Genomic DNA, 131,962 nt, shown 5'->3' with positions numbered 1-131,962 from the left:
TAGAAATGTTATAATAATAATAAAATAATAATAAAAATGAATATTTTCCCTGAGATACCAGGAGCTCATTACACTGAGCACAAACTCACAACTTGAGCCAGTGTGGTGTAGTGTAGTGGCTAAGAGCATGGGACAGGGACTCAGAGGATTTGGATTCTAGTCCCTGCTCAGCCATGGAGCCAACTGGGTGACTTTGGGCCAGTCACAAACTCTCAGCCCAACCTACCTCACAGGGTTGTTGTTGTGGGGATAAGATGGAGGAGGAGAGATGATGTAAGCTGCCTTGAGTCCTTTCTAGGAAAAAGGCAGGATATAAATTGCAATATAAATAAATAAATAAACAATAAACTTCAGATACACATCCACATGGCAATCAATGCTACATATTGGATAGCCCACACATAGCTTCTGACTTTCTGCTTTCATAACTTTTTTAATGAACCTGGAAAAATAAGTTATTGAAGGTGCGGGAATTCAGCTATAGTTATATATTTGTAATTATACTTACTTACTTACATTTGGCAATTTATATAATTCCTATAGTATGAGAAGGGGTAATAGCAATGGCCTCTTTACACAAGGACAATTGAGGGGCAGAGAAATGGGCCAGGTTGGAAGGCTATAACCACATCTGTGTATGTGGCTTAAAAGGGCAGTATGTGTAATTTATCCCCTGAAGTACAAGAGAGCAGATCCCTGCCCCAAGTGGTTTGCAGTCGGAAATGTGATCACAAGGAGAGGAGGCAATCCAGAGGAGATGGATGAAAACAATGTACATTGGAAACAGATTGAATGTGGAGGACTATTTGGCAGTTGGGTTATAATAGTACTTGCATACATCCAACAGTACTGGAGGACTGGCACACATTTGCATATTGAATTGGACAGTCAGTATGCAATGACATTTAATATTTGACTGTATTTTGATATCTGACATACAATTGCATTTATTTAGCATAAATTGATATCTGATCAATCTGCCTGCTGAATCAAAACTTCCATGAGGTGTCAAGAAGTCCTCACATTTCAAATATTGGGACAAAAAATTGAACTGAAAGATTTGGCAAAATTGGAAATGTTGTTAACATCATATGAGGGAGATTTCTCCATAGTCAAAGGGCAGATATGCTCCATTCCTCACATAACCACACACTAATTTCACTGCTTGTCATAGCAGTTTTAACCTGGCTTCAGCTCCAATCCATAAAGCAAAATGGTTTAGCTAGTTGATCCAACAGCCTTGCAATAGATGGAACTTTTTCCTTGTACTTCAACTGCTGCAGACCCGTGGATTTTAGAGTGGCTATTTTAAAAAGCAAATAATATGACATTGTCAAATATTAAGGCAAATCCAGAGACCAGATCTAAAGGAGCAGCCAAGCGAAGATCATACAGGGTCTGGAAAATAAATTTTATGACAGAGTCTGAAAGAACTGAGCCTGTTCAGCCTTGAGAAAAGTTGACGGGATAGCTCTCTGCAGGGATCTCAAAGGCTGTCCCAAAGAAAAAGGAAAAGACCCATTCTCAGATGGTGGGACACAGAACAGTGGACTTAAACGGCAGTTCACCAGGTGCAGACTAGAGACAAGGAAGAATTTCCTGACTGTGAGAGCAATATGACAGTGGAACCAGCTGCCAAGAGAGGTTGCATGCTCTTCCACACTAAAGTAATTCGGGCAGTTATCTGACTGGGATGGTGTAACCTGCATGGAGTTGGACTCAATGCTTTTCTTGGCTCCTTCAAACCCTAGTATTGTATGAAACAAAAATGAGCAAATGCCCATGCATTTTGATCCATGGCAGGGTTTCCTGCTGTACTCAGAAAAACAATTCTTACCATCCCACCTCACTGCCTTGCCATAAACACATCAAAAGTTGCCTCGGTGTCTGGTGGTGAAGACCAGATGACCCTACTCCATTAGTGGGTACTGTCAAAGTGTAATCTCTGTGTTTTATAGGCTTGCTAAACTGCCTCCCTAACCCTGTAAGTTCACACATGTAACCTTTTTGTTTACTTAACTTGGCCAGCCTGTTCAAGGTAACTTTAGTTTAGAAGGCCTGTCAAAGGCATCTACTTAGAGTGAAATGTAACTTTTCTTTATGGTGTTGTGACGTGTATCCAACCACTTTCCTATCCATATCAAAGTATCCAATCACCTTCCTGTGTATTGTATTCACTCCCCTTTTGTGTATTCTATGTAACCCTAAGGAAATTAACATGGGGTGTTCCTACTTAGGCACCCATGGATCCATGCATTCAGTTGTAAATAAACCTATTTGTCCTGACAAGAAACTGATTTCTGAGCCTCTGAATTGCGGATCGGTGTGACACTGCAATTCTAACAGCATTTTCTTAAAGCTATTTTCATGAAGTCCATGTGAGTTATATTTACTTAGACATGATTTTGCAACAGAGAGACCCATTGAGAAATGATGTGTCAAGAATGGGGAAATACCCTGTCAGCATATTACTTCCTCATGCAGCACAGTTGACCTTGCAATCTCAAAGTGCTCCTTGATTCATAGATGCCCTAGTCCACGCATGATGCAAGTGTCTATGTACTTAAGGGTGGGGAAGCCACCCAAAATATGTCAGGAAAGAAATCAGTGAAAACAAGTCTGAAGGGCAGCCAGGGAAGCACTCTGTATTTGAAGCCTTCTCTGTCTGAAGGGCTGCTGTGTCCTATTCTGTTTTAAAGATGAACCACAAGAAGTGTTGTCCATCAGGAAACTGAATCTGGGCAGCAGACTAAATGGCAGCGTGCTCAGGCAGACAGGTTGCCCAGTCACGATCTTCCACACTCTGCTGAGATGGGCTGTAGCTGTATTTTAATTACAAAGAATTATCTCCAAAATTGCAGCGATACATCGAAAACATATACAAATTTCATGCAAATCACTACGCTCTTTCTGTTACCTATTCATAAGTGGATGAATTTATCTCATGCAAAACACACTCAGTGTCCATTTACACCAGAGAAAGCCTAGGAGGTAAGGAAGGGAGTTTTTAGCACTTGTTCCATCAGTCCCCTGGGAAACTCTCCCCACTACAACTTTTGACTTCGGTATTGTGCCAAACTTTTTGACTTTGACTTTGGTAAATTGTCACAGCAATTTCTTGGGACACAATAAAAGCAGATTCAATTAAAAATTCAGATAAGTTTGTTCATTTCATAGAATCATAGAATAGCAGAGTTGGAATGGGCCAAGATGGCCATCAGGTCCAATCCCTTGCTGTTGCAGGACACCAATTTGCGCCATCCACTTGGATGACTATCCCATTTCTGTTGGAATGTCTCCTGTGTGGGAGAGCCCACAACCTTTCTAGGCGACTGGTTCCACTGTACTATTGTTCTGACAGTAAGGACATTTTTAAGATATTTAGTCTGAATCTGTGTTGTTGCAACTTGAGTTGATTATTTAGTTATTATTGATTGTTTCATTTATTAGAGTCCCAGAGCAGCAAGATTAATAATTCATAAAAAGGCAATAAATAAAATAAAACACAGTTATATACAATATATTCACTCAGGAAGATAAATATTTTCTTAATTTTCATTAGAGTCATTAAAAATTTGGCAACCTTTTCATTAACATAAGAAGATAATCTCTTAAAGAAATTGATGCCAAGATGGAAGGATTATTACCACAAAGGTTTGTTATTAGTGGGAAAAAAATCATGAAAAAATGATGTCTCTCTGCATTCCCTATAAAAACTGCAGCATAGGAGAACGTACTGCAATGCTTCTACAGTTCCAGCACCACAAAAACATACCTATTTGTTGACCAGGATCTTATTAAATCATCTTTTTAATAGTGCTGATAGTAGCACATAAAAATGGACAAGAGTAAATGCACTTCTGTACTTTGGAATTTATTAACAACACAAAAGATTTTAAACTTTGAAAAGTTTAGCATTCTAATATACATAAATGAAAGTTAAAACTTCTTCTTGAGCTGTAAAAACTGGAACTTATTAAAAAAAATGGGCAAGAGCAGGCAGTGCTCTGGGAACCTTGTCAGATTCAGCTGCTGCAATGTTAGAGTCCAAGTCTGGGCTGATGCAATAGATTTTGTCCTGTAAGTGCCTAGCAAGTATGCTACAGTGAGACTAAGATGGATCTACAACATTCTTGGGGCCGGCATGTAATCGGCACCAGACAAAAAATTTGCTGGGCAGCAGAAAAGATTGAACAAAGGCAGTGAGATGTTTCCTTGCTGCTTGATTTACCCCTTTAGGGTACCTGATTAAAGGCACATACCAGGTTTCTGTGGCACCCACTAGGAGTTGTTCTCAGAACATTCTCAAACCACAGAGCCCTAAATGCTCTACTATACAGAAGGAACTTTGGGTTGATCATTTCAAATGCCCAGGTCGTAGAATCATAGAATAGTAGCGTTAGAAGGGGCCAAGAAGGCCACCGGGCCCAAGCCCCTGCTGCGGCAGGACTCCAAGTTGCACCATCCCACTCAGATGGCTGTCCAGGTTCTTTCTGAATGTCTCAAGTGCAGGGCAACCCACTACCTCTCTAGGCAGCTGGTTCCACTGTCGTATTGCACTGACAGTGAGGAACATTTGCCTGATGTCTGGCCTGAAGCTGGCTTGTCACAACTAGAATTGATTATTGCGTGTCCTACACTCAGGATCAGCAAGAAGAGATCTTGCCCTTCCTCTTTGTGGCAGCCTTTGAGGTACTTATAGAAGGATATTATGTCTCCCCTCAGTCTTCTCTTCTCAGGGCTAAACATGCCCAGTTCTCTTAGTCTCTCCTCATAGAGCAGTGTTTCCAAACACTGGGTCATTTTTGTTGCTCTCCTTTGGAGCATTTTTAATTTTTCTGCATCTTTCATAAATCTTGGTGCCCAGAACTGGACACACTATTCAAGGTGAAGTCTTGGCTTGTGAGGAGTATAGAGGAACTACTATTACTTGTGATTTGGAAGCAATACTTCTATTGAGGTATCCCAAGAGAGCATTTGCTGGTTTGGCAGCTGCATCAAAGGCCATATCTGTGTTCCAGAGATCAACTAGGGCAGTGATGGTGAACCTTTTAGAGACTGAGGGCCCAAACTGCAACCCAAAACCCACTAATTTATCGTAAAGTGCCAACACTGCAATAAAACCTGAAAACTGAGGCTTTAACTTAGAAAAAACAATTCACAGCCAGTCCAAGCAAATATATATATATATCCGTGGCAGTGCATTAACCGGCCATGTGAAAGCTTGGACAGGTCGTGGCTAATGAGTCATAGCATGTGATGTCATGCCTGACTCCACTACACCTTTCCGAGTATGGGCATGGCCCCTCTGTGCACTGTTATCCAATGCTTCGCTGCTGGGGCGATGCTCGGGCGACTTGGCTCACATGCCGAGAGGGTTCTGCATGCCCACAGTGGCATGAGTGCCAATGCTTCCTCACCACTGGCCTAAACATACCCTGGTGAACACCCCAAACCCTAATATAGGGCTAAAGTTCCACTGAAAATAATGCAATTTTGAAATAGCCTTCCTAGAATAGCTTTTTCTGCACAGCTCATCATCTCTGCCCATTATAAGCACATTCCAAGCATCAAAATCATGCCAGGACACCTCGTTTTTGTAACCCTAACCCTACCCTGGTGCACACCCCTAACCCTAATACAGGGATAAAATCCACTGAAAATAATGCAGTTTTGAAAAAGCCTTCCTTAAGTAGCTTTTTTGGCACAGCTCATCATTTCAGCCCATTCTAAATATATTCCAACCATCAAAATCATGCCAGGACACCTAGGTTTTCTAACCCCAACCCTGTGGTTGTGAACCTTTTAGAGACCAAGTGCCCAAACTGCAGCTAAAAACCCACTTATTTATTGCAAAGTGCCAATCTGAAAATCCTGAAAACAGTCAGTCCAAACAAATCTCTCTCTCTCTCTCTCTCTCTCTCTCTCTCTCTCTCTCTCTCTCTCTCTCTCTCTGGCAGCGCACTGACCGGCCATGCCAAAGCTAACATGTTACTAACATGTGACTGACATGCTGCAGCTTGTGACATCATCGCCTGGCACCACTACTCCTTTCCAAGCATGTGCATGGCCCCTATGTGCACTGTTATCCGATGGTCAGCTGCTGGGGCGATGCTGGGACAACTTGACTCATTTGCCGACAGAGAGGGCTTTGTGTGCCCGCTGTCACCACTGAACTAGGGTTTCAGCAAGACTACTAGACATATGAGCTTGGATATCCCCTAGAACAGCCTTGCCCAACCAGGTGGCCTTCAGAGGCATTTGGACCAGAACTCCCAGAATTCCTATCCAACAGCTCCTTTTATTGGGAAGCCTGGGTGTTGCCATCCAAATGTGTCTGGAAAGCACAAGACTGGGGAAGGATGCCTTCGAGCCTTGGAAATAACCTGGGCCCATTAACCCCCAGGGACAGACCAACTTAATGTGCCTCCACCCTTGTGGAGGGGAAAAGCCACCATCAGTCTAAACCTCCACAGGCTGTGCTCTGACCATGAAAAAGGGACTGAATCAAAGTCCCCCCTGTGCAGGCCACCATCCCCACTTGTGGGGAAAAGGGTGTCATATACTGCTCAGGCAGCAAAATGCTTTGGGCAGGCCCATACAGGGATGAACATCTGTTAGGGTTCATACACATAGTTGTGCCCTTCACTGTAAGCATCACTTTATGTTGTAGTTTATGAAGGGCCCTTTAGGACAAATAAGAAAAGCATGAGCATAAATCATCCTCTCTCTATATGCACATACATGCACTATGCCTATGCTTATGCATAGGCATATGTACAGTTCATATACCCTTTTAAACCCAATGGCATATCAAACATATAACAATGTGAGAAGAGCTATACTGGATCAGATCCAGGGTCCATCTATCCCAGCCTGCTCTTCCCAGTGGCCAGGCAGCTGCCCACAAGAAACACTCAAAGCAGATGTGGGTTCAACAGCACCCTCCCACCCCTTTTGTACATCCCCAGAAACTACTGTACATAAGCTTACTGCTCTAAAGACTGGAGGCGGCATGTGCCATCAGGGCTGGTAGCCACTGATTGCCTTCCCTTCCACGAATTTGCCATCACCTTTTAAAACCATCTAAACTGGCTCTCATCATTACTTCCGATAGCCGTGAATTCCATAACTTGTCATCCTTTTATCTGTCCTGAATCTCCCACCAATCAGCTTCATGTGATGGTCACATTATGGCAAAGAAAGAAAAATGCCTCCTCCTCCATTTTCTCCACGGCATACATAATTCTGTATACTTGCATATTCCCTTCTTTGCATATCCTTTCTCTAAGCTGAACAGCCATAGAATCATAGAATAGTAGAGTTGGAAGGGGCCATGAAGGCCATCGAGTCCAACCCCCTGCTGTTGCAGGACACCATGTACACCATCCCACTCAGATGGCTGTCCAGTTTCTTTCTGAATGCCTCCAGTGTGGGAGAGCCCACCACCTCTCTAGGCAGCTGGTTCCACAGTTGTATTGCTGTGACCATGAGGAAGCTTTTCCTGATGTCCAGCATAAATCTGGGTTGTCGCGACTTGAACTGATTATTCCGTTTCCTACACTCTGGCATTGGCAAGAAGAGATCTTGACCTTCTTTGTGACAGCCTTTGAAGACAGTCCCAAATGAAGAGATCTTTCCTCATAAGGGAGGTGCTCTAGCCTTGTAATCATTTCAATTGCCTTTTCCTGCACATTCTCCAACAAAAAACCCCCCTTGTTTAGGTGCCATGACCAGAACTGGATTCTAAGTGTGTCTCACCAAGATTTGTATACGAGGGGCATAATTGTGGCAACTTCATTTTTTATTCCTTTCTTCATTAAGCCCAGCATGAATTTTGCCTTTTCACAGAAGCCACACTGGGTTATCATTTTCACTGAGCTGCTCACCACAATTCCAACATCTCACAGAAGCATTTGCAGGTTTAATCTCTCCTGAACTAATTTAATGACCTAAACAGAAGAATGTAGCTAGCCAAATGATTTCTTCCAGTGTTGCATCCTGCTGAATCTTTCTTCCAATCTATGACTGTATGAGTTTCTGAAAAGCAAACATGGTGAAGCAAACAAATAACCACACCCCCTGCAGAGTCAAAGCATATAAGAAGTCAGATTTATATTCCTTGCACCAAAAAGCACAGAGGAACTCCACTGCCATGGCCCCTGCACAGTTCTTTCTGATATTTTCAGGACTACTTCATGCTCTTGGCTCAGGTAATGTGCTGAACAGCTACCTATATCTGTCTCTGCAAAGTGGGATTTTTTCCTAGACAGTCAGAATGGGACTGGAACAGGTTTAACTTCTGGTGGCGATCCTGAGGCATTTGTACAAGTGGCAGGCACAGTCAGGTGTCTGGCAGTACAACTGGGTAACTTGGAATGTACTAGGCTTTCAGGGGAGAGGATGGTTCTGATGGTGGCAGATATCATTCCCCTTGCTGCTCATTTTGCCGATGTGGCAGAACCCTGGCCTGACTGTACCACAGTAATCTATGTTCACTGAAACCCAAGCAGCTGCCTAGAATCAAGCAAGAGACTATGAAGCCCGGGGCCCAAGCAGACATTGCTGAAGTCTGTGCACAGCATGGATGTCACCCTGGCTTCCCCATTGTAAATCTGGTGTAGGTGCAGGGACCCTGGACAGGTTTGGAATGAAACCTGTGATTATGAAACTGGTGGGGTGGGGAGTACGGAGGCTTTTAAGAGCCAGACTGCACTGTTCACTTACTCCAGAGTGGTCTTGTGCCTGCCAGACATGTTTGCACTGCAGCACCCAGAATTCCCAGTCAATGGCTCTGCTGGATGGGAATTCTGGGTGCTGCAGTCCAAAAGCCACCATGTTGGGGGAAGCTGCTCTAGAACCAAAAATGGGGTGGGGGGGGGTCATCGTTGGTAATTGTAGATTTAAAGTAATATCTGTTTTGACCTTTACACACCTGCAGCTCAGCATGCATACTAAAAGATCGATGGAGGGCATGCAATTCGGGAGTGTTTGTCTAATTAATTAAATTTGGGATTGTAATTTGGAATTGTTTGTCCAATTAATTAAAATGTATCTGTGTATTTGAAATATGCAATGCCACTTTCAATCACTAGGTGGCAGACTTCCCTAACTGGTGGGTGGCTTTCAGGTGAGAGCTATCCCAGAGATGGAGTTATGTGGCTGCTTCCTCCTATGGGACAGACCCCACTCAGCGCAATGGAAAGAACTGGTGGTTCGCTCAGGGGACTGAAGGAGTGCATTGTTAGATGTACTGTGCTAAGGTGCTAGCAGGCATAGTTTCACTCAGATGGGGTGGGCACAAAATGTCCAGTTCTGAGAGCTGCATAATTTGGAAGGCTTATGCTATACCATACTAAGGGCTAGTCAAACCCATGTAAGCTCTTAAGAAGGAAAAGCAACTTTGAGAAGCTGCAGGTCTGAGTGCAGAACAGCAGAGGGAAGGATCTGCTTGACCTTGCAGCCTCAGATTTTTTTTTTTTTAAATGTATTGTTGTTGTTATTTATACTCATTCCTGTTTGCTCAGAAGTAAAGCACTCACTGGGACTTAATGTCTAGCAAACATGTTTAGGACTACAGTTCAAATAACCCCAAAGTTTTACATTCACAGGTGTAGTTTTAGCCTTTCTAACACATGTCTGGTACTGACAGATAGAAAGCAGGTGTGGATGATTTGGAGTGAGAACATGGCAATGAACAAAGGATGAAACGCCTTCCTAGCTTGTCTCCATTAAAACAGGGGTTCATTTTCCTTATAAAAAAAGCACTCAGGTTTTAAGCAAAGCATTTGGTTGACTCATCAGTCATCATGCTCACAAAGGGCAAATGTGGTGCAAAACCTGTGTCTGGGCTCACATCACTGCGTGCTCTTCCATGGAGAGAGAGAGAGAGAGAGAGAGAGAGAGAGAGAGAGAGAGAGAGAGAATGGTCAAGTACTATATTACAAATTTCTTCCCTGTTTTTTGTGTGAGAATCATCTCTTGTGGATATGTAGTAAAAAGGAGAAGCCAGAGACTGACAAGAAATGTTTATTTAAATTAGAAAGGTTAGAAAGTGAAAAATAACATTCAGCATCCCTAGTAAAACAGCAGGTCTTGCTAATTGTGCGGTAAAATCTCAGTGACTATCTTGGAGATGCTAAATCAAGAGATGCTGAGTTGCAGTATACTTTAAATAAAAAAATGTCTGCTTGCCAGTCCTCTTACTCAAGCTTGTGTAAGGTCAGACATTTAGAAATAAACGCATTTATTTCAGGAGGCGGCAGTCATATAACTCTGTCCACTCTCTGAACACCATTCAAACTGTGCCGACTGCAGAACTATGCACCAATTAGGGAAGCCTGCCACCTAATGAATGAAAGTGGCACTGCAGGCTTTGAACCTACAGACACATTGAAACTAATTTAAATTATGTTCTGCATCACTCTGCTCTGGCCAAGCCAAAGCTCACAAAAACAAGTAGCAAACTGATAAGTTGAAACGGAACTAAAATTGCAATCCTACACTCTGTTATTAGGTAATAAGAGCCAATGAACACAACAGGACTTGTTCCAAGTAAACATGTACAGCCTTGTACCATAAAGCAGTTAATTTTCATCAGGTGAAAAGGCTTATGTTTAGCTGGTTGTACATATCCATATTTGAGAAACGATCCAATTGCTTGTTCATATATATACAATAGCCTTCTCTAAGCCAGTATCCTGGTCTGTAGGATCACTGTGGCTTATTCATTTATTGCATTTCTATACCACCAAATAATGTAGCTGAAACTCTCCACAGTAGCCTGCTTGACCTGTAATGTGTGTGACAGGTTTCCAGGCACCATTTGTCTAATTGGTGTATGACTTGTCATGTTGTTCAAACCCAGATACCATAGGTAGTTGGAAAGGGAAACAACCTTCAAACAACCCAACAACAGATCATGTCTCGCTGAATGTACAAACTCAGCCAGCACTTCTGGTAGAGACTGTGATTCAGGTTAGAGTATAACTGCAGCACTGTTATTATTTAATATTCACCTACATACTGTATTATTTAAGAGAGCCTTAGGGTTTATATTTTTAAAAAGAAGCCATCAAATGTACATTTTATTAAAAACTTGACTAAAAAAATTATTTTTATCCACCTTGACTTGGTGAACTTTTTAGTATGCATATTTGTAGAATCTACCTCTTTGGACTTAATCATGCTAACTCTCTTGTGTATTTTGTTTTATATTATACTATAGTGCCTTTATCTTCAACAGTGATACCAACAACTCCAGGTAAGTATGATTGCAACCTTGTCATTCTGACTTTCTGGGCCAAATCCTGACAAATTTAACAGTGCAATTCACAAGAAAGACTTTCATTGAGTCTTATGGAAATATGCATGTCTTCATTTAAAGTGATTTTGTATCACCTTTCAAGGTAAAGCCTCCTTTAAGCCATTTACAGGATGCCATTTTAAACAATGATATATATTGCAATAAAAAGCAGTGTAAAACATTTAAAATAACAGCAACAGCAAGAACGCCAAAGCATAAAATAACAACAGGTATCTGTTCATTTAAAATCAGACCAAAACATTCCAGTCTTTAGACTTAAATGAAAATGGTCGAGTAAATGGGCAGAGGATGGCAGCTTGATTCTGCCCTAGCAGGCATGGTTGAAATGCTCACCTGTGGAGTCTTTCTCCGCTACAGAGCACCACAATTTATTTTGCAACCATTGTGGGGAATAAGCAAGACAGAGAAAGGAAAGGCAAAAATGCACACCTATGTCTAAACTGATGTAGGTCACAGCAGTATTAATTGCAGTTCTCGCACTTATTTCTTATTACTTATTTCATGCAGGAGTTCTGATTGCCTGTTTCTTGAGAGTAGCTAGCCCTGCTCCTGGAGGTGTCTGTGAAGGAAAGCTAGCTTAGGGCAGTGATCCCATGTATGCTTAGTCAGAAAGAAGTATTATTATTATTATTATTATTATTATTATTATTATTATAACATTTCTATGCCGCCCCTTGCCGAAACCTCGGGGCGGCTTACAACACGATAATCTGACAACTCCTATCATTTCTCAGCCAGACAGCCAGCGTGGCTATCTGGGTGGAGCATGCTGGGATTTGTAGAGCTTTCTTTCTGTTTAGACATGCATAAGGATATGGCTTTAGAGAGGCAGTACAGGATAGATGTTCTGCAAAGTCCCCTGAAATAGCACAGAATATTATTTGTCATGTTCTAATCTTGGACATGCCAAGTCTTCCCAGTTTCCTCCTTCCTTGGCCTGCAATCCAGAGTTGGACATGGACTTCGAAATCAATTTAAATTAATAATGACTAAGTTAAGTCCCATCGCTTTTATTCAACTCCGGCGTGCAAGAAGGCAATGGTGTGAAGACACCACACCAGAAAATGGAGATACCTTCTTTCCCTTTCCTAACTTGGTTGTCAATGAGGCAAGTCAGGTGCGTAGAGAAAGAACCGCCTGCTGTAGCCATTTTCCCTGAGGTCACAAATGAAGCTGCAACAGTTTCTTGTGAGTTCGGCTGCCTGTGAAGCTGATCTGCTGATTCCTCAGGGGACAGGATTTTTCTGGGTCATGTGGATAATACCACAAATTCACAATCTGATTTTCCACTAGGAAGGGGGAGGGATTTGCACTAATTTGCATACTAATATGTATTAACTAATGAACATTAGCACAAATAGAATGAAATTCTGGTAAAATGATCTGGTTTCATCAGTAAGTGGAATGAACAACGGAATGGATTTACTAAAATCTGAACTAATTTGCTGTAAACCATTCCAAGACTTTTAAGTATGGGACAGTATAGAAAAGTTTTAAATATATAAACAAACAAATTCTTTCCCTTCCAGTTTATGTTGTCCCCCAGCTGGCTTTCCCCACCCCCTGGGGCAGGGGGAACAGTACATGTGCTCACCATTCCACCATGTATTTTTTTATCAAGTATATGTCTTACCTTTCGACCAAGAATGGTGTTCAGGATGATTAACCATAATAACCTAAAAACTGATTTGGCTATAAGAAGAGAGTTTGGTTCTCAGCATGTATTGCAGCGTTGTTCTTGGAGATAATGGGACTAAATAAACAGTTCTTTCTTCAGGTGAGGCAAGTTAACAGTATTGCTCTGCTGACTTTTGTTTGTGCACAGGACTGTCCCTGAGACTAGCTGGCACATACAACTATTGTGAGGGACGTGTTGAAGTTTATTATGAAGGAGCCTGGGGTACCGTTTGTGGCAACAACTGGGACATTGAGGATGCTCGGGTCGTCTGCAGGCAGCTCAGGTGTGGCGATGCTGTTGCAGCACTGCCTTGGCCTCGGTTTGGCGAAGGCTCTGGCAGAATACTCCTAGATGAAGTACAGTGCAGAGGAGATGAAGCCTACCTGTGGCAATGCAAAAACCCAGGATGGGGTGTACATAAGTGCACCCATAAGCAAGATGCCACTGTTCTCTGCCAAGGTATGTGTTGATTGTCTCAAGCAATGTTGTTGTTGTTTCTTAGAAATCTTCTAGCCCAGGGATAAGCAACTTGTGGCCACCACCTGTTTTGACCTTCAACTCCCATCATCACTCGCCTTCAGCTATGATGGCTAGAACTCATGGAAGTTGTAGACCAAAACATCCGAAAGGCCACATTTAACTTGCCTCTCCTCAAGTCTGCAGTTGGATCAACACTGTGAAGTTTGAAATGCAGAACATTTGTTCAGTTTGCCTTTTTATGTGAACTTACCTGATTGTACACTTTTAAACCACTATGTGAGCCAAAACACAAGGTTCCTTCAAAATTTACCCTTCTCTGAGGTTCACACTCAAAAGCTGTATACAGAAATGAGTAGGGTAGAGAAATAATACATTTTCTTGGAGAAATTGCTGGCAAATGTGTGCATTCAGGAAAATGTATGTATTAGGAGAAATATGAAGAAAATCATTGCAAATTTTCATGTGGTTGAAGTCTGGAATAAATTGGACTTAATACTGGATAAATTTTCCATGCTCAAGATGGGGAAAAAGGAAATCTAAAGAAACCAATTTTCAGTTTTTCTATCTCTAATCACAGTGTGCATGTACCCACTCAGAAAGGTGGCTTCACAGAACCATTTCCCCACATCTGTTTCTTGATATGAAACTCTCTTTACCCCTTGGAAAGGATACAGGTGCTCATACTTCAGTCCCAGGGTGGGTTGCCTGAATATGTGAAGCCTACATAGCATCTTGCCAAAGTAAATGCATGTTAATTGATGGTTTAACAAAAAAAGGGAGGACCCTGCAACCTTTGCCTTGATTCAGAGTCAAGACCTAACTGAGTCATGTGCAGTTGTGTTGGTGGAAGTGAACTTCTCCACACCCTCCTCCACATGGCAGCCCCTCCATCCCTGCCAAAATGCTACCCAGCGAGTCATGAGGCCCTGACAAATGGTGTGAAGTCGAAGGCAAGTGGTGATTCTCCAAAATTGAGACATCTTGCATGAGTGAAGCCCTACTCTGAGATGCTGGTAGGTTGTGTATAATCCCATACATTCATTCAGGAGTAAGTTCCATTGAGTTTCATGGGGCTTGCTCCCAGGAAACTGTACATAGGATTGCACTGTTAGTTTCATTTTTACTGACTGTTTAGGGCAGCCTTTCCCAACCTTGCATCTTCCAGTAATGTTCGGACTACAACATCCAGAATTCCCAGTCAATGGCCCTGCTGGCTGGGAGTTCTGGGAGTTGTAGTCCAAATGCCTCTGAAGGCCAACAGGTTGGGGAAGGCTGGTTTAGGGTGAACCATGCAACTGTGGTGCAATAGAGATGTGCAAACAGAAGAAATAATCAACCACTGTGTAGCTGATTTGTGTTTTCTACTGTTTATATGATCTACTGGTCTACTGTCAATGGTATGTTTTTTGCCCCTTCATCTGCCCCAGTAGCCTTTCCCATGCCTTACTGATGACGTTTGCATAACTGCAAACATGTGGGAAAGAATGGTCCTGTGAGAACTTTTGCAATTTGCCCCTAGGGAGGAGCAGGGCTCATGTGAGAACGTTCCATATGCTCCAACCCCCCCCCCCCCCCCCGGTAGCTAAACTAATGCAAACATTACTGGAGAACTTCAAGGTCAAACTGTGGGAACAGAAATGCCACTTTTCCTGCATTTTAAGAATAGTTCCTTATTCTAAGCTGTTTTGTAGAATACTGTGCAAGAGCAGCATTCTTCAAGTATTTCAAAGGTTTCGTTCATTTTGCTCACCATGCTTTGCTGTACAATCCATTCAGGCTATTGGAAAGTCTCTGGCAGGAAATGTGAATCGCTTTGACTCCATATATTACAAGTGAGGAACACAAGAAGCAGTTATGATTTGCTTTAGGGTTATCCAGTGAGGCTATAGCAAAGCTGGAATATCAACTGAGAATTAAGGCCCCATCATAGGCAGAAGGCTGCTTAGACTACAATGGATGCTTAGACTACAATGCTAGATTAGATTATAATGTTACTCTCAAATGTAAGGCTGTTGCAAAGAAATATATGCAGTGTTCAAGCAATCTCCAATTAGCACTCATCCTTCTTAATTTTTCTCTGTTGCTTCCTCACAGATGAACAATATAGGCCACGTAAGTCCTCACTTTATCCTTTTGAATATTTTCCTCTGTGTTTGTCTAGTTGTATGTCTGTTGTGTTCCACAGAGCCTAAGAGCTTCTCTTTCACTGGAATGAACAAAGCAGTTCAGTGCACACAAGGGGTGGTGTGTAAGCACTGCACCTTTGAATTGCATGAATGACAAGGCCAGAATGCATTCATTCATTCATTCATTTAGGGGACTGCTATGCTGCCCCATTCGCCGAAGCCTCAGGGCGGCTCACAACCATAAATAACTAGAATCCAATAAAACAATATAAATTAACAATATAAATTAAGTCGCCCTGGCCAAAGAATAAAACAAATAAATAATATTAACAATTAAAATAACGTTTGAATAAAAAGGTCTTCGCCTGGCGCCGAAAAACAAATAACGATGGCGCCAGGCAGACCTCTCTGGGGAGCGCATTCCATAGATTGGGCACCACCGCAGAGAAAGCCCTCCTCCGAGTACCTACCCTCCTAATTTCCTTCACGGAGGGTTCCCGGAGAAGGGCCTCTCCCGCTGATCTCAAGGGGCAGGCGGGCATACATGGACATAAGCGCTCCTTCAGGTAATGTATAGAAGCATCTTGTGTACATGGTTGTACATATGGCAGTTCAGGCCCATGGGAAATAAGTGAACCTCTGCATGGACATGTCCCAGGACCAAGTTAGAAGTGTAAATGTAATTAGACTGCATGCTTTTTTGTTATGCAAAGGGAGGGTAACCCTTCTTCCCTCTGCTGTGGTCCTAGCAAAAACTGCCTCCCCGAGCAACTATTTGCGTTGGTTTGGAACCTTCTTTGCCACGAGTCGCAATGACTTAACAGTGATTATAACACAAATAGCATCTTCAGGGAAGGTGGCTTTTATTGGAGCCATGCAAGCAGGAGGTAGAGTTAAAGCCCCTCTTCCATTCCCCTAGGAAGGCTGGTGACTCCTCTGTTACTGGGGCTGTTCCTTTCAGTTTGCCTTTTGGGCTTTATAGGAATGATCTGCGGTGCTGAAATCCATCCCCAGGATAGGTTCACCACCATAAAATACCATGAATTGCTTCCCCAAAGCTGAAAAGTTGCAGTAGATGAGGAGTCCAGTGGACAGAGGAGCCAGCAGCCTTCCCTTTCCTTGTGGCCCTGGGGCTACCCAGGTTCATCTAGGAGTACTACCAGTATTCACAATATGCATGTTGGTTGCAGGCATGTGATTAACCTAGTATCTGATTTGGCCCTCAGAGTGAGCTTAACAGTAACTTCCAAGTTTTTGTAACTCTGAAAGTTCTGTGGGATCAGAAGCTCAGAAAATATAGTACTTAAAGAAGAGTACAACTACAAGAAGACAAATGTGCTCCCCATTTCCAGCATGTGCTATGCAGGTTGGGTTGCTTTGCATTCCGAGCAAGTCTTTCTTGCCCAGCAGTAAACCCAGAAGACAAATCAAATGAAAAGGGAAAGAGAGACTCTCCAGAAGAAATCATCCCCAGAAAGTTAATGATGGCTTTAGGATGTAGTCCTAAGCATATCTAAAGAAAAAGAGTCCTACAACTCCCATTCCTCAGCCAGGAATCTTGCAAGTTGTAGTTAGAGTGTTGTAGCTGGAATGTTAGAAGTTGTTGTACTTTTTTCTTCCAGGGCTGTGCCCTTAGTGATTTCATTTGCAGAGGAAGAAATAAATGGGCATGTGGCCCTTATAACAAAAGTTAAAGATTCTTTCTTCTCCCTGGGAACACTGATCAGCAGGACAAATCCCACCCAACACTTCCAGGAGGGATAGATAGCTAAGAAGAAAGAAGTTGTTATGGTTAGGTAGTCCAGAAATCACTAAGGTCATATTGGGACAAGTTTGAAATTATTCTAGGGCAGATAAGCAGGCATGTTGATCCGGAGTTCTAAAAGCAGAGCAGAGCAGTAACTTCTGAGTTTGCATTATGTCTTTTCATTGTAGCATTCCAACTGGGGGCCAGGGAGTGATCAGTGTGGGACAGCCACTATCATTTATGTCATCAGATACTCGGCTATTTCGTCTGTCTAAACATGCTGCTGAAATTAATTGTGATGAGGAAAGGAATGCTTTTGTATATACATGGACTGCAGATGTTAACCATCACCTTTTTGTTATTTCTTCCAGTTGGAACTGTAGGGGATGGTGAGTCCTTGACATGCTATGGTTTCATTTTAAACAATAAGTTGACCCGATTTTAATTTAGTAGGAAATAAACTCATACAAAGCTTCCAGTAAAGTATTACTCAAGCCCTTAACATGAGGCCAGTTGAATATAATTAATGTTAACAGACAGAGCCAGTGTGGTGCAGTGATGGGACCAAGACTGAGACGACCTGGGTTCGAGTCCCCGCTCAGCCATGGAGCCCACTGGGTGACCTTGGGCCCGTCACACTCTCAGCCCAACCTCCCTCACAGGGTGGTTGTTGTGGGGAAGCAGCAGGAGGAGAATGAGGTTAACTGCCTTGAGTTCTTTAAAAAAGAAAAAAGGTGGGATATAAATCTAATAAATAATAATAACAATCTAAAAGGGATGGAAAGGGATGGTTTAATCTGGAGTCCTGCACTGAGCAGGGTGTTGGACTCAGTGGCCTTTTTGGCTCCTTCGAACTCTGCCTTTCTATGATGCTATGAGTTCATGGTGATGTTTTAGTGCAATTAAAATGCATAAATTCTGATTGGCAGCAAGAGCCCTATAAGCTCTTTCTGATATTTTAAAAAAAACTGTTCTCATTTTATTAGCTACACATTATGTTTTCCTAAAGTGTGGTATCATCTCAGGCATGGATTTGTCAAGAGATTTAGATGTTGCATGTGTCCTTTTAAAGCTGCCTGAGGAAAACGGAAGGTACAGTATGAAGTCTGCCATCCAGCACCAACCTGCCTGGAGGTAAGCCTCACTGGACTCAGTGCGGTTTCCTTCTGTGCAGACGTGCCCTGGATTGCACTGCAAGTTGCTAGAGTTCATCCAGCGAGGCACATATGTGATATACAAGAGAAATTTGTTTATTGAAGAGCTTAATATTCCTGACATGAAGGTTGACTGAATGCAGGTTGCATGAGAAATAAGATTTTTAAAGAAGGAGACCTCCAAGTTTACGCTGCTTTGATCTACCGAGTGCAAAGGATGCAAGTCTTCCTCACATGATAAAGTGAGAAATCAAGTCAGGACTAATTAGTTGAGAATCCGAAAACTAAACTCCACAAGTAATTTGATCAAGCCAAACGCACATTTATTTTATTTTATTATTTTCGGAATGCAACACAGCGACCACATTTGCACATCATGGCAGCACATGCTAGCAATAAGCCATGGTGGTCATCTTGCTGTTCTGCCAATCCACTTTAAGCCCAGCAGATGATCTGGCTCCCTGTGGGCTACTGATCCCTTCCTCCTTTCTCAGTTGCCCTAGAGCATGCCGGAAGACACGACAGAATGAACCTGTCCCTCCCCCACTGCGTGGCTGTCACCCGTCAGCTTTTGCCCTTAAACCTGGGGAGATCAAGCTGACTTTCCCATTTTGTCAGCTATGAGCAGTTCCTTCAAAGTAACCCAGTAGCACATGGAGGGGCGCTCCACATTAAATACATAAATAAATTCTACAGAAAATGTAAGACTTTTTTAAATAAATAAATTGGTTACAATTGTGCAACTTCAAAACTTAGTTGCACCACTGTGGAGGTTTGAACTCTTGAGGGGCAATAACAATAGCGCTGTGTTCTCTCTCTCTCTCCCCCCCCCCTTCCCCCCAGTAAAGTTATCATACAGGGTAACCAAAGCTTTTCTGTGCCAAAACCTCGCTTAAACCCCAACTGAAATAGATAAAAAAATCAGCCTCATGTTGCCAGGAAGGGCACATTTGCCTAACCTAACATTATTCCAATTGCCTGGGTCAAGAGCGTTACTTTTTCCCAGCAGTGAGCCTCATTCAGGCATCATGGGTACACTGCTTCTCACAGAGAGGCGCTGACCACCTCCTTGGCCCATCCTACTGCTCTCTCCATGCTGGCTTTCCTCAGCCATGGACTTGGTTGAGCCATGTCGGTATCCTCAAGCTGAACTAACGGAAACTCATCCAAGAAAACAGGACCAGGCTCTGCTCTGGGCACCTCACTTGGTTCAGCTGCTGTACCACAGGGGTCTAAGTCCTGGTAGGTGCAACATATCTTAAACTAAAGTGCCTAGCAGATATTACAGTGGACCTTGGACAAGTCCAAGATGTTCTTGGGGCCAGTATATGATAGGACGCAGATGACCTAAAGAACTCCACTGAACAACAGAAAATTGGATAGAGGCCAATGCTCTTTCTTAGCCACCCTGTATATTTTGCACTATTCTCCAAGACTCAAGCTTCTTGGGAAAGTGCAAAGCAGTATCCCAACCCATTTGGTCAGGGAGCTGACAGTTGTCAAAACCTTGTTGATGTCTTTCAATAGCTGTCAAAACTCAGGGTTCTTTTTAAAATGGTGTTTAGGACAATTCCCTCCCAAGAGAAACATATACAGCTATATCTGCTCTAAGAATTGTTTGTTTGATATGCGTGAATGTTTAAAAAGTCACAATGACAATTTACAGTGCTGTTTTTATCCTTTTTTCCCTTCAAAGTTTTGTCAGTGCAACTTGAGGGTGGTCCACACCGGTGTGCTGGTCGTGTAGACATCACTTATTTTGCTAGCTGGAGATCTGTGGTTTGCGGTGAAGACTGGGACATCAATGATGCACAAGTTGTGTGCCAGGAGCTTGGCTGTGGCTATGCTATTGCTGCCATCGCTGATGGCTCTTTTGGTGCAGGGCAGGATGGACCTTTGATGACCAAAGTGCATTGCACTGGTATGGAATACAGCATACTTGATTGCTCTTACAAGTATCGGCCTGCTACATGTGGAAAGTACAAGGATGCTGCTGTTATATGCTCAGGTAAGTATTCTCCTTTGCACTATGACAATTTCCATTGTTGTTTTTACCAATTGTTTTTCTTCATCCCTCATTTCTTTCACTCAGGTCTAGCTAAATGTATTCATATGAGGTTTTCCCAATGCAATACCTGACAATAATCAATATTCTGTAAATCCCATAGATAAGGTTCAAATCTCAGTTACTAAGGTACAATCCAATGCTCTTTGCCTGAGATGCACAGAAGCCTCCAAACTCTGAGTTGTTATCTTCTCTTACACATTTTACCTTGTGGCTTGCATAGCTCACTCCCTTCCAGTTTCTGCCACAAACAACTGGCTACTGGTTTAGAATTAACTCAACATACTAGTTTGGAATTAACTGTTTAACATAACTGGGGGAGTTCCATAGAGACTAACCAGGGAAAGTTTTCCTGTTTGCCATAAAGTTCATTGCATGTAACTGAACTATCTAGTCCACAGAAAGATTTCTATTTAACTTCTTATCCACGGGAATAGTTTTAAGGCAAACTTACTGAATTCATAATCATGTTGGAAAGATCCATCAGCAGACTGACTTCCTTCCAAGTTTTATTCACAGATCTTTCCTGTGAAATTGTGGGTTTTCAGTTCTGGCACACTGCACATTCTCTTTGAATGTAATTTGAGAAACATTCATTTTAGAAACCAGGACATTGGAAAAATCTCCCAGTCTGCAATCCCTGTCTACTTATGCTAAAGTAGCCTTCTGCTAGCCAATTGCCCTGTTAGTTCTGTTGCTGTTTGCTGTTTTACAGTTGAGGGTAGCATCCTATCTGATCCATTTTCATTTTTTAAAAAAGTGAATGAGGGAGTTACTTCATGGTCCTGAATAGATGGGCATCAATCCAGTTGCAGTGAGTCAGTGATTATTAATACATGTCTAACTTGTGGTGTAACCATTTCTTCTGACTAATCCATGCTCCATTGCTCCAAGAGACCTGCCTAACCACAGCTTGATTGGAGTCACTTCTGTGAAACATCCTTTGTTTGTTCCAGGGAAAATGATTTCCATAGAATGATGTACAGACTCAGCCTATATTTATTTCCATTTTGAGGAAGGCTTTAAAAGTAATTATAAATAAAATGCTGGCTTATTTTTGCTCACCTGGAAGGTTTTGGAGGGGCATCTGTTTGCTGACATGCAGAACGGAGCCCTTCGAAAGGGTAATTTCTGGTACAGGAATCAGCCTGTTAACAGGCCAAACCATTGGTCTGCCTTGCCCAGCTTTGTGTACTGTGACACCAGAGTCTCAGGCAAAAATCTTTCAGCCTCTTCAGCATCCGTGGTTGGGGCATGGACTCGGACTATTGTGATGTCCAATGGTTCGCCTTGGATTCGAACTGAGATCATTCTGTCATTTTGGAGATTGTACCCCAGTACAGCTTTTCCTACTCTTTCATTGACTATGACTCATCCCCTGCTACCAGCTGCTTTCAGAGTACAATCCTAGGCATGCTTAGACAGAAAGAAATACAAGTGCCATCTGCTGGAGAATGCTGGAATTTGTAGGATGCACATGAGTGTGCCCTTAACTGAGGAGTCAGAGACCGGAGCTGGGAACCTCTGCATGCAAGCTGCTTGCTTCACTACTGAGTTATAGACCCCCCTCCTTGGCCATCATCTCTGCCCGCACTGTGTGGCGGAGTGCCCTCTTTTTGCAAGCGAGTGCTCTCTGCCATCACCAGGTGTCATATGGACCTGCAGATGACACAAAACTGGGTGGGATAGCTAATACCCTGGAAGACAGAAAGAAGACTAGAGGTGCTCTTAATAAGTTGGGCCACTGGGCTGAAACCTACACAATTAAATCCAACAGGGACAAATGCCAAGTTCTGCACCTAGGAAAAAGAAGCCAAATGCATCATTACAAGATGGGGAATACTTGGCTTTATTGCAAAGGGAGAGGGATCTTGGAATTGTTATAGATCACAAGCTGAATATGAGTCAACAATGTGGTGTGCCTGCAAAGGGGCAAATGTTACTTTAGGTTGCATTAATATCACTTACAAATCATGTGGTTTAGTTCCCTTTACTCAGGTTAGGCCTCATATGGAGTACTGTGTCCTGTTCTGGGCACCAAGATTTAAGAAAGATGCAGACAAGCTGGAAAGGGTTCAGAGGAGGGCAAGAAGGATGACATGGGGACTGGAAACTAAGCCCTATGAGGAGAGATTGAAAGAACTGGGCATGTTCAGCCTGGGGAAGAGAAGACTGAGGAGAGATATCATAGCACTCTGCAAGTACTTGAAAGACTGTCACAAAGAGGAAGGACAGTATCTTTTCTTCGTCATGCCAGAGTGCAGGATATGGAATAACAGGCTCAAGTTATGGGAAGTCAGATTCCAGCTAGATATCAGAAATGGGATGACTGTTGGAATGGGATGACAATGGAGTCGATGACCTAGGGAGTTATGGGCTCTCCCACAGAAAAGACATTCAAGATGCCACTGGATGGCCACCCGAGAGGGATGGTTGAACTTGCAGTCCTGCACTGAGCAGGGGGTTGGGCCCAGTGGCCATCTTGGCCCCCTCCAACTTTGCTATTCTATGTATTTTCATGAAATAGTTGTATGCCCCATCTAAATATGCAATGTATTTCCATTCACAGATTCTGGACTGGGAAGCACAGAAGTTGCAGGTAACTTCTGTTTTATTATTTATCACAATCTTGAGAATATCTGTGTAGTGTGGATATGTTTTGTTTTGAGAAGTATTCTTCCTCGCATATTGAAACTTGGCACATCAGTTCTATTGTAAGCTTGGCTGAACTTGCTGTGTGTTCTATAGGACTCGTGCGGAGGCAGCGCAGATACAAAGAGATCTTCTAAAGGGGCCTGTGCAGTCACAGTGTAAAAGCACAGGCTGCATGGATTGGTCATGTTGCAGAAGACAGAATCACCATGGTTCGCCACCAGCAACATCCTCTCTGACCTTCACCTTTCCAGGCAGGCTGTCCTGAAGCTGTACCCTCTACTATATTTCCAAATTTTGCAAGGCTGATCAAGAGCACCTGCTCTATTTTTAATGTTACTAATGCGAAGGAAGAGAGATGATCTATTGTAGTAGGGAAGCCAATTGAACTGACATAAAGTTGTTGTTTAGTTGCAAAGTCATGTCCAACCCCTCACAACCTCATGGACAACATTCCTCCAGGCTCTCTTGTCCTCCACCATTCCCTGGAGTCCACCCAAGTCCATACCCACCATCTCAGTGACCCCCACCCAGCCACCTCATCCTCTGCCGTCCACTTCTCCTTTTGTCTTCAATCATTCCCAGCATCATGGTCTTCTCCAGTGAGTCCTTCCTTCTCATTAGGTGGCCAAAGTATTTGAGTTTCATCTTCAGTGCAGTGTTAGTGCTGTGCTCAATTTTTTGGCCTATTCATTTTTGACCACATTGGTGAAGGCAATGAAAATATCTTGCTTTCGCGTATTCCGCACAAGGGCACAGAGTCCCAGCTGTGGCAGTGCAAACACTTGGGCTGGGGTGTCCATGGCTGCCATCCTGAGAAAGATACCAGCCTCATCTGCACAGGTAGCTTTGAATTCCCATGTCTCAAGTTTTGTACCCACTTTTTTCACTGTTTCCCTAATTAATGCATAAGTGGCAGAATCATAATATGAGATTTAGAAGGAAAGAAATCTTTCTTGGTTTATAGCATAAGAACTCGATAATTTAAATGCAACACAATTTATGACACAGCATGGGTAGGAGAAGTGCCGAGTCCTTTCTGCAGAAACACTTCTGAGTGGTATTCTGAGATGAGAAGGATTCAAAAAATGATTGTGGAAGGATGTTTATTATAGAGGGCAGTGCAGTAGCTTCATGATACATCTGACTGCCATTATGTCATTGGTATGCAAACAATTCCAGGACTTTCCTAGATGAGCCATGTTCCGATGCAGAATTTGATCGAGCAGGTTCTTACCTATGAATAGCATGCCAAATGAATCCAAAATTCAGAGTTGGGCAAAGCTTGATTAGGACCAACCAAAAAATGCTTAAACATTGTGCACACAAGCTTTTGAAGTCTCCAGATTTCATCAACAGCATGATAAACGTAGTGGGGTAAGAGAGGGAAAAGTAACTGGCTTGGGGGAAGTATGCTTGCATACCACTGCATGCCTGCTCGATCCGTTGCATAGTGGGACTCACTGCTTGTGCAATAGAGAGCTAACATTTCAGAAAGCAACCCCAGAAGCAAGTAGAAAAGGTTATTTCTGGACTGGGACAGGCCAGTAGAGCTTCATTCCTTTCTGGTACAGAAATGAATGCTTTGGGGATGTTTCCAGGATCTCTAATTCCCTGTCGCAGTAGCCATGGGCCCTGCCAGCACACAGGCAGCATTGCCCTAATATTAAAGCCTATGCAGTCAGAGTCTTAAGTGTATTAAGTGTCATGCAGGTTCCACACTATGCCTAGGACCGTCGGAGCAAAGGACTGTCTCCAACATTAGGTGAAACACACAAGTTCCTTAATAGGCAGAGAATAGAATATGAAGGACTTGGCAGGTCTAGGCGAACTATAAATGCATGAAAAATAAATTAATTAAAGGGAAGCCGTTTTTATGCTAGCAAGTTGATGCAGTTTTCACTATTATTTTCTGCTTCCTGTATATTTTACCTAAAGTCAGAACTGAAAATCAATTAATTTGAAAATCAACTTCTCCATGAATGCTAACAATATGCTGTTGAGTATTCTACCAGAAACTCTTGCAAGAAATATGGGAGAATTATTTAAATAGAAGGAAGGGAGGAAGAGGAGGAGAAAGGGAAATGGGTGGGGAGTGGAGGAGGAGAAATGGGGAGAGAGAAGAGAGAACGGGGGAAATTAACACAACTAACTCGTCTATGCAAAAACAATTTTCTATGTGGAATTGTCAGTTTTATCTGGCTACTTACTCATCTAATAGAGCATTATCTATAACTATGTATTATCGTGTAAAATTGAAGCTTTACGTCTAGATGAAATAATCTCTATCATTGTTCGTGGAACTCCTTGCAACTAGCTGTATAAATAATTTTAGTGTGCAGACTCTAGGTAACCTTTTCTTTTTATGCTTCTGTTTTTCTTTCTGTTACTTATTATTTACAAAAATATTTTAAAAACTGAGTAAAAGTTGATTTTATATTTTCAAATCGGCCATTGCCGATTTTGTTCCAGTACCTAATTCAGCCTACTCCATTTAAGTTTCTAGCAGCTCCTGCATTCCATCTTCAGCCATCAAGGTTTCAACAAGAAACCAGATTTCCTTTTCCTCCCCTACCCTGTAGATCTCAAATACTTAAATTCATGATTTTGTACATTTTGAGTTGGGCTTATAAAGATACTGACTGGGTTCATACAACACAGTAAGCCACACTCAAGGGTTGAGCATAGGCTGTTGTTGAAATTAGAGTTATGGAAGTGTCTGAATCCAGTTACACTAACATGCCATAGCTTGTTAACAATGAACAGCCCATGAAGAGAACCCAAAATTTGTTGCTGGGTTGTTCATGGTTTGGTATCTCAGCTTGGCTCAGAAAACATGGGAACCCACATTTCAACCACAACCCACGGTTCAACCCACACTCAACTGAGTATGAATTATTATATTCTCTTAATCCAGCCATTGTATGAATCTGGATTCTGAGATTTTCTTACAAATTTAGTCCTTGGTATACTAAAAGGCTATTATTCATTGTTCACTCCACAAGAGACGTATACAGCTACTCTTTTTGAGTCTTTCATTTGTACATATTAACTTAAAAATTTACAAATCATAAATGACCTATAGCCTCACTTAGAAAAATCAATGGGCTACTCTATGCCACAGTTAAGTAAATCAGGGAAACCATGAGCTCCAGATATGGCCAAGAAGCAACTCATCCAAACTTGGTAAAAGACCACTAGGTGGCATAAGAGGCTACAATCTAGAAGTACTTTCCAAGAAGAAATATGCTAAAGCAAGAGAGAAATCTAGACTCCTCCAAAAGGGGGATACAGAAAGGTTAAAATCCAAATCATATTACATAACCATGAACTAACCTGATCCTGGGCAAGGGCAACTCCCCAAACTATTCTTATTCTAACAGACTGCCATAGCACAAGCCAAGCTCTTTAGTCTCCCATGGCACTTAGCAATACTTTCATGATTAGAAAGAAAACTGATGGGAAAGTTTACTTTGTGCCATTTCTCCATATCAATACAATTCAGTATCAGTTACTAGGCATGAACAGTCATGTCTAGAGGAACAGAGCAACACTGCATCAGACACCTAAATTCCACTCCACATGATCCTTCCATGTCAAATACCTCACAATGAAATGTAACTGCAATTTCAAACTATGCAGGGAGATTCTATTACATTAGTCATCATGGTGAATCATGCCATGACTGACAATTGAAAGAAGAAATATTTAGGGAGTTTCTGGCATAGACAGAACAGGATTTCTGCATTCCTGCTATCACTTGTCAAGGAAGCACATCTAATTTAATAAGTGTAAATGTAAACATGCTTTCACACGGAGAGATGCCTGCATGAACAGGACTCTGCTTCCCACTATCAGGCATGCACTGGCTGAGTAGGAGAAGCACCATCCTATTAAGAGCGTACGAACATACCACAGAGGTAGAATTCAGCAGACTCTCACAGCTTCAATCTGTTTGCACAGTCCCAGTACACAGTAACTCGTAGAATACATTGTCTTCCAGTTATAGGGCATTGGGTGTAAAGGTCTGTCTTTGTTAGCTGTGCATTGTCAGAGCAAAAATGCAGTGACTGCAATGCGGTACACTGACTTTAGAAGCTTATGTTAACATGTATTGACTGAATCATCACATGAATTGCATCCCAAGTCTGGAATGAGCCACCAGCTGAATGCTCATTTAGCCACTAAGGTCAGACTTTGCACATGCAGCGAATAATTCCATGGTCTTGTGATGATATGTAAAAATCACGATCAATGATCAGCCTAATTTTTAAAGTTCAGACTGATAAAGACCAAAGCAAAACCTATTAATGCCAGAGAAAATTCTAGTTTAGTGTGAGGAGTTAGGATATTGCACATAAATTGAATCAATAAAAACGGGCCAGTTCACATGATCAAGCAGCCCATGTGTAGGCAACCATTTTGAATATTCAAACCACAATCACTGCTTGTCATGTTGACTGAACTCAGAAAGCATGATTTGTTGGGATGGTTAACTAGCCACCCAAAACCTGTGTGTGCGTGTGTGTGTGGTGGTGGGGTGTTAACTATGCCGATAAATCATCCTTATTGGATTCAGATGATACAAGCCACAGTTGTGCCTTGAATATTCCATGCTGCCTGGCATGGAAAGTGTTTTGGCTTTGGGGCAATGAATATATGAAAAATGACAGTTCTTCGAGAAATGAATTTTAATCAATAAAACACAAACAGATTCTGTTGGAATTATTTTAATTAAACTAGGAAAATACAGTATTAAAAAATCAACATGGATTCCGTAAGGAAGGTGTTTTTGGTTGTGTGTGTACAAGTCAATATTTCCAAACATGTTAGCTATCTAACTTACTAACAACTGCATTTCTAGATAGAAGTTAGCTAAAAAAAGAAACCCAAATGCTGAAATATATGATTGAATGGTGGTTTTACTTTCAAGAAGTCTTGGTTCAAAGTCATAATAAGTTTGCAGCACAGAAGGGAGCAGATGTTGACCACTGAATAATAGTAACAGATGGAGCAGCTGATAGATAATACATAGCATATATTAAGAACAGCAGAAAGTTCATCTTGAACATTGCATAGGTTTTGTGTCTCAAACCTTTATGAATTCCACTGATTATCTGGATTATTGATCCAAAGTCTAATGTTTCCTGTACCAGCACAGAGATAATATAGACAGTCCACTGCTTGCTCTTAACAGAAAACATGAAGTCCAGCTCATGTTTCTAATTAAGGGTCAATTTCTTCAGGAATCACTGTTAGGATAATGTCTTCATTACCCCTACGTACTACCATGCTGAGTGAGTTGTCCTTTTTGATAATGTCACTGACATCATTGGCTGAGACTATTGGCTGTCCATTGATGCTTATAATCACATCATTTTCTTTCAGCCCTCCACTGAAATGCAAGAAAAGACATTTTATGTATCAAAAACAATCACATCTGCCTTCTATAACAACCTTCAAGAAGCGAGATCCATAACCTTGATCAAGAGTACAGCAGCGATGGGCACAGCACATGACATTGTGCTGGGTGTGTTCAGATAGGAAAAAAGAAGATCTGAGGCTGGCTAAACTAGAACAGGAGAGAGGTGTTGCTTGATTTAAAAAAAGACCAGTGACAAGCTAGCTATGCAAATTGCATGGCAGGCCCCCCAACAGAAGGGGCAGGTGATTGGCACAGTGTGCGCTTCCAAATGCCTGTATGGCAGCGGAGTTCATTGAAAGTACATCATCCTCTTTTCCCTCTTTCCAATGCACACCTCAAGATGTTCTACATAGTTCTTAGAACTTAGTTCAATTATTTCATCTCCATGTATGCACCCATTTTTTCCATAAATGATTTTTTTACAAAATGCTCTTCCTCCAGAACATGCAGACTATTCTCAGAACTCCAACCTGGTGCCTTTCACCTGTGCTGGATTACAGTTCCATCATGTACATCCAGTATGGCCTTTAGGCAGTGACAGTTCTAGTCCAACACGACTGGAGCTATTGAGCCTGGGAAGATTGGTTTAAATTTTCATGAGCTTCAAGTGATGAAAACAGGCTCAGAGAGCTGTTCAAATGAGAAATCAAAGAGGTACCTTCTGAAAGGCTTGTGGTGGGGTGGAGAAATCAGATGGAGTTCTACCTTTCCAGAGACTTTGGAGCCCTACCCTTAAATAAATCTCACAAGCTCTCTAGAGGGTGCAGGCTTCTCTCCCCATCTCTGTCCCATGGCCATTAATTTCTGACCAAGAAGTCAAATCTAGGCTTCTTTTGCAAGAGCAAATCCATACAACAAGCGAGAAGGTGAACTTTCAGCAGAACTAACAGAGGTTTCTGTGGGAAATATGGCATCCTTCCCTTATATTATCTTGCCCCATCACATGTAGACAAAGTTTGGCTCAGAGTTATGGAAACCATAACTCAGCTAACAGGATGAGACATGCTTCAGCCCCTAAACATAATCAGTTTATATAGCCACAAAGCAGTCGCAAGCCTCTCTCATGCATGGAGAAATGCCTCACACAAGCACTTCTTTCAGAAGAATTTTTTCCCCCCACAAGGTGATTAATTTCTTGGAGAGTTTGCCATTTATGATGCTTGAGATGAATACTGATGTGCAAGAGAGTCAGATTTTTCTTATACTGTATTCCAGAAAAAATAAATACCATAAGCTGCACAAATTCACTTTTTAAAAATGTATCAAATTGCTGGTGCTAGCAACCTGTACTTCCAACTATAGCTGCAAAAATGAGAGCTAGAAACTTGCCTTTACTAAATGGGCATAGGAATCACAAGGATTGTAACATACACTTACGGGTCAATAGAAAGGTGTCAAGAATATTACATTATTGCCACATACCACGTACTCTATCTACCACTTTTCATATTGGATAGTACAGTATATGGCATATTACAGTAATAAAGCAATACCTTCTGATGTCAGAGGTCCTTTGAACCACTGCAGGCTGGCCAAAAGCTCCCAGGTCTTTCCTTTTTGCCCTAGAGAAGCCTTCACACCTTGTTCTTTGCGGTAAGTGGAGTGGTGGTACTCCATTCATGCAAGCATGTTTTGAGAGCTTCGGGATGTTATATAAGAGCTTGTGTAGATGGGCAAGGACTGGCTGGGAGCTGCAGGCATCTTTCTGTCTAAGCCTGCATAGGATTGTACACTGAATAGCTGAGCTATGAACTGGGCCAGAGCCTGCCCTTTCCTGACAGAGCAGTGAGTCAATAGGCCCCTGGGCATGTGGCATAATCACATGACATGGTGCCAATGCAGAAGTTCAGAAAGCAGCAATGTCAAAGGCTATTGCTGTGCCAGCATAAGCCCAGGTCATCAGATCTGGCACAAGTGCAGGCTTCAGCTGCTGCTGGGATCCCACGATCTGATCTTTTTGCAACTATATCAGCAGTGCAGCTGGCTGGATCAGTTTACTAACCTCACAACGCTCTCTTCCATATTGCTCATCACTCTATTAAGAAGGGTTAAGCAGCAAAGCTCCTCTTTTAGGCCCTGCTACTGCAAAAATATCAGATTTCCTGAAATAGCACACAAAAGCCATCTGAGGGTAACAGTTTAGTTAACTTTCCTATCATTAGACAGTGTTTATCCTTCCAGCTAATAGTTGCAAAGTTTGGATAAAAGAGTTCTTCAACTTACGCCTCAGCTGGTGTATCTGGAATTACTTCAATAATATAGGCTCCAGAAATAACGTCAGGGAAGTCTTCATGGCGTTCTTTCAGTTCTCTAGCTTTACTAGGAAAAACAAACCAAATCAAATCAAATATGAGCTGCCCCTTCTGTTAGAACACTTAACGATAAAACAGAAAGAGTTTCCAGAAAAGGGGAAGAAAGCACAAAGTCCTTTCTTTTACTTACGAGGGCAAACACTGCATCCAGACCTCCTGAGTCTCAGTCCAGCACTTTTAACCACTACACCACCCTACTGGATGGATAAACAATCCTCATATAACCTTAGAACAAACCATGAATTATGCAATGGTCATTTAACCCTCAAATAACACCTGCCAGGTTTACACAACGCATTGCTGCAATTCACAGAGTTGCATATTCAAAGTAGCAGCAGGTGGCCACTGCAGCTTCCTGAGGGTACATGTCACCTTGTACAAGCCAAGTCATGGTTCAAATAAGCCAAAGTTCATAAGCCAATAGCAAACTATAACTTCTATTTGTGCTATGCAGAGAATTAAGAAACTGGTTTGTTTGTAGGGATGGGCTTCAACAAACCAAATCATGACTTATGACTCCCATACTGCACCAGAAACTCGCTGATTAAAAGCAAGTGCCTGGTGCTCACTTTGTGTTTGCGCATGTATGTGTGTGTACCTACATGCATATGTTTGTGCGTGAGATTATGTCTAAGTAATAAATTAACAATAAGTAATATCTAAGTAAATAAAATACTTAGTTTATTCCTTGTTTTCCAATTCAGAATGTTCCCTAAAGTGGCTTATATCAAATTTTAAAGTATAATCAATCACATTAGGACCGCTTCTCTTCCCTCTGACCTGTGTGCCATTAACCCAGCGCCAGTACCTATCCCTCCATTTGGGGTTGGAACAGAGCAATCCACCGTGACCAGGTTAAGTGGCCCGAGTTGCCGGGCAGCGTGTACTGTAACTCCTCCTTTAGTATAAGCACTGCAATATTATGCCCTGGGTGCCATTTCTTAGCTAGATGCGATCACTGCAGTCATGTGGCACTCCATGTAAGGACTGCTTTTCAAGCAGCTATCCAGAAAATGCCATTTGGTCAGTGCAGACAGGAGGGTAGCTTTGAGATTAACCAGGATTAAAAGGGACAGAAATAGATAACGGGGCTTGCTCTCTCTTTTCCAGACAGCCCTGCCTTTGCACAAATTCCAACTTTCACTGTGTGCTTGGAATGACAGGACTAGAGAGCCCACATGCTTGTTTTACCCAGAATAAATACTTGTCAGATAATACCAAGTAGGATAGATGGTGGGGCTAAAGATAGCGCGCATAAGAAATCGCAGCTGAAGAATGAGGCCAGTGAGCAAGCAATTGCCCGGTCTTCTCCTTACATATAAATACTCGTGGGATCTGCCCCTTTAGGTTACAAGGCCCAAGCAACTGCTTTGAAAATTCAGGATATACTGTTGACCCCCACAGGCCTACAAACAAATTCAGGAAAAGCAGTTTAGATCAAGGAAATGGTGTGGGATGACTGGGTTACAATAATCCTCTCCTACTGCTACTTCCCCAAAACAGCATACTAAGCCCTTTTCCTTGATTAAAAAAACAAAAAACAGCAGGTGATATATAGCTAGTCTGGGAGGAGAGAACTCTGAGTATTAGGAAATGGTATTGGTAGAGGAAATTTACCTAGGAGTGAGAGACATCATTCGTATGCCAATGTATTTCTTCTTAGTTACAGCTTTTCCTGTTTGGGGAGAGGAAAAAGGCAATTATTTATTCTGACAAAACCATCTTGCCTACTGAGATATTGTACTGTACCTATTATGCAGAATGAGTGGGTGGACCTCCAAACTATAATTCTTCAGAATACAGGTAGAAGCCACAATTCTCATCACTACCTATCTCAATAAACTTGCACACAAGGGGAAAGGTTTTGTGGGTGCATTATGTCAGGGAGAACTGTATGTATACACCCCCCCCCCTTGCTATAATCCAAAATGCTATAATTCAGAATGCTGTTTCCTTTTCATTATACCGTATAGATATAGAGATAGATTCTGTATAACCTTTTGAAACACAATCCTGTGATTATACCAATTCAGAAGTATGCCTTACTGTGTATAGGACTGCAACCTCTATTTCCTATTGTGTGATAAAGGTACTGTACCTTTAGATTGGCGATCGTGTGACTCAGTGAGGAATTTCTTAATTTTGTCCGATGGTATTGCAAAGGAAATCCCAGCAGTGACTTTCAAAGTATTAATACCAATCACTTCACCATCCTGTAGCAATGTGAATTTAATGGAAATAAGCCTGAGCCACCCAAATATCAAGCACAGTAGTCTTATCATACATTAATCTGAACTCCCATCTGTGGGCAGTACCCAGCAGGGTCATTCCTCACATTGACACTTGGTTAGAGGAGCTCCTCCAAATCTTTCCAATGCACAAGCACCTGATCATTATGCTCACACAACCAGTCACACACTGGTACTTGCGAAAACAGAATTTCAGTTGGATTCTCCTGGTGTAGAGTTAGGAACCTGCATAGATTCTGCAACATCATTTGCACTAGTGGATAGAGTTGAATATTGCTCCTTATGTTCATATTGCTTGCATATCGCTAAACGTATCACCAACTCAACACTGAATGTATTTTAGGAAATAAAATCTGGCCTTATTTCCACATTCTGGGTGCCTTAAAGTGACATCAGATTTAACTCTTTCCCTTCCCCTGGCTCAAGACTTCCCAGCAGCCACTTCAGGAACCCAGCTGGGTTGACTACGCCATCCATGACAATCTCTGTTAATCACCTGGACCAGTCAGAGCCATCATGGACTGAAGCAACTTGCATATCTGGCATTCAGGAACAAAAAAGGCCAATGCAGTATTTTTAACCCAGAAATTAATACCACTGGGCAGTGCCTTCAGTTCTGAGTTAGAAAAGCTAAACTGAGAATAACTGGCAGTGCTGGCTACAATCTGGATGACCACAAGTTGCTCACTCCTTGTCTAGGGATAAGAATTTTTCACTTATGGAGTGAACTAAGTTTAACTTTAAGACAAATTGGCCAAACGAAGGATAGTTCAGTGCCATAAGACGTGTCTTACATGTATAAAGTTTCAGGTTCAATTCCTGGCACCTCCAATTTTAGGTAGCAGAGTTGCCTTACTACTTAAACATCCCCCACAAAGCTGGTGCCCTCCAGATATGTTGGTCTACAGATCCCATTTGTAGGATGATGGGAGTTGTATTCTAACACACCTGGAGGACACCAGGTTGAAGAAGGCTGTCCTAAGACTTCACAGGCCTGTTGCCAGCTAAAGCAGAGAGTAATGGTTTCACTCATTAGTCTTTCCTAGTTACAAAAATATGCTTTGTACAGCATTGTGGTGCTTTCACTTATAACAACCCAAAACTTTTCTTTAATTGATTTGTATATATTTTCTGAGCAGATTCGCTACTGTGTTTTTAGAAAGCCCTACAGATTAGTTTGAGTTTTGTTGCAAAATAATCAAAACAGGGATTTTCAGGTGATTGGGGCAGTTCCTGCAAAAGCAGCAACTTTTACAAAAGAAAACTAGACAGAGCACTTCAAGAACAAAATGAGGATGAATGTTTTCCTGTTCCATGTTTTAGAAACACAAATCACCATAACATGATATGCAATCAATTGTTATTTTCTCATGTTCCCCTCCTTCTGCATACCAGAACCATAATTTTTGAAAATGATATTATTTTACAGAAGCTGCCAAATATGCTACAAGACTTCAAGGGAAGAAATATGAAGTCACAGAAAAAAGCATAAGCCTTCAATGCAAGTACAGCAGGCTAGCCCAAGAGATTTCTAAACCATTCATCTATTAAAATAGCGTATTTATAAAAAAAATGTGGCACCTTTGCATATGTAATGGTTTTTGAGTTTCAAACTTGAAATAATAATGTGAGCAATTTTGGAAAAATATTCATTATTAATTCCATTTTACGGCAATAAACCAAAATAATAACACAGTAAACCAAAAGTGATAAACTGAGGATTATTCAAGGCAGCAGAATTCATGTGATGCAAGAACCTGTTCTGAGTTTTTTACTCACAAATGTTCTGGCTCTGACAGGTAGAGGTACAGAAATACCAGTAAAAAATCCAGAAAGTGTCAACATCCCATCGACAATCTTTCGCTGCTTAATTCTGTCTTAGACAACTGATGTTGGTTGACAGTGGACTGGTAGAAAATCATGGGGCAAACATTAGAAATGATGCTGTCAGAGCTTCAATATTTTCTATACCTGGTAACTAGCATATTGAAAATACAAGAGCCTGCAAAATACTCCTATTTGCAGAGAACCTTAATGCATTGTCCATCTGGACTACAACCAGTAACGATTTGGGATACCAAACCACAAGGCATCACAGGAGTTACCAAAGAAGTGATAGATACAAGGGGATGATTTTACAGGCAATTGTTAGCTGTTCTCTGTAAATTCTACCAGTCTGGGGAGAGGGAAAGGATAACCAATTGTTAAATTCAGGTCACTGCCTAGATTTATTAAAAGGGAACACTTACCAGGTTTACTAAAGGTCCTCCAGAGTTTCCATACTGTAAATATAGAAAAAACATTGCTTTTTAGTATTTTACTTTCATTTATTTACATAGCTTCTTTACATGTTTAAATATATAGTGTTGCCGAGTACATTCTGGAAAATGAATTTAAACTCACTCATCCCTTTACACTCACTCATTTCTTTATGGAGAGTGCCTACTTTAACTTGAATAGAATAAACCTAAGATTGGGTGCATCCAGACAGAGAGCTCTTAGTGCTACCAAAAGATGTTGTAATGCTATTTTATGTTTTCCTTCATATATGAATTTTCTGTAGTTAAAAAGATAAAAGACAAAAGAAGCAGTAGAACACATAGGAAGACTGCAAAATGAAGATGCTGTCATCTGGACCCTCCCATAAAATTCTACTAACAAGGCAGTGTGATTAAAAACATAAAAACGGAGACCAAACCAGTAATCCTTGCAAATTAAGTCAATAAGACAGTGTAGCTGCACCACAAAAGTCTCTTTTGGAAGCACCCATAATCTCTAAGGTCAATGTATGGACTACATGTAGTTAAGCCTTATCCTTTTCTTTAGAGTAACTGCACATGTTAAATACTTTCTAATATCTTTTCATTTCCTGAAATCATGTGCCCTCAAAATATGGAGATTTTAAAAGAGGAAAACACGCCATCAAAGTCAACATCAGAATCAGAGGGATTTTCTTTTCCTTCCTTCCTCCCTCCCTTCCCTTTCTCTCATTTTATTTCCTTTTAAGCCTTGCACAGCAGAGGAGGAATAAGAATTTCCAGTCAGGAATCGAATAGATCAGACAGAGAGTTTTGTCTGGCTGCTCTCAAGTTCAGATACTCTAAATTAAAGGAAAAATAGGCTCAGCTACGATATGCAATTTAACATAACAAGTACTTTAACAGCTAAGGTGCTTCCAGATGAAAGAGGGCTCTAAGTACTACCAATCAAGACATGGTAGAGCCATTTTGTCTTGGTTTCTTTAATGGGTTTTTCTCCTGGATCGCCTCCTTACATGAAGCCACGGCCATGAATTTGCAAGAACTGAGCAGGGCTGTCATGGATAGGACACTTAGGACAGCTTTCATACATAGAGTTGCCATAAGTCAGAGATGACTTAATGGCACATTACAACAACAGTTGCAGCAGTGACAGAAGAAGCCACTGTAACATGGGAAGGTTGCAATTAAAGATGCTGGTATCTGGATCTCCTGTAAAGTGCCATGAACTGCACAATAAAAAGATTTCCTGAAGGTGTCACTCAAACACTTTTACAGACCACCTTGTGGTGACTAAGACTTAGGCGGTGCTTCTAGAGAGACAGTTTCTAGTGTTAGCCAAAAGGTATTGTGCAACTATTCCATCATTCCCTCCTTAATGGATCTTTTTCTGGTATGAGAAAAAGATGGAAGTGTTGAGAAGATGTAGAAGAGTTACAAAATGGTATTGTGTTTGCACAACAGAACAACCTACCCCACGACTAAGCCACACAGTGCAGCTTGGTCATGGAACAGCCTGCAGTGCACCTGATGAAGAATTGGGCTCATTGTGGCCCCCTTTCCCCTTCACCATTCACAGCTAGACCCATCTTGTCTTCTCTCCCCCTGGGACCAGGACTCCTGTGGCAGTCACTATGGCTTTTCCCTGTTTCTCTGCAATCACTTTTCACTACCTCGAAAGTAACAGCTACTGGCAGTTCCTTCAAAATGTCCAAGTAGCATACTGGAACTGCTGTCATTAATTCACGCCCATCCCTTTTTTATGAATCCAAGTTCTGTGTAAATATTTTCATTATTATTATTTTAAAATTTTGTCAGAGCTTGGAGTTGCACAAGTGTACAACACCAGCTATCCCAAATGCATGGACCTGTCTCCTCAATGTCCCAGATGATGTCTCCTGCCAAAGCTCAGGAGTCACCTTCCATGCCCATTGAGAAAGCAAGTCTACAAGCAGGATAATTTGTTGCTTCAGTCCTCATTTGACAGTTGTCAAATGGTGAGCTGTCAACTGACAAACAACGTTGCGAGGGGGTATTTGCTACTGAATAGGAATGATTAGATCATCCCTTCATGGATGATCCTGTAGCATTTTTGTTTGGACCTTTTTGCTCCAACTTTTCTACCCTTTTGACACCTGGGAAACTGGAAAAGAGCAAACCATCCTATCTGTAGCTCAGGCAAGCTAACCAAGAGATTTTTATGCTCTCGCTAAGCAATTTGCTCACTGTTTCCCTGTACGCACAATATGGTCGGTCCCCAGGTTCCAATGACAGTGGATACAGCAAAAAGAAGTCATGGGTTGGCAGAGTGGTTTGTTGCTGACACACAGGCTGTCCTGTAAGTCAGGGCTCACTGGTTAGTTACCCATGGATTACTGGGTCTTATGAACCCAGTCAATTTGTAGGAACACCCTATAAAATGCTATGACAAATGTTGGCATAATGAAAGCATTATCTGGAGTCACTCTTAAGGAGTCATGTCAGCATTGTTAGGTTAACACAACAAATTCTTTTCCAATCAATGCACCATATTATGACTATACTATGCAGACATCCCTGAACTGTAATTCATGAGATGACAAGCACAAAAATGCAGACAAAACCTTTAAGAACCAGAAAAGAGTTCATTGGGGACTGATTTGGAAGATCTGCCAGACAACCCCAAAGAGCAAACAAAATACCATCACGACCAAAATAAAGCTCTCCTATTTGGAAGTATTTAAATCAGGGTATTTTGTTTTGCTATTGATATGTTCCGCGAAGTAATGTTTTTTCATATAACCACCACTGTACTTCCACTACAACTTAGATGCCTTTCTTTGTCTTCCAAACAGGAACTTCTGCTTCTAACTTCTGTTTTTCAGTAGTTTTTTGACATTACCTCTCTTTTTCTCTAAGCCTGCCAAAAACTGATTCTTTTGTTTGCTGCCCTTGCTACTGAAGCTTTAAAGACATGTTTTCTTAATGCAGTAGATTCCTAAATTAAAGGAAGTTAGCACAAGTCTCTGAGATGTAATCTTGGCAAAATACACATTCCATAATGCTAAAAGAAGCAGCATTACAACTTGAAATTTTCTATTTTTAGTATTCTGACAATTCTGTGATGGATCTTAAAGACAAGAAAATAGAAGTCAGCTGTTTACAATTAAATTTTCATAGTGTCTCTTTATGGAAGAAACCTAAAAATTACAGCAGATCAGCTGTTGTTCATGTTCCAAGAGATAAGAATTTTTTTAAAAATGTTAATACTCTAATTTTAGTGGCTTGTGGGTGGATGAGAGGACAAGGGACTCTACTGCTGTAATGTCTTTTAAGATCAGAAGGAGGCATTCCACAAACGAGTGCTGTGAAAAGTGACTTACGTTGATTATTGCATCTGTTTGGATGTAGTCCATATCGGAGTTCCTAAGCCCTAGTTCTTTGCCTCCTCGTTGTGTAGTGCTAACAATGCCAGTAGTCACTGTGTTTTGGAGAGAAAATGGACTTCCAATTGCAACCACAAATTCACCAGGCCGTAACTCTGCTGAACGTCCAAGCAGAAGAACTGGCAGCTTTCCCTAAAAATGGAGAAGATAAAAATAGACATAAATGAATAAAATGTCAAGTACAAGAAAAAAAACCAACCACCTTTGGTTATTCACATGATATGCAAATTCAACCCAATTATGTACTTAATAGGAGCTCTGTGTACAACACTTTAAGCTTTGTTCAGGAAAGTAAGAATGTATATATAAAAATTTTCAAATATCTTCATCTCAAACCCTGTTTTTAGGTAGAATTCAATCAAACATCTAGCTACAAGGAAACAAGTGATGTAAACGTCATGTGTGAACTTGTCCTATGACCTATGCAGTTCAACTGTTAATCCCAAACAAATATAAATAGCTTAAAACATTTGAGTTTTGCAGCAACTACAGCTCCCATTAAACAGAAAATTTCATAAAATGGAAGAAAATTGAAAAATGGAAAGGGGCTGTAGCAACATCCGACCTGTATATTTTCTATCCATATAATTTTATTAAAGAGAATGTATTCAGGAAAATGCAGAGCTAAATATTGTGCTATTATGGCACAAAACTAAAAATACAGGATTGCAAGATCTTAGTGAATAGCTTGAGTCAAAGTCCATTCATCCAGCTGTGCTTTATTTTTCTGGAGATGAGAGTAATGTTTTAACCAGCCTGCTAATCTTGTAAGGTAAAGAATACTCAGTGGAAAGTCCTGCATTCTGCAGTCAGTTCAGACTGCAAGAAAACACATTGTTTTCTGAAGGACAAATGGAATCAGCTGGCTTAGGTGACAAAGTAGAAATAGACATATTTACTACTATGTATAAGGACTAGCAAAAATGTTTTGAGGGAAGGAGCACAGAAAAGGCAAAGTAGATTCTGGGAGGGAAGTGGAATGTCAGGTTCATGAACCAGGAAGACGGCCAAAAATGCAAAAAAGGCTTATATCCTGGTTTCACAGTAGCCAAGTCCAGCCACTAGTGCCACAAAAGAACCCCAGTGAAGATGCTGAACGGAGCCAGGTCCTATTACCTGTCAGCCATGAAGCCCACTGGGTAACTTTGAGCCAGTTACTCTCAGCCTAACCTATCTCATAAGATTGTTATTGTGAGTTTAAACTGAAGACGTTAAGGTTGGAAGCCACCCTAGATCCCCTGCAAGAAGAAAGAACCCCCTTTTCCATTCTGGGTCTAAATGTAATGCTATGGTGAGGATAAGGATGGTAATGGACCTGGGTATGTCTTGTGCACTGCTAAAGTCCCTAGTCCTTATGACCTTCTTTGTATTGCCATGTTAATTGATAATGGGGACAAAAGCAAGCTAAATATATGAGGACACAGAACAGTAACATAATCCTTGTACAGTTGCAGACAGATGCCTTTCCTTTTCCCTTCAAGTACAGATGTGTGTGAGAAGGCCTGAGGACCTCGCACAGTTTGTTAGGCAGCCCAAATGGACAAGCAAGGCAGAAGTGCACATGGCAGGGTGGTGTGTGCAAGAAGTCTCTCTGTGTGTAGAAAAGAGGCAGGAAGCATGTTTATATTATACACGTATGTGACCACATGTGCAGCCCATGTCCATGGTGCCGGGGGGGATGGTGAGGGCAAACAGGTTGTACACTCCTGACCTGCAGGAGTTGTTTTTCCATTCAGAGACATATATTAGTTTTATTTATATGACAATTAATTGAAATATTCCTGAACATACTAGTTATTCTAACTCTGTGAAACTTCTGGACTGAGAGAGAATTGTGCATGAGAGAAGAGAAAAGCAAAATATTTTCTACCTAGTGTAATTCAGGTCAAACCTTGATAAGATGAATAGGAGTGATAGATCTCCTGAGACAGACACACATTTTCATAGCCTCAAGTTATTTCTGGCAAGAGAAAGGAACTATATAATAAACAGTGAGTAATGCAATCATTTGCAGTTGTGTTGAGTCTTCAAGCCTGGGCCAATATTGGTGACATGTTAGTTCAAAGTCAAGAACTGTGTGAGTTGGCTCAGGATCATCTGAGTGATTCAACAAGCCTTCTGGAAAGAATTAGCCTTCCCTTTGTGGGGTTAAAACAAAATCAGCTGCAAAAAAAATCTCTTCTTCAGTATTTGTCCTAAAACATTAGTTTGCCAGAGTACAGAAATACGGAAAGTTTCTAGAAGAAACCAAATTCTTCTTCTGCTTCACCTTCCTCCTCGTTTTTTAAAATGTAAGCTATTTGTAAGCAGCAATCTTCAAAATGAATGTGTGAGCAGTACTCATTTACCAGCTTTATCCCTCGATCAAAATGGCAATTCTTATCCATTTAAGCAAGCTACGGAATTCTTCCACTTCCTTTGGTTGAGCTCAAAAGTTTAGCCAAATCACACAAACATTGTGAAATCAGAAACTTAAAACACATTCATATATGAAGTTTAAAGGAAACTGGTCCGTTTGTAGTATCAACATAAAACCTAGGTTAACCAAATTGCCTATTTGCACTACAAATGACTGTCTTCCACATGAACAATGATCACAAATTCAACCTCAAGAGCAATACAGTTTAAGTCTTACATGTGTATGGAAATTCTCTTAAGAGTGGGAAAGACTAAACTTCAAGGAATGACCAAATGTATCCATAAAAACTAACTTGGTATTGAAGAAAATAATTCAATTGATTGTGTTAGTAAATTACAGTGCCACTGATGCTATTCAGAAATACACACACACCAGAGTAAGGTGTTTGCACATGCTTCTTGGGTATCAACTGTTTGGGAATGGTGGGGAAAGGGAATCACGACTGCCAGTGCAGGCAGGTAAGGTCAATCTATCTGGAATGGTACCAGAAAGCCCCTGCACAGCACAGCTCTGTAATTCCTAACCTGGCCCTGGATGCAGTGCAAAAGCCAACCACATGTGTCAATCTAGACAAAAAAGTGGTTATTGCAGGTAACTTTTCCAGAAAACAAGCTGGAAAACTTGTTGGAAAATAAAGCTGGAAAATAAAACACTCTTTCCTCCTGTATAATTAAGAGCATCTACATATTCTGAATTATTAAAAATGTGCTTAAAGTACATTTTTGTGATTTTGAAGCAAAGGCAAAATATCACAGTGTTTTTAGAAGTCTATCTACTAATCCAACAGCAGGTTTTTCGCCATTTACTAGAATAAGGCAAGTTTAAAGAATGAGTTACATCTATTTAACTAATTTATGTATGGGTGGTTATTGCCTAGGAAAAAACAAGGCAGTTATTCAAGGTAGTATCTGGTTCAGCACCGTCCACGCCTGGAGGGGAGGGGAGGGGGGTCGCTTTGGTTTACCGAGCCTCCATCTCCCTCACGGGACTTCCAGTCCCTTCAAGGCCGGGGCTGGAGTGCCTCTACTTGGTGTTGGGCGACCGAGACAGATTGGGGATTCTGTTGGTGTACCGTGCACCCTTCTGCCCAACAGTATCCCTGCCTGAGTTGACGGAGATCGTCTCGGACCTGGTGTTGAGGACCCCCAGGATGTTGGTCCTGGGGGACTTCAATCTCCATGCCGAGACTGGTCTGACTGGGGCAACTCAGGACTTCATGGCCTCCATGATGGCCATGGGGCTGTCTCAACATGTCACAGGCCCGACCCATGAACGTGGACACACTTTGGACCTGGTTTTCTCGACGGGGCAGGAAGAGGGTGGTCTGAGGGTGAGGAATTTATGTCTGACACCCCTGTCGTGGTCAGATCACTTCCTCGTGAGGTTTGTGCTTGAGAGCAGCCTCTCCCTCTGTAAGGGTGCGGACCCGATTGTGTGGGTCCGCCCCCCGGAGCCGGATGGATCCGGATGGATTCCTGAAGACCCTGGGGGGAGTTTCTGGCTGACAAGACTGGTGCTCCTGTCGAGGCTCTGGTCGAACAGACTAGGGCTGTTGAAACGATTGCTCCTAAGCGTCCTCTCCCACCAGGCAGAGCCCACTCTTCCCCTTGGTATTCATCTGCATTGCGGGCAATGAAGCAGGTCGGGAGACGTCTAGAGCGTAGGTGGAGGAGATCACGGGATGAATCTGACCGAACACACTTAAGAGCACGCTATTGGGCCTATGCTGTGGTGGTGAGGGCGGCGAAAAAGAAATTCTTCTCCATTTCCATTGCCTCCTCAAAATGCCATCCAGCGGAGCTTTTTCGGGTGGTACAAGGGCTGGTCCTTCCTGGCCCTAAGAAAGATCTGGTTCCACCCTCGAAGGCCCGCTGTGACGACTTTGCCAGGCATTTCAGGGAGAAAATCGCTCAGATTCATCATGAGCTAGACTCTACTAGTGATTCAGAGGCTTCTCGGGAGATACCAATGTCGCCGTCTGGTGCAAAATTAATGGATGAATTTCAGTTATTGCGGCCTGATGATATGGACAAGGTGCTTGCATGAGTACGTCCCACCACTTGCCTATTGGACCCTTGCCCATCTTGGTTAATTAACAACATCAAGCACGGGATTGGGACCTGGATCTTGGAAGTGGTTAACGCTTCTCTGAGGGAGGGTTGGGTACCTGCCCCTTTAAAGGAAGCGGTAGTCCAACCGGTCCTGAAGAAAGCGTCACTGGATCCAGAGATGGCCACTAATTATAGACCAGTGGCCAACATCCCATTTCTGGGCAAGGTGTTGGAGCAGGTGGTGGCGGGACAACTCCAAGCACTCTTGAATGAAATTGATTATCTGGACCCATTTCAGTCCGGCTTCAGACCCGGGTATGGTACTGAATCTGCCTTGGTTGCCCTGTACGATGACCAGTGCAGGGAGAAGAACAGGGGGAGTGCATCCCTGTTGGTTCTCCTGGACCTCTCAGCAGCTTTCGATACCATCGACCATGGTATCCTTTTGGATAGGCTAGCGGGATTGGGGGTCGGAGGCCCTGCTTTGCAGTGGTTCCGCTCCAATCTCAATGGCCGATTCCAGAAGGTGGTGCTGGGGGACTATGGCTATGCGCCATGGCAGCTATGCCACGGAGTACCGCAGGGGTCCATTTTGTCCCCTTTGCTGTTTAACGTCTACATGAAACTGCTGGGAGAGGTCATCAGGAGGTGTGGGCTGCGGAATCATCAGTACACTGATGATACCCAGCTCTACCTCTTGTTCTCCACCAATCCAGGTGAGGCAGTGGCTGTGCTGAACCAGTGCCTGGCTGAGGTAGTGGGCTGGATGAGGGCCAATAAACTGAAGCTCAATCCAGAAAAGATGGAGCTCCTGTTGGTTGGTGGATCGGGCTTCGGGGAAGATGAATTGAACCTAGTCCTGAATGGGGTTGCACTCCCTCTTAGGGACAAGGTCCGCAGTTTGGGAGTGCTCCTTGACCCAGAGCTTTCACTGGAAGCTCAGGTGACAGCGGTGGCGAGGAACGCTTTCTTTCAGCTTCAGCTGATTCATCAGCTGCGCCCCAACCTGGAGAACAACTGCCTGGCGACAGTGACACACGCATTGGTGACTTCCCAACTTGACTTCTGTAACATGCTCTACCTGGGGCTGCCCTTGAAGACGGTCCGCATACTTCAATTAATTCAAATTAGAGCTGCCAGGTTGCTGACGGGGACTGGCGTTATGTTCACATGACTCCAGTCCTCCATCAGCTTCACTGGCTTCCCATTGAAGTCCAGGCCCAATTCAAGGTGTTGGTGATGACCTATAAAGCCCTTAACAGCTTGGGTCCTGGTTACCTGAAGGAGTGCTTACGTCCATATATGCCCACCCGCCCCTTGAGATCAGCGGGAGAGGCCCTTCTCCGGGAACCCTCCGTGAAGGAAATTAGGAGGGTAAGTACTCGGAGGAGGGCTTTCTCTGCGGTGGCACCCAATCTATGGAATGCGCTCCCCAGAGAGATCTGCCTGGCGCCGTCGTTATTTGTTTTTTGGCACCAGGCGAAGACCTTTTTATTCAAACATTATTTTAATTGTTAATATTAATATTTTATTTTATGCTTTGGCCAGGGCAACTTAATTTTACTGTTATACTGCTAAATTACATTGTTTTATATTATGTTATTTATTTATGATTGTGAGCCGCCCTGAGGCTTCGGCGAATGGGGCAGCATAGAAGTCCAATCAATCAATCAATCAATAAACAAACAAACAAACAAATAAATTCATGGCATAATTTTTGAAAGGACATTTTCCTCTCTTTATATATTACTGCTGGAAGGTAGGAGTTATTTCTGGTGCATTCCCAGTACCTGGGAGCTTCAATTCAGATTTATTGCTAAATCTATCTTTCTATACCATTGAAAGGAGGAGTAGTTAAGTGTCTGCTATTAACTCTGAGTCAATCAAAGCTAATCATTTTTTAATCAAACTGCTGCATCAGACTATATGCCTTCCAGCAGAATAGCATGGATAAAGGAAAGGCGCCTGGGCATGTTGTAGCTTTACCGTGCCCTTGCTCCCCTCCTTCTTCCATCACGCTGAACCACTGAGTCACTGCGCAAGCCCTTTGTTTACTCCCTTCTGGGTCTCTCTCTTGGGGCCCTCTCTCTTCATTCAGATCTTCCATTATCACGTGCCCTTGTGCAACGTTCACAGCACAGGCAGGAATTCCATCAGACTCTAACAGCCGAAGCTGGTTTGAATCTTGAAAGGTCCCAAACACACCAGCACCACATTTGTGGGCTCCCTTCCCATTTTGCTTCCCTCAGCACAAAGGAATCTGGATAAACGGGAGGAACAATTCTCTCTCCTCAGGGCCAAGCAGACATTACTTTAAATGTGTATCTAGCTGCTTTGTCTTCTTTTCATTTTTACAAGCCCTCAACCACCATGCTAGGGGCCCCATCCACACTGGTGGCCTGCTCTGGGCCTGCTCTAGAGAAAAATTGAGAGATGCAATGTGGTGAGAATCTGAGCTCCACAATGCCGCTCTCAAGCCATGAGCATTAATTTATTGCAGAGCTTCATGTGGCAACTTGCTCATTCTACAGCAATGGTGGGATAGAAAGCCAGGAGAGTATGTTGTGGAATTAACTCAGGGAAAACACCTGTTGTTTAACAGCCACTACAGGATTTAAAAAAAAACATATTCTTAATGGGCTCCAGTGCAGATTGGGCCCTGAGCCCTCATGGGCAGTGACAGAACCACCACAAGCCTGGCCCTATGAGCTTGGACCTATGTCTTTGCATTTCCAATCTCATCGAAGTGGAGGGGAAAGGGAAGGAATGCTAGTGTACTCCAGACTCGGCCATATCTACTTAAAGCAGCCTTCAGGGATGCTGGGAATTATAGGTAATGTTGCTCCAACAGCTCAACGCTGAGAGGCTCTGAACTTGGTTCATGTCTGAGGATTGCCCCACTGACTTTAGAAAATGGTTTAATGGGGGTGCAGGGGCTACCTGTAAAAGTGCACCCTGAAAACAGCCTCTGGATGAATCAGAGTGAATCCAATATAGATTCAAGAAGCCTGCAACATTCCTGCCTCACCCCACTTCCAATTTTGGAGAATGACACATCTATAAGGCTTCATATGCATGGAATGAAGGTGACAGAATCAACTGTATCATTTCAGACTGCAAAGCCTGCAGTCCGAACCCTGACAGAGTAGGGCCAGGGCTAGGACAGACTGTTGTTTCCTAAAGCACCAGATGTTGCTTTTATGTAGAGAAAGCTGGTATGTTACAGAGCAATAAAACACGGCTTCACCACCCTAGGATGTGAGCAGCCCAGGCTGAAGTAAGGTTCATTTGGGAATCCGCCGAAGTAATATGTGTAGTTTTAGCTTCAAAGTAGTCAGGCTGCTGGTTACAAGCAGTGAATGTGTACATTTACCACTGGCAGCAATGGAAGCATCCTCTGGGATACAAGAAATTTCCTTTTTTTATTGGGACTGTGACAGCAAAAAAAAAAGAAAAAAAAAGAAAGCCTTTCCCCACAGTGCCGAGGCTGCTCGTGCTTCCTGATGGCTATTTTCACAGGGAAAATGCTAGCTCGCAGCTGCAATATCCATGCAATTAACATTTGTCTAGCCTGGCCCTATGAAATTCCACATCAGATTTCACAATGGACAGTACCTTTCATGTGGTAAATTATAATAAGAATAAAGTCTCTGTCACTGGAAAAGGAAAAGCAGGTGGTTTTGCTATACAACCTGGAAAGTTTTTAGTAGATGTATAATAGTGTTTGTACAAAGTGGATTAATGATTCATAAATAAGGAAAAGATATAAGTAGTCAAATCTCTATTTACGCAGAGCCCTATTTTTTCTTTAAAAGGAATACTGATCCCAACCCCCAATGCGTTTAGACACTCTGCTGTCAGTGAATGAATTGCTAAGCCTAAAGCCTAAAAAGCCAGGAAAAAAAACATGTAGAGCAATTACCCTGGGAAATGCCTTAACTGAATAGCAGCGATCTGTCACAAGAAGCGATGCCAACACTTAGACAAGCCTTTTCTATATTAAGATAGGAATGCTGCTTTATTCGTTAACATAATGCCAAGAATAACAATATATTTCCAAAGTCAATATGTTCACAGACCTAAAATACATTCACACGGTCTTACAGATCAGTCTAGTGAAGAAATCATCTCCTAAAGAGAAAAGTCACTTTCCACTTTGCTGCCAGAGTATGACTCACCCAATGCAATATTGATCGTACCCTCAAACATGCAATAAAAGGATCAATTTTAATAGAAGCAGAAGGGATGAAATGATTTGTGCCAATGTTCACTAAAGGTAACAAAAATGTGGCATCAACAACATCCTAAATCCATTATGTGATAGAGAAAGCAAAGCAAAAACTTAAAAGCAAGTATCAAGGAGATACGATGAAGGCAGGGAAAATGAACAGACAATGTGACAAAACATGTGCAAGATAACAAATGCACAAAACAGAAGTCAAATAGGGACACTGAAATCCAGAGATTTGGATTAAAACTGAATTTCTGCCTCATTGCCTTGCTTATTAAAAATGACTAGGAGAACCATAGAAATTAAAAATTGCTTTGTTGGGATCCCTCTCCTGGCTATACAGGAAGCTATTTAATGCTTAATATGTTCTGTACATTTTCATAAACTCTGTAATTGGAACCAGTGCTGTGCACACAACGTCAAGGATTTCATTATGCTCCTAGACGGAAAAGTAAGACAGAAGCATGCAAGAAACATGCCAGCATATTTCTTCTGAACTATTAAAGAAAAGTTCAACCTCCTCCCTCTGGTCACAGGATATTCGCAGACAAGTGAGGGAAAGTTCTCAGGCAAACCCATGTGGGGGACAAGGGTTATTTCAGGCCAACAGCTAATGGCCTAGGTCCCCTTCTGAGTCCTTGGCTTGCCAACATGCTCATCACTGGGAAGTGGGAGGGGGAACACAGCAAATGGCTACTGCGGGTGGAGGGGGAGAAAAGGAAGGAAGGAGTGCCAAACTATGTCCCTGGTATGGATGTTCCCTGTTCCACAAAGCCTAGAACTGACCCTGGACAATTGGAGAAGTTAAGCCTAAAAGAAGTCAGAGAGGGATAACCTGCCTTCAACCAGATCCTCAGCAGTCAAGTGGAAGATCTATTTTTTTCCATATGACTGCACTGCTTGTATGATTACAAGCAGTGTAATCATACAATGTTACACTTTCTGTAACATCAGGAAGCAAATGCGAACTTTTGCACTTATTTCTCTGTTATCCACTATCTTTCCCTCTGTTCTGAAATCAGTTCATGTGGTTTTGCTTTCCCTCTGCAGCACTATGGTTACTGTATTTGTGTGGCCAGTGGGCACTCCGTCTTTTTTTCCTTGTGTAAAGTCTGTAAAAAGCAGCAAAGCAAACTTGGTGTGTTTATGTGTAAGTATGTTAATGGCCAACATTTTTGAAAACAAACTGGTTACATTTCAGAGGTTTCTCTTAAAAACATGTGGAAGTAATTTTGACCTAAAAGATATGTTTAAACGTTCCTTCTCATATGTTTATCTCATAGAGGTTTTAAGAAACCTAATGAGGGCAGACTAACAGTTATATACATGAGTATAAATGCTTATTTTATTCCTCAAGTTTTCATCACTAACTACTGCAGTGATAGGTACTAGTAATTTTCTAAACACATCAGTCCGCACTCAAAGTACATAAAAGAAACCTGAGCAGTAAGTGGGGAAAGGAGAGGGATTGCCAGGTAGGGCTGCCAGAAGCTGCTAGACCATCTCACACCATACACTAGATCACACTGTCAACAGACACACATTTGTGTTCATTCCATTCAGCTCCTCCAACAAAAGAAAACTTTTTCCTTTCAGCAACCAGGCCTTCCATATGGTTTGGTATGAGTAAACAGATTGCAAGGTTAACTGCAACTTGTCCGATTTTGGACATAATGCAAGGCTGCAGTTAGTTAAAAAAAAAAAAAAAAAGAGGAGGCAAGCTTCCAATCTTTTATCACAGCTGTGTCAGAGGAGGTCAGGATCACCTAGTTTCATTCCTTTAACACAATAAATTTTTTTAATTGTTACATTCAAATTCTGACATTATCTAGGTATAAATTTGGCTGGCTGTAAACATCTCCAAGTTCAATATAATTCATTATCTTACTTATACGGAAATTCCAAAGTTATAAAACCCCATTTCTTCTCTCCTTTGCTATGAATAGACCTGCCTTACCCAGGTAACCAACTAGAGTCTGGGAGATAGCTGTGCTGAAGTACCCAGTTTGCAGCTGAAAGACAAAGACCCTTCATCCAAATAGTTGTGTCTTCCACAGTCAAGCCCATGTTACAAACAGCCTGAAGGTCTATGAGTGGTAATCTACTAAGATATCTCTAGGGCGGAACACCCTGACTGGTCTTCTGTAGCAGCCTGCATGTGGGAGGTCCATTCAGTTCCATTTGTTTTGGCCTTCAACCAGCCCGAGTGTAATCACAGGATGTGACCAGCATTCACGAAGGCTTTCTGTCCAGTTTACTTTTGCTGAAGGAACAGAAAAGCTTAATTAACCCACTGGTGGTTAGAAATAGTTTATGTTCCATTAAGTCAGCTTAGTCACTGCATGTTGGACCTTGCTGATGACTAAGCTCCCCACACATTGTTTCCAATTTGCAAGTCCTGGAAGGAAGTCCTAACCAAATGGGTTATTCAAGTGGGTGAAAGTATCTCTTAACATTTAGGAAACAACAACAACTCTGAAGTGTTATCAAACTGTTCTTACTGTACCTGAAGTACACTCCAAACAATTGCTTATTGTGTCTATCTTCTGAAAGCAATCTGTTCCCCCTCCAGCAACAATTTATCATTTTCTGTACCTTTTGCTCCTATCTTACCACTGCTACACAATCAGGGATGTAAATACTGCACACTGACAGAATAGAAGACACTGTGCCATCCTCCAACTGCCCTACTTCTATCATTGCCCACACTTTCAAACAAAGCAGCACAATATGTGCATTACAAAGAAGGAGGGTAGTACCAAATACAAGCCAGAAACAATCCCAAATGGTGCAATCTACTATTTATGAAAAGATCCTGCTGTGACATGAACGTCAACTCTTCCTTGGAAAATAATGTGAAAAGTTCTCTGTCTACTCCACAATATGCATTACATGAAGCACAATTTACATTTATACAAGCACAGTACTTGAATAAAAGTAAAGTGTTCTTTATTCAATATTTGGAGAACACAGAGAAGCTTTTAAAATTATTCTCTTGAGAAAGAGTGGAGGCTTCAAACACACCACTGTCCAATACCGGTTTGTTTGCTTTTGGTTACTGGGTAAAGGGAATAGTACCCACTGGTACCATGGCAATAAATGGGCTCCCAAGAGAAGTTTATTCTACACTGATTCCTGGAAAAATCAGGCTCTACTAGGAAAACTAGCTCAACCAATATGAACGAGATTGCATGTCTGCCCCTCCTCGGATATTTCCTGTCTAAAAGATCTATAATTGATGGGTATTTTCATTCTTTCTTACTGTAGCAGAAGATCACTCATCTAGTAGACAGGAGTCTAGTTAAAGCACCTGCAAACTACACTCCACAATGAAACCCAAGCATGCCATTAATACCTTCTGTACAAAGGCTGTTAGATCTGGTAACAAAACTACTGACACATCCACATGGGCCAATTGTCTAATTCACTACAAGGCAATTTGTACTTTCACATCAGCTGTTTTCTGTCTTCCTTGGGGCTTCCCTGCTGTTACTGTTCTCGAGAAACAGTTCTTCCTCCCACTGCTCTAGCAAACAAATTACACATGGATAGTTAATAAAGCATTCTCATTCTCCAAGATCTCTTATTCAAATTATCCAGCATTACTATGTATCTCCATGAGGGCTAAGTCAGCACAGCCTTATGAAAAGAGCAGGGGGAAGACCTAAAAGGTCTGTTTTTCATTACACTAAATTATTTTCCATGGAAAAATGGGTTAGTCAGTGGAAACCAGTTCATTCTACTGGTGCCTTAACTCAATGCTTGTATTTAATTTCTTTTCCTGTTTAAAAAAGGAGCCTGTCCTGAGCCAGAAGTGCATCACTTCAAGGAAAATTGTATGCACAGGAATGCAAGAACATAACCCTTTTAAAAATGTCAGCAGCATGGAATCTTAGAGAAAGTCTTCATGCATTTTTAACCACAGACATTCCACATCCCATGGCAGAATTGGGTCTTCATATTTGCATTAACTGGCCAAACTAAACATAGAAACAGAGCAAGTCAGAAGGGGCCTCCTGAGCCATCTAGTCTGACCTCCGGCACCAGCCAGCTCCGCTCACGACATGCCCACCATGTGGACGTCCAGCCTATCCTTGAACACCCGCACCAGTGGGGCCTCAACGACCCCTGGTGGAAGCCCATTCCACACCCTCGGGGTCCTGACTGTCAGGAAGTGCTTCCTGGCATCCAAATGGAACCTTGGCTCCCTGAGCTTTGCTCCATTGGAGCGTGTCCTGCCTTCCTCTGCAGGGGAGAACAGGTCTCTACCCATCTCCATGTGACATCCCCTCACATACCTGCATGTCGCCAACATATCCCCTCTGAGTCTCCTCTTCTCCAGGCTGAAGAGACCCAGTTCCCTCAAAACTAAGAAATATTTCCTTCTGTTTCAGAAATAGAATTGGGAGATGGGAATACTCAACTATCATTTAAATGGATAGTAAATAGTCACCTCAAGTAAAATGATAAAAAAGACTCTGCTGACTTCATATAGCAAATTGATTGTTATGACACAGAAGTTTTAAGTGATAAAACAGCAAGGAATTGATTGCAGAGAGAAAGCTGGATGAAGTATTGTGCAAGATCTTTGAATAAGCAAACTTTTTCAGTTCACAATACAGCTAACTCATTTTGCCTCACAGTCCCAAACAGAGTTTTCGGTAAGATGCGTAACTAATTGAATAATGTGGCATATAATGCACAAAGTGTACAAAAGAAAAAAGCCATGCATATTTCTTTATTTTGGTGTCAAAATATCTAAAAGGAATAATGTGGTGCCTTTTAACTTCTTACCTATAGCAAATTTCTATTAACTACAATGATTGAATGGCCTGTTATGGGAATATTTCCTGCAGCACATCATTTATTTCCATTTATAATACAGGAAACAGTGGCTAAAAGGAAATTGCTGAACTCGGCTACTGTGTATGTTCATCTGCTTACTTCATCTGTTCATCTTTGCCAAAATTCAAGCATGCGTCAGCATCCATCAAGTTAAATTCCCACCTTTGTGTCCTTGCCTCCTTTTGCCCAAAGGGTACATTCCAGGGGCTCAATAAGGCCCTGCCCTTAGAGGTCACTACTGCAGCCAGTCCCATGAGTCTAGACATCCTATAATCTCTCCCAAAATAAATTCTGCCCCACCTGTCATGGATACCAGTAGTATTTTCCCTTTATATATTTAGCTGTGTAAAATAAAGCCACTATCTCGAATAAGATAGGATATTCTGGAATTTCCCACATCTGAATTTAAATCAGTAAAGGTGCAATCCTGTGCAAGCAAGGTAAGGTAGAAAATGACCCACAACTGTCTACTATGTCCCTGTCTACTGTGCTGACTGGAACAGGATGGGAGTTGTAGGCCATTGAGGGAACTGGCTCTTTTCAGCCTGGAGAAGAGCAGATTCCAAGGGGATGTTTTAGCAACTTATAGGTATCTGAGGGGATGTCATGTGAAGGAGGGCCATGGCCCGTTCTTCCCTGTAATGGAGGGCAGGACATGTTCCAATGGGGCAAAGCTCAAGGAAATAGGCTTGACGTTGGATGTCAGGAAATGCTTCCTGATGGTTAGGACCTCTAGGATATGGAATGGACTTGCAAGGGAGGTGGTGGGGGCCCCATCAGTGAGGGTGTTCAAAGTAAGATTGGACAACCACATGCTGGGGATTACATGAGTGGAGCCAGTTGGAGCCAGGGGTAGGTGGCCCGGGAAGCCCCTTCAGATTTGCTTTGTTTCTTTGTTTTACATTTTATGTTTCTATCTACACTTGCATAGGATTACAGGTGCCTGAGTTACAAACAACCCATACTTATGAATGAACCTATTAATTTTAAAATATTACTGCATCTCCATAAAGAGACAGGAAGCAGATGGGGAGAGGTCTCCAAAGCATGCCTTCCTGCCCTGCATTTCCTTGCTGTAAAAAAGGAGGCCCTGGTGAGTCTGGGCAGAGGGGGCTAGAGATATTTGTGGTTTTTCTGTTTTCGCAGGGGTCCTGAGTCCCTTGAATGTGGAGGACTGACTATATGCAATCCAACTTCAACTTAAATACAAATTTCCATTTTCTCAGGAACAGAACTCATTTGTAACCTGGGAACTGCCTGTACACTCTAAATATATTTATAGAAAATAACAGCTTGGACAAAGAATCATGGCTCTACCTGATATTGTAACCTAATGTAAGCAACTCTCATCTTTAACAGTTATCCTACTGTTGTCTTCTTACTGGTCCTTCTCCATCCATCTCTTCCCATTCCCCTTCTTCCATGTGTCCCCATCAGTGCCTGCTTCATAACTAACTCTATCATCTATCACTTCCTCTAAGTCCTTTTACCATTCCTCCACATTCCAGATTGTCAATCATTTTTCCTCTCATTCTTACGTTTCACCAACAGGGGAGATGTAAATTAAAAAATAAAGGTAGTTCTCTTCAGACCACTGGCAAACTGTCACAGGATTTCATTCTAGGTTAACCAAAGTATTATCCAAATATATTATCTTACACATTCTACTCATCTTACCCACTAAGGACACAATCCTCTGAACATTCAGAGAGAGAAAAGTCCTATATTCCCCAGGCAGCATGTTTATGTAACACTAATATAACAATCTATAAATAATATTATTCCAGCAAGAATATTTTATTCTATAAATTTGAAATTATTTTATTTTGTAAAAGCTGGACAATTTGTCTAAAGTGTAAAGCAAAAACGCAAGGCGCACAAATCAATCAGCATTGTGTTTGCTGTTGCATTTGATAAAAACATTGCAAACACAAAGGAAAGCTGTGTTTGTGTCGTGAGGCCATTTCTCACGTCTCCAATTAACTCACACAGCAGTCGGCAATAAAACTAATGACTTTTATTGCTATTTACTACAAGATTTACGATGCAACAGATAAGCTCTGGCAATGGGCTCCTAGCAGCTCAGTTGCTCCCTCCTTTCTGAACTAAGAGAGAGAAAGTCACGTGGATCTCAGTCTCCTCTCACGTCTCTCTGTCCGTGGGTGGGACAAGCTTCTCTCCTGCCATTCCAATTGGTCTAGCCTCCGCAATCTTCTCGGAAGTTGGGCGTTCCATAAATTTCCTGTTACGTCTTCTTGTTCTCCAGGACTCAGCCCAGCAGCTTCAGAGTCTGGTGGCGGGGGGGGGGGGGCAACTTGTTCAAACACCTCGGAGTCTACAGGAAGGGAAGCTGCACCCTGCTCCAACAACTCAGAGCCAGGATGTGGGGAGGCTACTCACGAGGAAGCCTCAGAGTCGGGTTGCAGGGGGGCCGTTTGGGCCCTGGGCACCAAGTATAAATCTCCTTGTTCCAACGCCTGACTCTCACTGTGAGCTTCTAGCCCCCTCTCGCGTGCCATCGCCTCTTGCTCCATAGGAGAAAAAGCACACAGCAAACCCTGTTTTTTCCAGATTTATACCGATGCATCTGAAGCATGGGAAAGGAACCAGTGTTCACCACTAGACAGTCTACTCTTCTCCTACTGAACTGTGTAGATGAGCACAGGCTGAAGCGTCCATCTAGCATATAGTATAGGGAGCAACTGAGCGCAAGCTCAACAGGCCAACCACATGTTCTTGCCTGCAGATGGGGAATCAATAAGGTCCCATCTATGGTTTTTTAGGACTGCGGTGTTCTGATAGCGTGCTTGGTGGATAGTGAAAAAGGAAAAGGAACAGCAAAAGTGTGGGCTTTGTACAAAGATGATCTAGGTTCAATCTCAGATCAGACTATATTCCACCCAGATATTGAACTGAAATCTAACAACCAGCTATTGCCACCCCACCAAGGGTACTGACAAATTATCTTCTCCTGTGCTTCAAATTACGCAAGTCACATATATTCCTAAATGTGGGTAAAACACCCTAGATAAATACTTGTGCTCATATTTCCTATTCTTCATGCATAAACTAATAAAACCAAACTGGTGGCATCATCAGCATTCTGCATGTCACGTCACAATTGCACACTTCCCCATGAGATTACCTTTGCATAATTTAACCAAGCGACACAACCAAACCTCTGTCTAGGCACCGTGATGAAAACCACCTAACAGGGACTGAGCAGTTCAGTGACTGCTGAACGGGGTTTCAAGTACTGGATAAGGCCTCGTGTGTGCTTCCATTTCCCAGAACGCTTAGCAATGGAAAGTGGAATGATGCTCGCTTCTGTAAATATGCCAAACTATACAACACAACATGCACACCTGCAGTGCATTAAAGGGAGGTTTTGTATAGGGGGAATACAGTGGCAAAGCAAACTTACCACTTGAAAACCAGAGAACACTCCAGGGCATAAACAAAAGTGCTTGCTAGACTTTGGGACAAAAATCAAACACACGTCAGAAGATGTATTCCCAAGAAACTGAAGTAGGCCTTAACTGTGCATTCCACTTCCAGCACCACACTGCTGAACTAGGACACATCTGCACAGTAACAGGCTGTGCTTCAAGCTGGACTCTTAAATGAATAAGGACAGAAGGGAGCTTCTCGCTGAAAAAGGCAAGTACCTTTTGCCCTGGAATAACCCCACATTAAGAAGGCAACCCCACAAAAACCATTTGCCAGTCGTGCTGGAAGTCCTTTTTTTGCATACAGAATGGAGACCATTGTGTGAATGTTTTCAGTTCCTAAAACAAGGAGGTTGCAGCTGTGCCCTTAGGAGGAGCATCTTTATAGTTTACTTCCACCAAACAACAGCTTTCTCTCTCGCTGCTGCACCCTGGCACTGTTCTGGAGACGTACTTTCAAAGTGGAGAAATCTAACTGTTTGTCAAGTGTAGAACCCAGTGCATTTAAGAGTAGAAGAGAGTTAAATACTTAAAATGCATTAAGACATACAGTTTTACTCAGCTTTCTACAACACATGCATAGCAACACTGAATCCAGGTTGGTGTGCCAACTGTGCATGTTTCTGTCTCATCCAGCCATTTCCTCCCTTCCTAGCAAGAGGGGCAAAGAAAGCCTCATATAATTTTTTCTGCCTATTCGGTTCTGGAATTAACATGCACACATTGTGGGAAAACAATGGCATGCTTTTGCAGAATTGTATAGCAGGAGGCTTTTTAAAAACTTCATAGCATAATTTTTGACACTCGCTGAAGAATTTAGTTCTGCTACCTTGCAGAAGTTGGGACTTTTCTGATGGTCTACTATACAAGGATCTTCACAAGAGGTGATTACAAAACCACAACAGGTCAAAATGTACCAAACCTGTGCTGATACTGAAATGCTAATCCTATTTATATGTCTTTAACTTTTAAAGAAATCTGTAAGACTTACTTCAACTATATATCTGAGAAATAAACATTCATTTTTCCTGTAAAGTCTGTTTCTGCAAAACTAGGTCTTACAAAGAAGTGTATTTGGATATTGGCTAGATAACAGATGATCACCACTGACTTACCTGAGTGTCTATTTTTATTAGTGCAATATCTGCTTTCTCATCGATATCTTTAATCTTAGCTTCATAGGTGACACCATTCTTCAGCTCCACTTTCACTCTGTTCTTGTTCGTAACCACATGGGCATTTGTAACTATTAAGCCATCTTCAGAAACAACAAAGCCAGAACCACTGGCAACGGGAACTTCCCTCTTTGAAAAAGGAAGTCTAAAAGACAGGGAATTTAAAAATTAAGAGGGAAAGCAGTTTCTGAAGATAATATTATGAGATGATGAAGATAATCTGCTTCTTTGGCCTTTTTATACCATCAAGTATTCAGTTTAGCAGTTATCTTAGACATGTAGAACATTCACAACACATTCAATGCATTTTTAAGATAGCCACTATTTCAGAGAACAACAACAGCAACAACAGCAACAGCAGAAACATAAAAATAAAGCTATCCTTGGAAGCAGCTTCTACATGCAACCATATTTTCACAACAGCATATACAATCCACACAGTATTTAGGAAAATAATGCAATTTGCATCTCTTGTTTACTTGCGAAACAATTCAATGTGAACAACTGCCGGTGCTATCTTCTCCACCACATCAGCAATAAAGTTGTATTTATGCCGCAGGCTATTGGGATCTTCCTGACCTGAAGAATGAAAAAGAAAATATTTGTCATAATTTATCAAAACATCAGCATAAGGAGTTGCAAAATACTTATATTAAGAACAAAGGATTGTGGTCCATGAAGATCAAAAGTGAAACCCAAGAGATCACTATTTTGTTAGTTGAAAGGGTCACTTGAATAACAAATACAGAAGAGCACTCTGCTGCAAAAATCACTTGGCTAAAGTCTCAGTGCTCTCACACTTCAGCCTTCCATGTGGGCCACTGCAGAGATGAAGCTGCAAAAGAGGGGCATCTTGTTCTGTGGCTGTTAAATTTAAATTTTAAACCAGTATTGATCAGAAATGCCTTTTTTAAATATACTTCTCTCAGCATTCTCTCAACTATAGCAACAAAAATAAAAGGGTATCCTCAGGGAAGAAGAGGAGTTCTACGTACAGTCCTGCCTCCTACCTGACTTTGGAAAGTCACTTCATCTCTTTATCTGCTGTTCTCACCCACCCCTATAGGAGCCAATAGCACAGTCTACTATAATGCCATCCCAGTAGAGGCCCTTATTACGTACTCTAATGCAACATGTTTAATACATCCTGAATATCCGATATAGTCAACTACTAAGTCCACAAATGTTCATTTGTCTTTCTAGCCAGTCTTTATTTGTCACTGCTGCCCCTCTAATCCCATGTGTCCTGTCACATGCACTGAGCCCTTGGGAACAAGATTCGGGTATCTCTTTAGTTTTGTGGGTTTCAGAGAAAATAAGAAACAGGGGCAGTGTTCCCTGATACTCAGGAAGAACTCTGTTTCTTACCTACTCAAAGACTGCAGTGGAAATAATGATAAATGAGGCACCAGGTGTCCTCCTCACCAGAGGGCTGGGTACATTCTACACCACTCCAAGAAAGCAAATACTTCTACATCTTGGAGGAAAAGATATAGAGATCTAATAATCAGTTTCCCCATCCCTACTGCCAAAGATACCTCTTGAAATGCCCACTCAGGATTACTCCAGTCTACTTTACTTAGGAATAACACATGCTTCAAACTCAGCCTCTCATGAAGGATGCAACATAAACTAAAGACGGTCATTTTTTCTAGCAGAGGCATGAACTACAACAAGTAGATGATTTCACAAATCCTAAGCTCCAAATGACCAAGGATACTGAAGCACATTAAGAAAATACTGGTCAAGTACTGTCAGTGCTAGTTTTAAGGCTTCAGTTCATCCATGCACTTAAAATTTAAATCAGTTTGTGACCCACAGTTCCAGGAATTAGCTACCCTTTCTTTATCCTGTCTCAAAGATCTCCCAACCCGAGATTCCCCCATATTAGAATCACAAAAACCCAAAAGAGGGATACAGTTGCTTTGATATAGGTAGTAGGACTGTTCCCACTTGCTGTGCCCATCTGGTATTATGTTCATGAAAACAGAGGAGGAATGAAGAAGCTGTTGCTTCATTACATCTGTTGGATGTACAGATACTGATAGAACAACATGAATTTACATTCAGTTCAAACTGCATAATGTACCCATTTTCACTGCTACAGAGCTGGGACATAGCTGGCCCTTTAATGTTCCAGATAGTTCCTTTCCCCCGCCTATTTCTGGATATGTCAAGTCCTATGGGGAAAAGCCATAGGATTTTCCAAGTAAGAGAAAACAGCAAGTCATGAAATTACACACACATCTAACTTCAGAATTCATGCCATGGCTGAAGATCACACCTATCAAGAAATTCGAAAAGCAGCTTCTATATAAAATATATTCCATGGAATGAACCATGCACTAGAAGTATAGGCATTGAGCATACTAGAATCCAAAAGTCTCTTACAAGCAGTCAGTACAATTTCTAACCCTGTAGAGATCCCCAAAGATGCAGAATATACAGCGCCACTGAAGTTGCATTTCAGCTATGTCAAGCCAAAACAAATAGTTTTTCTGCTTTTCTAAGAGTCTAAATTCATACCTGCTCGAAATGCCTTTTCTGCAATAGAGGAAGACTACTGGCCACAGAACTTATAGTATATGGAGCTGGCCTACTTAGGCATTATGTACCAAGCACTGGCTTCTAGTGAGGAAAGCACACAGTAAGCCCTGATCATTAGCAAGTGGTCAGGTTAGCTCATGAATCGCTGTTGTTACATGCTGTCGAGACATTTCAGCTTATACTGACCCTACAAATAAATGCCCTCCATAATGTCCTGTCCTTGACAGCCCCATTCAGCTCATGCAAACTCAAGGACATGGCTTCCTTTACGGAACCCAGCCATCTCACAGTTGGTCTTCCTTGCCTTCTTCTGCCTTGGACTTTCCCTAGCATTACTGTTGTCTTCTCCAGTGAGTCTTGACTTCCTCTGATGTGCCAAAATATGACTGCCTCAGTTCCTTCATTTTTGTTTCCAGGGAAAGCAGTAGTAGTAGTAGTTCATTCAACTTATATTCTGCTATAGTAGTCTGAAGACCTTCCAAGTGGAGTACAATATTACATAAAATAACAGTATTTCATAAAATAACAAACAACCTACAATAAAACAGAAATACACAGCTGAGGTCAGATACCAATAAGTTAAAATATATTAAAGGTAAAAACAGCATAAATAATATCCAAATATAAAATTGATTCTTAAAATGTCTGGAGAAGCTGACTGTTTTCAACTGGTGCTGAACAGATTGTAAAGATGGCCCCAGGCAAACTGCTTTTGGAAGGCCATTCCATAAACGGGGCACAGCCAAAGGCCTCTCTTCTATTTGCCATCCTGTTACCACCTTAAAGGATGGCTCTCTCAGAAGGGCCTCCTCACCAGATATTAAGGACTGGGTAGGTTTATAGAAGCAGTTGGTCCTTTGGGTATCCTGGTCCAAGTATTTGGGGATTTAAACCTTAGTACAAGCACCTTAATTGGGCCCAGAGCTTGACTGGTAACCAATGGCAGCAATATAATATCAGGGTGACATGGGCGTGCAAACTCGCTTGCACCAGAAGATGTGCCACCCTATTATGTACCAGTTGAGGTGTCTGGACCATCTTTAAGTACAGCCCCACACAGATCATGTTACAATACCCAAGCTGAGAAGTTACCAGAGCATGTGTGGATACGCTCTACCTTTCCAGGTAGGGCCGCAGTTGGTAACCTGGAAGCAGGTGAAAAAAGGCACTCCTGGCCACTGGGTCTACCTTAGACTCAAGTGATAGTTTTGGGTCCAGGAGCACCCCCAAGCTGTGAATCCTGTCCTTCAAGGGGAGTGCAACCCCATCCAGGATAGGATGAAGGGTCAACATCTGAGCAGATGGACCCTCCACGAACAGCACCCCTGTCTTATCCGGACTGAGTTTCAATGTACTGGCCCTCATCCAGTCCATTATTGAGTTCAGTCAGTGATTCAGCACAGAGACCAACTCACTTGGGTTAGATGAAAACGAGATGTAGAGCTGGGTGTCATCAGCATACTGATGACACCTCAGCCACCATTTCTGAATAACAACAGTAGATGTTAAACACCATGGAGGACAGTAAAGAGCCCGGAAGAACCCCACAGCACAATTGCCATGGGGCAGAACAACTGCTCCCCAGCACCATCTTCTGGACACAGTCAGCCATGAAGGCATGGAGCCACTGTAACGCATGGCCCCCAACTTCCAACCCAGCCAAGCTGTCCAGAGGGACACCATGGTCAATGGCTGAGGCCCAGGAGAACCAGCAGGGTTGCATTCCCCCGTTTCTCTCTTGGCAAAGATCATCCTACAGGGTGACCAAGGCAGTCTCCATCCCAAACCCAAGCCTAAAGCCTAATTGAAATGGATTTGGATAATCTGTTTCATCCAAGGGTAGCTGGAGCTGCTCAGCCACCACCTTCTCAAGCACCTTGTCCAAAAACCCTGGTCCCAGGTTTGGTTTTTCTAAGAAATGGTCTTACCACAGCCTCCTTCAGTGGAGTTATGGCTTGGTTTGATCTAGGAGACACTTGTTTGTCTTTCTGTCAGTTCAGGGTGTTCACAAATCTCCCCTCCAGCACCCATGTTTGGAACGCATCCATTTTCTTCCTGCCAACTGTCTTCACAGTCCAGCTTTCACACCCATACATGGTGATCAGGAATACAATTGTATATTTCTTGTCTTGGTATCCAATGAAATGTTCTTATACTAAATGATCTATTCCAGTTTCTTCCATGCTGCCCTTCCAAGTATCAGTCTTCTTTGAATTTCTTGGCTGCAGTTTGAGTCTGAATTGATGACTGTGCCAAGCTATGCAAAATATTTTGCAATTTCAATTTCTTCGTTGTTGACCTCAAAGCTGTGTAATTCTTCTGTAGTCACTCATATTGATTTCTTAATGTTCAGCTGCAGTCCTGCTCTTGCATTTTCTTTCTTTACCTTCTTCAGGAGTCATTTCAATTCCTTGCTGCTTTCTGTCAGTAACAGGGTATCACCTGCATATCTTAAATCTTTCATGAATCCTCTGCCAATTTTTGCTTCTCCTTCCTGTGGACCTAATCTAACTTTCCTTATATGTCCCGCTTTAGGGATATGTGAATCAGTGGATTCCCTGGGTTTAGCTCCCTGCATTCTAATCCACTGTGGAGCAGCCCTGAGTCATGCCCAGCATTCGTAGGGGGCTTGCCAGGAATCGAGCCTACAGAAGCCATTTCAGTTGCTGCCACCTGACATGGAAGAAAGTTGGCCATACAGGGCTGTGCAGGAAAGGACCCCCACGTGGTCATAGTAGCATTTCTCTTCCACACCACATGCAGCAGCCATTTGGCACAGAAGAAGGATGCTGCTACCATTTGAACAGCTATGCTTAGTCAGACCTGCACAACCATCTTTCTTCCATGTCTGATCCAGCAGCTGTTTCAGCTGCTGTACATGACACAGAATGTTGCTGGTTATGCAACCTTCCCTCCACGAGCATTTGCAGGCTTTCCCTCAGGGTTCAGCTTGTTTTGCAAGACCAAGCTCTAAGGGCATAGATTCTGCTAGAGTTTCCACATACAGATTGAAGAGACCAATAAAATACACCATTATCTGATGATTTTGCTTAGGGAGACATTCTGTTTCTACATATTCTGGCCTAAGAGTAGCTTCTTGTCCAATGCTGAGGCACACCCATTTCTTTCAGGACCATCAATAACTCCATATACTCAAAGGCTTGGAAGTCAGGCATTTTTCACTCTGTAAAGGCTGAAATTATGTGTTGTAAACCCTTGAGCATCACTTTGCTTGCATGGGAAATTAGTGCAGTGGTCCTCTACTTGCTTCATTCTTTTGCATCTCCTTTCTTGTAGACTGGAATGTATAACAAATGCTTTCAGTCTGAGGGCTATTGTTTCATTTTCCTTATTTGTTGGCACAGTCTCATTAGGATTTGGAGTTACTCAGTCTCTGCAGCTTGGAATAGTTTTATGGCTACCCTATAGGTGACTTGTTCAAGTGCTTTCAAAATAGCTTCCACTTCACTTTCTAATATTGCAGGTTCTTCATCATAGTATTCCTCTTTGCAAGAGTCTTTTATTCTTTTAATCATTCTGTATAATTCTTCCACATATTTTTTCCACCTTCTCTTTGTTTTCTCCTGGTTGGACAGTCTTCTTGGGCTTTCAGCATTCCTAATTTAGGTTTGAGTTTCCCTTGGATTTCTTAGATCTTCTGGAAGAGGTATTTTTGTGTTCCTTTTTAGCTGTTTTCTTCTATTTCTTTGCACTGACCAGTATAATAATTCTTTTTGTCTCTACATAATAGTCACTGAACAGTTACATGTGGGAATCTGATCCTATTTTGATAACCTTTTGCATTTGCTTTTCAATAGTTCCTAGAAATTGTGTTTTCTCCATCATCCATACAGGTTTTTTTCTTTCTTTTTGCTTTTAGGATTGTCCTTTGGTATTCTTCCCTAATAACATCTTTGGTTTCGGTCCACAGTTCTTCTGGTTCGTTCTCATTTAAGATGAATAATGCAAATCTGTTCTTTATGTGAACTTGCAGTATTTGCAGTAAACAGATTGTTGGCTTCCTGAAATTCAATGAGTCATTCTTCTGCTTCATTTCTGAGACCAAACATTAGTTTCTGCTTTGTTTCCTACTTTTGCATTCCAGTCACATACGATGATCAACATGTCTTGTTTGGGTATGTTATCAATTTCCTCTTGGATTCCTGAGAAAAAGTTTGGATTCCCTCTATTTCAGCACCCACTGTTGGGGCATAAACCTGAACGATGGTTATGTTGACAGGTTTTCTGAGAATTCTGATATGATTCAGTCAGATTTTGCATTAGAACCTCTTACTGCATTTGTTACATCTTGCCTCAGTATCCTAGCAACTCAATTTCTCTTGAGTTTGCCATTTCCAGTTAGTGTTTGTCTCTCTGAAAACGTTCATTCCAGTCCACTTTAGTTTGCTCACACCAAGTACTGCAATGTTCAACTGTTCCATTCCTTGCTATACAGCTTCCAGTTTGCCTTCTCACATTCCATGTTCCAATGGCATCTGTTGTGCAGCATCAGACTTCCTTTTTGTTTCTGCACATGTCTGCCGCTAGATTTCTTTCCAGCTTTGATTAAGTTGTGTCACTAGTTACAATACTGTTCCTATCCAGACTTTGCTCTTCTTTCCCAGTAACTGGTTGAGTCTCTTCTGAAATGCAAGCGGCATTTCTCTTGTATCATTTTGGATTGTTTCATCACAGGGTTTACAAAGAAAGAAACGCACCTTCCTCTGCGCAGTACTAACCAGAGTTGCTTTAGCATCCCTCCATTGTCTGTGAAAGATCCTGTGCCACTGTTGCTTTCAACTGCTACTGCTGCCCAGTGGCTGCCCCAAAACCCCAGAGAGAATGATTATCTTTTGCCAATATGACCATTACTTCTGAAGAAGGAACATGCTTCTTGGTCTGCCTTGGGTAATCCTGCTAGGAGACCAGATTAGGGAGGCAGTGTAGCCTCCGGGTGGCATTATGGCTCTCGGCTTCTCTGACAGTCTCAAACCCCCTACCACGTTCAGGTGCTCATCCAAGCCAAAGCGCTAAGCACTACAGTACATCTATTTGGGACTGAATTATATGACTTTTTGCCCCATATTAATCATGATAGCTAAATGAAATGTCCAGGTTCAGATCAATGTACTCTTGGAAGATAGGGCAAGACTGTATACATGGACATCGTCATACCCTGCTTCTAAGCTTCCTGTAAGAATCTGGCTGGCTACTGTATAAAAACAGAATGCTTTGATCCAGCAGGACACTCCTTGTGTAAACAGTTGTTGTTGTTGTTGTTGTATAGCATAGGTTTGCAACAGATATTAAAAAAACTGTTCTAATGGAAAACATCTTACTTTATATGTAAACAGATCATCAAGCCTTTTATAATAGAATTCTGTAACAGTTAAGAAACAGGCCAAAATGCATTATACTCTTATGTACCTTGTTGTTGAAAGTCCTAACAATTTTGCAAGCTATTTTATGGCATTAAGTTGTGTCAGAAGACTGCACTTTTCCAGCTTCTCTCACTGATTCATAGCCTTTAGCACAATCCTAGGTGCTAGAACTAAGTCCCACTGAGTTCAATGGCATTTACTCTCAGAAGAGTGGGAACAGGAATGCAGCCTTAGGATACAAACCTATCTATTGTGCTTTTGATAAGCAGTAGCTCCTGAACTCAGAGCCTTCCAATCTTCCATGCAGGTCAGGAGCGGTAGAAGCAACCCTCATTTACCTGTTCTCCTGCCCTTCATACAGTTGGAATTTTTAGCAATGGAGCTTTATACAGTGGTTGGTGGGGGGGGGGGGGAGTCTGTAAGAAACCTAACTTTAGCATTGTGCCTTAGACTAAGTGGTTCTTGAGACTGCACATTTGCCAGACATAGGCAGGTGAGAGTTTCCCCTTGGCCTCCAAGTTGGAAGTGGGCATGAGGCCTTGGAAAAGCTTGTGTATGTAAAACAATCTACCTTGTATGACAGAAGCTGACAGGCACATAAGAGTACCTGAAACTCCATTATTCAGAGCCTTGCATTAAGAATGTAGTCTTGGGGCAGTGGGGGGACTCGGCTTCTAATAATGTCATTACTTGGGAAGGTTTGGGGTTGGTTGATCTGTTATCACAAACAAAAAGGAGAAAGAACATAGTACAAAACATAGTTCTTTTGACATAGATAATGAGAACCATCTGGACTTCACTGTTACCCTGCAGCCCTTTTCAAAGCACAAAGAACTAAACATGGCTTCTTCACCCAATGTAAAAAATGTTTATGTTGCAGCTGCTGTGCCTGGCAACAGGCACAAGCTAATCCCCTTACACAACATTTGTGTAGGACATTGGATAACAAGGAAATTTGTGATAGTCTAACTTAACTTAAAATTAGTAGGAACAAGTTTTTGCATCTCCTGAAATGGAAATACCCAAAAATGTCAATTCCAAGCATCAGCATGTTTTTATACAAATACATATGCAAATGGAACACTGATTTACAGTGCAGTTATAATCAGTTTTTACTACTGTGCATTTCTAATTCACAAAGAGAGAGAAAGATAAATTGTGATTAGAGGAAAGAACTACTTGAGGAAGCCCAAGTATGTACATGCAACTATAAGAATTCTTGAGATGCAAATTGCTGTGCTGTATCAAAAATTACTGTTTTATACTCAACTATAGCTTGCCATGAGGTATAAACAGCTTATGTGAGAAACAAAGCGCAATGCCCCACAGGGCAGAATTAATTAAAGGTGTATGTAGATGCTGACCTCTGAAGCCTTGCAATTACAAAGAAAAACTTTAGAAGGCCATAACCTGCTGCAACATAGTGAAAGGAATGGATTAGGTCCAAATGACAGGGACTTTGTAACACTGTAGAAGAACTCAACAACAACAACAGGAGGAGGAGGGAGTGGGGGGAGGAGGAGAGCAAAGAACAGAAGCAGAAAATTTTGGCTTTGCCTGTATGCATGTAACCTAGATCTTAAGATATGCAAAATGTTACTGTTAGTGGCAAGGGCTGTTTATTAAAACAATGTAGAGTGAATAACTTGGAACATTAGAATGTGCTTTGTTATGCTTTTCTGTTATGCTCTGTGACATGTATAAATTTCTGGCAGATTCTTGAATGGGTTCAGTGTCTTGAGACATGTTCTAGTACATATTGTCACACACTTGTGTTTCCATAGTGCAGTTCTAGTAAAACAATGGCTTTTTCTTTAACTCTCAGCTCACCTGTCTGTTTATTGTCTGACAAAAAGACAGAGCATCCTTCCTTTCATTTCATTTTAACCCAGCTAAAAAGTTACAGCACTAAAAGGAAGAAAGGAGGAAAGGGTGCATTTCATTTATGTATGACTTCAGAAGGAAAATGTTCCCAAGGATTTGCTGACCCACTGGAAAAAACTAACACTGCAGTTCCTTTTCTTGTTTTGGTGCTTATCTTCAAATCATATAGCTCTTTTCATTAGTCATATTTCTCAGAGAAAGGCACAGGTCAGGTAAGGTTTTTTAAGAGAAAGGAATAACAGTGTTTGCAAAGCAGAAGCAATTATTTAAATGCAAATATGGGTCTCCTCTTAAACACATTTTATTTTATTTTGCTTAGTTTTGTTTGCTGTTTGCCTCAATATTTTTATAGGTCTGTAAGTGCAATAAACCATTCATTCATCAATCTTTCAAATGCAAACTAGGATATTTCACCAAGGACATAAAAATCTAGAAAATATTGCAAAGCTTAAGTATTTAGGAATCAATTGATATATGTGTATGAGAGCTCTTAAGCACTTTTAACGATACATATACAAATATAAAAATAGATTAAGGGCACAATCCTATGTATGTTTGGACAATAAAAAGGCCTACAATTCCTAGCAAGCTGGGTAGGGCATGCCTAAAGATGTGTAAGATTATATCTTAAAGCAGGGGTGTCCAAACTTTTTGCAAGCAGGGCCAGATTGGGTGAGGTGAAAATGTGTGGGGGCCGACCATTCAGCCTGACATTTTTTGAACCATTAACATTAAATGCAAATGAACTATTTTATGAAAGACTAAACAAATAACTTAACTGCACTAATGTGAAGGGTGATACTGAGATCTCGACTGCATTATATAGGCCAGGTTTGGCTCAAAAACAGTGGTTTTGATGAGCAAGATGTTACTTAGTCTCGTCCTCAAGCGGTTCTTATTAATGTTCATAACCGAGAATGTCTTCTCGCACAAGTATGTCGAACCAAACAAGCTCAGCATTTTCTTAGCAAATGTTCGAATCTCTTGGAACCTGCCTTATCCAGTTGGCAGTAAAAGTTGACAAGAGGGAGCTGTTGGTGCAGACTGCGACACTCGGCGTCACACTGTAGCTCAATGAGCTCCAGCTGCAGGTGGTCTGGAGCATTATCAGGGTCCACAGAGAAAGGAGATGAAAAAGCGTGATCTCCTTTTCAATAGCTGCAAAATCCCGAAAGCGCTGTTGAAACTCCTCAGCCAGAGATGAGATGTCTGCTTCATACCTCCTTATTTAAGCACTCATATTGTTCAGTGGAAAACTGGTCATTATTTCCTGCAGCGATGGGAAATGTGTGGTATTGGGCTGTGTTTGTGACAGGTGCCTTTGGAAAAGTAGCAGCTTGGTCCCAAAGGCTTTGATAGGTGAATACAGTTGGCTTACCACTGCATTTTGCCCCTGAAGGCTCGTGTTCAGCACGTTCAGATGTCGTGTTATGTCAACTAAAAATCCAAAATCAGCCAGCCAAACAGGATCAGATAGCTCTGGCATCGGTTGTCCCTTTTTTGCCAAGAATTGTCCGATTTCCTCCCTAAGAGAGTAGAAGCGCTGCAGTGCAGACCCCCGACTGAGCCATCTTACCTTGTTGTGATACACAACACCTCCGTATTCAGCCTGGATGTTGAGTAGAAACTGTTGAAACTGGCGGCGGCACAGGGCTTTGGAGCGAATATAATTAATAGCCTTCATCACCGGTTTCATAACATGATCATATTTCAGATGTTTGGCACAGAGAACTTGTTGGTGAATAATACAGTGGAGTTTTATAGCTTTGCCTCCTTCTTCACTGACTTTGTTACAGACTAGGGTTGATAATCCACTTCGCTCGCCAGCCATGGCAGGTGCGCCATCCGTAATAATCCCAGTGACTTTATTCCACAGTAGTTTAATGTCATCTACGGTGGGACAAACAGAAACAAATAAATCTGTTTGTCTTGTTTGGTCCTTAAGGCTCTGGAGGTCAAGTAGCTCTTCACTCACGTTCATGTCATTGTCCACTCCTCTCAAAAAAATCAATAACTGAGCGGTGTCAGATGCATCCATGCTTTCATCGCAGGCTAACGAAAAAAGTCAAACTCCACTCCTTTTGCCTCTAACTGTCTCTTAATATCAGATGAAACGTCTTCAATTCTCCATACCACAGTGTTACGAGCCAGGCAAACATTGGCAAACTCTTGCTTCTTCTCAAGACAAATTTTCTCCACCATTTTCATCACGCAGTATTTAATAAATTCAGCCTCAGTAAAACATTTGCAGTGCTTGGCAATCAGCGTTGCCACCTCATAGCTCGCCTTTGTGGCATTTTCATTTGACTCACGGGCTCTTGTGAAAAAGCGCTGCTGTGCCATTAAAGCAGCTTCCAGTTCCTTCAATTTTTCACCGCGTTCGTTTCCAGTTAGCTTTTTGTAGTTAGCATGTTTTGTCTGGTAGTGCCTCTTGATATTGAATTCCTTGAAAACAGCCACAGTATCTTGGCAAATTAGGCACACACAGTTGTTTTGTATTTCAGTGAAAAAATACTTCAATTTCCACTTGTCCTGGAAGCGGCGGCCCTCGCTGTCAACTTTCCTTTTTTTAGTTACAGTCGCCATTTTAGAAATGGACACACAAGCCTTTTGTCACAAGGGTCACGCAGCAAGAGTGCTGACTCAGGTCTACTGCCATCTTCTGGTGAAATATAACCACCAGCCTTGAAGGAGCAGGAGGCAGCAGGGGACAGCTGCGGGAACCGCTGTGCAGTGAAGGGAAAAATGCCGGCCGGCAGGGATGAGTGACAAGCTGAGCCAGTGGGGAGAAGAGGCTGCGGGCCGCTCGAAATTTGAAAACGGGCTGCAATTGGCCCCTGGGCCAGACTTTGGACATGCCTGCCTTAAAGCAATGAATCTTCTATAGCTACATAAATGTGAAAACAATATGAATTGTTTGAATTCTCAATATGGGTAGTAACATAAACTTGCCTTTATCAAAATATCTGCTGTCATGAAACGTGTAGTGGACACACGTGCTCTGCTACTGGGGAACTTTCTCTAATGTCCTAACTTGAAGGACTGCAGTTATTAACCTACCTCCTTCCAATGCACGCTTGGTTGCTAACCTGTGATAAAAACCCACAAGGTCTTTTGCTATCCTTTAGGATCTTTTTGATTCTGTACAAATTCTTAAGGGGATGGTGAGGTTTCTAAAGCATGCTAATGGTTCTATGCAAACCTAGTCCATTGTTCCAAAAGTGGTCGACTACAAAGAGTGCTGTTGGCCAGCCCCTGTTATTTAGAATTTTATGATTACATGAGGGGAGACCCAAACGTCATTCCTCACTTAGGGAGGCCTGCTGAAACATAGTCCAAGAACTGCTGTTCTCCAGGATTAATAGAAGAGTTAATGCAAAGCTTTCTGTTTTGACTTGAACACAAACTGCTGCAGAAGGCAAATGCAATCTCAATATATTCTCCTGCAGTCTGAATGACTAGCAAGTTCTTTCTATACCACATAGTCTAAATATTTACTCCGAACTCTAAGACCTATCATTTGTTTCATGAGATGGTTAAAAAGAAAGTTATGCATTGTTCTGTGTTCTCTTAGATTTCTAGTTTACCCCACAGTTAACAGAAGCATTGTCAACACGTAAAGAACAGAGGAGGTCTTAGAATTTCTGCATTGTTGTGTGAATAACTTTAAGGGGTAAGATTTTGCCTCTCTGCAATATGACAGATAAGGAGATAGAAGAAATAACTGTGCTCAGACGAGAGAAAACAATGAAGATGCTTTTAGCAAAGCAAAGTTTCATTACCAAACATTATTTTCAAGTACAGGCTTGCACCGCAATGCCAAGTAATTTCACTTAACGTGCTGTGTTTCCTCTCCTTAAAGTTATAATAAGGAAATAGCAATGTTCACCTATTATGGAAGCATGTAACAATGTGCACAAATTTGTTAATAATCCATGCCACATAATAGGGCTAGTCTGAATAGTGTTCCTTCTGGTGAATAAAGCTAACACTACTCAGTAATACACAACACAGCAAATGCGGCAAGGCACAATTCTTAAGAATCTTTGCATTAGAAATTCCACAGGAACAATTTCTTCAAAGATTAAATATTCTTAGTCATAAATGTCAACTTCTAGAGTTTTTTACACTAATCTGATTATGAATGAGCCATGAAGAGTGATGATTTAATGATATAATGTAGGAACAAGACAGGAAGGCCTATTCCCTTTTAAGATATGTACAGAACTCTTCTCCTTATTTACTCTTGATCAAAAGAAGGAGCATAATTTACCTCTGTTCATGTGAAAACAGCTGTTTGTAAAGATCTGAGTAAATACCAAATCATTACTAGAAAACAAAAGGCCCAAATAATTAGAGAAAGGTCAGTTATTTTATCACCACGTATAATAAATACACATCAATGCAATGTTCAAGTTTTCTTTTCAATACCACCTATTCACCTGGTGTAACCCTTAGCAGAAAAAACATACTGCACTTTAAACGTGAAAGTATGCATACTTTTCTCCTACACTACCGAGAGGCTAGTAATGGGACAGTCTATAAAAGCTTTAAACAAACAAACAAACAAACTTGATAAAGGAAATTGCCATCAATGATACGATTTGAACTGGGATTCATAGATCCTAGCGACTGTAGCTAGACTTGCTCTTTTTTAATCATTTGACTTTAAAGAAGCACAAGAATGCAGTTGATTCCTTAAATCCTTAGGCAGGAATAGCTTGGTTTTAAACAGGAAGTCTTCTCCCTACTAAATTGTAAACCACAGACAGTGGGGTATGAATCAGCCAGCCATCCTCACAACTGCAAGTGGTTACTGCTGCAAAACACCTTCAAAAAGAAATAGAACACTTCCTGCAAAGGAAAGTCAGTCTAGAAGTTAGAGGAGGCCATGCCAATTTCAAGAGCTGTGGCTCCTATTCTCAGTTGCAAGTGGTATTTAACCACAATTTCTCAGAGCCACTTTAAAAATGGTCATAGTATGTCACCCAACAAGGCTAACGTGAGGCTTAATTAAAACTTAACAAAATACAGAGGAAGGAAGTTGGCTTTAAAATTACCAATTATCATGGGTAAGTCATGGGCAGTCAAAAATACTTTACTGTACTTTATATTAACTCCATCAAAGCAGTCTGAAAGTTACATCAGTGGAAATATGAGAGGCATTTATTGATCTTCAAAATCAATGAGGGAAAAAGCCTTCTGACCAGACAGGAAGGGAAATAAACCAGGGAGTTCAACGTCAAAAGACTAAAATAACCCAAGCCTGACGGATGCTTATTAGATGATGAAATATGAAAACCTGGGCTTCAGAAACAAAGAGGTCTGCCTTGCTCAACTTTCCTCAAACATGCTGCAAGGGCTCTGCTTAGAAGTAGATGCAGTATATTGCTTTAAAAGGACAATGACATTATGATAATACTTATTCAGACTGACTAAGAACTATTACAGGAGGAAACCTACATCCAGTAGAAAATTATATGGATACAAGCTGGAAAAATACAGAAACTAACTCAAACTGATGTAAAGGTAAAATGGCATTTTCTTAAATATGTTTAAGCCATGGATCAGAAGCAGGCCACAAAATTACATGCTATCTTCATCACCAGTTCCTTCCATAAGCCTTATGCATTCTTAAGGATTATATTTTGGCATTTGTTAATTATAGTCAGTACTTGACAAGTTTTTCTTTTAACCAAGATTCCATACTTGTTTTGAACTGTGCTTAACAGACTCTGAACAGTGTTAACCACTGTTACAGGAGAGCCACCCTAACCCACAAATAACCCTTTGCTCAAGAGGAGAGGGGCTGGAGGATAGAAATACACAATCCTGCATCCTGTTTCCTATCCTTACCAGTTAAGCCACTTCACATATACACTAATCCAATATTTTTTGAATCCTGTAATCCAGAGGCAGGGAACCTCTGGTGTTCCAGATGAAGTTATATCAAAACTCATTGGCCATGCTGACTGAGACTGATGGGAGTTGGGGTCCAACGTCATCTGGAAGGTCACAGGGATTCCATTGCTGATACAGTGAGAGATGCAGATAAGGCAAATCTGGGCAGAGACAGTAATTTTTCTGTGCTTTGGATGTGCTACAATTATAAAATATTTTCTCTTGGAGTGCTTGCATGATCTTCAGTTTTAGAGACTTACAAAACTGGAAATTAAATATTTATTGAAATAAGAACTTTGTTTTGTTTCTAAACTAGAGCTGTCAATTTGAGGACATTCCTAGCTCAGTTCGCATAGAACACCAAACCATTGTTTGACATGAACCAGCCAGTCAGGCTCCCTCCTTATCCTATACAATGTGATTTCTTCTCTCTTCCGGTAATTTGCCTGATATACAAGCGATGGTAGACTATTGTATGCGGGGAGGGGAGGAGGCATACAGGAGCCCTAGTCAGAATCTAGCCATGAAAAGAATTACAATTTGTGAACTATTTAAGGCTTAAAAAGCAATTCTATGTGTCTGGGTAAAGAACCTCCAAGAAAACCAAAGCACTGATAGCATGATCGAAGCTGGGAAGAAGAGAGGCATATGATTTCCTTTTTTACCTGTTTCTCAGATTATTTACGTCTGCTCCAGAAGTGGTCTACATTCCCTTGGTGAGAGAGATTCAATATTAGGTCTCATTTCCCCCTCAAAAGGGGCATCTGAAATACGAAATGGCCCCTGAGACACCTTCCCAGGGACTGGGAGGATTACAGGATTACAGCCTAATTCTCCACAGTTATCTGCTTTAATTTGAAAGGGATACTTCTTACTTGCTTGTACCAATTGAGCTAAAAATAAATCAGGTACAGCCTGGTTTACTTATTTTTCCTTTCATTGTAAATGGCTGGAATATACAGCTACATAAATAAGATGATCAGAGGGAAATCAGATTCAGCAGTATAATTAAAATGTGCACCTATATTTGAGCTTTATTTAAATTTCTGACATTTATCTTTTGGAAAACAGGATGTAACTATTCCATTTAGTAAGCTGTCCTAGTGAAAGAGAGCATTTGATGACTGTTAATATTCAGCACACCAGAGATGGTTGCTGAAGGGACAAAGAGCCAGTTGTCTCTGTGGAAATTCTCAATAAATAAATAAATTAAACAGCCTGCTAGACTCAAATCCTGAATGACTAATGAGTAATGGAAAAGACAGTTCCTATACTGCACTAATGCTATGCAGAGTCAAATTTAAGGCAACAGCTCCCTGCAAACTAAGATGGTTTAGCATTTTTATCACTAAAAATTAGTCTTACAACAGCTGGCTCCAGATCTGTAGTAAACTAGCTACCTGTTCCAAATGTAAAAACCTAGCTATAATCTCTTTTTCCTGAAATCTAGCTAGCACATTAAAATGCATGCTTCAAGCCATGCAGCATTAGAAACTAACTACAGCATTAGAAACATTTTGGCAAAATTCAGTAATTTTGTGTAACAGAAAGAGATGTCAAATATTCGTTGAAAATATTTTAAATTCTGAATCAGAATGGCAAAAGGTCCCTCCCTACCAAAACCACCCCTGCCCCCACCTGTAATAATTAGGACTGAAAAAAGCCTTCCACCCATACAAGACTCTTCCCAAGCCTTATTCCAACCTGGGAGGCAGGTTGTGTCATAGGCAGGGGTTACAGCTAGGAAGGTATGGATTAATCTTCCCTATGTGTTGTACACTGCTCCCTACTCCCAAATCCTGCTATGCTGTCATCAGGCAATGCATGGAAACAAACTGTACATTCAATTTATTATAATATCCATTTTGGTCTTGATAAATAACTGGCTAAGTTTCTCACTGAAAATTTCTTAGTGGAATTTCCTTTTCTATCAGGACATTCATTGCTGCAATTATTCCAACACCAAAGGCTATTAGCAGCTTCTGCCGTGCAAAGCAGAATCTAAGTTCCTATGATTTCATGTCTTTACTTCTCTTGCTTTCAAAATCATCAGTAAATATTTCACATTCCATCTTGGGATTAGTTCTTCTACCCAAGAAAGAAAAAGCGGTTTCTTAGATGTGGCCATCATGGTCGCCTGACATAACCAAGGTCTTTTTGTGCCACCAGCAACAGCGGGTCCTTTACTCTTTTCCTATACAAGTCAATGGACTACCTTTCTTCAACTGACTTGTGGGGAACAAGAGAAGAGACTGTGTTGGTGGGACCTTCTCCCTCACTCCACCTCACCCTGTACCTCACCCACAATCTTATTGCTCCCCAAGCTTGGAGCAGAGGTGGCACAACATTTGTCTACAGCAATATGCCTGACTGCTGCCTCTTTCTTGAACCCCTACCAGACAATGGAGTGATGCGCTCTCAAGTCACCAGGACATGAGCTCCGTTGAACGGCACACAATGAGAGAGCAACAGGCCTAAGGACAATGGCAATGTGAATTAATGTGTTCATTCTACCCATATTTAGTGAGCAAAACTAAAGGAAATACTATGTTGATTCTGTCCAAACTTGGGAGTATTGTGTGCCGTTCTGGTCACTGTACATCAGAAAGTATATTACAGAGTTGGAAATGGTTCAGCAAATCAGTGGTCTATGTAGCTGGAGCAATTCCCCTGTGAAGAAAGATTACGTCTGCTTAGTTTAGTAAATGTCTCTTTACTGTGAGTGCAGGGGGACATAATAAAAATGTCCAAAATTATACATAGTGCAGAGAAAGTAAATAGGAGAAAAATTTCTCCCTCTCCCATAATTCTAGCACCTAGAGGCATCCTATGAATCTAAAAGGAGGCATCTCTTCACATGGAACTGCCGCAATGTGTAGCCATGATGACCAACTTGGATGGCTTTAAAGGGTATTAGTCAAATTAATCAGGGATAAGGATATCAAGAGCTACTAACCATTTTCTCCAAGATTAGAAGCCATATGCTTTAAATCTGAGTTGCAGGGAAGACAGTGGACTTCCCATGAGCATCCCGTTGGCCACTGTCAAAACAAACTGCTGGACTGGACAGGCCTTTGCTCTGATCCAGAACAGTTGTTCCTATGACCTTCTTGGTGGGCAGGGGGAGGGGAGTCAATAAAACACACTTTATATTATTCATATTCAAAAGAAATTCAAATATTTACTTGGAAAATGTTTTTACTGAAGTAAGTTTAAGTACTTTAAGACCTGCTGGTCTGCCCATAATGAGAGCTGAATGTTGTTGGATAAAAGCGGGAAAGCAGACAGGAGGCAGCATGCCCATTCTCTCCTGCTGGATCCCAACAGACAGCCCACATGGTGTTTAAACCATGTGCTGTCATTACATGCAAACCAGGTCATGAACCAATGGCATGAACTTCCCTCCTAGTGTTTACTTTCAATGGAGTAAAATTAATCACACGGAAATCTCCTTGCATTCATCTTAACTGAGTCCGGTCACAAAGCATGGCTTTTGCACCTCCCGCTTACCTCTGTAGCCCTCTGAACTATTCCCAAAATCCATTACTGAAGATGGAGGGACCCCCGTAATTTTACAGCTGCTTTGGCACACACAGGTGGAAAAAGAAAAAGAAACTGTCCAACTACATCTTTTGATCCAAGACATAGTTATCGGGGGGGGGGGGGTGTTACGTGAAAATTTCCAACATGACTGGGGTTGCATCATTGTATTATTTTACCTCACATCGCTGCTTCAGCACTATATTTATAAGGAACAAATATTTTCAATACGTGAGTCTCGGATTTTGCTACTGTAAAAACACCCTTAAGGATGGCTTCCTCAAGGCTGCAACAAGCATAGCATGTGGCGCCTACTTGCAGGTGCTCCTGCTCTCCGGAGATATTTGCCAAAATTTCGCAGGAAATCACTTGAGCACAATTCAGCATGCTGGTTTTATCATAAAAGTATTCAATTGGATCAGAGTCAACATATCTATCAGATATCCTCCTTCCTATCCTATTTTGCATTCTTCAGGAAAAAGTTCTCTTGATTATTCCATCAGCAGGCCAAATTCATAAAACACGAGTATGTACAGACTCATTCTTAACATTCCTCTATTGGAGCTTTGCCAAAGTATAAGCTGCTTTCAGGGAAAAGAAGACCTCTTACTGTGTTTTATGGCTAACATCAATCTAAAGGGGGAATTTTGATGTTTTTAGATTTTTGAGCCATATTAATAATAGTATTTCATATGGTTCAACTGATCAGCTGGACATTAAAATGTTGACATGTAGATCAGGGCACATGGCACACTTGGTTCACACTTAACAACCCATGGATTTAACAACCCACAGGCTGTCATGCATGGATAGATGAAGGCAGGCACACTGCCAGCAATGCATCAGTCACCCACAATCTGCTGTATCACAGATTGCTGAATGCAGTGTGCAAACCTGGAGTGTTTAAGCCCTCGGCTAACCGAACAGCAAACCACAGAAATAGGAGGAATGCAGGACACAGCACTCCCTCTCCACTCATCCCACACTGTCATTACATATTAAGCAGATACATTCCAGAAGTAAGGGCTCTGGGGAACCATTCTTCTCTGCAATACAAGTAGTTGTTCCCCTGAAGCGGCATAGTATCAATCAACAGAACAAGGAAGGCAGGATTCCCCAACCTGATACCCTTGAAATTATAATTTCCAGCATTCATTTCCATTGGTCATAGTGTCAGGGGCTAATGGGAACTAAAATTCAAAATATCCAGAGGGCAACAGGTTGGAGAAGGTGGAAGCAGGAATGCACACTGCTCATATAGCTGCTTGTGACATTCAAGGGGCAAAGAAGAACCTCAACCTACTGGTCCAATGCAGAGCTTGCAAAACCTGAATGTAGGTGGGAATTGTAAAAATAAAAATAGTGCACTCTCCCAGAAATGGATCTAAAATAGTATGTACTTCAGCAAGATCCAAACCTAGCCGTAATTAACTTGCGTCTCATTGATTTCAGCAGGTCTCCTCTTAGTCAAGTGAAATCTGGATCCAACCCAATGAATTTCCAGGATTATGCAATTCCTCATTTATCAAGGTCATTTAATAATTCTTCATGAATTTAAACTAAACTGCACCAGCACTTTTATCTGCAGGACTGCTTTCACTACATCAGGATGAGACCTGCTTTTCCAGCCTCTCCCTTTTGTTCCTACTGACATGCAGACAGAGCACCTGCCAAAGGAAATGCAGGCGTATGCTCATTCTCCAAACACTCCAAAATGTCTTATATTCAAAATACACAATCAAGAGAAGAAAGTGATAAAAGAAATATAAAGAGATCTGAGATCCAGGGAGAGGGTAACCAGTCAACAACTAGGCAAGCAGCAAAGTTAAACACTGCTCTGTCCAACTCCGTTATAGGTGACTTCAGAACTGTGGAGGCTGGGGAAGGGGGATAAGGGACTGTCCAAAGAATTCAGGAAATATCTAGAGCATGTCCTATCAACAGAAGCCAGCTGATTCCAAACTGTTTGAAAGGCTGCAACCCTAGGCAGGTGTACACAGGAAAAAGTCCTACAATTCCCAGCACGGTCCAACACCAAAGCATTGTGGGTGGATTTTTTGCATAAGATTGCATCCGATGTTGTTCCTCTTTTCACATGAGCACCCAATTTCATTGAATTCTCCTTCTAAACTTAACCCGCTGCACCATATCCTACACCACGTCTAAGAGTCCTGCAACTCACAAAACCAGATTTGCAAAGGGCATAGCAGGCTGCAAAGGGAATGGAGAAGCAGGAAGGTCCTGTTCTAATAATGCAAACTTTGATCCATCCACAGAAGAAAAGTTAGGATCCAAATAACTTAGTTTACCCTTTTATACTCAAAGATACACTGTAAAGGTTAATGTATACAATGATGTTTGTGCACTGCTTTGAGCACTTAGAATAACTTCTAGATTGAGGTTTCAAACACAGCACCCACAAAGCTCTCTATTTCCTGACAGTAAAGACCCACCTACTACAGATCAGCTTTTTGTGGGCAGGCAGAGAAGCAGAGTTGCTTTCTTCCCCATTCCTCCATCCACACAGAGCTTTCCTTGTTGCTCTTGCCCTCTCCAGTTCCAGCCTCTAGTCACACTACTTGTTTCCTCTTTCTAGCCTTGCTTTTTCTCTCCCCCCTCTGCTTTTGCTTTGCAGTTTCCGAACTCTCCCACCCTCTAAGCTTCATCCCTCCACTTCTTTAGCTTGCTGCTCCTCCCTCTCCTAGCCATTGGCCTTGCTCTTTCTCTACCTCTTTGCCCAGCTGCCTTCCGTCCCACACAACCACCAGCTTCACCGCTGTTCTCTCATTTCTTCTTCCCCAGGCCTGTCTAGTCTCAAGTTGTCTCTCTCCTGCCACTTCTTTAGCACACTTTAAAGCAGCCAAGTCCACAGAGCATCCACCATGTGACTAAATACATTTCCCATGTGAGACATTATTTTTGTGGTGTCCACAGAATTTTCTCAAATTCCTGAATGTGTCCACAGGATCAAAAAGTTGGGGAGCCCTTTACAAGATAATCCAGGCTTGTAAAAACTAGCACAGGTCACACACTTAGCTTTGGTACATATTCCTAGGGTCTAATTATTTTTGTAGACTTATTTGTAAGACTGGGATAAACACTGAGGCATGGGAAGGGGAGGGGAATTCAGTCTACCCTTTCATGCAACCATCTGTGTCTGCAACTTGCTGTGTTGGCAACTTGTGTGCAGTCCAGCGAGCGGGGGGCTGGGCTGGCCGGGGGCTTTGGTGGTGGCTTTGGTTTCGTTTGTGGGCTAGCAGTGGATTAAAGTAGGATGTTTTTAGTAATTTTAATTGTCGGTTTTAGGTTGCTTTTAATTGGTGCATCCCGTGCTTTACTATGATGTCGCCTGGGAAGCGCGTGGGCGCCACCATCGGGGTGGTGATGGGCAATGGACGTTATGGCGTTGGGGGTCTAACAGGTCTGCATAGAAGAAGGAGGGACAGATGGTTAACACCTGTCCCTCTTTCTGGTTATTCCCCCAGCCGGCGGGTTCCAGGTAGACTTGTCAGCGGCCCCCCGGGCCTGTCGGTGCTGCTGCTTAATGCCAGGTCGGTCCAAAATAAGGCAACGCTCATCCATGATTTGATCATGGATGAGAGGGCCGACCTGGCTTGTATCACAGAGACCTGGGCAGGTGAGGGGGGGGATGTCACCCTCTCACAACTGTGCCCGCCCAGGTACCTGGTCCAGCACCGACCATGCCTGGAGAGAAGGGGAGGGGAGTCGCTCTGGTTTATCAAGCTTCTATTTCCCTTGTGGGGCTTCCTGTCCTCTCGAGGCCGGGGCTGGAGTGCCTCTACTTGGTGTTGGGCAACTGAGACAGATTGGGGATTCTGTTGGTGTACCGTGCACCCTTCTGCCCAACAGACTCCCTGCCTGAGCTGACGGAGATCGTCTCGGACCTGGTGTTGAAGACTCCCAGGATGTTGGTCCTGGGGGACTTCAATCTCCATGCCGAGATGGTTCTAACCGGGGCGGCTCAGGACTTCCTGGCCTCCATGGCGGCCATGGGGCTGTCTCAACACGTCAGTGGCCCGACCCCTGAATGTGGACACACTCTGGACCTGGTTTTCTCAACGGGGCAGGAAGAGGGTGATCTGAGGGTGAGGAATTTAAGTTTGACGCCCTTGTCATGGTCAGATCACTTCCTCATAAGGTTTGAGCTTGAGAGTGGCCTTTCCCTCTGTAAGGGTGTGGACCAGATTGCATTGATCCGCCCCCGGAGCCGGATGGATCCTGATGGATTCCTGAAAGCTCTGGGGGATTTTCCGGTTGACAAGGCTGGTGATCCTGTCGATGCCCTGGTTGAACTGTGGAAGGGGGAGATGACCAGGGCTATTGACACGATCGCTCCCAAGCGTCCTCTCCCACCTGGCAGAGCCCGTTCATCTCCTTGGTATACACCTGAATTACGGGCAATGAAGCAGGTTGGGAGACGTATAGAGCATAGGTGGAGGAGATCACAGGGTGAATCTGACCGAACACACTTAAGAGCCCATTATCGGGCCTATACTGTGGTGGCGAGGGTGGCAAAAAAGAAATTCTTCTCTGCTTCCATTGCCTCCTCACAATGCCGTCCGGTGGAGCTCTTTCGGGTGGTGCAAGGGCTGATACATCTAGGCCCAAAGAAAGATCTTGTGCCACCCTCAAAGGCCTGCTGTGACGACTTTGCCAGGCATTTCAGGGAGAAAATCACTCAGATTCGTCACGAGCTTGACTCTACTATTGAACGAGATTCTACTGAGGAGATGCCAATGACGCTGTCGAGTCCACAATTAATGGATGAATTTCAGTTGTTGTGGCCTGATGATGTGGACAAGGTGCTTGGACAAGTACACCCTACCACCTGCTTACTAGACCCATGCCCATCCTGGCTACTTAAGAAAGCCAAGGACGGGATTGGCACCTGGATCCTGGAGGTGGTCAACACCTCTTTAAGAGACAGTCGGGTACCTTCTTCTTTAAAAGAGGCAGTAGTCCGGCCAGTCCTAAAGAAGGCATCCCTGGATCCAGAGGCAGCCGCCAGTTATAGACCAGTGGCCAACATCCCGTTCCTGGGCAAGGTGCTAGAGCGGGTGGTGGCGGGACAACTCCAAGCATTCTTGGATGAAACTGATTATCTGGACCCATTTCAGTCCGGCTTCAGACCCGGGCACAGCACTGAATCTGCCTTGGTTGCCCTGTATGATGACCTGTGCAGGGAGAGAGACAGGGGGAGTGCGTTTCTGTTAGTTCTCCTGGACCTCTCAGCGGCTTTCGATACCATCGACCATGGTATCCTTCTGAATAGGCTAGCGGGATTGGGAGTTGGAGGCACCGCATGGCGGTGGTTCCACTCCTATCTCAACGGCTGATTTCAGAAGGTGGTGCTGGGGGACTATGGCTCTGCACCATGGCAGTTATGCCATGGAGTTCAGCAGGGGTCCATTTTGTCCCCTTTGCTATTCAACGTCTACATGAAACCGCTGGGAGAGGTCATCAGGAGGTGTGGGCTGCAGAATCATCAGTATGCTGATGATACCCAGCTCTACCTCTCGTTTTCCACCAACCCAGGTGAGGCAGTGGCTGTGCTGAACCAGTGCCTGGCCGAGGTAATGGGCTGGATGAGGGCCAATACAGTGAAGCTCAATCCAGACAAGACGGAGGTCCTGTTGGTGGGTGGTTCGGGCCTCGGGATGGGGGACTTGGGTCTTGTCCTAAACGGGGATGCACTCCCTCTGAGGGACAGGGTTCGCAGCTTAGGAGTGCTCCTCGACTCTGAGCTGTCTTTGGAAGCTCAGGTGACGGCGGTGGCAAGGAGCGCTTTCCTTCAGCTTCGGCTGATCCATCAGCTGCGTCCCTTCCTGGAGAACGACTGCCTGGCGACAGTGACACACGTGTTGGTAACTTCCCGATTAGATTTCTGCAACGTGCTCTACGTGGGGCTACCCTTGAAGATGGTCTGGATACTTCAGTTGGTGCAGAACAGAGCCGCCAGGCTGCTGATGGGGACTGGGCGTTGTTCTCATATAACCCCAGTTCTCCGTCAGCTCCACTGGCTCCCGATTGAAGTCCGGGCCCAATTCAAGGTGTTGGTTATGACCTATAAAGCCCTCAACAGCTTGTGTCCTCGGTATCTAAAGGAACGCTTGCGTCTATATATGCCCTCCTGCCTCTTGAGATCAGCAACAAATGCCCTTCTCTGGGAACCCTCTGTGAATGATATTAGGAGGGTGAGTACCCAGAGGAGGGCCTTCTCTGCGGTGGCGCCCCACCTATGGAGTGCGCTCCCCAGAGAGGTCCGCCTGGCGCCGTCGTTATTTGTTTTTCAGCGCCAGACTAAGACCTTTTTATTTAAAACTTATTTGAATTGTTAATTTATTAGTTATTTATAGGATTTTAAATCTTTTAAGCCGAGATGCACTGGGTTTTAATATTTTTATTGTACAATTTGTTATATTTTGTTCTTATTGTGAGCTGCCCCGAGGCTTTGTTGCGATGGGGGCGGCATAAAAATGTTTTAAATAAATAAATAAACTTGCTGGATAGGTATTATGGGAATCTTGACATCTGTGTGAGAGAGGATGGCACTTACAGAGGGGATGGACCGTCCCCTAAGTTTAGTTTTTGCTAAGATCTACTTAGGAGGTCTGACTGAATGTTCCCCTGAGATCTGTTTAGCAGGCACTTGAAAGAAAGTAATTTTTTATTATTTTTGTACACTTTTGTGAAACTTATGAAAACATGAGTGTTTCAGAAATCTTTGGCAGGTATAGATTTAGGCTTCTGGCTCTTGCAATGCTTTTGATACAGCTGCTAGAAATTAAGCTGCTGTATATTTGTGGGTTTGGGTTTGTTTGTTTTTTGCTTATTTCATTTGTACGTTTTTTATTGAACCATTTTTAATTTATATATTGACAGTATATTACTGTATGCATTTTTCTGGGACTGTGTGTTTTTTTAAATAAAAGATCATAACATGAGCTATAACTACAAGACTGTTTTAAATAAGCACTGAAAATAATTTTTCATTCAAGTTGTACATTTCCCATTGTTAATTTTCCTGAAGAAGGCAGTAAATTTTAGTCTTTCTTCGGTAATTCTAATAGTATAATCTTTGAAAGCTTAACATAGACCTCAAGGAACTCTAGAGATTACTGTGATAGTAAAACCCAGGGAATTATTGTTGACTGATTGAATAAATTACTGAATTTGTCAGCTGCCTTGCACTCCATTTGCTTAGTGGGAAGGCAGAGAATAAACATGTTTCAAAATATGGCTTTGAGACTATCCACTGCACATCAAGCAGAATTCTAAATGTCAAAGACAAGGGGAAAGCGACAATCAATGAGTTTAATCTTCCTGACAATATGCTGCAGCAAGGTACACATCAGAGGATGTTCAGGAAATAACCTACAATGCACCTGGCAGACAACTGGGTTCACCATGGGTTGCTCTCCTTTTCTTCCCCTTCAGTTCTCTAGCTGGCACCCCAATGTCCCTCACTACATAACAGGTCTTCTCTCCCATCCCTGCTCTAACTGCAACCACTTTTCTTTCTCAACCTTTTTGTGCACTGTTTTTCCACAGACTCCTAAAAAGAACAGTTAGGATTTTTTAAAAATCCTCCTCAAATATGCACAAATCTCATTTTATTGTTATTTTCTTTTTGTTGGTCTTCTGAATTTGCCGAAGTGCATTCTTTCAACATACAGTACTGCCTTGTCAGTTACAGCTGTCAAATAGTAAAAGAACAAGGAGACAAGTACTCTGCGAACAGCGGACACATGTCAGGTACTTAGTGGTCAGCTGGAGCACAGGAAGTGCACCCAATGGGGATGAGCTGCAGATCTACTCCTTAGCAAAGTAATCCCCTCAGTTTTTAGTGCTAACCTGCTATTTTTCCCCATGCCCTGTACTTTGACGAAGGCATCAGCACATGTTTATAGAGCGGGTGTCTTTTTTAAAAAAAGGCTGTGAACCGGCGAAAGTCATTTGGGCAGTGGTCAAGGGGCTGTAACTGGCTGTTGCTGGCTGGCGGCACCACAAGCAAGGTTGCCAAAAGTGGCACAGGGTTTAGCCCCTTTCCGAAGTGGCTCACTAGCCCCTTCCCACAACTCCTGATGGGATTGGTCTGCTCAGTTCGGATGACACAACAGCCCCTTGGGGGTCCAATAACCACTAGAACAAGTCATGGGTTGTCAGGATGGCTTGTTGCTCCAAAGCAAGTCACTCTGCAGTAAGCAATCTCAGATGACCACAGCCAGCTATCCAGGATGGTTGCTGAGTTATGCAAATCCAGTAATTAACTTTCCAATTGGTTACATACAGTTTTTAAACTGGTTAAATAAACATGGAATTGTACTTTTCAGTGAGGGCACTAATGAAACATTTCTGAACAGTTAAATATTATGCCCACTTACATTTTCCTGAACTGCAACACTGCAAGAATTCATCTTTAGCTGCAGTGCATGCTGACAGCAGCACATGAACTGCACAGAGGATAGTGAATATATTTTTTAAAAAGCTTACAGCCATATCCTATCAGGATTTTTTTAAACTAGTGGATAAGCCTCAAGAGCATAATCATCTGCATCATTAATACATGATTAATGTTTAAGAAAACCAAGCCATCTTCTAGCTGGCACATAGCCTTGAACAATAATGGATCAATGCAGTATCACTGCAGCCATCTTTCAAAGTATTGCAAGGTTGCTACAACAGTGCCAGTTCATTTTTATGCAAGTTTACTTATAAGAAAGTCCCACTCGTAAGAAAGTGCCATTGTATTTATTGGGCTTTACTCACAGTAAGTATACGTTCAGCCTGAAGGAGATGGGGCTTGTACTAATAATGCAACCTAATGACAGTTTGTTGAACTCTAATCATTAATGTACGACTGTTATGAAACATCCATTAGAGCATAGCACCCAGTTTTACAAATATATAATCCATTCATGAAAAATGGCATTTGATGAAAGTAGTTTCTCTGCATGTCATACAAAATCAAGCCAATTATCCCTGCATGTATTTTAGGTGAATTGTTTTACGTACATTTTTTCTCTTACCCTTCATCCAAGAAGCTCAGGATGGTATACATCTGCTTATTTAATTTTAGCTTCCTAACAGCCCTGTCAAGTAGATTAGGCTACATAATAGTAATCTGTCTAATGGTGGGAAGTCGTGCATTTCTACAAGCCCTACTGACTTCAATATGGTGTACTCCTAACTGTGAATTGGAAAAGCAGCCTGAGAGTATCTAGTGACCCCACGGCTACCTAGGATTGGAACCCTCTCCCCAGTGTATCATGATTGTCCCATTGCCATAACCCAGCACTGATCAGCTTGATTACTCAATCATTTTCTTTTTTAAAAAAAGATGATATCATTAGCTATATTAAACCTAGACAATTTTGTCTACTCAAGCAAAATATACTAAGCCAAAGTGTCAAGTTTGATATTTTGATGAAATGGGTTGTAGGACTGCCAAAAACTGGCCCATGGGCTTCTAGGATCCATTAGGCAAGCATTCATTCTGCTAGAACTGCTACTTTAGCATTTCTGATTACATTTTCCATGACATCACTTGGATCAAGGGCATTAGTTCAAAAACCTCTTCAACGAACCTTTGATTAAGCATTTCACTTCTACTTTATGGGGCCACATAAAATCACTTCCCATATAATTTACATAAGATATGTTGATAGTACAAGGGCAATGCAAAAAACAAAGAATAAAATTATGAGAAAACTGGTTTTGTTCATTCTGCCAGTCACTTTAAATTGTCTTTAATAACCACTTTAAGTATTTCCTTTAAATACTGAATAAATAATCTCAAGAAAGGAGATGGAAGCCTTACAGTCATAATGGGTAAAAAAACAAAATTATCCCAACATCAAAATAGCACTTTATCCTAATAAAATATGATTTCAAAGCTTCCCTTTATCAAAGGAAGCATTTGCTTCAGACCTTCTATCCCAATGTCTGCCAGATGTCTGTATGACCTTTCCTACAGTCACATTCTTATAAATGGGGGTACTTGAAGAGTTACTCAAGAGCCTATGTACATTCCAGATCACAAAGTTTAATTCTAGAATTCCAAAATTAAACTTCTGTCCAATAACTGTTCCTTGCATGCAGTGCTGCATACTCCTACAGTTACTAGCTATTAATGAAGAGGATGCAAGTACCCAGATTCCACACCGAGTATTAGTTCAGGAGGGGTACAGAACTTCAGATAGACAGAACAGTGGCAGCAAGGACGGGATTGCTCTAAAGTGCAACAAGAGTGGCCAGAGAGCAAATGTTCCCCCTCCATACTTCTCTACCCCAAGCCACTTTCTCAATCGTTCTTCTCACAGTGGAGGTTATACGAAGCCCCAGCAAGAGGAAAAACAGGTGAAGCATGTTGGAGTTGGCGAAAGGTTGGTACAGAAAAGGATTCACACTACCCTTCTTACCTGCCCAATCAGAAATATAAATAACTCAAACTCACCCCACCGTTTTGTATTATTTCAGTGTGTGCACGTGGTCTTGCCACCATCAGGTCTACTCTGGCTTTGGCAGCCACATGTTCATAGAACTGCAGCAATATAGCCCGATCTTATGTATGTTCACTTTCAAGTTAGACAGACCATTCCTAGGTAAATGTGTGCTGCCTTAAGCAGCCGTCAGGTACGAGAATAGCAGCAGCAGAACTCTTGTTGATTTTTCAGTTGTGCTCTTATGAAAGAAAATATTTATCTCTAGGAAAATATCAGCTAGAGCCAAAGCAGATGTTTAACAGGAGATGGGTAACACTCTCCCAAGCTGGGAGAGTTTTTTAGGTTGTTTTTTAGGTTGTTGTTTTTCTAATAAAAAACAGTTGCAGACTCTGCAAGTCTGAACTAAGAAGCAGCCCCTCACATGCCATTTTAATGTCCAAACCTGCAACCTCCCATGGCTGCCTCTGCTTAAAAGCTTCCCATTCGGCTGTGTTGCTGTTCGAAGCTGTATCCCCCACTCCCGTGTGCTTCCCAGTCCTAGAAGGAACATAGAAGCAATGCATGCTGGGGCAGGAAGTCCCAGCTTTAGGAATCATGGGATTGTGGTGGGTTGCTCAATGAAAATGTTGACCCAGCATGCAGCCACTGTGAAAAAGGCAAACTCCGGGTTAAGCATAACTGAATATAAAAGTGCCAAGCCTATACTCCCCTTATATAAATCTTTGGTGTGGGCACACTTGAAATACTGTGCACCACTCTGGTCACCACCCTTGCAAAATGACATTATTTAACTGGGAAAAGGTAGAGAAGAGCAATTAAACTGATGAAGGGGTTGGAGCAACTCCTCCATGAGGAAAGGTTACAAATGGGATTGTTTAGCTTAGAAAATGGCCAGGGTAGACATGACATAGGTGTTTAAAACTATGCATGGCATACATTTTTCTCCTTCAACCAGATTACTAGAACCCAGGGTCATGCCATGAAGCTCGCTGCTGGGAGATCAAGGACAGGTAAAAGGATGTCCTTCTTCAAATAACTCATAATTAAACTATGGAATTCACTGCCACAGAAAGTAGTGAGGGCTCCCAATCTGGCTTTACAAGAGGACTGGACAAATTCAAGGAAGAGAAAGCTATCAATGGCTAATAGCTTTGCTGGCTATGTGCTACTCTGTTACCAGCAAGAATATGCTTGCAAAACCAGCAGCTTGGGCAGGTTGAACTTTTGCACCCATCCTGCCTGGAAAAAACCTGTGGGTAGCTTTTTTTTGCTACCATGTGAATGGAGCTCTGGACTAGCTGGTCCACTGGTCTGATCTGACATGGCTTTTCTTACATTCACACGTTCCTAGTACTCATATATTTTAACTTACAAATGAATACAGCTCACAGTGGGGAGTTGAGGTGGTAAATGCCTAGAACAGGGTTAAGAAGCCCCTCACGTGCCATTTTTCTGTCCAAACTTGCAACCTCCCATGGCTGCTTCTGATTTTTTAAAAAGATCATTGCAGAATACTGTGGTATCATTTGGCACCAGTGACTCAAGCATTCCCGACAGACTGCCTTTCAATGAGCCTACCCAGGAACTAGCTCTTCCATGCTCATCTCACAGGATGTTCTCTTCCCTTTGCCCAGAGTCAAGCTGACATTTCCCCCAACTGCATTCACATAACTTTCCATGATCCCCAATTCCAACCCAGTACCTCCCATTTAATCCAGCCCACACCCTTTTCATGCACTGTCATTTACTCCAGTCAGTTTGGGGTTTTGTTTTTTGCTTTTTGCCTCCTTACCCAGACCAGATCCATCCACCACACCTGCCCTCATTTCCTCAAGCAATCTGACTAATTTTCTCCTCTCAGACATCCGTGTCATGGCTTCATTCACATTTTGGAAAGCAAAAATGAGGTTGGTGTGAACCCTCCAAGGTACTGGTCAGGAAATCTGGATTCTTAATCAGCTGAAGAGCACACTGTATGGCCCTAGAAAAGAGGTTTGCATCACCACACCCAACCCCATGCCATAAAACACAAAACAGGTGGACACTAAAGCAGGGGGCTTCAGCTGGAAGACCACTGGGGTCTGTACTTGTAAAGACTATGTGAGAGAGGAAACAGGGTAGCCAATTCCGGCTATTCTTTTATCACAGTGATGGGCAGACTTCAGACATCGACTATGTTTTTCTTGAGGTACACTAAATGGAGCGAGGTACAAAACAAAAGATTATTCTTAGTATAACAATATACTAAAAACAATCATACTAATATGAAAAGCCCCCAGACCTACAGTTAGGCAATATCTGTGCTGATATCAGCCAAAATGCCACAAGTTTATCCAACAAAACTCTTCATCAAGCCTGATGGTATAGGTGGCAGGAGATGAGGAAAAAACAGAGGAGTTACAAAATTAGGACAGAACTTGTGATAATGAGGTACAAAATAGTGGGCTCAGGCAGGAACCACATGCTACAAATTAAGGAATAGGATGCCTCTGAGCACATGTAGGAACTTAGAATCAGAATCACAATGCAGCTCACAAACCCTTTTACACAAAAATCCACTCCTGGTTTTCACTCAGACATTCTTTTTCAGCAACCTGATTTCTCTGGATGGGAGAGACAGCTATCTAGTTGTTGTTGGTATTGTTATACAACTGGAAATCAGAATCAGACCTACTGCAAATCTACGAACAGATTACAATCTACTTTCCACCCACCCTTTTTATTAGACTGGGCCCTTGTGAAATAACAGCTTTTAAGTCTTTCAGATGATGTGCAGAGGTGTATTTTACAAAAGGAAACAGTGGCCTGGGATGCAGCAGTAGCTCGGTGGTTTCCCATGGCAAAAGTTCCCAGGGTTTAATCCCCAGCATATCCCAGGAAAAACTGGAGAAAGACCCTACTAGGAACCATTGCCTGCCATTGATGCAGCAGACCACACGGGGCAAGATGCACCAATGGTCTGGCTCATTCAGGTAATGCTTTCTTTCAAGGGTACCACTCAGAGGCCCACCGGGGCTGGAGCCCCGAATCTCTGGGAGGCCACCTGCCCACCGCCCTGCTGGGCACGTGCAGAAGCAAAGGCGCAGGAGCCCTCCTGATCCCGGTTGCATCTGCCCTCCCTGGATTAACTGGCTTTTGCTCCCGGGCGCTTCGCTGCCTGCTCCCCCGGCTTTAATCTCTCTGCCTGATTTTTCTGAAATTGCATGCCCTCCATCGCCCCGGTCCATGCATGCCGTTTACTGAAACGGTGCCCTCGGGAGACAGGATCCTTTAAAGAAACACACCTGGATTTTAGAGGGCTGCTAAGTAGCGTACGCAAATCTATGCAATTTGCTATTATCGTTTTGCCCTGTGCCTGCGCCCCAGATCCTCTCGGTACCTGGTACGGCCCGCAGCCATTTTCCTAGGAGAATGAAGCCCGCGGGCGCTTTCCCTTTTCCGCTCCGAACTCCCCACGCGCCTCTCCCCACCGCCGGCTTACCCTGGCCGCAGGCGCCCCTCTGGATGGCAATGACAGGCGGCTGGCGCTGGCCCTCCGAGCGCCGGCTGGCGGCGCGCAGCTGGCACAGGTTGCTGTAGCTCCGTCCATCGTTGCCGCATACGGGTTCGTTGCTGGCGCACACGCAGCGTCCGCCCTTGGCCCGCTTGCGCACCGTGGCCGAGGCCGCCACGCCGGAGCCGCCGGGCGACAGCACGCACAGCAGCCCCTCGGCACACGACGGCTCCCCCGCCGGGGGCCCGCCGCAGGGCTCGCCCTCTTGCGCGGCGCAGACCGGGCAGCAGCCGCAGGAGTCGAGCGCCTCCCCGCTCCCCGCGCACTCGGCGGGCAGCTCCGGGCAGCGCGCACGATCGCAGCGCTCGGGACACGAGCGGTCGTCGTAGCGCCGCCCGAACAGCTGAGCCGAGCCGCCGGGGAGGCGCAGCAAGAACAGGCAGAAGCCGCCGAGTGCCAACGGCCACAGGAGCCCCCTCATTTTCCTCTCGGAAGGCGGGAAATCGTCCGGCGAGCGAGACACGCGCGGTGCGCAGTCGGCGGGGAGGAGGGCTTCCTCGCGCGCGGGGCGGAGGCGGGAGCCGCAGGCGCTGCAGGGAGAGCTCGCCCGGGCCTGGCTCGCCGAGGCGCAAGACAGAAAGTGGGGCAGGAGAGCCGCTTTTAAGCGGAGCCCGCCGGGGAGGGAAGAGGAGCTGGTGTGCGCGTGGAGAGCAGCCCGTCGGCTTGCGGCGGCGCTGCCTGGGAGGGGACTTGGCGGAGTTATACAATCTCCCAGCGCGAGAATGGAAACGCGCCTCTGCGCCAAATGGGGCAGCTAGCCGCCGCAAGCCGCAGAGCTGATACCCAGCACCTCTTTCTGCAAGCCAAGCGGCGAGACTCGAGCCTTAAGGCATTATTATAAGCTCCCTGAGCCGCTGGCTCTTAATGCTCGCATCCAGCGAGGCGGGGTGGAGCTAAGCAGGCTTCACACGTTCACACTGGAGCTAACGGGGGGCGGGGGCTTCGGGGGTTTTCTAAGTTTAGGCCCAGCGCCGAGAAAGTTGTCCGCATTGACACGCCGCAGGGCTAGTAGCTTTTGTCAGTTGAAAATGAATCTCACCATTTTCTCCAAGTGGCCCGAGTGGCTTTGCAAACAGCAGTGCAAATAGACGCAGAAAAGGTGGTAGAAAGAGAATCTACATGTGTGCTGGAAATGTGTGGATCTGCTCCGCGTAGTTGCAGAGTGAATATAAGAATTCACGGTGCTTCCGGGGTACAATAAACGATTCAAAGCACTGACTAGCACTGGTTGGATGACAGTAGCAAACACGCACACCAAAAACAAGCAAAACCCCCTACCTCGCAACTCAGTATTCAGGACCACATTATCCTGGTGGATCTGTCGCATTGCCACATCTTAGCTCTGATACGCGGGTATCCTGGGCCCTTGTCATGTTTACAAGCAGATGATCCAAACAAGGGATGGGGAGCTTGTGGCTCCAGATGTTGGGCTGCGTCCAGGTGGGGACTCTTGTCACAGTGCCATCTCTACTGAGCGTTGTCACTCTCTGACAACGGGGATTATCAATGCAAGAGAAAGCAACTACTTCACTTTCAGCATTACCCACTGGCACACACTGCCCTTCCGAGTGGCAGTGTTGGGGACTGGAGACAGCCTGTTCATTCCTCAATGCCACCCATTGAGGGAGCGTGAGTGGGCAATCATACACATTTTCATGCTGCTCTTCAATTATTATTGACAAGCATGGGCAGTTAATAGCAATTTGAACGTTTCCATGAGTCCTATTGCCTATAGCCCCAGGCTTGGCTTTAACGGTCAGCCAAAACTGCTGTTACTGAACCGTAAAATATCATTGAGAATGAAAGGTGTATTGAATAAAAAGTTACTTTACATTTCATGAGTATTTTCTAACATCTACTTAGTGGAAGTTCTCTCTGTGTGTGTGTCTGTGTGTGTGTGTGTGCGCGCGCAACTAGCTGGAACCTCCTAATCAGCTAAGCAAGCCAGTAACCCAGTGACTTTGGGCTATATGCCAAGAATATGTTGGAGTACATTTGAAGAGACAGGCCTAAAACAGAGGGATGGATGTCTAAAGTAAACCATGCCTAAAATAGACTTATTGAGAGCTATAGGGTTCCTACTAGCAATGGCTGGCACATGCTGGGAGTTGTACACCTTTTCTCCATGGGTCCTCAAACTACGGCCCGGGGACCGGATCCAGCTCACCATGCCCATTTATCCGGCCCACCATGCCCATTGGGACCCATGTGCATGCCCGCTGCCGCCCACCTCGCCCCGCGCGTGGGGAGGCAGCAGTTTGCTTGCTCTGAGAAAACGATTTCCAAGCAAGCAAGCCAGCCACTGCTGCATGCGCCCACATCGCAGCACGTGTCCGTCCCCCCCTCGCCCCCCCTCGCCTGCGCCTCACCCCTGCCTCAGCGCGCATGCACACACACACCGTCCCCGCCCCAGCACTTTTCAACTGGCCCCCTGCTGGAAAAGTTTGAGGACCCCTGCTTTTCTCTGTCCAAGCATTGCATCTTAACTTTTGGATCCAATCCAGAGTTTCATATCCTATCAGTTTAAAAATCTGTGGCTATGACTATAATCCTTTTTGCCTAAGGATGACAAAAGAACTCCCAAATGACCCACAGAGATCCACAGTGTCTTAAAATCAATGATTAAAGACCTTTTTATTTAACCACCATTTTAATAATATCATTAATTTTAATAATATTAATTTTATGCCATCACATTTTCATTTTCTTTCTTTTTCTTTAGTTATGAAAAAGATATATTGTTGTTTATTTTGTTTTATTGTTGAATGTTTTGATGATATTTATATTATTATATTGTTATTTTTACCTTCTGTAAACTGTCTTGAGGCTTGTTTATTTATTTAAAACATTTCTATGCCAACAGCATAGAAATGTTTTAATTAAATGAAGCATTATGCAAAAAGTGCTAAATAGTGGAAATGTAGAACATCCATGAAACCATTCCTTTTCCCCAGAATTTTCATGCAGTTAAAATTCTCTTTGCTGCTAGAGTTTCAACTGATAGGAATTGTGGTCTAAAGCATTTGGATGGCAGCAGGTTGCTTAATCCTAATGGTTATCATAAACCATTATATTTCTCCAATTTAGCATGCTAAGAGAGACTGCAAAATCAGCCATGTTCTGAAATAACTGTGTCTGCCTGTGCTAATATTTTTGCTGATCTTCCAGTGTAGAAAACTGGTTAGAATGTTGAACTAGGATAGGTCCAAATCCCCATCCCATCATGTAGCTCACTGTTCTTGGAGACCATATTTCACCAGCAGGGAAAAGTACTACAAGATTATAAAAATATCCATATTATACAAAGTCTGGGAAGGGAGGAGGTTGGCTTGTTAAATCTATGACTGATTAAAGTGTCACGTTTGTGGAAACTTTGTATACACAAATTTATGGCAAACAACCTTGTTTTCCTAAACTGAAACTTTTGCACAGTGTAAGGTCATATCTGAGACAGTGAAATCAGCATATTTTGCCCCAAGCACTGTTCGGTTTTGTTGTTTTGTTTTGTTTTGTTTTTACAAGTCTCAAATTTCTGGGAGAAGGAAAAGCAATCCCTTTGTCCCAAAATACCTTCCTGTGCTACTTTTAATACATTTGTGGTCACTCTATTAACTCAAAAAGAGTTGAATGGTAACAAAAGAGGAAGAAGAACTCAGCCAGCTTATATTTATCACACAGGAGGCTAGAACAATACCTGACATCCACGCCTGACTTTTGAAAAGGCAAGCAGAAAATAAGTTTACCAGCAAGCAGATTTGCTTCCAGAGATGACTCTCCCAATTTAGAGTCCTCCTTCACTGACAGATCAGCCTCAATGTTTCTCAGTTTAGAAATCTCTACCTACTGAAATAAGGTTCTGATATGCCCAGATAATAATCTTATGAAATTCAGCACTCCTAGAATGAAATGTAGGGATGTGGAATGTGTGGCCCACCACATTTTGTGCGGCAAGGGCTGATAGGAGCTGTGGTTGCACAACATCTGGAGGACCATATGTTGCCCCACCACTGATAAATCCAGACAGGAAAGAGGTGTGGTCATACTTCACACTGGGTCACTCTAAGTGGAGCCTCACAATGGGGGTCTCCAGAATTTGCACTTCAGCCCAATATGATAGTGCATCATCCACAGGAATGTGCCTGTAAGAGGCACATGGTTTGCCCTGTACTGCAGGAAGGAAGGCACCTTTCTTCTCTCCTGAAAACGACCTTGTATCAAGGTGCATTAAAAGGAAAGGTTGTTTTCCTGCTATCTTTGGCAGAAGGGGTTGGGAGAGCAGGAAACGTGTCTTACGCCCTTCTCTCCATTCTGAAAGCTCACATACTGCTTTGCTTGTGAGCGTCCCCTCCCCCACCTCAAGTTGTTTGTGAGCGTCCCCTCCCCCACCTCAAGGACACCAGGGGTGGCTCCAGCAATCCAATCCTACCTGCACCCATCACCCTCAGTACATCATGGCTCCTGGGGGAGGATGAGAATCTGCAATCAATTCCCTCTTTGCCTGCTGTGGGGCGGGGGTGGTGGTGGTGGTGGAGGTCTTTTAAGTTAATTTTAGAAATCTTTGTGTTTGTGATTTCTTTATCTCTGGACTGGTCTACAGATTTTTCCTGTATTTTTGTCCAAACATTAACTTTACAAGTATCTGGTTTTAGGAGGCTGGGGGTTAGAATTGTCAGGGAACCACAGGAATGGGTACAGTCAGTACTCTGAAAAGGGGCTGCAAAAAGGCAGGGAATTCATATCTCCCTTTCTGAAGAATTAATATCTCCCTTTCTTCCCTGGAGATTCAGGGAAGTGGTGAAAAGGTAGAAGACAAAGAGAACTGTCAGTTTGATACTTTCAAAAGACACTTTGAATCATTACAATTTTTCGCTTTACTGCTGCTTTGACTGAGAGCTAGGCAATGGGACCCTGGCATGCGTGCAGAAATTAGCCTGCATGTTGTCCCATCCTCTCAGTTTCCATGCATGTTACCTATTCCACTTCCTGTCTACCTCTGAAAACTGAAATATACAAGAAAACTGACCAGGCAAAACTACACTTATGGGAACTCTTGCAAAAGATCAACAAAAGTGATAATAGGAGAAAAAATGAAACACTTTTTTAGGGTCTGAAAAAAAAAATACAAGTTTTAAGGACTGAAAAAAATAAAAAGTACAATACCAACCTGCACCTTTTGGGAATTCCATATTTTTCCCTAAGCAGCAAACAAAAAGTGGCAGCAATCCTAGTGGGGGGTGGGGGGGTGGGGGGGGGAGACAGGATCTGCCATGAAGGGCCCTGGGATACTAGCTGGAACCAAGGAATAAAAGTCAACAGTGAGCCCGACTCAGGCACACTATGGCCTGTTCCCCAACCCACACTGTGTAGCTTGTTTGAAGGGTGGCTAGCATGCTGTGCGAATCAGCCCAATGCCTGAAACCAATATATAGATAGGCACATACAATTTAGGCTATTTTATGTGACAGGCAGTTAACACTGTTACCAAGTACACCTAAATTCTGCTATTCTGAGACTGGAAGCTTGTACTTGAAAAAGAGGTCTCATCCTGTCTTGAGAAAGACAAAAGGAGGAGGCTCTGCCCTTACTGAAAGATAGGCAAAGCCTGTGGAAGGCTAACACTGTATCATCAGCTGCTTGATACGCCTATTGTCTTCCATTTAACTCTGACTTCTTTTATCCCTCCCTTCATATCACATAGCTAATCTATTCACATCCTGCCTTTCCATTGGAAGGGCTAGTTGGCCATTGTGGAAACAAAATGCTGGACTACAGGCCTTTGGTCTGTTTTACCAGGGCTCTTAATGCTCTTATCACTGCGAAACTGTAAATCATGTCACAGTCACCATCATCATCATTATCAGATAAATGCTTTCAGCAGCATGTTAATTTTTACCTTCTTGCTTAAACCAGAAGGTTAGTGGTCTCTTGTAGGAGATTACTGGTCAGCCACATGTTAACCCTTTTAGCAGCCCTGTTTAAATTCCAGTGACCCATAGGAGACAGGATTTATTTGCCATTCTTTGCATTTTAATGATTAAATGCAAGTTTGGGAATAAAATCTGGTGCCTGCTAGCTCCTATAACTAGGCTTCATTTGATATAAAGAAAAACACATTTTTGTAAGAACCTCCCCTTCTTTCTGCATGTCTATCAGCTCACAAGATGCTTTCCCTGCCTCCTTTGCCACCATTTCTGCAGGGAACTCAGTCAGTTTTTCTTCCTAATTTTCTGTTTGTTTTAACAATTTTGTTTTGGCTCAAGAAGAAAAGTGGCTGGCTGACCACCTGCACATTCATCAGCTTCTGGGAGGTGTTTCCATTCTCAAAAACCAAGCAGAGCAGGAGGTTTTAGAATAACCTTTTCTTTTGCTTCTTCAAGAAAGAAGTACAACCCAGTTATTTAGGTTCTGCCATCTTACATACCTGTTTTCTTTGCTTCCTAAGTAAGAAAGCTTTTGCCAAAATGGAGATTTAACTATTCCAGAATGTAAAGTTCTCAGCTCAGCCCTAGTTAAAATCCTGCATCTTCTGTTCTACATCTGTATGTGATCTACTCTACTATCTAATATACTTCCCTGCAAAAGGTCACCCCTTCCACTGTACACTTTTATCTTGATCCTGGATACCAGTATCCTCTCTGTAGTGCTCATTTGCAAAATCTCTACCCACAACTTTTCAAAATCAAATAAGAACTTTGTCTTCTTCTCCCAGTTCCATCCCTCTTTCCCAATCACTAGACCACTCAATTTCACCTTCAGAACTAATCCTGTAGCATTTCCCCAAAGATCTTTCTTTCCTCCACACCTCATTGGGTGACCCACTTTCTGTCTCCCTACATGTGCATCAATCTTCCTCTGCTTTCTCTTCTTCAGATCCTACTGATGCGTAATCTCTTCCCCCATACAATAGATAAAAACATTAGGCATCACAAATTATTTTAAAATAACACAAAAAGACAATTTAGAAAGAGCCAGCAGGCGGCAGCAGGGAGCTTGTTCCCAAGATGGGGAGCCACCACTGAAAAGGCCCTTCCCCTAGTTAGCATCGTATGATCCTCTTGAGGGGTTGGCATTTGCAGGAAGACCCCAGAGACAGAGTTGGTGCCCGGGTAGATCAGAGTTGGGAGAGGTGCTCCGATGGGTATTGTGGTCTCAAGCTGTGTAGAGCTTTATAGGTTAAGACCATACCTTGAATTGGAACCAGAAGCATATAGGCAGCCAATGCAGATGGGCCAGAACAAGTCTCATAAGTTCAGTCTTCTGGGTCCCAGTTGTTAATCTGGCTGCCACATTCTGCACCAGCTGCAGCTTCTGAACTGTCTTCGAGGACAGCCCCATATAAAGTGCATTGGCATAATCTGATCTAGAGATTACCAGAGCATACATTACTGAAGCCAGGCTATTCCTGTCCAGCTGGTTCACCAGTTGAAGCTGGTAGAAAGCATTCCAAGCCTCCAATGGCACCTGAGTCTCAAGTGAAAAGATGGATCAAGGAGTGCCCCCAAGCAATGAACCTGCTCCTTCAGGGGGAGAGCAAATCCATCTAGAACAGGTCAAACACACCCAATGCAATCAAAAGAACCAGTCACTGACAACATCTCAGTCTTGTCTGGATTGAGTTTCAGTTTGTTAGCCCTCATCCGGTCCATTATTGCAGCCAGACACTGGTTTAGCACATCCACAGCATTCACTTGCTAAGGGTGAACAGGAGAAATAGAGTTGTGTACTATCTGCATACTCCAAATGACCCCAATCTGCAGTTTCATGTAGATGTTAAACAGCATGGGGGACAGATCAGATCCCTGAGGAACTCTAACTGTAGAGAATTCACAGGGCTGAACAATATCCCCCATGTACCACCTCCTAGAGACACCCTCCAAGTAGGAGCAGAACCAATGCAATGCAGTGCCCCCAGTCCCATCCAGAAGCCATCTGCTCCAGAAGGATACCATGGCTGATGGTATCAAAAGCTGCTAAGCGGTCCAGCCATATCAGCAGGATTGCACTCCCCTGTCTCGCTCCCAGGACAGGTCATCTTACAGGGTGACCAAGGCTCTTTCCTTGCCAAAATCAGGCCTGAAGTCCAATGGAAAGAAGAAACAGAATGAGTGTCACCAGCATATTGATGACACAGAACTCCAAACTCAGGACAACCTGTCCCAAAGGCTTCATATATGTTGAATTGCATGGGGGTGGGGGAGCAGAAACGAGGAATTCCAAAGGGAGGGAGTTGAACAGGAGACCTCCAGCATTACCTTCTAGGACCATCCTTCCAGGAAAGAATGGAGCCACTGTAAGTCATTGCCTCCAATTCTCATCCCAGTGTGGTGGCAGAGAAGGGTATCATGGGCAATGGTATTGGAAGCCACCAAGAGGACTAGCAGAACAGGGACACACACCCTATCTAGTTCCCAGCAGGGGTCATCAACCAAGACAACCAAAGCTATTTCCAGCCCATAGCCAACCTGAAGCAAGATTGAAATGGATTTAGATACTCTGTCTCATCCAGGAATCCCTGGAGTTGGGAGCCCACCACACACTCTAAGCTTTTGCAAAAGTGGAATAGTGGAGACTTGTCAATAATTATCTAATACAGTGAGATTCAAGGAGCACTTTTTCAGTGCCTCCATTGCCTCCTTCAGACAGGCTGGGAACCTGCCTTAACTAAAGGAGGCATTAGCCGCAACACATAACCATTTGGCCATTCCCCCTCTGGCTGCTTCTGTAAGGCAGGAAGGGCAAGGAACCAGAACACACAACGTGACTGTCACCTCTCCAGCAATCCTCAAGCTGTGCAAATTGAAAAGCATCCAATACCGCTGGACAAGCAGGAGCCACAGTTACAGCCAGTTGGCCTGTATCAGCTACAGCATCCAAGTCAGAGCAGATCTGAGTGACTTTGCAGGCAAAGTGCTGAGCATTGTTCACAGCAGGTTGTTGGGAGGTCTGAGCCCTTCTCTTGCAGGTCCATGTATAAAAGACCCCAACCGTCCTCTTCAGAACAGCTCTTTACAGATGCAGTAGTAGCAGAAAAGTGTATCTTCTTTGCTGCTCATATCATACAGGGTAAGCCTTCAAATAAAATGTATAATGAGTTGACTCAGATTCATTCCACATTTTCTCTCAGCATTATTCTAGCCATGTCTCACTCATTCCATTGCTTGCAGCATCCAAAAAGTAGCTCTACTTCAAAGGAGAGGGTGCTCAGGAAAAATCATGCCCACTACCTTGGTCATTTCTCCATTCCAGAGATTCCGTTGATACTATTATGCATTATCAGCCTCCTGAGATTGGCCTTCCATTCCTGCAGAAGTTCTGAGTGTCAGTGAAGTGAGATTAAACCCACCAGGTAGTGATCTGTCTGCAATGAAGTGACTACCAGGAGTTCTATTCTCAGATCACCCACACATATCAAAACGAGATCCAGAGCATGCCCAACAATATGGGTAGGCCAGATACTACTGGGGACACTATTGGGGACAGACCCATGGTTGTCATGGAGGACATGAAGTCCTGAGTTGCTCCCAGCAGGGCAGTCTCAGCATGGATGTTAAAGTCCTCTAGAACAATCCAACATCAACCCTGGCACTACCCTAGCTAGCTCAGGAAGGGAAAGGGTGGTCAGTACACCAGCAAAATCCCCATTCTGTCCCAGGCAATCACTTTCAAAAGCACACACTTGAATCCAGCAGACTGTGGGATCTCTCTTGGACAGGAGGTCAGAATCCCTATAGACTGTTGCCATTCCATCTCCCCACCCTTTATGCCTGGTCAGCTGGGCAGAGGCAAATCTAGGAGAGGTTACCCCTTCCCCAAGCTTCATCCAACCAGCTCTCTGTGATACAAACCAGGTCAGCATGCTCATCCAGAATCAAGTCCTGGACAGCAGTTGATTTACCACTCACTCAATGATCTGACATGGATCAGCAAGTCTCAAAGCAGGGTGTCTGTTGCCAGAGTTATTTTGAATGTGGGAAAACCTGGGAACAATGAACACCCTCTTAGTGCATATTCTCTCATTACAGCATAGCTATGTTACCCCTCCCCCACCATTTCCCACTCTCTGACCTCTATAACTGCAATGACTGCCCGACTTCCTTGAGAGAAACATTTGTAGTGCTGCAGGCTGCCATTACCCAGCCATGATACTTGGAGCTGGCAACCCTGCACGCCACAGGTCAGCAGAGAGGTCCTTGGCCTTCCTAAGCAACTCCCCAAAAGGAAGGACTCCTTTTGAAACCACACCTTTGGTGGCTGCCCTGTCCCTGCTGGGGTCTAGCTTGTATGCCCCAGGTCCCAAAGTTGTTGCAGCTGGGAGGGAAACGACACTTTACTGGAGCTGAGTCTGCAAGGAGGCAGTCAAAAGTCCCACAGGTAGGAGTAGACTCCAGATCAGCAGCACTTGTCTTGCAATGCTGTAGCACTTCCTCCCCTTGCCAGTTGCAACGGATGATCTGTTTGTCTTAATGCAGCTAAATATCTTTAATTTAATTAAAGCTTTTGAATATAAGCTTTAATCTGACCTTTCAAATGCATTTCCTAATTCTTCTGAATAAATTAATCCTTAATTTAGTAATAAACCCATCTTTCTTTGATCTCCATCTTCCCTTCATCCCTTAAGGTTCCAATTTTCAGAAATACTTGACATCTTACTCTTATCAAGGTAGCTTGTATGTGTGCAACCTGTTTATTTTATAACACACTGTACCAGTAAATGACCATTTCAAAATAGCCTTCAGCAATATTTCAGTTGTGAAGTCATGTGTCATGTGATGGACTCTTTAAATGTCTGATGGTACCAAAGTAAAAATGTGGTAGAGACTACAAAGTTTTCACAGGTCTACTTTTATTTTAAATTCACTTAGATTTTTTGTGATCTCAACAGGAAAGAACAAGAGCTAGTATGCAAAAATAGTTTCATTAATTGTTAACAATTTACCTTTTTGAAGTGCACTAAATGTAGTAGTCGGATAGGTTTGTTATATTTTGTTACCAAAGTCAATTTATTAACAAGTGTGACAATTACAGAAAACACCACAGGTTCTAAAATAATTTAACAATTTTCATCAATTTTATATTTAAAAAGTACTGATAAATAAGAGACCCTGACAATTTATTAACCACATATTTTCTTACATTACTCAACTATTTAAGCAGTTTGAATTTAAAAGAATTCTGTAAGAATGCTGCTTTGCTTCCAATTAACTGAAAATTGGCAAACCAAAAAAATATATAATTAACATGCACTGTGGACACTGTACCAGATGCAGGAAATTGACCATTATGTCCAAGTATGACAATACAAACATTCCAATTCAGGTTTTCCCACAAAGTACATATCTGTGAAAATTAAGGATTCAGATACCTATTGGCTAAATTTGCTACAAGATAAAACATACGCTACTAAACTAGATTTCTTATAAACATTCAACATATTAGTTCACATGTAACTGAGAAGGCAAATAAACATAATTTACAAACACTGCTTGTAAATGTTTAGCTTATGGTTAACAAATGTAAAGGTGCTGCTGTATTGGACAAATTAGAAAAAGACCACTGCAGTTTGGCATTGTTACAATTCAGTCTTTAAGCTTTGTCCATGCTATCATTTTCTGGTTTTAGCATCAGCAGACCCAAATAATGTTTACAAGTTTTTGCACACAGATGCTTGAGGTTTTATTAAGATGTTAAATTCATATATTGACCAAAGACCAGTACACTCCTTCTGTCTGGGATGACTGTCCTTTTCCACTAAATGTGCAGCTTCGGGAGGGACATACATGGAATGCTAGGAAGGGAACATCTACCTAAGCATCCAGATCAGCCAAATCAACCCTGGTGATCAAGGGGGTGACAGATTGCCCTCACATCCAAAAATTTGCACCTGTGTACCTTTCAATAAATATAATCAGTAGGCTGAAAAGTGGAATGGCTGTTATATTGAATGTAAGACAAAGGTAGCAGATTTTCACAAGCAGAGCTGCAAGAGTCTTAAGATCCAAGTTTTTAACTTCCTGGCATAAGCAAGGAAATTTCAGGACACAATCACAAAGAACTGCCATGTAGATGTAGCTTTAAACAAGAAACTTTGTGGAGAAGGCATCTTTACAGCAAATTAATTTGGAGGTAGAGAACATTTAGCTACAGGCAGTCAGAGAGACCATTTGTCAATGACTAGATGCCCGGATGGACTAAGCAAGTTGCAAGTGTCATGCGGCATCAGATGCCAACTGATGCAGCTCGCTACTGAGAGTGCCTGGGCGCAAGTAAGGTTTACATGGGAATTTACATGTCACTGGACTGTGTTACTCAATATTCCCACTTTTTATTTATATGGCACCCAGAAAGCAAGTAACTGCTGGTCATTGTAGTATTGAAAGAAAATCTTCCTGAAACCCTTAAATAGCAAGCAATAAAAGGGAAAACTACCTTTCCTATGGTGCTAACTTCAGGAAATTTTACTTCTGCCAAGATTTTGATAGAGTTTGAACAATTAGAGGCAGCATCTGGAGTATTTTCATTCACTTTTAAACTAGCATTATTCTAAAAATAGTAACAATCTTTATAGTATAGTCGGCACTTGAAAACTGGAGTCAACTGGTGCCAAGCCAAAGATTCTCAACTGGACCTGAGTCAATGCCTTCATTAGATTTGGGGTTCAGGCAACTGAAAGCAAGCAGCAAAGTAAATTCTGTGCTGAGTATGCTAAAAGACAACCACGTGGTTCATACAATCACCAGGGCTTGAACAAGTCCCAGAAGACATGCTGATGTGTGTGCCAGGCATCATGTGCAGGGTGCCAGGGCCTCCCGTTCAGCTATTTGAGGGTTCTTTCCTTGTTAACATATGATGTCATTTGGGTCTGAATGGCAAAGCAAACCATGCCCAGACAACCAAATGGTGCCTGGCACACATTGCAGCTTAAGTAAAGCTATGGAAATTGTGGTGATCATGTGAACCAGACCACTGAGAACCTCCAGTGAAGCATTGGCAAACAACCTCCTCCTTTCTGTCACCAGCAAGAGAACATGAAAGGGACAGCTGGCCAGAGGCCTGTGGGCTAAAATAAGTTTCCACACAAGTTTACACTAATCAATTAATTTCAAAAAAGTTGGAATTTGCACCACTGGGGCATAATATAATTAACTGTATATCTACTTCATTGAAGTACTGGACACTTCCTTCAAACTTATGTGTATTTTTATTCTTTTGCACGCTTTGTCAAACATTGCACACATTTTAAAATAGGTAAGAGTATTACTGCAAAGTAGAACGTCTGAATTGCATCAAGCAAAATCATTTGAGGGAAAGGGGTGTTGGTTAAAGCAAACATGTCCATAATCTAACTGTTGCATAAATAGTGCATGTTCATTCTTATCAAAGGCTTCTTGAACCCTTACCACTGAAACTTCTGAACAAATATCCAGTTTAAAGAACATAGTGCACAGCCCAAGCATACCAGTATGCTGGCAACCTCCGTAAATCATTTAATACACGTGCTGAACTACACTACATAAGTAATCTCAAGGTTCAATACCACAAAAAAGCAAAATCCAATATTCATCTAACCCCAGAACATTAAACGTATCATGAAATAAGAACCCACAGGCACTTTTAATAAATTTAGTGCACTAAAAGTTACAGGCCACAATTGCATGATTGAACAATTTAGTACCAGTTAACAGCACAAAACAAACTTTGTTCAGTCTTTTACTGATCCAGATATAAAATGGTAACCATTTATAACACACTGGAAAAAAGGATCACACAAGAGGGAAAAAAAACCATAGACAATCTTAAACATATAATTTCTGTAAATCCTAATATAAAATACTTTTAGTTAACCCTTTAAAAGATTTAGTAGGCCAGCTTCCCTTCTCCGTACTAAAAAAAAAAATCCATAACACTCTTAATTATTGGTGGTCCATTAATATCCAAATGTGCAAAAGTTACAATTCACCTTTAGGAGTGCATCAAAAATAGGCTAAATATTAAAAATAGCTGTATTATTCTTAAGTTTCACAGCACCAAATACCTGGAATTCTAAGAGAGTTGGATTTTATAGAAGGGCAGTGATTTACAGAACAGTTCCACAAGAGTTTCAGTTAAACAGATTTATGTCAGTGCAAGACATTTGTGGCCTTCCCCGTCAGGGATCTTTTTCTCACACACAGATACCCATTTCATGCAACTTAACGTATGTAATATGCAAGTCTGAAATGCAGCATACGTGATTTTCATGCTATGAGTACACCGATGATGCAGTTGATGATAAATCTGCATATGCATCACACGGAGAGCAGATCTCATTTCAGACGCCGCAGCATGTGTGCGCGCGTGTGTGTCTGGGGTGGTTACATAGCAATTCTCTTTGCATAGGAAAAGTGCATTAGGTCATCACTAGGTACAATAACATTTTGCAATCGTGATCCTGTAAAAACAGATTAAGTATTTAGATTTCTGAAAGGCTGTGCCAGTATTTTTAGAAAACAAGTCAACTTACTTGTCAACAGTCTGAATTACAGTACAAGTCACATGATAACATTTCCTTTGTTATATCGCTAAGATGCTATTCAGTTTTGCCAAACTGATGATGAAGAGCAACTGGTACCTTGCTTATTGACAACAATAATTTTAAGTCTGTATTTTGGCCCCTCCCTATTAAAAAGATTTATTATCAGGCTGCTGAAACAGCAAAAAGCCTGCTCTGATAGTCAGTACAAGGCAGCATATGACTAGTTAAACATACACGAATTTGAATGTATACACACATATACAGATCTACATAAGCAATATTCCATTCGTTGTTCTTTCATCCCATAGTCAATCTTTGGCTAAAAGTCTGAGCAAGAAAAGTCATGGACCAATAACACATGTTTTGCTCTCCAAACTCTTTCCCATTATTACACATCACTGACTGGAAGGCTTGCATCATCCAGGTCCACGGGGCCAGGATCCTGTTCCTGAGTGCCATTGTTATTCTGAGGTTCCAACAGGCCCTGCAGAGTCACTTTGGAAGCTGGGTCTCTTGAAGGGACAGCCTGGATCTTGAAGCTCCCTGGCTTGGCCTTGGTAAAAGATTCGTGAAATCTTCGCTTCTCCAAGACAAGGGGCTTGCTGTTAATGGTTTGGACCAAAGCGGGGTTGTGAGTGGTTGTGCAATGTGAGGTGCTGGCTGCTGTTTTTGCAGGACAGTAGGAGTCTGCAGAACAGCTGGAATGCTCCTGTAAAAGAGAAGTGTTTTTCAGATTCAGTGGGTCATTAACTGCACATAATACATTTCAGACTACTACCCCTGAAAAATAAAAAAGAAACAAAAAATCAGAGGGGTAAACAAAGCAAAGCTTAACAGCAGGAAGCAGATGCTTGTCCAAAGCAACACAAGGTTAAGACTGTGAGCTTACAGCAGTATATAATAGCAAATTAAAAAGCCAAGTCCAGCCCCTGAAGTCTTGCATGGTATTGCTTAATGTTTCTAGCACAAAATCACTTTTGACATTGCCACTGCATTATTTTAAGAAACAATTATAGCTATTACTGAAGAGATATTTTGAGAATTTAAAAATGTGTGAGCAAATGTTTCCAAACTCTAGTCCCTAAAACAGCTCCAAAAAACTAATCCCAAAAGTGCATGGAAACAGTATGCATATTCAAAAAGCAGCACAATAAAATCTTCAATCCTATGCTGTTAATCCTATTTCTAGCTAATGTGCTTTACAGTTTTGTTGATCAGACACCTGTTCCTTCTTCCCTTGCCATTGTACTGTCTAAGGTTTTTAAGAACAACCTAATTCCAATGGACCATATTCCCAAAATATAACAGGATGCTTTGCAATTTAAAAGGCATTTTTAGTTTAAATATGAATTATTTTCCATCCTTTAAGTTAGTACAGCCAACTAATAACTGCCTATTATCCCATAGATAAAAATGCTGACAAAATGTTTTCTACAAAAATAACAATTTCCTCTAATATTAAGTTATATTTAGAATACAATACTATTCACAACTACTCAGCATGGTAATACCACTGCTGAACTCAGTGTTTGAAGAGTATGTTTTAAATAAGAAACCCACCAAAGGACTTTACTGGCATTTCTATAATGAATGAGACACCACTTGAGACTGAAATATGCTAGACTGGTCAGTGTCAAATAATTCTATCCAATTTAAGAGTTAAGATTTTTGAAGGGCCTTTTCTAATGTTGGATATAAAAAAGAAGAATCAGGTAGCAGGATGTGCAGAAGGCTAGAAACAGTTGCAACTGAACCCTCCATCAGTTATCCTGCCTCTATACCATGACACCAGTGCATCATATTATGGCATGGCAGGGAAGCTTCTGAAGAAAGAAGGCAGGTCATATTCTCCCATTCTAGCATGTTATTCCAGAATTTTTGCTCCACTTCTTGAAGTATGCTGGAATAACAGTTCCACACTATTACTGCCATCAATGCAATCTGGTGTTAAAGACATTGGTGTCTCTTAGGCAATGTTTACACAGGGACTAGTAAGAAGGAACTTCTTCAAGACAGGATACCAGAATGTATCTTCCACAAGTTTGTGGGAATAGCAAATATGGTGCCTCACCAAAAGTCCCGTAGCTATTGCTATACTTTTAATTTGGTGACATAATGTTTATGAGGTGGTACTAAGAGATGGACATTTCTAGACAAATGATTACCTAGTAAGTGCTGTTCCTAAGCATATTATCAGAAATAATTTTCATTACAAGATTCTACAAAGATCAGTGGCACATTTGGAATAGTGGACAAACTATGAATACAATCAACACAAAAGTGTGTTCATACGCAAAAGTTCCAAGTACAAAACCTGAAATTACAATTAAGTTTCTTTTTTAAGCAAATACTATGTAAACATTTCTATAAAGTTTTTCAGCTGAGCCAGTGCTGGATGGGCCAACAGTCACTTTGTAGTCTGAACAGCATAATGCACATCCATGTGACAAGATAACACATTCTGCTATGCCTAGTGATTATAAAGCAAAATAGTTTCTACATTCTTTGTATTATTTTGATTAACATTCAGGTTGCAAGCTATAGTAAGCTCCTACATCTTGCCTAATGATCCCATGCATATCTATTGTAAAAGCCATGCAAATCAGTCCAGGACATTTTCCTTAGGTGCACCCTTTATATGTGCACACACACAAGTTCTGAGTGACTTTTAGTTAGCTGGCTTTCAAAAATGATAAAATGGTACTATGAACTCTCATGCAAATTAGGCCAAGTTTAGTTTGTTTATGCACACACACTATTAACTACTAAAGCTTTTGCACTCACTTAAGCGAGCACATTGAAACCATGAAGAAAGATTTCAGCACTTTGTAATTGTCAATTGTTTTATCTAAAAAGGGATAAAATATATTCTATCTAAAATGATATATTTATGAAGAGAGAATTTAATGACCAATGGGAAGTTAGTAATTTCATGGTGATTATGATCAAAAGAAGAAACCACAGGATTGACCTTATGATTTTATATAATGTTAATAAGTGTACTGGAATTTCAACAAGTTTGTTGAAAGGAGGCAATTTTACATGAGAGCCCACATACATGCTGCATTCACCGGTTCTTGATGTATACCTCTGTATACAAGGATTCGACAGCCTTCTGGCCTGCCGCATCTGGAACACAGTGCAAAGCTAAGATTAGAGTAACCTAAACTTGAGATGAGAAGGTGTGGGTGGGGGGAGGGGAAGAGGTGGGGTGGGGAGAGAGAGAAAGTGCTGAGAGAAGTGGTAACTCACTAGTTGAGTTAACCCTCCACAAAGATTATACACACAGAAAGGCACAAACAGAGAAAAACCCCTTGATAGCTGTGCTGTCACCCAGAGCACATTCATTCCCAAAGAGACCCTCTGTAGTGTGATGACAAATTGATCAGACAGACTGCTGTTGTCTGTTCTGTAAATCTGTGTAATACAGTACAACAACCATGGTTAACTAGCCACAGTGCATTGTTGTATCATCTGAATAAAGACCACTTCCTGCACAATGACTTCTTTTTTTAGGAACAAGACACCCTGACAACCCATGGATTTCTAGGGTTTGTTTGATCCATGTTGGGTTGGTGTCGGAAGGTTAAAATTATCCAGAAGGCTGATTTTATCATGGTTGCAGGGAATTGCAAGCAAAATGCTCTTCACGATCTCACCACCAGTGACGGCCTTTCCACCAGTGCCCAAGCAGTACCATTGACTAACTATCGCTGGTTTGCCAGTTTTTAAAGAAAAAACAGCTCCAGAACATTGTGCAACTGTGTTCCTTTAATTTTTTCCCTCAGGCTTTTGCAAGTGCACAAGAGCACCCTTATGACTGTTCATTATCATCTTATAATTAAAGACATTATAAAGACATTAGGAGGCAAAGTACCTGGAGGAGGGTTTTCTCTGCGGTGGGGTCCCATCTATGGAATGCGCTCCCCAGAGAGGTCCGCCTGGCGCCATCATTATTTGTTTTTCAGCGCCAGGTTAAGACCTTTTTATTTCAGCGATATTTTAATAAGTCTTAATATGGTTTTTTTCTATGTTTTTAATTGCAGCCAGTGTGGGCCGGGGATTTTATTAATTTCATGTTGTAAGCCGTCCTGAGGCTTTTTGCGATTTAGGATGACATATAAATATTTTAAATAATAAATAAATATATCCTGTCTTATTTCCTCTTGTAAGGACCCCAAAGTGGCTGACATAGCTCCAATTTATCATAACAACAACCCTGTGAGGTAGGTTAGGCCGGCAGTGACTGGTTCAACATCACACAGTAAGCTTCAAGACTAAGTGGGGACTAGAACCTGTTCCCTGCACCACAGGAGGTTTACTTGATTAATTTCTTTGTTTCAGCTATCAAATGGAGCAGTAAAATGCAGTAGGAAATGGGCTGAGAAGGCAAAAGTGTATGTAGGAAAATTTCTGTATAGTTGCCAGAGATGCAAGTGTCTAACTGTGAGGAGGGGCAGTAAAAGAAGTGGCAGATGAGACAAGATGTCCCACTTAGCAATGTAATCCTCTGTCTTTTAAGTGTTGAATTGACACTCCTCAGTGGCTTCCACCCAATTGCACATTTTTGTAGCTCTGAAAAATATTAAGAACACAGTAGCAAACAAAAAGGAATAGCAATTGAAAGTGGGGAAAGGAGACAATGTGGATCTGCCATGAAGGTAACTGGAATAGTGGCTGAAGAAACAAGGAAAAAGGAAAAGAACGAGCCATAGTAAATCTGATCATCTGTCAGGCACACTGTGGATTGCCCCATGAACAACCCACACAGTTTTGGCTTATTCACAGGGTGGCTTTGCATGACATGCTAACCTGGCCTCTTCCTAGTGGGAACAATCAGAGCAACTTATATAGTCAGTGATGGTAAGACTCTGCATTTAACAAAGAATAATGGAAATTAATTTCTAATATACAGAATGGAAACAAAAGTCATATCTTGCAATATCTAAACTGCAAAACATGGCTAAAATGAATTATAACACTAATAACAGTATGAAATATGAAGCTGAGTAGCTCTAAATATGCTTTCCATGAAAAAGATACATCACTAACGTTTTCAAAGTGAAATTAGCAAAGTGTCATTTCAAAGTGACATTAGCAAAGACTCAGTTTGGTAATGTTAGAATTGTAGTTCAAGTTCTCTAACAGTAAAGAAATACAGAGTTCAGTTAGGTTATCCAAACATCACACCAACACCTTCATTACATGGTTTACTATTTACTAAGAGGATTAAATGCAGAACCCTTCCAAAGGTAGTTTAAATTAATTTGATGGGCTTTAAAGGACAGAATTCAATAAGCATGGTTTGGTAATTTGACAGTCCCCACTCTAGTCCAGACTAACAAACTGACATAAATTTCAGTCTTATGGGTTATACTATCTGAACTTTAAGACAAGGTATATTACCTAAACATTAATATAAACAAGCAGCACATAAATATACCACTAAGTTTAGCCCTTAATTAGGGCTACACAACTCATAATGCATGTGTAGATGTTACTCCAGATCTAGGAAGGGCAAATAAAGTTGAAATAATAAAATGTTAAGCTTCTTAAAAACATACAGAAGCTGCTGATCTTCCAGGTCCCCGCTGTGCTACTATTGCACCAGAAATTGCTTTAATCCAGCTGTGCATGTCCTCTGGACTATCTGCCTGATGAGGAACAGAGAAAGAGGGAGAAAGATAAAGGAACAATAATATAAGTTTGAAGATACACAGTAAAAGAGCAAGATTTCTGAAACTGGTAACTTAAGCACATATCAAATGCTCTCAGTATTTCTCAAGAATGGAAAAAGAGCTTTTTGTTTTTAATGTTTTTAAATAAAACTTGGGTTGAATCCACATGCTTCTCATACAAAGTCCTAAACACATTCCCCTCACCATCATTATTTGTATGCAACTTTTCAACAAGATTGTGGTTGAACTGGGTCACAATATTGTATATTACTATTGCACAGCTCTGAAAATAGTTACATAAAACAGCTCTACATCACCAAGCAAAAAAAAGTCATTTTAATGGGTGATCATTGCTGTTTTCAGTGATATTTTTTAAAATAAAATTAAAAAAATACTTTCCCTTCAACAATATTGGTACTCAAATTCTAAGTGATGCCTTGACCTTAATTATAAGACAGGTTTCTACTAGCTTTTTACTGTATATTAAAGTTATTCTCAATATGTGCTACTGAAATGTTAAATGGAATTTTACAAAAGAGTGAACAAGGAGCTTTTAGAAAACTAATCTGAAACATAATAACGGGTATATGAAATGTGCAGGTAAGCTGTACTGTGGTAAGATATGTGCTGCTCTTAACCATTTTATAGTTCAGATCTCTCTAGACACTGGCATAGTATCAGAGTTTGTAATACTGCAGCACACAAATGATTTTTCTGAAGGAGAATAAAGGCACTCAGAGAAACATGCAGAGGAACCCCTGACAGTCCCAGGGTGTTCGTTCGGTTTACCCCAGGTAGGAATGCACTGGATGGCAACTTAAGGGTGGCAGAGCACCGGAAAAAGGCTTACAACAGAACTTTGAAAATAGATTAAATAAGCATTCAGTTGGATCATGCTTAGGTGACTCCAGTACCTGGGACAGAAGGATCACCTGGGCAATCACTTCCATTTCTATGACTGGCATGTCTATTGGTAAATTCATAGCTTGTGCTCTGTTCAGCTGTAACACTGTATATTGTCATACGCTCAAATGAAAAAGTGGTCATATTCACAAAGAAAAAAAGTTTTTCTTAAAGCGTTACCTGTACGTAAAAAGTTCGAGAAGTTGTTACAATTTCGAATAGATTGTCTCTCATTAGTATATCACTGAAAAACATACAAAACCATGTAACTGTTTATGCTTTTTAAAAACCAACATTGCACCTTTGATGTATCTGGCACATACCTCTTGCAGTTTCAAGTAACCACACAAGCAGAAGCTGCTTGTCAAAATAAGTAAATTATATTACTACCTACTATAGGAATGTATATACTGGCACCATTAATAAGACTGTGCCACGGTTCTCTAACTACCCACCCATCCATCTTGCCCTAGCAATTTGCAGTAGTTACACTACATTCATAAAACATTATGACTCCCAACCCCTTTTATAAAGAAAGTATCATCAGGTTGCACACTTCAAGTATAAAATCATCATCTAATCAATTAGTGTCAAAGCCAGAAAGGGACCAACAACAGTTTCTTGGTAAAACCAATTAACTAGGAAGGGCAGAGCATGTGACACACCACTGAGGCACCCAGATGCTAGCAGATGCTCTTGCTGCTTCCCCAGACCACATCACAGGCACAAAGGTAGACACTGTCAAGTCAGGACCCTACTTTATCCTTATAGGACAGCAGAATTAGATCAGCGGCAGAGGCCCTTCTCCGGGAACCCTCCGTGAAGGATATTAGGAGGGTGAGTACCCGGAGGAGGGCTTTCTCTGCGGTGGTGCCCCACCTATGCAATGCGCTCCCCGGAGAGGTCCGCCTGGCGCCGTCGTTATTTGTTTTTCGGCGCCAGGCTAAGGCCTTTTTATTTAAAGCTTATTTTAAGTGTTAATTTATTATGGAGGATTTTTAAAAATGTTTAAGCCGAGATGCACCGGGTTTTAATATTTTTAGTGTATAAATTTTTATATGATTTTGTTTGTTTTGTTGTTGTGAGCCGCCCCGAGGCTTTGTTGCAATGGGGGCAGCATAGAAATGTTTTAAATAAATAAATAAAATTTAAAAAAAGATATTATTCTGAAATTCTCTATCCTACAATGCCATGATGGAAGCCATTATGCCACCAGGTTTTCCTACAAGCTAAATTCTCAATTTCATCATTCATACCTGTGGCTAGTACACATGCACGCATAAGCATGTACAAAACCCTCCTTTTTAAGAAAGTTTATTTAAGCACTGAATGGACTTTTGCAAAGAAAAATCCCACGAAATGACAATTCCTTTCATAATATCAACTTTCATAAAAATGTACATACATTTAGTTATTTTTGTTCTTTTTTTTATGCCTCCTTTCACTCAGAGGACCACATTTTCTTCTCCTAAAAATATTGCCAATTGATTTTAATCTAGAGGTCTAATATCTCATCACTTTTGGTTAAGACACATACTAAGGGCAGAACTTCCATAGCACGGGAAGAAACAAATTCACTAAATTATATTGCAAGAAATTGTGTGGTTGGGTTTTCTTGTTCCAACTAAAGGTTATATATTACCTTTACAGGCTTTTAAACCTTCTGTTGCTCACCTTTGTTTACATTCCTGGACCTTATGAACCTCTTTCAGTGGTATAATCCGAAGAGGCTCCTTATCCTAAAAAAACAAAAAACAGAGACACCCACATTGGGTTAATTTTTGGCAAGTTAGCAACTGGGATTTTCAACATCTAAAGGACATTCCATATGAAAGCTTTACAACCCGAAAGACAAACAGTGGATTTATTCACAAAATTAAATTATATGAGCAATCTGAAGCAGCATAAATTAAGCTTTTCTGCCAGAATTTATTAAGGAACATGTCAATCCAGATAGTTTAATTCCATGTTGATTCCAAAGTGAAAAAAGTGAAAGACCCCAATAAACAACTTAACAATATAAGTGATGCTGAAGAGTTCATTTTTTTTATTTTGCGTGACTGATGTGAGGAATAATGCACATACAGTAACCAAAGATATCCTGGTTATCTTGCACTATTACAGTTCATGCAGTCTACAGTCTATTTACCCTACATCCCTGTCCATTACTTTATACAACATTTAATTGAGTTTCATCTTGGCTGGGCTGGGATTTGCTTATGTTCTCCAAAATTTGTGCTCAGCAACTGGAAGACCTGAGGACACAGATACCACTTAAAAGAATAAACTTGCCCAATGTTTGCAAAGAATAAACCATCTAGTTTGTCTAAAAACCACCTAGTGGTTAAAATCTCAGTAGGTCAGAATGCCTTTGTTGGGTCACTCGGATATAAGAAATAGAAGAGAGAAAAATGCCCACCACTAGTTCTTTATCTCCCCGGTTCTCCCTACCAACATATGCATCTTAAAAATTTGAGTCGTACTTGAGTTTCAATCAGTGACAATAAGGTAGAGTAAGCAGCAGGTAGAGCCTGATTCATCATCTCCTCACTATCCTAATTGTTAACCCTTGATTAGCCTCTCAAAACCTTCAAACTCCTTAATGCCAGAGCTATAAGACTGTACATGAAACAAGGCAGATACTTGTAAAATCATGGGTTTTAAAAAAACATATAAGTTAAAAAACAGCTTCAACTGTAGAGAAAAAATCAAGTATTTATTCTAAAGCATACTGAGAAATGCTTGTTTTTATAGATGACAGGACAACACAGTAATAATACTGGATTGATGCAGGTTCATATTTGACTAAAATACAAGCTGCAAGTGGTTATGGCCAGAAATCTGGATGGCTTTAAAAAGGGAATGGAAAGATTCATGAAGGACTATCCATGGCCGCTGCCTTGTGGGCTATGTGTTTCCTCCTTTAGCAGAGGTTGCTGAGGAGCTAGAGGTCTTGCACTGATCCATCTTGAGGGATCCTGTGGGTACCTGACTGCCACCATGTGTACAGAGTGCTGAACTAGATGGACCTTGGGTCTGATCCTGCATGTTTTTTGCAATTATGACTTTTGAATATGCTGTAAAGTTTCTAAAAAGCACTGAGTCAAATGTCATCAGCAGAAGGATATAAGTTCTAAAAAGTTTCTAAAAGTTTAAAAGAAAAATGCACTAGTATGTTTTATCAGTTTAAGCAATATATGGTATGGACAGCATATTGAGATTATTTTTCAAAAATAGGAAAAATATGTCATCTTTCATCTGCCTTTTTCATGCGCCATCATGTGGTTATTCAGAGAATTTAGAGACTATTCCATAGATTTTCATAGATGAGACTATTTCATAGATTCACATTTCACACCCTTTTCATAGTGCAGTGACAATTTTCTCTGTGCTGTTAAATATTACTGAAGGTTAGGAATGTTACAAGTGACATAAGAGTATGACCAAGTATTTATTTTCATTTTTATTACATTATTTCACTCTCTTTTCAAGAATGTGTGGTACTGCAATTAAAAGGGGAGTTAGAGGAATTTGTACTGGAGGTGGGAATCTGTTGGATTTCAACAGTTTTGGCTCTGCAGACTCCAGCGTTCTTTCTCACAAGCAACCAACTTGGCACCAAGCACACTATGTACGTGCACAGGCACCTGCCAGGAAGTGAGTTCATGTGAATGCTGCTCAAGCCCCTTCCCTCTTCTGCACATGTGACTCGCTGGCTTTGTACTGCACATGCTGCAGAAGAGGGTTGCTGGGTTGCAAAACAGGAGTTCCATGGGCATCCGTGGAATTTCTCTTGGTTTGGCTTACTTCCTAAGTGAGGGCCAAGCATAAGAAAGAAGTCCCATGAACAGAAGAGGGTTGGATTTTGCAGAATCACTGCAAATGTACTTGGGACCTGATTTGGGCTTTTCTATTCTTTCTTGTTCTTGAGTACTCCACAGTTTGTGCTTAACTCAATGGACGAATGCTTCTGTCCTAAAAGGGAAGCCATGATACATTTTCAGTATCTTCTTTTATTTGTATGTTCACTATGAAATCCTGAACACTTTCTTAGGCTGCAATCCTATACACACTTAAGAATATATTCCACTGAAATCAGAGGGGATTACTCTTGAACAGACTATCAGAGGACTATTATTGCTTGAAAGCAGATGGCTGATACTCCAACAGTTACTACAATCCACAGTAATTTAGTAAGTAGCCTATGGATTTGGAAAGAAATTCAGTTCAGTATTACAGATAACTAGTGATAATGCTTGGTGCTTACACTTGAGAAACTGAATGATGCAGGAAGTCCAATGATCTGCAATGAAAGAAGTCTACTGTATTTAGCAGTTAGTTTCATGTTGGGTTATACTGAACAGTATCAATTCTGTGAAAGGGAACTAGTCCCCACACTTTTCCTCCTCCTGAAATATCCCACTCTCCAATCTGTTCTAGAGGGTTGGGAAACTCTCTCAACCAGATTTGGCATATGTGTGGGGGCTGAAGGCAAGAGATGAAGAGCAAGTTCTGTGTATATGCAGAAGCCCCCTTATCCATCCATCCATCCATCCATCCATCCATCCATCCATCCATCCATCCATCCCATCCAATACCTTGTGGGTCTCTGGACAGCTTACAACTCAAGTAAGGACATCTGCTTGCACGAAGGCTGGTTCCAGCTCTGTGGGATGACCTTTGCCAGGAAAGAGACATGGGGAGTGCAGCCCTGTTGATTCTCTTGGATCTCTCAGCAGTTTTCAATACCATGGTATCTTTCTGGGTTGGGAGTTGGGGACACTGCTCTGCGATAGCTCTGCTCCTACCTGGTGGATCATCTGCAGATGGTGGTGCTGGGGGACTATTGCTCTGTGCCATGGAGTTCCACAGGGCTCTATTTGGGCTGGAGTCCTCAACATACAGATGACACTCAGCTCTACCTCTTGTTCTCATCTAATCCAGGAAAGGCTGTGACCATTCTTAACCAGTGCGTGGGCTCAGTAATGGACTGGATGTGGGTTAACAAGCTGAAGCTCAATCCAGACAAGATGGAGGTGCTGTTAGTAGGCAGATCATTTGCCCAACTGGGAAATTTTCAAACTATTCTGGATTAGGTTGCACTCCCCCTAAAAGACATGGTTTCTAGCTTAGGAGTGCTCCTGGATCCAGAGTTGACACTTGTTTCCCAGGTGGACTTGGTAGCCAGGAGCACTTTCTCAGCTTAGTTTGGTTTTTCAGCTACATTCCCACTCATATGAGTGGAGCCTTACTATGCTGACCAATGCACTGGTAACCTCACCCCTGGATTATTGTAATGAGTTCTATGTGGGACTGTCTTGAAAACAGTCCAGACACAGCAACTAATTCAGACCTGGACAGCATGGCTATTTGACAAGGACTGGCCAGTCCTTAACAGAGTGATAGCTTGGGGCTAGGATATCTGAGGGAACACTCATCTGTACATGTTTCTGCCAGATCTCTGAGATCCTCTTTGGAGGTCCATCTCTGAGTTTCACTGGCCAATGAAGTGAGAGGGAGAAAGGTCTTCTCTGTAGTAGCACCCCACCTTTGGAACTCACTACCCAAGGAGATTTGCCAGGCACTGTCTCTTCTCTCCTCCTGGCACCAGCTGAACACTTTTATTATTCTGCAGATGTTTTGGTGATTTATTCGGTTTTAACACATTTTAATCATTTTGATGCTGCTTTTCTGTGATCTTTTAACCTTCAGGCTGTATTTAAAATTTTTAAATTGTTCTTATTACTTATTTTTTAAAAAATTGATTTGATAATGTTAACTGTGTGTTTTACTAGTATTATTTTATTATTTTAATTAAATTTTATCTTTATTTATTTAAAACTTTTATATGCCGTCCTAGATGAGAGACATCTCAGGACAGCTTACAATATTAAATACACTAAGACAGTGATGGCGAACCTTTTAGAGACTGAGTGTCCAAACTGCAACCCAAAGCCTACTTATTCATCGCAAAGTGCCAACACTGCAATAAAACCTGAAAACTGAGGTTTTAGGTTAGAAAAAACAACTCACTGCCAGTCCAAGCAAATGTATATATATCCTTGGCAGTGCACTGACTGGCCATGCAAAAGCTCGGACGAGTGGCGGCTCATGAGTTGCAGCTTGTGACATCATTGCCTGGCGCCGCTACTTCTTTCTGAGCATGGGCATGGCCTCTATGTGCGCTGTTATCCAATGCTTGGCTGTTGGGTTGATTCTGGGGTGACTTGGCTTGTGTGCTGATAGACATGGCTCTGCTTGCCCGCTGTGGCACGCGTGCCATTGGTTCACCAGCACTGCAGTAAGACAATCAATTGCAATATAATAAAATATATAACCAATAAAAATAAATTAATTCAAAAGCAACTGTTAAACCCATTAAAATATTAATTTTTAAAATAATGATTGAATAAAAAGTTTTTGACTTGGCGCCGAAAAGAATATAGGCTCAGCACCAGGCAAACCTCTTCAGGGAGCACATTCCACAATCTGGGCGCCACCGCAGAGAAGGCCCTACTCCAAATAGATGTCCTTTTTACCTCCTTCAGGGAGGGTTCCTGGAGCAGGGCTTCTCCCACAGATATTAATGGATGTGAGGTCATATAAGGAAAGAGACATTCATTCAGGTATCCTGGTTCCAAGCCATGTAGGGCTTTATGGGTCAAAACCAGCACCTTGAATTGGGCTTGGACTTCAACTGGAAGCCAGTGGAGCTGGTAGAGGACCAGCATTGTATGGGAATAACGGCTGGTTCCTGTCAGCAGCCTGGCAGGTCTATTTTGTACCAGTTCAAGTATCTGGACGGTTTTCAAGGGCAGCCCCATGCAGAACACGTTACAGTAATCCAACCAGGAGGTTACCAGAGCATGTACCACCATTGCTAGGCAGTGTTCGTCCAGGTAAGGACACAGTTGATGGACCAACCGAAGCTATAGGAAAGCACTCATTGCCAATTATTGGTCTGTTGTTTCTATTACTTATTGTAAGTCACCCAGAGCACCTTGCCAGCTAGGGGTACAGCATATAAAAGTAATACAATAAACAAACACCTGAGAACCCCAGCTTCAGAAGAAATGTAGAAAGGCCACACTTAAGAAAGCACTGACCTGATTGCCAGCACATTTCTCTGATATGAACTAAGGCACCAAAGATATCACCTTAAAGCGGTTATCCTCAATCCTGTGGTAGATTAGAAATCAGTACTTTAAAAATAATAAAAAAGATTGTATTTAAGTCAGATTTTTAGAAATTTAAATATTCACTTCTTAATATTTAATTATCAGAATATAAACCAATTACATTGCTACACACTGACTTAAAGGCGGTGTTTCTATGTAAATGAAGAGCGAATTAGAACATTAGGGCCACCATAAATTTCTTTTCCACAGTGGATAGAATATTCTCATATATGCAGCTCTTCCCACTCAATCGAACAGGCAAGGCTATGCAAGATAATCTTCCTGTATAGGACACAGCTCTTCTGAGTACTGGGACATAACCCAGCAACAACAAAAAGCAGAAAAACACCAAATTCTTCACTGATAAAACTCAGGAATCCCTAATCAATAATATAACCCACATTATTGTCCCTCAAGACTCAGGTATTCTAAATCAAGCCATGCAGACTGGAGACACTTCCTCAGCAGCGAGCATAACCACTGTAAAGTGTTTACCTTGGGCATACTTCTGGATAAGATACATTCATCCACTGTATCAAAGTAAGGTCAACATTCTATTTCCTACAGTAAACTTCATATGGGATGCACAAAAGTAGTACTCATCTCAGGTTTTGGATCTTCTGCTTTTCCTCTTAAGTTCAAAAAACCTGCTCACCTTCTGAAGGAACAGTAAGAGAGGGGGGAAAAACTATACTACTCTTGGTGGGAAAGCATACAACAGCACTTGGGCCACTGGAAAAATGGTGTACGATGGATACCCAAAACTGGTCACAGTGCCTCTGAATAGCCATAGATGCAGTCTCTCTGTCAGGAGCAAGGGGGGGTCACAGGCTCTGCAAGCACTCCCATGGGATGCCAGCTGTGTCAGAGGTGCTTATTCAGATGAGGAATGTTTCAGTGAGATTCAGGAGCTTGAGTTGGCTTAAGGTCCTGGAAGGAGAAGCGGGAGTTGGCATTCTCAAGGCTGTCCACATCACTGCACCAGACCATTCCTGAGAGCGGCTTTAGAGGACAGTTGGAAGGGCTGTGGGATGCTGATCAGCCCCTCCAGAGATGAGAGGCCAATTAGATGAGCAGAGAGTGGGTGTTCTCACTTTTAGAGGGGCCTTCCAGAAAGTGTAGGGCACAAATGTGCTCATAAGGAGAGTTTCAGTAGATTGGGCTCAACTCACTGTTTTGAGTATGCTCAGAGGCTCATTTATTGAGCTGCATTTGGAAGCAATAAAGTGTTTTGCAAGAGATGTGACATGGCCTGAAGCTAGTGTTTGTTTGAAGGAGGAAATGTGGCTCGCGACACTCTCCTCTATTAATGTCTTAGTAATTGAGCCAGTCTGCTTTCGTACTGAATCATCTTTGTACGGGCTGAAACAAACCTTTTGCAATTATACTGTGGAACTGTACCAAGACATACTTTCCTTCCATCCTGCTCTGAAACACTTATACAACTAGACAGTGTTACTTGAGCTGCAACCAATTTATGCTGTGGGTGGCCTCCTTTTGGGAACATCAATTCTGAGCCATCACTTTCTTGGAACAAGCTCCCCAACCCCTTGGGTTTGGATCTTTTATAACCTGAATCAAAAGAGAGTCCATATAGTTTCCTCTCCATCCTAATGCCAGTGACAATTAGCAGTTCAGACATATTTTACCTTCATCAACACAAGTAATGTCTGTTATTTGCTGCCTTCAGTCAACTCAAGAATTAAGCCTTGTTATTCTCCTTATGTATTTATTTAGTTATTTGTTTATTTAAAACATTTCTATGCCGCCCCATCACAACAAAGCCTCGGGGCAGCTCACAACAAATAAATACTAAAATTATACAATAAATTATACAATAAATAACACCTCCCCAGTGCATTCTCGGCTTAAAAAAACAGTTAATAAATAATTAACAGTTAAAATAAGTTTTAAATAAAAAGGACTTAGCCTGGCGCCGAAAAACAAATAACGACGGCGCCAGGCGGACCTCTCTGGGGAGCGCATTCCATAAATGGGGTGCTACCGCAGAGAAAGCCCTCCTCCGAGTACTCACCCTCCTAATCTCATTCACAGAGGGTTCCTGGAGGAGGGCATCTGCTGCTGACCTCAAGGGGTGGGAGGGCATATATGGGTGCAAGCGTTCCTTTAGATAACCAGGTCCCAAGCCGTTAGGGCTTTATAGGTCATAACCAACACCTTGAATTGGGCCCGGACTTCAATCGGGAGCCAGTGGAGCTGACGGAGAACTGAGGTTATATGAGAATAACGCCCAGTCCCCGTCAGCAACCTGGCAGCTCTATTCTGCACCAACTGAAGTATCCGGACCGTCTTCAAGGGTAGTCCCACGTAGAGCGCATTACAGAAATCTAATCGGGAAGTTACCAGCGCATGTGTCACTGTCGCAAGGCAGTCATGCTCTAGGAAGGGACGCAGCTGATGTATCAGCCGAAGCTGAAGGAAAGCGCTCCTTGCCACCGCCGTCACCTGAGCTTCCAAAGACAGCTCAGGGTCGAGGAGCACTCCTAAGCTGCGAACCCTGTCCCTCAGAGGGAGTGCAACCCCATTTAGGACAAGGCCCAAGTCCCCCATCCCGAGGTCTGATCCGCCCACCAACAGGACCTCCGTCTTGTCTGGATTGAGCTTCAGTTTATTGGCCCTCATTCAGCCCATTACCTCAGCCAAGCACCGGTTCAGCACAGCCACTGCCTCACCTGGGTTGGTGGAAAACGAGAGGTAGAGCTGGGTATCATCAGCGTACTGATGATTCTGCAGCCCACACCTCCTGATGACCTCCCCCAGCGGTTTCATGTAGATGTTAAAAAGCAAAGGGGACAAAATGGACCCCTGCGGAACCCATGGCATAACTGCCATGGCGCAGAGCCATAGTCCCCCAGCACCACCTTCTGAAATCAGCCGTTGAGATAGGAGCGGAACCACCGCCATGCGGTGCCTCCAACTCCCAATCCCGCTAGCCTATTCAGAAGGATACCATGGTCGATGGTATCGAAAGCCGCTGAGAGGTCCAGGAGAACTAACAGGGATGCACTCCCCCTGTCTCTCTCCCTGCACAGGTCATCATACAGGGCGACCAAGGCAGATTCAGTGCCATACCCGGATCTGAAGCCGGACTGAAATGGGTCCAGATAATCAGTTTCATCCAAGAGTGCTTGGAGTTGTCCTGCCACCACCCGCTCTAGCACCTTGCCCAGGAACGGGATGTTGGCCACCGGTATATAATTGGTGGCCACCTCCGGATCCAGGGATGCCTTCTTTAGGACTGGCCGGACTACCGCCTCCTTTCAAGGGGAAGGTACCCGGCCGTCTCTTAAAGAGGCGTTGACCACTTCCAGGATCCAAGTCACAATCCCATCCTTGGCTTTCTTAAGTAGCCAGGATGGGCATGGGTCTAGTAAGCAAGTGGTAGGACGTACTTGTCCAAGCACCTTGTCCACATCATCAGGCCGCAACAACTGAAATTCATCCATTAATTGTGGACTTAACGGCGTCGATGGCATCTCCCCAGTAGAGTCTGATCCAATAGCAGAGTCAAGCTCGTGGCGAATCTGAGTGATTTTCTCCCTGAAATGCTTGGCAAAGACGTCACAGCGGGCCTTCGAGGGTGGCACAAGATGTATCTTTGGGCCTGGATGTATCAGCCCCTGCACCACCCGAAAGAACTCCGCCGGACAGCATTGTGAGGAGGCAATGGAAACGGAGAGGAATTTGTTCTTCGCCATCCTCACCGCCACAGCATAGGCCCGATAATGGGCTCTTAAGTGTGTTTGATCAGATTCATCCCGTGATCTCCTCCACCTACGCTCTAGACATCTCCCAACCTGCTTCATCGCCCGTAATTCAGGCGTATACCACGGAGATGAACGGGCTCTGCCAGGCGGGAGAGGATGCTTGGGAGCAATCGTGTCAATAGCCCTGGTCATCTCCCCATTCCACAGTTCAACCAGGGCATCGACAGGAGCACCAGCCTTGTCAACCGGAAAATCCCCCAGAACTTTCAGGAAGCCATCAGGATCCATCCGGCTCTGGGGGCGGACCAATACAATTGGGTCCACACCCTTGCAGAGGGAAAGGCTGCTCTCGAGCTCAAACCTTATGAGGAATCTCCCCCTTGTCTTGCTCTTTAATGGGCTCTAAAAATTTCAAGATTTATTCAATAATACCGGAAAATCTTCACCTTCACCTAGCTCTTCCTCCTCAGAAAGAACCCCACTTCAGTAGAAGTTGTTGGATCTCTGGCAGGAAAATTAGCATGTGACTTCTTATGAAGAGGCAAACTTCTGTGCCATTAAGTCATCTTTGACTTATGATGATCATATGCTCTCCAAAATTTCCTGATTTTGCCAGTCCTGCTCAACTTTTGTGAACTCAAGGCTGTGACTTCCTTTATCTCACATTTCATCTTCATTTTCTGCCTTTGACTTTCCCTAGCAATATTGCCTTCTCCAGTGAATTTTGCCTTCTCATTATGAGATTACTGAATCCCTAAAAAGTAGTTTGTGGCCCCTTAAAAAGAGCCACACTTACTATAGCTCCCCACTACCCTGCACTCTGTATGTCTTCACAGACCTCTTCAAGTCACACATTGATTGTTTCAAGTTTCTTGGCTCAAGAGATCTCCTGAGTCATGTGACACACAATAAATTCTATGTTTGTAATAATGGCTGGTATGAGATCATTATGGGTGAAAGCACCCTCTTTAAGAGGGTAGGTTAATCAGACAAAGGAGAAGGGGAGAGGCAGATTTCCTGTCTTTTCTTAAGCCTCAATCACATGGAAGATTTCCTTGCCCTTTTCCCAGATCCTTCAACAGTATCTGTCAAATTCACCCACAAAAGTCAGGAGATAATGTCTTCTTGTCAGTGCTGGATAGTGCTCCCCCACACAAAACAACTCACTTCCTCACAGTGCCTCCCTGTCAAGCATTCTGTGACCCCTGGGCAGGGTGAATATGTGCCACCCTGGAATGACTGACCTGCACTGTGAGCACTCGTGTCATATGTGCATTTTTCCCGGGACTTGAACAAAGTATTAGCCAGTGGGGTAGTTCCACAACAATAGAAGAATTTTGCTTCTTGGTGTGCTATGACTGGGAGGCATGCCTCCACTTGTATCCATTCCAATCCCAGAGCCTATCAAGAAAAAACAGTTGAACTTCATTGAGGCCCTCTTCTGTGGAGTTAAACAGGACTGGAACTGTGAGGGGCTCTCTTCTTCACAAGGCTATTTTGCATAGCCCTGAGTACTGGAGCAAATATAATGTGGAATCCATGATGACACCCTCCCTTCCTGCAGGCAAACTGAACATTTCTAAAATATTACTATTAATACTTTACATGTCTATCAAACATAAACATTTAATTTTCATCTCATTAAAGAAGTGCTCTAGTCTACCCAGTAACTATCAATGTGAGTATTTAGGTCGTGTGAAGATAGGCTGAAGGGAACAAAAAGGAGCAACACTCACAAACTGCTGTGGCTTCTGGTTATAAGAAAACCCTATATTAGAACCTTATAAATGCAATCCTGTCTTCTAACTAAAATGATAAGCAGCGTGTGAAACAGGTATAATGTGACAAGGAGATGAAAGGCATAGTTATGAGAATGTACACAGCCCTATTTAGTAGTACAGTGATATGGTTTGGTTTGCACATTTGTGTAGGAAATATATGAAGCAGCAGCAAATGAAAATCTGATTCCAATCTGATGTAAAACAGACTTTTCCCTTGATATAGAATGTAGAACCATTTACTACATTCCTATTCCTGTCCAGAAGTTCTGGATTTAAAATCAGCTTCTACAGTTGTCTCTAACTGAGAAGCCAGGGACTGAGTTCAGAAGTATCCTGCCATCAGCTTGAAATCCTGCACCAATGTACTGTGTCAACTAACTTGTAAAACTTCCCTCAGTTTTTTTAAAAAATAGATTAAGATATAGCCTGTTATATGTGTGCACCAGCACATTTAAATAAAGAGTGTGAAGAGTCCCAGTAGAAAAGTGTCAGCATACAAGCAGGATAGCCTAAGTGGTGACAACCATAACCTCATGTATGATATGAGCATTGTTGAACCAACTGGAAACAGTAATTGCAGTAGATTCTGATTTTTCTGTGCCTGTGTGTGTGGAAAAGCATGCCAAGCAAGTCCAACATAGCTACAATAGACTTCAAAAGAGAAAATTTCTCTAACATGAGAAAACTAGTAAAAAGGAAGTAAAGAAGATTGAATGCTTTCAAAATGCTTGCACATTAACTCAAAATAATGTTAGAAGCTCAGCTAGTTTATATACAACAGGTTAGGAGAGGTAGCACTAAGTGCAAGAGTTTACCAGCATGGTTGATGAACATGCCAAAGAAGTTATTAGAGAAAAGGCAGCTGACTTCCTTTGGAAAATAGCAGTCTTGCCTAAATGAGGAGAAAAAATTGTGCAAAGAAAATGCAAGTAGACAAAAAGAGATGAAAAAAGCACATTGAGGACATTAACCAGATCAAGGACAACAATAAGCAACTATTTAAATATATAAGAAACAGGAAACTAGCTAGAGCAGCAGAGACCAACCTTTTTGGACCCATGTGAACTTTTGGAAATTTGAGAAACTTAATGGATGCCACCACAGAAAAGTTCCATGATGGAACTGGTCATCAAATAGTAGCCATGGATGCCTGGGCAGTCAAAAGTGGTATTCATGGAAGGGAGAGAAATAGCAAGGATAGAGGTTGGGAGGGAGAGGCAAAGGGGTGGAGGAGAGAGGAGTAAATGAGGCTAGTGGCTAGGAGAGGGGGAGAAAGAGTGAGATAAAAAGGTGGAAGAAGAAACAGTAAGGCTTGACTGGTAAGAAATCCAGGCCAGATAAAAGGAAATGTTTTGTCACATAATACAGAGTTAAATTATTGAATTTACTTCCACAGGATGTAGACTGGATTTGTATGATCAAGGAAGAATGGGAAGTAACAGTTCTTTTCTGTGCCCCTCACAGTTTGATCGCACACCACCTCATTCCCATAATTAATCACATTGCTTGTAGCTTACTGTGCTATCTGAACCCATGAAGTGTCTAGCAGTAGTGACTTCCAAACCACAGCTTAGTCTAAGATTTGGAATCCATGCACCTTCACCAGGTCTGGATCATCCAGCAACCCCGCCTAGCATGGGTAATTATGGAAATGAAGTGCATGCACGGAGTGGGAAAAAGAAGCAACTGTGTCTTCTTTTTCTTCCCCAGTCATGAAAACTTAGTTATAGTGAGTATCACCAATTTGGATGCCTTTTAAAAAAGTGCTGGGCACATTCATGGAAGATAAGGATGACAGCAACTCTAATCCTGACTGTAATATGCTGCCCTCACTATTGGAGGGTTATGTACACCAGATGATGAGGAACATGGTCAAAAGGTGATGTCTGTGGATTTCTCATGAGCAGCTGGTAAGCCACTGTGTGAAAAGAATGCTGGACTAGATGGACCCTGGTCTGACATTGTCTCCTAAGACGTTCAATCTTAATTTCACATGGAGAAAGCATGCACAAATATAGTAAGAAACAAGTAGGTGACTAGGGGATATTTAAAGCAGCAGGAGAAAATAATGATTAAAAAGTGGGAAAGGGATGGCTCAATTACTAATTCTACCCTGAAATTGTCAGTAGTAATATTATGGTGAAATCCAGCCATTTTCCTGGTAATATCCATTGTATTTTCTATCAATCTACCAAACAAGCAAGCAACAAACAAACAAGGAGGGATTATATTCTAAATCATGTCTAATAAATTGTGTTTTCCCATCAAAAGATGAAAGAAAACATTATGTGCATAAACAAAAATTGTTCAAGAGTTTAAATTAATCTAAAACAGACAATTGGATACATACCAGTTCAGATTTAAAATAGCCTATCGTGTTTTCATCCAGCTGGAAGTATCTTCTTTTCCAGTTCTTCATCTATATAACACAATCAAGAAGTTACTATAACTTAATCCCACTATATCTCTAAGGATCATAAAATATTCTGCTTTTTTCTAATGTTCTTGGGATCTGTCCTAAGAAGACTGCATTCTTTAGGGTAGCTCAGGTCTCTACAGTAACAGTTGGATGGGGGTAAGAAACCTTGATATACATTAGCTGAGAATGATTACAAATGAGGGACAAAGGAAAAAGACAGAAGAGCACAGAACTCTTGCAATTAAAAAGAGCTAAACTCAGTCTTATATCCAGGTATGACTTCCAGTCTTCCTTTACCTAAAAGGGGCAGTTACACATAGTTAACCAATGTATCATTTGCTTTTTTCCTTTTTAGCAAGAGCAGAAAGATTACCAATTTGACCTCCACACTGAAAAAGTTCCCCTCCCTGGTTTCTCCAAGCTGATTGACCCAGTCCAGCTTTATCTGATCATCAGCTGCTGCTGATGTAATCCCTCACATACTGTCTACCAACAGGGAAACACCAAAAAGCACTCTAATTCAAGGCCAATTCAAACTATATTGTTGCCAAGTTCAGGCAATGTGACACTGTTTCTATACTATTGTACCATTTCATATACCCAGGTTCATAACATAAACTGCTGCTCAATGCTGCATTTGCCTCCATGTTGCTATAAGCCACTGCTGCTGGGTGACATTCCACATAGTGAGACTAATATATACTAAAAGTTTACTGTAAGAGGCAATTTAAGACAAATGAAGCCTAGCTTTAAGAATTAATGAGCTGAAATATTTTGATCTAATAAAAGCCCAGAGATTTATAAACAAGAACCTGCCCTTAACTATGCACAAAGAACAATTCAGACTAACTTAATGTTTTATAGTATTTCAAAACCAGAAAACTTTCATGAGCTCTATTTCTCCGCAGAAATTTTCCCATTTCATTAGTAACTCTATAAATACCAATTGCAAACACTTACTAGGCAAACTTGGCATTTTCAAAGTTGTAGATTAATGGGTATCAGCATACCACAGATTGGCCTGTGGGTACCTACAATCTATGAATGTCAACAGAATCTTTTTTCACCATGGGTAGGCTAGCTATGGTTGATGGGAGTTGTGGTCCTCCCAATATTTTGGCCAGCAAGTTGCCCACCATTATTCTAGAGCATCAGAAGATTTTCCAAAGAGAGATGAACATTTCAGATTTAAATTACTTAATGCAAACCTACATCACTACATAAGGTAACATTATATAATTGTCTAAGAATAGTTATCAAGACACGCACAACTTGAGGTACCCACAAGTGTCAAACTCTGAGAACTGACAAAAAGCCCTTCTGTATCCAGCATTCATTCTTTACTTTCCCCAAGAATTTTCAAACTAAATTCTACCTGGCAAAGAGTTCTTGCTGTAGGATAATCATTTTCCTAGATGCTTACCACTGCTCCTTGTTTAACACAGTAGCCAGCTTTGATCACAGCATTATCTGGGGGATGTTTAGCAGAAAAGTAAGGAATGTGGCTTTGGGTCCGTTTCAAGTAATTTTTATCATTATCAGCACATTCATTTATCTCTTCTTTCTAGATAAAAGTAAACAATGGTTTAGAAGTTAGCTTAAAAATTTGTTATTAATTACTTAAGGAAAAATGTAGCTTCCCCTGACATAATTACACATTAAAATACAACTTGCATTTGGAGGCATTGCTTAAAACAGAGTATCTGATAACACAAGAACTAATTATACAGACATGCCTGTAGTTTATCTCACACTTGTTCCATATTCAAATAAATTACATACAATGTAATCCATGTTCACTAGAGGGGTGCGTTTGTGTGTGTGTAAACAAAATGTTTGACATCTTAAAAAGCTCCTTCAACAGGTTTTGAAATAAATAAAAGCATTTGCAACTCGCTACAAAAATGGAGAACAAATATGATGGCAATGTTTTCTGAAAAGCTGGAATGACATTTTTTTTAATAGTTGAGGTCAAAGATGAAATGTTTCACATTCCTAAGAGCCAGTGTCAAAGTTTAGGAACCCAGATTAACAAGTTCCTAATTTTTTTTTACCTCAAGTGACTGCACAGTTATGAGCAATGTTAAGAATTCTGAGTTCCCCTTATTTCAAGTGCTATTTATTTTATTTATTTTATTTTTTCGATTTATATCCTGCCTTTTTCCTACAAAGGGCTCAAGGCAGCTTACATCATTCTCCTCCTCCATCTTCTCCCCACAACAACAACCCTGTGAGGTAGGTTGGGCTGAGAGTCTGTGACTGGCCCAAAGTCACCCAGTTGGCTCCATGGCTGAGCGGGGACTAGAACCCAGATTGTCTGAGTCCCAGTCCCATGCTCTTAACCACTACACCACACTGACTCTTCCAGTGCTATAGTCTCTCTACACTCAAGTAGCTCATGTGAAACAACAGGACCACACTATGTATGTTTCATAGTGAATAGGTTGTGGAAGCAACAATTCTGACCCAGTCAGTTCCTCTTTTAAGCAGATACATGCTGAATCTTCTCGCTTAGAAGGGCTTCTCATTTTTTTCTCCCCATACCTATATGAACAGGTACCATTAATTTTTATTTATTAGTTATATTTTCAACCTATCATTAGAAAGTAGTGAAAGTTGCCAGTGTAGATGGCCTTAAAAGGGAATAGGACAAATTCAGGGAGGCTATCAATGGCTCCTAGCCTGCTATCTATGTGATACTTTCATTACCAGAGGTGACATGCCTGCATATACCTGTTGTTGGGAAGCATGAGCAGATGGAAGCCTTGTACCCATCCTGCTTGAAAGATCCTGTGGAAAGCTGATTTGCTACTGTGTCAGCAGTTTGCTGGACTGGATGGATCATTGGTATGATCGAGCAGGGCTTTTCTTATGCTCTAATTCAAGGTGTCTTACATAATCCTCCTCCTCTCCATTTTATTTTCACAACAACCCTATAAGGTAGGTTAGGATGAGAAACTGGCCCAGAGTTAGCCAGTGAATTTCTTGACTGAATGGACACTAGAACTTGATCTCTCAGGTCCCAGTCCAACACTATGTATGCCACACTGGGTCTACCATTATTAGAAGCAACTGATCACCAGGTTTTTCTGACTGTTATTGTTAATCCCTGCTAGGGGCAAATTTCTTTTCTTGGAACTAGATAACCTGCAACTCCAAATCAGCCACAAATTCATTCCACCAATTCTTTAAAAAGGGATAAGAGATGGAGATAGAACATTTGTATGTGCGTTTATATACATGCACACATGCACGTGTGTGTGCACGAGCATGTATTAAAGTTCCAGAGGACTGGAGGGTGGCGTCAGTGGTCCCAGTTTTCAAAAAGGGTAGTAGAAGGAACATGGGGAATTACAGACGAGTTAGCCTTACGTCCATTGTAGGAAAAACAATGGAAAGGCTCATAATAGTGCGAGATCTAGTAATCCTAGATAGGGGAGGGAGGCTGACAGCCACACAACACGGCTTCTGCAAAAACAGGTCCTGCCAGACAAACCTTGTGGAATTCTACAACAACGTTTCGAGGTGGCTAGATGGAGGGGGTGCAGTGGATGTGGTTTACCTAGATTTCAGCAAGGCCTTTGACAAAGTGCCCAATGATATCCTGAATGAGAAATTGAGGAGTTTTGAGATAGACAAATGCACTGTCTGATGGATTAGGGCACAGTTGACTGACAGAAAGCAGAGGGTAACCATTAGTGGGGAATCATCAGGATGATGGCCCGTGACAAGCAGGGTCCCCCAGGGCTCTGTCCTGGGGCTGATCCTGTTCAATCTTTTCATCAACAATATGAAAGAAGGGGTGAACAGTCTGCTGATCAAATTCGCAAACGATACCAAAATGGAGGCAGTGGCCACAACTGAGGAGCAGGTACTTCAGATCCAGAAGGATCTGGACAGACTATGGAAGTGGGCAGGAGATAATAGGATGGCGTACAATGTGGGTAAGTACAAGGTCTTGCACTTGGGGCATAGGAATGGGTGTCTAAGTACAGGTTAGGGGACAAGTGGCTGGAGAGCAGCACTTGTGAAAGGGACCTTGGGGTACTGGTTGACTGCAGGTTAAACATGAGTCAGCAGTGTGACGTGGCAGTCAAGAAGGTGAATGCCACCCTTGGTTGCATAGCCAGAACTGTGGCTTCTAGATCGAGAGAGGTATTACTGCCACTCTATATGACTCCAGTGTGCCTGCAACTGGAGTATTGTGTTCAGTTCTGGGTCCCTCATTACAGGAAGGATATAGCCAGATTAGAGTCAGTGCAGCGTAGGGACACAAGGATGGTGGCCGGATTGTAGGGAAAGCCATATGAGGCGAGACTGAGGGAACTGGGTCTTTTCAACCTGGAGGAGACTCCGAGGGGATCTGTTAGCAACATACAGGTATGTGAGGGGGTGTCACACGGAGGTGGGTAGAGACCTGTACTCCCCTGCAGAGGAGGGCAGGACGTGCTCCAACGGAGCCAAGCTCAGGTAGAGGCAGGTTGCTCACCTGTAACTGTCATTCTTCGAGTGGCCATCTGTGCATTCACACGTATGGGTTCTGCGCCTGTGCAGTGCCTCTGGCCAGAAAGATTCAAAAGCTTAACGGTTTTGGCAGGAACTCCGCACCCCTCCTCCTATGGTATAAAAGGGCGGAGTACCCACTATTTCCTCAGTCTACTGGAGACCAATTGTTTGCCCCCTCACGGGAGCAAGAGATATTGCAGGAAACCTGCTGAACCATATAGAAAGAAAGCACTAACGGGACCGGTATCAAGAAAGAAACGGTACCTTATAAAACCATTCACTGACACCGAGCGGGGCCGGCTGGTGGGTTGTGTGAATGCACAGATGGCCACTCAAAGAACGACAGTTACAGGTGAGCTACCTGCCTTTCTTTGTCGTGGCCTCTGTGCAGCACACATATGGGTGATTAGCAAGCTTACAAGACCCGAAGTTGGGCGGTGTCATCATTGAAGGAAAGAAGAAAGGACTGCCCGACCAAAGGAGCAGTCATGTCTGGCACGCACATCAAGGTGGTAATGCCTGATATGATAAAGGTGCAAGGAGTAGTCCAAGTGGCAGCCTTGTAATGTCCTGAATCGGAATGACAGTGGCAAAAGCAGAGGAGGTAGTTACAGCCCTCGTGGAATGCCCTCTGGGCATGACAAGTAAGTCAAGCTTGGCAAGCTGATACGCTAGCTTGATGGTCTGTACAATCCACTGTGAAAGCATCTGCGAACCAAAAGGGGAGCCTTTATTATAGTCCAAGTTAACAAACAGGCGGTTAGATTTACGGAATGACTCCGTGCAAGACTGGTAGAAGGCAAGGCAGCGATGAACGTCGAGAGAATGCAACGACCGTTCAATTGGTGTAGCGGGCGTAGGGAAAAAGGCCGGTAAGACAATGTCCTGGTTAATATGGAAAGGAGACACAACCTTGGG

At 42.2% G+C, this 131,962-nt stretch overlaps 2 protein-coding genes across 9 annotated transcripts in view; both read right to left on the bottom strand.

The window, feature by feature from the left end:
• Positions 1–27,962: 27,962 nt before the first annotated feature.
• HTRA1 (HtrA serine peptidase 1) lies at positions 27,963–91,666 on the bottom strand. The gene is made up of 10 exons (XM_044431563.1): positions 91,618–91,666; positions 90,268–91,017; positions 57,547–57,646; positions 57,008–57,212; positions 38,835–39,029; positions 35,464–35,496; positions 33,064–33,178; positions 32,583–32,640; positions 30,877–30,972; positions 27,963–28,623 (listed from the first exon to the last, which is right to left on the bottom strand). The coding sequence occupies exons 1-10, from the start codon at positions 91,664–91,666 to the stop codon at positions 28,455–28,457; spliced, it is 1,770 nt and encodes a 589-aa protein (XP_044287498.1). The 3' UTR covers positions 27,963–28,454.
• A 9,499-nt stretch (positions 91,667–101,165) lies between these two features.
• The window catches only part of PLEKHA1 (pleckstrin homology domain containing A1), a 65,718-nt gene continuing 34,921 nt past the window's right edge, over positions 101,166–131,962 (bottom strand). For 6 of the 8 annotated variants that reach the window (XM_044440419.1, XM_044440405.1, XM_044440415.1 and 3 more), the window contains 6 exons: positions 127,962–128,102; positions 126,470–126,538; positions 113,107–113,171; positions 111,613–111,676; positions 110,416–110,505; positions 101,166–105,560 (listed from right to left, as the gene is read on the bottom strand). In XM_044440419.1, the coding sequence (XP_044296354.1) occupies positions 105,240–105,560; positions 110,416–110,505; positions 111,613–111,676; positions 113,107–113,171; positions 126,470–126,538; positions 127,962–128,102 (750 nt within the window). In that variant the 3' untranslated portion in view covers positions 101,166–105,239. Of the gene's footprint in view, positions 105,561–107,909; positions 107,981–110,415; positions 110,506–111,612; positions 111,677–113,106; positions 113,172–126,469; positions 126,539–127,961; positions 128,103–131,962 lie in introns of all 8 variants that reach the window. The other 2 variants (XM_044440446.1, XM_044440455.1) reach the window with 2 other exon arrangements.

This window comes from Varanus komodoensis, unplaced genomic scaffold (genome assembly GCF_004798865.1).
Source record: "Varanus komodoensis strain SLA01 unplaced genomic scaffold, ASM479886v1 scaffold1, whole genome shotgun sequence".
In the NCBI taxonomy this organism is placed as follows: Eukaryota; Metazoa; Chordata; class Lepidosauria; order Squamata; family Varanidae; genus Varanus; species Varanus komodoensis.
This window is presented reverse-complemented; position numbering and strand designations above follow the sequence as displayed.

Bases quoted from the DNA above. Each gene is read 5' to 3' on its own strand.
- HTRA1 (XM_044431563.1), bottom strand. From the start codon at position 91,666: ATGCGACAGATCCACCAGGATAATGTGGTCCTGAATACTGAGTTGCGA. The intron at 91,018-91,617 runs GTAGGGGGTTTT...GTCCCCTCCCAG, and splicing joins CCTGAATACTGAGTTGCGAG to GCAGCGCCGCCGCAAGCCGA. The intron at 32,641-33,063 runs GTACAGTACCTT...CTCCCCAAACAG, and splicing joins ACACGATCGCCAATCTAAAG to GAAAAGCTGTAACTAAGAAG.